Below are 144,179 nucleotides of genomic sequence, written 5' to 3'. Positions count from 1 at the left end.
TACACCTTAGGAAAAACATCCAAAATGTCCTGGCAGAAAATCACCATACCTTTCCCATCAAGCTTACTGACCTTTCTTTCAACTCTAAAACAACACTATGAAATGCAAAACACCTGTGAAAGATCACTATGGAAAATTGTAGGGTCTATATAGAAAGATTTTCACGCATCGTGTTATGTTTGTCATGGTTTCTGGTTCAATTTGCATACTTTACAGTATGTCTTTTCATTCTGTCTTGTACTCAAAGTTATGTTTCCTGTTTAGTTATGGTTCCTGTTATTTGATTCTCAGTGCCCGCATGTAATCTGTCATGTGCTTCCTATGTTCATGTTCTTATTGGTTCCTTTTATTGGTTCCAATTGGTCCTGGTTGTATTGGTGTGTATCATGTATTGATGCGTTTGCATTGTCATGTGACCCCCGTTGTTTTGTATATACAGTGGTCCCTCGTTATTTGTGGTAGTTACATTTTAAAAATAACCTGCAATAGGCGAAATCCGCAAAGTAATGTTTTATTTTACAATTATTTTAGATGATTTAGGGCTGTAAAACACTTTTCAGATTTGTGTATTTAGGAATTGTGTTTTGAATTTTCAAATCAGATTTGTGTATTATGAATCGTGTTTTGAATTTACGAATTGTTTTTTAAATTGACAAATCAGATTTGTGTATTTACGAATCATGTTTTGTATTTACGAAGTGTTTGGAATTTATGAATTGAATTTGTGTATTTATGAATCGTGTTTTGAATTTACGAATCTGATTTGTGTATTTACGAATCGTGTTCTGAATTGATGAATTGGATTTGTGTATTTACGAATCATGTTTTAAATTTACGAATCGGATTTGGGTATTTACAAATCATGTTTTAAATTTATGAATCGGATTTGGGTATTTACGAATGGTGTTTTGAATTTACGAATCGGATTTGGGTATTTATGAATCGTGTTTTGAAATTCGGAATCGGATTTGGGTATTTACGAATCGTGTTTTGAATTTAGGAATCGGATTTGGGTATTTACGAACCGTGTTTTGAATTTAGGAATTGGATTTGGGTATTTACGAATCGTGTTTTGAATTTAGGAATCGGATTTGGGTATTTACGAACCGTGTTTTGAATTTAGGAATTGGATTTGGGTATTTACGAATCGTTTTTTGAATTTAGGAATCGGATTTGGGTATTTACGAATCGTGTTTTGAATTTAGGAATCGGATTTGGGTATTAACGAATCGTGTTTTTAATTTACGAATTGTGTTTTGAAATTATGAATTGGATTTGTGTATTTACGGATCGTGTTTTCAATTTATAAATAGAATTGTGTATTGACAAATTGGATTTGTGTATTTATAAATTGTGCTTTGAATTTACGAATCAAATTTGTGTATGTACGAATTGTGTTTTGAATTTATGAATCGGACATGTGTGATTTTCGAATTGTGGTTTTAATTTACAAATAATATTTGTGTATTTACAAATCATGTTTTAAATTTACGAATTGGATTTGTGTACCTACGAATCACGTTTTGAATCTACATATTGGATTTGTGTATTTACGAATCATGTTTTAAATTTACAAATCGGATTTGGGTATTTACAAATCATGTTTTAAATTTAAGAAACGGATTTGGGTATTTACGAATTGTGTTTTGAATTTACGAATCAGATTTGGGTATTTACGAATCGTGTTTTGAAATTCGGAATCGGATTTGGGTATTTACGAATCGTTTTTTGAATTTAGGAATCGGATTTGGGTATTTACGAATCGTGTTTTGAATTTAGGAATCGGATTTGGGTATTAACGAATCGTGTTTTTAATTTACGAATTGTGTTTTGAAATTATGAATTGGATTTGTGTATTTACGGATCGTGTTTTCAATTTATAAATAGAATTGTGTATTGACAAATTGGATTTGTGTATTTATAAATTGTGCTTTGAATTTACGAATCAAATTTGTGTATGTACGAATTGTGTTTTGAATTTATGAATCGGACATGTGTGATTTTCGAATTGTGGTTTTAATTTACAAATAATATTTGTGTATTTACAAATCATGTTTTAAATTTACGAATTGGATTTGTGTACCTACGAATCACGTTTTGAATCTACATATTGGATTTGTGTATTTACGAATCATGTTTTAAATTTACAAATCGGATTTGGGTATTTACAAATCATGTTTTAAATTTACGAATCGGATTTGGGTATTTACGAATCGTGTTTTGAATTTACGAATCAGATTTGGGTATTTACGAATCGTGTTTTGAAATTCGTAATCGGATTTGGGTATTTACGAATCGTGTTTTGAATTTAGGAATCGGATTTGGGTATTTACGAATCGTGTTTTGAATTTAGGAATCGGATTTGGGTATTAACGAATCGTGTTTTTAATTTACGAATTGTGTTTTGAAATTATGAATTGGATTTGTGTATTTACGGATCGTGTTTTCAATTTATAAATAGAATTGTGTATTGACAAATTAAATTTGTGTATTTATAAATTGTGCTTTGAATTTACGAATCAGATTTGTGTATGTACGAATTGTGTTTTGAATTTATGAATCGGATATGTGTGATTTTCGAATTGTGGTTTTAATTTACAAATAATATTTGTGTATTTACAAATCATGTTTTAAATTTACGAATTGGATTTGTGTACCTACGAATCACGTTTTGAATCTACATATTGGACTTGTGTATTGGCGAATCGTGTTTTGAATTTATGAATTGGATTTGTGCATAATACTTGCCAACAGTGGAGTATGTTCCAGAAAGCTAGACCTTGCCTATAAAATCAGCAGAAAACTCTTCTTCGTCCACATCAGGGGAATCATCCCCAATGTCATTCAGTGAAATTTAATCATGAGGCTTTAAAGGTCATCTTTCGTCACGGACTTAATAAAGATCCCAACTCCCTAATGCCTGACAATATTCCTCTCTGGACTCTGGAAAAGTACATTGATTTTTTTCTGTGCTTTTAAATTGTTCATTTACTGTGGGAATTGTAGAATGACGGATGACTCCATTCCACAGTACTATCCACCAGTCCAGAGTTTCTCCATGTCAAGAGTGCCACTCCAGAGACTCTGTGCCTTTTGCAATCCCAAATGTTGAGATCCCTGAGGTCTTTCACCGTCAGCAAGCCCTTCATATTTGTGAATCACGGCCTTATCTTTAGACCGCACACATACCCTCAGATCTATGCATGGGACGATAACCAATTTCAAGGTTTGCCGCGCCTTTAGAAAGTTTAGGTTTTAAAACAACTAAACTTTTCTACAATACACTACCTGACAAAAGTCTAGTCGCCTATCCAAGTTTTAGGAACAAAATTAACAACTAATTTTTAAGTTGATCAGTAGGTATCAGAAGTGGCTCATATGAAAGGTAAAGGCCTCTAGATGACGCTTATTTGACCACAACAGAATATGATCATGCCTTGATTTTGACTGATTTCATCAGGACAGTAAGGTCTGACTTTATTTAGGCAAAAGTCTCATCACTGAACAGAAATAATGTCCAGTATAGAATTTAAAGTCCTGCTGCAGTGGGGACAGAATGAATATTGTGTCTGACTCCATCATGAGCTTGGAGGACTGCATCCATACATCTCTGACTCAAATCACTGATTAATAAAGTCATCTGGAATGGCAGAGAAAGCGTTCCTGCAGGACTCCCTGAGTTCTTTAAGAGTCTTTGGATTCATCTTCAACGCCTCCTCCTTCATCTTACCCCAGACATGCTCAATAAAGTTCATGTCTGGTGACTGGGCTGGCCAATCCTGGAGCAGCTTAAACTTCTTTGCTTTCAGGAGCTTTGATGTGGAGGCTGAAGTATGAGAAGGAGCGCTATCCTGCTGGAGAATTGTCCCTCTCCTGTGGTTTGTAATGTAAAGGGCAGCACAGATGTCTTGATACCTCAGGCTGTTGATGTTGATCATCCACTCTGCAGATCTCTCGCACACCCCCATACTGAATGTAACCCCAAACAATGATTTTTCCTTCACCAAACTTGACTAATTTCAGTGAGAATCTTGGTCCATGCTGGTTCCAGTAGGTCTTCTGCAGTATTGGTGATGATTGGGATGCAGCTCAACAGATGATTCATTAGAGAAATCCACCTTCTGCCACTTTTCCAAATGAGCAACTAGAAGTCGAGTTATTGTGTTTTGCTCTTACAACTGGGATTAACCACAAGACTTTTGTCAGGTAGTGTATAGTGTGCCATTTGGGATGCAGCTTTCGATATGAACAAGTATTACATTAGGACTGTATTATGAAACACCACTTGGTGGAATTACAACCTGCAATGCAAAAATACTGAACAGTTTAGTGATTTTGAAGACTAAGCACAGAATTGTTCGAATGGATTAAAGTGTGCAGACATTACTGTTGTTTAAATGTCAGGTCATCGTTCGATGTGTTTCGATGCTGAATTCTGGCATTTGTGATCATGAGAAATGGCGTCCTACTAATGTTACGCAAATACTATTAAATTTGGGTAACACTTTATAATAACTACACACTATGAATCATTTATTAAGCATTAGCAAATAGTGAATTCATTATCTGTTAAGCATTAACTCTACATTTATAAACGTTAGTAAGCAGTTTATAACTGCAGCTACAAATGCTCTATTCTTGACTTATAAGCACCTACATAATGTGCTAATAATTGTATTTTCATACTTAGTAAATGATTTATTTTTCATTACTAAATTAAGTATCGCATTATTTACAAACCAGTTGTATTTAAGAGTAGTTGAGGGTTTTTAGGATCATTCAGAATGAGTTAGTAAAGGATTAATAAACTATTGAAATCAACATTTATATGTCTTATTATTTAGGCATATACTAATAGTCAACTAATATGTTAATAAATGCTTTATTAACTCAACTTCATGCAGTTTTGTGACCTAATCTAAAGTGAGGACTATTCATGCTTTATAAATCCCTTATAAATGACAAATAAAGGCTCAGAATAAAATGAACTCTTTGCAATCTTTTCTAAAAAGTAAAATTACTGTAAAGTTTAAACCTTGCTGAATACCAGGAGTGTCAAAATACAACAAAACTGGATAAAACAACAATATAATAATTAAACAATGTAATAAAATGTAATGTTTAAACTCTACAGTGATTTTATTTTAGATCAGGTTGCAAAGATTTATTTTTTTATTTGAAGTACAGTTTCATTTGAGTATCTTTAATTGAATAGGCATGAATAATGTCATTTTTCCTGTTTAGAATTTAACTGAGCCTTTATTTGTCATTTATAAAGGATTTATAAAGCATGAATAGTCCTCACTTTAGATTAAGTCACAAAACTAGGTGAAGTTGAGTTAATAAAGCATTTATTAACATACATAGTAACCATTAATATATGCCTGAATAAAAAGACATATAAACATTGATTTCAATAGTTTATTAATCCTTTACTAACTCATTCTGAATGATCCTAAAAACCCTCAACTACTCTTAAATACAACTGGTTTGTAAATAATGTGATACTTAATTTAGTAATGAAAAATAAATCATTTACTAAGTATGAAAATACAATTATTAAGCACATTTTAAATGTGGTTATAAGTCAAGAATAGAGCTTTTGTAGCTGCAGTTATAAACTGCTTACTAACGTTTATTAATGTAGAGTTAATGCTTAACAGATAATGAATTCACTATTTGCTAATGCTTAATAAATGATTTATAGTGTGTAGTTATTATAAAGTGTTACCCAAATTTGTTTGACATTTTGCCTCTAATGGGGGGCACGGTGGCTCAGTGGTTAGCACTGTGGCCTCACAGCAATAAGGTCACTGGTTCGAGTCCCGGCTGGGCCATTTGGAGTTTCTGTGTGGTGTATGTGGGGTTTCCTCCTGGTGCTCTGGTTTCTCCTACAGTCTAAACACATGCACTATAGGGGGATTGAATAAAGTAATTTGGCCATATGAGTGTGTATGTGTGTTTCCCAGTACTGGGTTGCGGCTAAAAGGGCATTCACTATGTAAAACATGCAGAAATAGTTGGTGGTTCATTCTGCTGTTGCAACCTCTGATAATTGAGCATTAAGTTGAATAAAAATGAATGAATGAATGAGTTTTGATTCTAAGATAGTACAATAAATGAGGGAAAACACCACGTCTCAAAACTTCTAAAGGCGTATCTATTTAAAAGCTTATCTTTCTGCATGTTTTCTGTCTCTGTGGATAAAACAAGTGTTTGAGAAAGCAATAAAATAGCAAGAGTATCAGAATTAGGGTAGAAACACATGGCCTGTTGGTTTTAAAGATTTATCGGGTCATTCAATGTTCTTGACAGTTAATCAGTCATGAGCTGAAATCGCTATTCTGTGTGACACAGAGAGTTCAACCGGCAGTAGATCACATATTGATATTTCTCTTTGTAATGTACATGTCGCTTCTCTTCTACGCTCTAGAGAAATAAAATGTAGACTCTTATTTAAGGTGCCATCTTCAACATCCCTTGACAAAGAAATTAGACAGGCGGATGTTGTAATGTCAAATTCTGCACATATTCCTGTGTTAATAACTCATTACTAGGCTCACACGTAATCTGCGCGCACAGAATAAATGTGTGTGAATTCATATTTATTCAGTTTTAAAAAATGAACTTTAGTAATATTATTGACTAATATGAAAATATTCACATGACTTATTTACAGTGCAGTTTGTAAAGTAATATCGTCTGTCTTTTAGTAGAGATATTATATGAGACATTTGCTTTGTTTACCAAATAAAGTGGATCTAATTGATTTTGCATTGTAAACATTAAATGCAAGTTAAAAAGGTATTACTTTTTATTTCCTATATTAAGGTTTTAGTTATGATACTCCCAAAATCATTACTCAGAAATCAGCAGATTTTTATCAAAGTGCTAAAATAGCAAAAAAAATGCCGCAGATCCCGTCTGGCCCTACTACCAATAACTGATTAGCAATAACTTATCTTTGCCATGAGGACAACAGATAATATTTGACTAGATATTTTTCAAGATACTAGTATATGGAGCCAGATCACTCTAAAAAATAATACACTTACAAAATAAAATCCATACAAGCACAACACAATTCATATTTACAAAATTCAATTCGTAATTTCAAAGCACAATTTATAAACGCAACAAACAATTTGTGAATTCATAAGTAAAAATCATTAATATTTTCACCCAATGATTTGGATTTGTGAATTTATGAATTGGATTTTTGTATTTACGAATCGTGTTTTGAATTTACGAATCAGATTTTGTGTATTTAAGAATCGTTTTTCAATTGACGAATCAGATTTGTGTATTTACGAAGCATGTTTTAAATTTATGAATCAGATTTTGTGTGTTTACGAATCGTTTCTGAATTGACGAATCAGATTTGTGTATTTACGAAGCATGTTTTGAATATATGAATCAGATTTTGTGTGTTTACGAATCGTTTCTGAATTCACGAATCAGATTTGTGTATTTACGAAGCATGTTTTGAATTTATGAATCAGATTTTGTGTGTTTACGAATTGTTTCTGAATTGACGAATCAGATTTGTGTATTTACGAAGCATGTTTTGAATTTACTAATCGAATTTGTGTTTTACAAATCATGTTTTGAATATACGAATCAGATTTGTGTATTTGCGAATACTTTTTAAATTGAAGAATCGGATTTGTGTATTTGGGAATCGGGTTTGTGTTTTTACAATTTGTGTTTTGAATTGACAAATCAGATTTGTGTATTTACGAATCGTTTTTGAATTGACAAATTTGATTTTGTAAATATTGTGTGCTTGTATAAATTATATTTTGTAAATGTATTTTTTTTAGACTGATCTGCCCCCATAGTATTCAGCTTAAAGTAACATTTAAAGGCTAAACTAGGTTTATTAGGGTAAAGTTAGGGTAATAAGGGCAAATCATGGTATGACGATGGTTGTTCACAATCATAATATAATAACCTGCATGTTATTCAAAACAAATATTGCTTAAGGGGGCTAATAATATTGACCTTAAAATGGTTAAAAAGAAAAACTGCTTTTCTTCTAGCAGAACTAAAACAAATAAGACTCTCCAGAAGAAAAAATATTATAGGAAATACTGTGGAAAAATTAATAAATCTTTTCAACATCACTTGGAAAATATTTTGAAAAAGAAAACAAAATTTACAAGAGGACTAATAATTTTGACTTTGTAAGATTGTCTTACAGCACATAGCTCTCCTATAGCAATTCACAAACAAATCTGTTTGATCACTTGAGGATTTTACATACTGTAGGTGTCTATAAAAATAAATGAGTGTCATCCTTTTTTTTTTTCCAATTTCACATCATTAATTTTCTCAGAGATGGGTTGCGGCTGGAAGGGCATCCGCTGCGTAAAAATGCACTGGATAAGTCGGCGGTTCATTCCGTTGTGGTGACCCTGGATTAATAAATGGACTAAGCCGAAAAGAAAATGAATGAATGAATGAATGAATGAATGAATGAATGAATGAATGAATGAATGAATGAATGAATGAATGTCTGCTGAGCTCAGTAGAGTATGAAATGTTTCAGAACCATACTTATGTTCTTAAAGACTTTAAAATGTTTCTTGTTGTCATTAAACATCATAGCAGCTGGGAAAATTGGCAACACCTGGGTAATTGGCTTTAATAAGTGTTTAATTAGCAGTCGGTGTTGAAAAGCGCTGCCACTGACACCTGCTGTCGAAATCAACCACGAAGAGACCTGTAGTTTTATTAGGCATGAATGTAATCTGTCTCCTGCAATTTGTCTGCATCTTAAATACACGTCTGATGTAATGTATTTGCGTGGGATATTTTGACAGGCTTATTTAGAAAGCATGTCATGAGGTTCATCTGTGTTGTTTGTGCTTCGTTAGATTTGTCAGACTGACATTTGACTTGAAAAAAAACTATACTTTTATTTAACTTTGAAAGATAATTCTGTTCCATCACATTACCCCCTTTCGCACAGTGATACTGGAAATTTCCAGAATGACTTTACCAGTAAAGACCATGCACACATCCATACCAAAAATACAGGTAAATTCTGATATCATTACCCAGAAATGAGCTCTAAATGGCTGCGCTTGTTTTTGTAAATATACAAGGGGTCTGGATTTCATGGATGGCTTCACCTTTATTTAAAGCTTCAGCATTCATGCAGCTGCTTTTGTCCCAGAGACATTCAAAGGCAGAATCGCAAACCGCAGCTAAATGTTTACACATTTGACAACATTACAAATTCTGTGGATGGTATAAGTATTGTGAACCGCTTGAATGAAAACATATGGAGGAATACTCTCACATGTCGAGATGTACATAATATGTATGTGTGCTGGTGCTCACCGGTGCACTCCTTTACTTAATGTGCACACGCGTCAAGCAGCCAAAGCAGAGCTTGAGGTAAACCAACAGCAGTTTATCATAAGCATTTATTGATAATTTAAGAAGCATTAAGAGACATAGAAACATTATCTGACAAACAACTAGCAGCTAAATGTGTCTGGAATAATATTCAAAGACTTTTATTTTTATGAACAACGCGGATGTAAATGCATCTAAGTGTAATTTTCTGGAAAGGTCTGTATGTGTGTATCTGCCTCTATTCAACAGCCCACCTCAACATACATGCATCAATTCATTCATTTGGCAATTTGTTTTTATTTTTTATTTTTATTTTTTTTAATGGAGGGGGTGCTATTTGTTTATTTATTTATTTGGTATTGTTATTTATTTATTTATTTATCTTTATTGTTTATTTTTATTTAATTATTAATTTGCAAAAAATTGTTTACTTTTCTTTATTTATTTTATTTGTTTATTTTTATTTATGTATAATTTATTGTTTATTTAATTTATCCAATTATTTAGTTTTAGCTTATTTATTTAATTACATTTATTTGATTATTTTTATTTATCGATTTATATATTGTTTGTTTTTATTTATTATTTATCTATTTGCTTTTAGTTAATTTATATATATATATATATATATATATATATATATATATATATATATATATATATATATATATATATATAGTTTTTATTTATTAATCTGTTATTATTATTATTTTATTATTATTATTATTATTATTATTATTATTATTATTATTATTATTATTATTATTATTAATATTATTAATATTGGTTAAAATCAAATTAATCCATCAAATAGTGGACTGTTCAGTTGATAAATCCATGCATCTTTTTTATTACTTTAAACCAAAATAAGAAGTACATTTAAAATACAAAGCCTCTAATTTACAGAGTGGATAAGAAAAACAATCTCTAGACCAAATTAAATAAGTCACTCTGAAAACAAAAGAATAATTCCATAAAAACATCAATTAATCTATTGCAAAGGGAAATTAATAACCAAAAAGATTCATCTGCTGTTTATTTTTTTTAGGAAAAAATACGCTTTTATTTAACTTGGAAAGATAACTTCTGGTCCATCCCATTGTCTCTATCTGTCTTTATTCAACAGTCAACCCATAAATAAATGCAGCAATTCATTCATTTGGCTATTTGTTTGTTTTTAGATTTTTGTTAGCTTTCTTTCTTTCTTTATTTCTTTCTTTCTTTCTTTCTTTCTTTCTTTCTTTCTTTCTTTCTTTATTTATTTCTTTCTCTCTTTCTTTCTTTCTTTAGTAATTAATGTATTTATATATTTTTTTATTTATAGTTTTTAATTAATTTAAACCAAAATGAGATGGTTTAAATTAAAACCATTTAAAATACAAAGCCTCTAATTTACTGAGTGGATAAAAAAGGCTACCATAAAAACATTAAGAAATCTATAGAAAAGGCCATTAATATTCCAAAACATCAATATTATGTAGATATGTTATTATTACTCATATTATTTATACTTCAATATCACCTGCATGTGTTAATTTATACTATAAAAAAATAAACATTATATCTTATTGTTCATTTATTCATTTTCTTCTTCAGCTTATTCACTTTATTAATCTGGGGTCAACACAGCGGAATGAACCGCCAACTTATCCAGCATATGTTTTACACTGCGGATGCCCTTCCAGCTGCAACCCATCACTGGGAAACACCCATATACACTCATTCACACTCACTCATATTTAGCTTACCCAATTCCCCTATAGCGCATGTCTTTGGACTTGGAAACTGGAGCACCCAGAGGAAACCCACACAAACACAGGGAGGACATGCAAACTCCACACAGAAACGCCAACTGATCCAGCCGAGGCTCAAACCAGCGACCTTCTTGCTGTGAGGCGATCGTGCTACCCACTGTGATACCGTGTTGCCCTATTATGTATTACACAATGTCAAAATGCATTATAAATGTATTATAAAGCTAAATTACAATTAGAAAAGTTATTGATCAGGTTTCAAAATGGCTTTCCCTAAAAAGCACAGTAAACACTGATCGTTGGAAATTCAAGAGGGAAAACAAATATATTTTATTAAATTAATCTGCGCAAAAAACAATCCTTGAAAGAGATGTGAGGATTTGAGGAGAAAACAAAAGATTCTTGATGCACTCCAATGAATTATTCATAGGATTTACGATAAATAAAACCAGGAGAGCAGGCCGCAGATGCACATGCAGGTTTATCTTTTCATTTATTTACAGCAGAATACAAAGGCGGAGAGAAAATAATCAGGAAAAGGAAGCTCATTTAAGGATATTCGTGTTTTTACAATGTTATTAAAATCCGACCGTAGCATTGTTCAAAACTATAAAAGTAAATACAAGGCTTATTCAGTCGGACTGACAGATTATGTGACGCGCAATCTTATAATTTGAGCTGATCTGTTTCAGTCTTGTCAACAGAGAACTGCTCAAAAATCTGAAGTTCATCCCGTAATTGCAAATGTAATAGGAAGAGGTGAATAGCTGACATGATTAAAGTGTTTTCAATCACTCCTCTCAGGCTGTTTCTACTTTTCAGTTCCCGTCACCTCCTCACTTCAATTAGTTTTCTTCTATTTTCTATGAATACTGCTTTCATAAGCACCGTGACAGTGGTATAGGCACTCAAGGAACGACTGGAATTTAAAACATGCTCTCATTCACTTGAGAAAACAGAAAGATGTTTGCTGCTTGCTCAATACTACTTATTTAAAATGAGCTGAATCAACACAATTCTTGACTTTTTTTGGTCTTTACCACAAGCGTACAGTTGAAGTCAGAATTATTAGCCCCCTTTTGAATAAATTTTTCTTTTTTAAATATTTCCCAAATGATGTTTAACAGAGCAAGGAAATTTTCACAGTATGTCTGATAATATTTTTTCTTCAGGAGAAAGTCTAATTTGTTTTATTTTGGCTAGAATAAAAGCAGTTTTTAATTTTTTATTAACCATTTTAAGGACAATTTTTTTTTTCCGACTGTCTACAGAACAAACCATCGTTATACAATAACTTGCCTAATTACCCAAGCCTGCCTAGTTAACCTAATCAACCCAGTTAAGCCTTTAAATGTCTGTTTAAGCTGTATAGAAGTGTCTTGATAACTATCTAGTCAAATATTATTTACTGTCATCATGACAAAGATACAATAAATCAGTTATTAGAGATGAATTATTAAAACTATTATGTTTAGAAATGGGTTTAAAAAAAAACCTGCTTTCCGTTACACAGAAATTGGGGGAAAAAATACACAGGGGGGCGAATAATTCTGACTTCAGCTGTATTATTCATATCAGTTCAATAAACTAATATGGCTAACATGAACATGTAACCAAGGCTGAACTTATTAGAAATGCGTGTATGATGTCTGTGAAATTAGTGCAGCTATTATAATAATAATTATCGCAACACTTGATCAATTGTCCAGGCAGTGGCAGTGAGTTCAGTTTTACTGAAAACAGATTAATTTAAACTGGATTAATGCATACACAGCCACAGATCAAAGTATTAAATGTTGAGTGTGATCAGTTGTTCTTAACCTTTTTACAACCCAGGCTCATTCTGAAAACGTAGTCCTGTGGACGTTTCTGGAGACTGTAGCCGGAGATACGTAGGGCTGCATTCAGTTTTTTAGGTGAACGCTACAGGGCGGTATGACGCCGTTCCTTTTCATGCTTACCGGCTGACCCAGGGATGGGCAAACTTGATCCTCGAGGGCCGGTGTCCCTGCAGAGTTTTCTTGCAACACTAGTCAGACACACCTGAACAAACTAATCAGTGTCTTCAAGATCACTTGAACTCTATAGGGAGGTCTGTTTGAATAGGGTTGGAGCTAAACTATGCAGGACACCAGCCTTCCAGGATCAAGTTTGCCCACACCTGGGCTGACCGTTTACCTCCGTGTGGAGGGTTTTCCTGCCAGAACCAGTTTGTCCAGTTAGCTCGTTCCAGGTTCAAGTCCGGGCGGTTCCAGAAATCAGGTAAGACAAATACAGAATCCAAAAAATTAAGTAAACAAGTTCATAACAGGGTGAGAATGTGGTAAAATCTGAAAGCGTGGTAAAAAATCTGACGAGGGTTTTTTTTTTTTTCTGGACAACTTTTGTAAATTGTTGGCTGGGTTTAGGGAAGTAAGTGGGGCGGTTGGGTCAGTCGATTGGCCGGTTGCACAGACAATCAATCAGTCAGTCAGACAGGCGGTCGTTCGACAGTGCCCTCTGGTGGGTTTAGCCGAGAACAGCGCAGGGTGCGAACAGTACTCGCGAGAGACATTTGAGATACGAAAAAGCAGCCTCTTGTGGATTCGCAAAAACTGCACAAATACATACCTCCCGGGACGTATTTCACGGTCTTAAGAAACATCCACAGGACTACGTTTTCAGAATGAGCCAGGGTTGCCATTTTGATCCCTCATCATCTAAGACAATATTCAAAGAAACCTGAGGTCTCAATATTCATTCATTCATTTGCTTTTCGGCTTAGTCCCTTTATTGATCAGGGGGAATGAACCGCCAATTTATTCAGCACATGCTTTACGCAGTGGATACCTTTCCAGCTGCAACCCATCACTGGGAAACACCTATACACTCTCACTCAAACACACACCCTAGACAATTTTAGCTCACCCAATTCCCCCATAGCGCATGTGTTTGGACTGTAGGGGAAACCGGAGCAGCCGGAGAAAACCCACGCCAACACAGGGAGAACATGTAAAAAAAAAGGTGTAAAAGCTGAACGCTTCCCTAGCAAGAAAACAGTTAAACAGAGCATCTGCAGCGTGAGGATAAAGAACAAGCCTCCTCCAATCAGCCTCTTTACTTTACTCCTTTACTTTGGTGGAGTGAGGAAACGGTGGAAACTCACTCCACTGAACACATCCGTCAGCCCACATATTTAATCTCCTTTGTTAAGCGCAAAGATTTGCTTCTAAACTATTTCTAAATTCAGTTCTAATCTCCAGCAGAGGAATAAATGAACAATAATAATGAAGTGTGGTCAGAAAACTGAGTTATATCCAAACACACGTCCTGCTCTTATCCACATATGCTGATGCAGACGCCTCCAAAACCCCACAGCTGGACACATCTACACTTGTGCTTATTTAAACGAATATAAATGTGCTTATAATAAATAATACTGCTGATAATAATAACATTATAATGATAATAATAACATTATACAAGCAGATGCAGATTGTCATGAATAAACTAAATAAGCCCCCCGAGATGAGGCAGGGTGGCAGTGGTTTTTATATTTATGTAGAAAATAATCATTTTTGTAACATTTTAATCCTTTAATTGTTTTCAACTGTGTGTTTCTGTACATCCTGTGTGTATTCAGCAGTGTGCAAATGTTTGTACCTGCATAGGCACATAACTAACGCACTTTAGAGCAGCTATTAGTTGGTCAATGGCACACAGGGGTGGACTGGCCATCTGGCAATTCTGGAAAATTCCAGAAGGGCCGGACCAATTTTTAAATGTGGGCCGGTCAGTTTTTTTATTTTATTTTTTTTAATTGTTTTTACGTGCAGGCAGCTTTTATATCTTGCTAGATGTGATATTATGATGATGATAAATAAAATAAATAATAAAAAAAAGAAAAAAGAATAATAATAATAATAAATGTTAAGAATTTGGCCCAATCGGCGACGGCCGCCTAATTTCAAGATGGGCCGACCCAATCCGAGGTTACCCGGACGTAATCAAAATCTGGCAAGAATGTCATATTATTTTACCATCTGTACACCAAAATAAATAGTGAATGTGCTTGTCCGTGGGTGGGGCTGTGTCGGTGTGGTAATGTGGGCTGATGTGGCTACAGTGCCAGGGCTGAATTTTTGTCCCAGTCCACCCCTGATGGCACAGTCTAGTTCAGTTCGTCAAAATAGCAACGCTCCAACAATGCGCCTTAACACATCTCCTTTATAGACTAGCTAGCACACCCATGAGTCCACAAAGTGGCGCAAATGGATTTGTTATTTAAACAGCGTGGCGCAAAACCTGACAATTAAAGTTGCGCGTGTCTGAAAATAGCAAACAAATCGCGCCAAACACGCCTTATAGTGCAGGGTGTATGACAGGGCCCCATGTGTTTACAGTATACTGATCAGAAACAAGTAAAAGGAGAGTAAATGCTAACAGAATTACGAAAATGTTCTCCAATAAAGACATCTATTTGTTTGAACCCTCATGTGGCTGTCATCCAGACCGCCGCAGCTGTGTCAGTGTATTGACTGCCATAAAAATAAAAACCCGCCATCACCAGTCTATTTAATATAAAGCGCCCGAACATCAACAGCAGAGCAGCTTTAGGCCTCATAAAACAAAAACAGGTCTTACCTCTGGGTCTGGTATCTGCGCCGCCGCGTTAAAGAAATGATGTGAGATCAACACCGCCGTTACGCTCATCAGCAAAGGGACCAGGGATGGCGGCTGATTCCCAGGCCCCTCCATCGCCATTTTCCCTCTTCTTCTCCCGCGTCTCATCCCTCCCCTTCCTTCAGCCTGGACGAAACAAAACTGCGCAGTACCACAATAGTGCAGGTGATTGATGGCCTTTGGGAAAAAACGGCCACCTCCTCCCTTTACATTAATGCTTTTGTGGGTCTCCAAATGCTCGCAGTCCTGCTCTGAGGACGCCAGGCGCTGGACTGAAGGCCATTAATTAATTAACAGCCCCGGTGTGGTTTACAGGCTTGTCGCCGGAGCACGCAGAGGTTACGAGAGCTGCTGGGGGAAGGGACTTACACTTACACACACACACACATATATAGTTGTGTAAGGCTTTGTGTTGTGATCACATGTTCGTGTTTTTGTGTGATGATTGTTAAGTGATATGCCTAGCCGAAGGGTCTGCAACAGGTTTTAAGGTGAACTGTAAAAAGTGCTTATGCCAACACAAATCTATTAAGTTAACTTGATAATTTATTTACAAATTTAAGTAGATTAAACATAAACAATTAGGTTGCCCCCCAAAAGACCTCAGGAATTGTGTTGTCTTAACTAAATTTTAAATAAGTAGTTTGAACATGCAGGAAAAATCATGTTTTGAGTGTAACACTATTGTTTAGCTGTCCTCGACTGAGATGTGTTACACTTTATTATTATCATTCATGTTCCTTCGGCTTAGTCCTTTATTTATCAGGAGTTGCCACAGCGGAATGAACCACCAACTATTCCAGCCTATGTTTTACTTTTTTACACAGCGGATGCCCTTCCAGGTGCAACCCATTACTGGGAAACATCCATACACATTCATTCAAGGAAACCGGAGCACTCGGAGGAAACCCACAACAATGTGGGGAGAACATACAAATTATTATTATTTTTTTTTATTATTATTATTATTATTCATTGTTCTTTGGTTCAGTCTCTGATTTATCAGGGGTCGCCACAGAGGAATGAATCACCAATTATTCCAGCATAAACTTTATGCAGCGGATGCCCTTCCAGTTGCAACCCAGTACTGGGAAACACCCCTACACACTTAGGATTTTGAATGAATGAATTATTAATATTATTCATTTTCCTTCAGCGTAATCTTTGATTTATCATAGGTCCCCACAGGGGAATGAACCACCAACTATTGGTTTACCACCAACTATTGGTAACTATTTAACTATTGGTAACCACCAACTATTCCAGCATATGTTTTACACAGCGGATGCCCTGCCAGCCACAACCCAGATCTGGGAAGCACCCATACACATGAATTAATGAATTATTATTATTATTATCATCATCATCACCTGTGCTTAAATAATGACTGTTTTGCTTATTCAAGCCACTTATTTAAAATAAATTGAAACAAGACGATTCTTCTGTTTTTCGGACAACTTAATAGTTTTATGTTCAATCCACTTAAAATTGTGAAAACGATAAAGTGAGTACTCACACTATGTAAAGTTGCCTTGAACCTGGCCGAAGCACGCTTGACCCCCTCCCGTCTCCCCTGACGGCCCGCACTCACATTGCATTAGCGTCTGAGCACGTCATCGATGATATGCTGTGCAGTTTAATAAAAGCGCTCACGCTCAGTGGAGATTTCTTTAGTTATATCGCTTTAGTCGTTTTAGTGGTTTTAAATGCAGTGACATGCAGTCAAACATTTCTAACGAAACAGATCAGCCACTTTTGATGCTTATAAATGATCATAAAGTTCTTGTGCTGCAGGTATTAAGAGGTTTGCTGAAGGTGCAGCTGTCGTGCAGTGAGGGGTTTGCGTCTTTAATAATCTACAACAGTTTGTGTTCATTGAACAGTAAGAATGATTATTAAATTCATATGAAACGGTGCCTTAAAAGTCACGTCTCGTCTTCAGTTTCGGGCTTAGGTGGGCTTTGCACTCACACTACTGAGCCCTAAGTGAACCACGCTCTGGCACACCTTTTCCAATCGGGACAGGGCCGGCCAAGTGAACCATGCCTGAGCCCGATTCAGAGCACTAACACTTCTCAAACAATTCCAGGAAACGGGCCTGGGGACAGTTCGGGTATTGTGAGTACCCCCTAAGTTAACTTAATTGATTTGTGTTGGGAAAACATGAAGAAATTGTGTGAAACCCAGCATTCTTTTACAGTGTGTGTGTGACAGGTGTTATAGAGTGGCTCCTTAATAAAGAGGCAAACCTCGTTTAGTTGGAGATAAGTTCTCTGGTCGGATTTATTTATTTTTTTATTTACATTTTTAAACATAATTTACTCACCTTAAGTGTAAAAAAAAAATGATAAAAAATGCTAATCATGATGCATGAATTTAGTGTTTTATTATTATTATTATTATTATTTAAATAGTTATTAATTTACTCACATTCATCCATTCATTTTTTTTTTTCTTCAGCTTAGTTGTTTATTTATCAGGCATCGCCACAGCGGAATGAACCACCAACTATTCCAGCATATGTTTTTTTTAAACAGCGGATGCCCTTCCAGCTGCAACCCAGTGCTGGGAAACACACACACTCATACACTACAGCCAATTTGTTTATCCAATTCCCCTATAGCGCATGTTTTTGTACTCGGAAACTGAAGCCCCCGGAGGAAACCCACGCCAACACGTGGAGAACATGCAAACTCCTCACAGAAATGCAAACTGGCCCAGACAGAACTCAAATCAGTGACCTTTTTGCTGGGAGGTGACTGTGCTAACCACTGAGCCACCGTGCCGCCCAATTCACTCACATCTGAAGTGTAAAAAAATAAAAAGGTCAGATTATGATGCAGGCATATTCATTTTTTTTAACACATATAGTTGATAATTATTACCTATTTAGTAATAAATGATCACAAAAATAACACAATTATATCTTCAAGCTCTTCATGCAAAATCAAAGCACTTTTTTGAAACCTTGACAACACTAGATGAAAAATCCAGCATTTTCAAGGATTCCAGCACCTTGTGATGCAAAGCACATGAATGCGATTCCCATGAAACATGAGTCACGGCTACTGATAAAGAGCTCAAAGACTTGTAGAAACAACTTAAAACGATACGGTTGCTTTAAAAATGCATCTTTATCTAACATACGCTTCGTTTAACACTATCAGTACGGTTTGGAGAGGTTTTATTTATATTTCCAAACACGACTGAGCCTTCATCTTTTTAGCGCTATTCAACAGACGTTTCATTTCCAATCTGCCATGATAGATACAAAAAAAAAAAGTGTCGTAAAATGGTGCCACATTAACATTCAATGCACTTTGAAAGCACTGAGAGACGTTCAATAAGCAGTGCAATGTCGTTTTAGAGAAATGTCACATGCACTTTTTCCCAATGACCCGTTCGCTCTTTTTTTCTTAGACTGAAAGACCCTGATAAATTCCTCAGCCGTCTACAGAGAATCACCACGCCTGAACTCATTCTGCGTGTCACGCAAAGAAACCTGATCATAGTAATGACCTTTTTTTTTTTCTTTGGTCCAATACTCTGGATTTCACTTGCCTCATATTAGGCATGCAGAATCTTTTAAAGCATTTAAAGTATCCCTGAACACGCAGTTTATATTTAGACTTGCCTATTTGTGACTTGTAACGTTTCTCCAATCTTCTATTGTCCAGTTTTGGTGAGTCTGTGTGAATTGTAGCCTCAGTTTCCTGTTCTTAGCTGACAGGAGCGGCACCCGGTGTGCTCTTCTGCTGCTGTAGCCCATCCGCCTCAAGGTTGGACGTGTTGTGTGTTCAGAGATGCTCTTCTGCAGAGCTCGGTTGTATCAAGTGCTTATTTGAGTTACTGTTGCCTTTCTATCAGTGGTAACCAGTCTGGCCATTCTCCTCTGAACTCTGGCATCAACAAGGCATTTGCGCCCACAGAACTACCGCTCACTGGATATTTCCTCTTTTTCAGACCATTCCCTGTAATCCCTAGAGATGGTTGTGCGTGAAAATCCCAGTAGATCAGCAGTTTCTGAAATACTCTGACCAGCCGGTCTGGCACCAACAACCATGCCACGTCATTCAACGTTGTTATTAGACATCAAAATAACGTTATCCTTAGACGCTGGCTAGACATTGAATTTGGGTCACTTGACATCACAACCTAAATCTAACCTAATATTAACGCCCCATAACGTTTTGTGCCTGCTAGGCAATAACTACATGCACTACAGAATGTTACGTTTACACACACATCCACAAATTGCATGTAAAGGAATCAGCATTTTACAGCGTAATACTCACTACTCATGAGTACTTTTAAAAGGGCTAGTATTACTCATACTTTGAGTAATATTAACAACAGATACTTTTACTCTACTTGCACTACATTTTTAGGCAAGTAGTGGTACTTTTACTTGAGTATGATTTTCAGTACTCTTTACACCACTGCTAACACTGTAAAAAATACTGGGTTTTCATATTACGAAAAGGTTGTGTTCACTTGTTTTGGGAAAGTGTTTGCCTGATGACCTTAAACCAGCATGCATGCCTCCTTAAGATTACTTGTTCTCGAAACTCTCCATCTGGTCGATATGCATGTCCCAAATCCAATAACAGCAACCCATTTTGTGTGTGTGTGTGTGTGTGTGTCCACAATCCTATGCTCTGATGTAATATCTGATGGAGATAGAATCATTAATTCAGAAGAGGCACAACATTCATATCTAATTCCAGTCTTTTCATAACTGTGGCGCAGGTTGGGTTATTAGTACCCATCACGTAATCCGCAGATCTTAACATTAGCATGACATTTGGCTGTGTTTATTCATTATCTTCTCAAAGGGAGTGGAAAAAACCTTGTCAGTCAAGCTGTGGAGATGTATAGGCTGTAACCGATGTATTCTTACCACATCCTCGCGCCAGCGTGAACACGCTCTAAGAAGATCACAGCCCACAAATGTCAGATCCCCTGAAAGCAGGATGGAAAATCCAAAAGTAAAGAACAGATCTTGAATAACACACACTCATCAATACCTTTTGAATGAAGTAATATAACGACTGTACTGTACATCAGGTACTGAAGGATCCTTTAATGGAGCAGTGTTGACAAAAAACTTTTCATATTATGGTCCCACTTTATATTAAGTGTCCTTAACTACTATGTACTTGCATCAAAAAATAAATACAATGTACTTACTGTGTTGATAATGTATTTGAGAACACTTGTGGTGCTCTTGAGTTGGGATAGAGGTTGAGTTATGGACAGGTTTGGTGGTGTGGGTAGGTTTAAGGGTGGGTTAAGGTGTAGGGAATGATCAGCAGTGTATTTACAAATGTAATTACAAAAGTTAATTACAGATTTAAATACATACAGGTATGTAATCAAGCATAAGTACACTGTAAATACATGTATTTACACAATAAGTACATTGTAACAAATTATTAATTCCTATGTAAGAACGTATTAGTTAAGGCCACTTAATATAAATTTTATTATATTATTTTTATTATTTTTTTTTACCAACAAAAACTAAATAAAAATCAGTTTGTAACAACAACATTTTGTCCATGAATATAGTTCAAACAAGAAAATGTTTATGAAGGTACTGTTTGTTAAAAGATTCTGTTAGAACATTTTATTTTCTCAGCATTTTATTGTTATGTGATTATTATATATTTTTTACTATTTTATTAAAATAGGCCTGCAAGTATACAAAGTAAGTCATGACTTAAAATATATACATAAAACATATGCTGGAATACTCAAGTGGTGCTCGCTGCAGAGCCATTTGAGCAGAGCTGAGCTCCAGCGAGGGGGAGCTTGAGCTTGAGCTCCACCTTTTTTGCACTTCTTCTACGAGTGATGTCACTGGGGGTGGGGTTAGGGGTGGGGTTGGTGTACGCATTAAAACAGCTTACAGGAGGCAGAGCGAGAGCTCATGCTCCCCCTCGCTGGAGCTCAGCTCTGCTCAAATGGCTCTGCAGCGAGCACCCTCTCGGAATACTTGGTGGTTCACTCCGCTGTGGTGACCCCTGATAAGTGAAGTTTATTTATAAACTAATTTCGAGAGGAGCACACGCAGCAGCTGGTCCTCATTAGCTAACGCACGATTCGGCAATCAGATGGTTCCTAAATCACTTTAAATAACCAGAGTATCTTATCTTAGCCATATCCGTCTTGAAGAATCCCCCCTTCCACCCCTACTCCTCTCCTTTCCTAGTCAGGGCAGCACGGAGGCCCAGTGGTTAGTATTATTGCCTCACAGCGAGAATGTCACTGGCTCAGATCTAACCTAGCCAAGTCGGCATTTTTGTGTGGAGTTTGCATGACCTCCCGGTGTTTGCGTGGGTATACCCCGAGCTCTCCGGTTTCCTCCCACAGACCAAAAACATGTAACATAAGTAAATAGACAAAACTAAATCAACATCATAGACAACCGTTAAATTCAGCATACGGTCTCCATAGCTATTCATAAACGACATTCACCATTATCAAGAAGGGGAGTTCTCGAGACCTACCAGAGCTCAGACTGCTCTCTCGCCCTGCAACGGGAGGGGGGGAGCCCCGAGCTCGAGGATCAAGCTCAGGGCTTGCTCCCGGGACAGCATGCCAAACACGCTTTAGTCATCAGCAAAGGGTGAACTCTTGAAATAAGGGACTAAGCCGAATGAATGAATGAATGAATGAATGAATGAATGAATGAATGAATGCTTTAAACAGGGGTTTACATTTAAAACGTTTCTTTAGATCAGGAATTCACAACCGGTGGGCCTCAGCGATCCTGCGAGAGTGGGCCGCGAGATACCTTAAAATTAACTCTTAATTTTAAGGGTGTCACAAGATCTCGCTAGTTTAAATCGCAACGAAATTTCTCGTCGAGGTAAAAAGTTGTTTTGTGAGTTGAGATGGTAGCATGAGGGGGCATGAGGAAGTCACCTGGATACTGTCACAAAATCCGAATTGACTGTCAAGATCTGCAATGTAAATACAGTGAAATTCTATGGGGAGAAAGCCAGTCAGTAGAGTTTGCTATTTTCCATTTATTTAATAACAAATATTTTGCAGTGTTTGCATGTTCATTGCATAGAATTCAATATAAACTAATATAAAACTATTGCATACATAAAATTATGGGAATAATTATGCAAATTGCATACATAGTAGTAGAAGTAAGTTCAATAAAGGTAAAAAAACACTTAACTTGTTTTGTATTAGGTGATTTAAAAACATTTTTTTACATATAAAAATCTATTTTCCATTCATATTTGCAAAGTATTTGAAGACTATTCCATTCATATGTTTCATCATTAAGGATTTCTTTAAAATACTGTAAAAATCTCTTCTCGTTTATGTGAACCCAATCTTGTGCCTGGTCTCGTCTCGTGAAGTAGGCGTCTCGTCACACCCCTACCTAATATTATATTAGAATTTTTGGATTTTGCTACATATATACATATATATATACGGGTGTGTGTGTGTGTGTGTGTGCGTCTATATACATATATATATATATATGTGTGTGTGTGTGTGTGTGTGTGTATGTATATGTATGTGTGTGTATGTGTGTATGTATGTATGTATATATATATATATATATATATATATATATATATGTATGTGTATGTGTGTGTGTGTGTGTGTGTGTGTGTGTGTGTGTGTGTGTGTGTGTGTGTGTGTATGTATATGTATGTGCGTGTATGTGTGTATGTATGTATGTATGTGTGTGTATATATATATATATATATATATATATATATATATATATATATATATATATATATATATGTATGTGTATGTGTGTGTATGTGTGTGTATACACACACACACACACACAGGTATTATATATTTTTTTAATAAATAAAGGTTTAAATGAACATTTCATGCAAAGATTTTAGAGAAAATGTCAGACAGGTGGGCCTTCAAAAATTGATCAGAGAAAGAAGTGGGCCCCGAAATGAAAAAGGTTGAGACCCCTGCTTCAGATGACCATAATAGCATATCTTAAAAGTCCATGCTGCTAATAGCCAAAAATCAGGGTCTTCTGAATGACAAAAGGCTAGGACCCATATTTTTATTTTTCAAAATAAAAACCTTTAAATATTTAGCTGTATTTTGTTTAACTTTGTCGTGACTCTACAAATACTATGTTTTGTGATGACTTGTTAACTATAATTCACATTTGACCTTGCAGATCATGCGGTGTGATTACAATATTGCTGCTGATGGTAAATATTGTGCAGCCTGTAGATAACAGAAATCACCGGTTCTGTTTCTGCCGCACTGATCCAATCCAGTTTCATGCGGAGCCTTTATTTTTCACAATCACCGTTTCGAGCCCAGTGTCAGACTCACAGAGCAATCTTGAGATAAGTGTGTCATGGAAAAAGTCATGCGAGAGTGATGGGAAGCCAGTTTGAAGAGGGCAGACACGGATCCAGATCGCTTTTTTTTTTTTTCGCCCAGTAACTGACCCTTTTCCTTTGAATGCTTTCATTAAAAGTAATTAAGCAAAAAGAAAGAGCTGCAACCGTGGGATTGTGGAAGAAAAAGCGTCATATCTGCGTTAAAGTCGTGCATGAGCTGCCACCCAGAAGGCCTCTTATAAAAGACGCTGCCAAACCGTAATACTGTGGTGCCACTGACAGCACCAATCACAGCCTGCGGTGCCAGTTTCTCCTCAAAACACCAGCTACTTTTGCATGCTTTTAGGTCAGATTTCTGCTATTATGGGATGCTGTTATTAACAGTGGACTGTTTTTGCAATTGTTTGCCCATGCATTTGAATGTTTTCCTATTAATTGCATGCTAAAATGATTTAATGCGTAATGACAGGCGGGGTAAGGATACATGGAGGGATGTCATTCTGCAAGCTCGTGTGCACAGTCTCTCTTAATGCGGCACATCATTTATTTTAATCCTAATTAAAGGATTCTGGAAAGACGATTCAGAGGACTTCTCTGGCTCCAATCTGACATGCACTGCCCTCTAGTGGTTTCAGCATCATTCTGTTGAAAAACCTAATTAGATTTAGGCAAATATGGGAATAAATCTGAGATCTGATCTGCATGCATATACACAGGTTACACTGAAATAAAATGATTAATTAGATTTACTAAATGTTTTTAAGGTAAAGGGTCGCAAACTATTTATATGGGATGAATTTACCCAGTTTAATTTGTTTAATTTCAGCCCATATGCTTTGTTTGCAACCACTTAAATAAAAAAAAAATGTAACAGATTTAATTAATATTTTTTTAACGGTAGGTAAAACATTTCTAACCTTAAAATGATCAACAAAACTGTTAAAATCCACAATAAAGAAAATTAGAAATTGAAAGAAATTGAAGAAATTGTTGCAATAATCGATTATTATTGTCATTTTGAGATCATTTTTAATTCTTAATTTCTTAATAATTATATTTTATAATAAATAATAATATTTAGAATTCTTTGAAGTTATTTAGATTATATAATTTGATGTTAAAAAGGTAAATGTCCTATTATATATACTATTATATGTCCTATTAGCTAAATGTCCAGTTATAAACATGGACACCAGTGGGGAACGTAAATGTCGTTGTAAAATGTTTTTAATGTAATTTGAGAATTTGTAAATATATATTGCAACCGCAAAAATGATTGAGGTCATCTCCAAGTATTGCACGAAAAGTCAGTATATTGATTACAGTGACAGGCTTATGAGTAGCTTGATGCAAGGCAAGTTATTGTATGATGATGGTTGTTTCTGTAGTCTATCGAAAAAAATAGCTTAAGGGGCTAATAATTTTGTCCTTAAAATGGTGTTTAAAAAATTAAAAACGGCTTTTATTCTGGATGAAATAAAACAAGTAAGACTTTCTCCAGAAGAAAAAATATTATCAGACATACTGTGAACATTTCCTGGCTCTGTTAAACATCATTTGGGGAATATTTCAAAAAGAAAAAAAATTCAAAGGGGGACGAATAATTTTGACATTAACTGTATAGAGCACTGCATTATGTATTCAGTATATTCGGAAAGTATTCATAGCACTTTATTTATTTATTTTTTACATATTTTATGTTACAGCCTTATTCCAAAATGGAATAAATTGATGTATTTCCTCAGAATTCTCCACACAATCCTCCATAATGACAATGTGAAGAAAGAGTTTTTGAAATTGTTGCAAATTTAAAAAATAAGAAACCTAAAAAAAACTCAGATGTTCATCAGTATTCACAGCCTTTGCTCAACACTATGTTGATGCACCTCTGGCAGCGATTACAACCTCAAGTCTTTTTGAATATGATGCCACAAGCTTGGCACAGCTGTCTTTGGGGAATTGTTGGCCATTCCTCTTTGCAGTGCCTCTCCAGCTCTATCAGGTTAGATGGGAAGTGACGGTGTACAGCCATTTTCAGATCTCTCCAGAGATGTTTAATAGGATTTAGGTCTGGGCTCTGGCTGGGCCACTTAAGGATGTTCACCGTGAAGCCACTCCATTGATATTTTGGCGGTGTTCTTTGGGTCATTGTCCTGCTGGAAGATGAAGAGTCGCCTCAGTCTGAGATCAAGAGGTGATGAGCGCTGTCTAGTTTTCTCCAAATGTAACGCCTGGCGTTCACTTCAAAGAGTTCATCAGGTTATTGATCAACTCCCTGACTAAGGCCCTTCTTCCCCGATCACTCAGCTTAGTTGGCCGGCCAGCTCTAGGAAGAGTCCTGGTGGTTAAACATCTTCCATTTACCGATGATGAAGGCCGCTGTGCTCATTGGAACTTTCAGAGCCGCAGAAATGTTTCTGTAACCTTCCCCAGCCTTGTGCCTCGAGAAAATCCCGTCTCAGAGGTCTACAGACAATTCCTTTGTCTTCATGCTTGGTTTATGCTTTGACATGCACTGTCAACCCTGGGAGCTTATATAGACAGGTGTATGCCTTTTCAAATCATGTCCAATCAGCTGAATTGACCACAGGTGAACTCCAATGAAGCTGCTGAAACATCTCAAGAATGATCAGTGGAGACAGAATGTACCTGTGCTCAATTTAGAGCTTCACAGCAAAGGCTGTAAATATTGATGTACATGTGATTTTACAGCTTCTTTATTTTTAGTTAAACGGTATATAGTACATTATATATACTGCCCACCCTATACATATACACATACACATAACTTTCTGATTTTGACTCTTAATGTTATAACATGCACTTTTTATAAAGCTTCTGTGGAACAACGATTATAATAAACTCAATTTAAAAATTCTATATTCATGACTGGATTTTGCGAATCCATCAGCATTTCCCTCCACACCTCAGTTCATTAAGCAGATTTGACGGCAGGCCAACAAACAGCTAGTTGATGATTTGGGTTGTTTTTCCTCCTCCCTCACATCACTTGATTACACTGTTAACACAACACACTTTACAGTGACTTAAACGAATGACATAGTAATCTGTACAGCACTTAATCATTCTAATTACCAGCTATTAGATTAATCACTACATGCTGATTACATGCTGTCTGTTTGTATTACTGTGTAATTGCAATGTAGCCTGGAAGCTGCAAGCGTGACCTTATACACTCTTACTCAAGCAACGTGCAAGAGTTACATTTCGTTCGTAATCTATGGAGCCAGATCAGTCTCAAAAAGAATGCATTTACGAAATAACGTATTCACAATTAACATTTACAAAAATCCAATTTAAATAATAATTATTTTTGACAAATGAATTGGATTTGTGTATTTACGAATCGTGTTTGAAATTCATGAATTGGATTTGCGTATTTACGAATCGTGTTTTGAGCTTACGAATTGGATTTGAGTATTCACGAATTGTGTTTTGAACTTAAGAACTGAATTTGTGTATTTTTGAATTGTATTTTGAATTTTTTGAATTGGATTTGATTGTTTAGGAATCGTGTTTAGAATTTAAAATTTGGATTTGTGTATTTACAAATCGTGTTTTGATCTTTCGAATTATATATGTGTATTTTTTTAATTGTGTATAGAATTTATTAATTGGATTTGTGTATTTACAAATCGTGTTTTGAACTTACGAATTAAATTTGTGTATTTAAGAATCAGGTTTTGAACTTACGAATTAGATTTGTGTATTTACAAATTGTGTTTTGAATTTATGAATTGCATTTGTGTATTTACAAATCACGTCTTGAACTCACGAATTGAATTTGTGTAATTTTGAATCGTGTTTTGAACTTACAAATTAGATTGTTGTATTTACAAATCACGTCTTGAACTTACCAATTAAATTTGTGTAATTACGAATCATGTTTTGAACTTACAAATTAAATTTGTGCATTTATGAATTGTGTTTTGAATTTACAATTTGGATTTGTGTATTTACGAATCGTGTTTTGAACTTTCAAACTGGATTTGTGTAACTATGAATCATGTTTTGAACTTACGAATTAAATTTGTGTATTTACGAATCATGTTTTGAATTTACAAACTGGATTTGTGTATTTACGAAACGTGTTTTGCATTTACGAATCACATTTGTGTATTTACGAATCATGTTGTGAATTTACAAATTGGATTTCTGTATTTACAAATAGTGTTTTGAAGTTACGAATTAGATTGATGTATTTTAAATTAGATTTTGAGCTTAGAAACGTGAATTGCATTGTGGACGTATAAATTTTATTTTGTAAATGTATTATTTTTTGAGACTGATCTGGCCATATAATAATCACGGTGCAAAATGAATGCGTGTATTCAGAGAAGTGATTTGCTCTCACCTCTTCTACAACGCTGTCAAAACTGGCACGGTCCACTTTAACCTCTGCCTGCACAGCGGGGACTTATTTACCCGAGTTCCTGGATGTAGTGGATGGTGTGGAGGAAGCACTGGGCCGGAACGAGGGAATACCTTGGAGGAGCAGCGCAGAAAAAGGGCCCATTCAAAGCTGGAATGACAAATAGGTGAGTCTGTTTACGTACACGCTGTTGACACAAGTACGCATTTGGCTCGGTGGGTTATTGCTGGGTATTCGGGAATAAATCTAAACCTTTCACGGCTACCGGGGTCTCGGGAAACAATGCCAAATCTGTTTGGGTTAAAGCCACATACAGTTGAAGTCAGCATTATGAGCCCTTCTGCAAAGTTTTTTCTAATATTTCTGTTTAACAGATTCAGGAATTTTTCACAGTATTTCCTAAAATATTTCTTCTTCTGGAGAAAGTCTTTTTTTTTATTTCAGCTAGAATAAAAGCAGCTTTTAATTTTTGTAAACCTATTTTAGGCTCAATATTATTAGCCCCATTAAGCAATATTTGTTTTGGATTGTCTCCAGAACAAACCACTGCTATACAATGACTTGCCTAATTACCCTAACTTTACCCTAATTAACCTAGTTAAGACTTTACATGTCTTAAACTACACAGAAATAATATATAAACATTTGTGTACCATTTATATAGATATAGGATGTAGTATAAAATGTTTAATTAGTCTTTGCTGATGTTCATAATTTGTCGCTCTACGAATTTTTCCAGTGCTAGAAAATATGTGGCATTTTCAGATGATCTCGGTAAATAGCCAAAGTGAAATAGATTTGACCTTTGCAAGAACATCATCGAGTGTTAGCAAACAAATCCACAACACGGCCTTTTCTTCCTGTGGAAACTGTGACTGCATCTTTATGTGTGATCTCTGATCTGTCTGATTGTGAACAGGGCTTCAATTAATTATAAAGTACATGTTTAAACACCTCTGTGGTGAATATAAATTTAGCTAAAACTGATATTGATGTCCAAAACAACTTGTTTTGTTGCTCGATATCAAATAACATTGGTATTGTGATACTATTGACACTTCATGTTGGTACTGTTCTCCTCCTAATAATTATTAACAATAATTTAGATATTGGTGTTTAAAACTACTTATGCTGCTTGATATCGAATAACATTAATGGTATTGTGGTATTATTGACTACATGTTACTATTCTCCTCAAAATAATTATTAGCAATAATTCAGATATTGCTGTTTAAAACAACTTGTTTTGCTGCTTTATATCGAATAACGTTGGTATTTTGGTACTATTCTCCTCCAAATAATTATTAATAATTCAGATATTGCTGTTTAAAACAACTTGTTATGCTACTTGATATCGAATAACGCCAATGGTATTGTGGTACGCTACTGCTGACTCTATGTTTCTCCTAATAATTAACGTTACTATGGCACTAACAGAAAAAAAGCATGTACAAAATAATAGGATCAGAATTAATTTGGCTCCTGGCTACATGGACGAAAACATCAATGTTGATATTTCGGCAAAAATAGGCTCGAGTTAATCTCAAAATAAATATATAAAAATAATCTCACGAGAAAACGTATTTTACGCTTTGCCAGTTTAGTGGCTAATTCGTACGAATTCGTATGAGTTCAGTCGTACGAAATTGTACGATATTAAAAAGGAGGCGTGGCACCCAACTCCACCCCTAAACCCAACCGTCATTGCGGGATGAGCAAATCGTACGAATTAGATCATCTGAATTCATCCGAATTAGCCACTAAATCAAAAAGTTACGAATTGCCGTGAGATTGTGTTTTCGCTTCACCATCTTGTCGCCACCACGCTGAATCCATCCGGAAAAGCGCGCGCACTCAACAAGACGTTCAGCCATGACTAACCTTAACGAATCTGATTGGCCGTCGGGTTCCTAAACTCAACAGACACACATGTTATTGATTATAAAGTTCCCAGACGTCAATGCATCTTAGTGTAATGCTACATTCTGTCATAACTAACCTTATTCCAAAGCAATAAGATTAAAGATCATCTCTGAAAAACAAATTAAGATTAAAACACAATAAAAAAACATCTTGTATATCAATCACACACATCTAGAATGATAAAATGACTAGAACCTGTTCAACAGAAGCCATTGTGATGCAATTGTATAATATGGATTATTTATGAAATAATTGAAATACTTCCACCTGAAATGCAATATTGCAATCTATCGGCGTTGTTTTTAACATGGCATGTTTTTACGTCCTTCATACATGTTGAGATCGAGTTTATCGACTTGATGAGGGAATGTCTTGACAATCCACACAGACGTGCAACAAGTAAAATCCTACATGACTTCACGCTTTAACAGACAGTCAAGCAGGTCGCACACCAGAAGCGCCGCGACACGTGTGATAAAACTATCACACACCAAACGCGCACATTCGCATGATATTTAACATGAAACTAATCAGATGGCGCTCTGTGGCGCGGCTGAAATATGACCTGTGTCCTGAATTGTGGCTGGGCGGCGCCGGTGTGTGTATAGAAATCTGTTTAGAATTCTAAAATCCATGGCGCTGCGTGGGGCTGCGCGTCGCCGTGTGGCGCTTCTGGTGTGCGACCTGCTTCATACAGAGAGTGAACCAAAGCGCATTGGTGCCATTATAATGTATCAAATATATTTTCTATAAAATCGTGATTTCTCGATTTAATATAAAATTAAATCGTCGTCAAAATGTAAATTCGAATTAATAAAAAAAAACTACTACTGGTATATAAAAACAAGTACAAATACATCTGACATTGTGAGGTCATGAGAGATGAAGTAAAAGAAACTTCGTATTTCATCGGTTCTACACTTTTTGCTGAAGAACCAATAATGAGATCCTGTCTGAATGTTTTTAGGAATTTTATTTTATATTATTAACTTATTTGAATAGATTAATTATTATATATGTTATTTAAGGTTTAAATTAATATTTTTATTCAGCTTGAATATTATAGGTTGAGAAGACTAGAAAAATTCATTTGACTCAACTAAACAATTTAAGGTAGTAAGGTTTGTTTACTGTGCGCACACACATTGATTTTGGTGGTTTATAAGGACTCTCTATAGGTATAATGTATATTATACTGTTAAAAAACTGCATATATTTGTCCCTACCCTAATCCTACCATGAAACTTGTCAAAGCTTGTGAAACTTTGAAGTGATTTCAATTATGAGGACACAAGGTATGTCCTTATAAACCACTGTATTAGGCCATACACAAGTCATTATACATATCTTGTACCTGTAAACTATTAAAACCAGTACACACACACTTCTTCGTCCTACTCCTAAACCGAGCTTCACAGGAAACAATCTGCATATTTACAATATCAAAAAATTATATTTCTGTGTGATTTATAAGCGTGTTAACCTCAATTTTAGTCCTCATAAGTTTGTGTGCATTCAGGTTTTAGTGCCTACTGGTACAACAAGTACAAATACATCTGACAATGTCCGGTCATGAGAGAAAAAGACTTTGTGTTTCATCGGTTCTACACTTTTTGTTGAAGAACCAATAATGAGATCCTGTCTGAATGTTTTTAGGAAATTTAATTTTTATTTTATTAACCTATTTGAAAAGATTAATTGTTATTTATGTTAAGGTTCAATTAATATTTTATTCAGCTTTAATATTGTAGGTTGAGATGACTAGAAAAATTCATCTGATTCAACTAAACAATTTAAGGCAGTAAGATTTGTTTACAGTGCACACACACACTTTGATTTTGGTGGTTTATGGGGACTCTCCATAGGTATAATGTATATTACACTGTTAAAAAATGCATAAATATGGCCTTACCCTAATCCTACCCTGAAACTTGTCAAAGCTTGTCGCAAATTTTAACGTCAAAAGTCTACCTGAAGTGATTTGAATTATGAGGACACAAGGCATGTCCCCATAAACCACTGTGTTAGGCCATACACAAGTCATTATACATATCTTTGTATCTGTAAACCATTAAAACCAGTACACACACACACACACTGTTCTTTGACCTACTCCTAAACCAAGCTTCACAGGAAACAATCTGCCTATTTACAATATACAAAAAACATAATTCTGTGTGATTCATAAGCATGTTTAACCTTGGGGACCTCAATTTTAGTCCCCATGAGTCTGTGTGCATTCAGGTTTTAGTGCCCACAAAAAATATACAAACACACAGCTTGTTTCATAACACTTCAACTCGCTCTCTTCAATACATCTGATATTGTGAGGTCATGAGAGATGAAGGAAAAGACGATTGTGTTTCATCAGCGCTACACTTTTTGTTGGAAAACCAATAATAAGATCCTGTCAGAATGTTTTTAAGAAATTATCAAGGTAAACCAACATATTTTCTCTCTCTCTCTCCCCTTTTGGCACTCTAAAGTGGAAACAAAGTTCCCTGCCTTCTTTTTCTGACGCACATTTGCTCATTAATATTTGATTTGTGTGCGTCGTGGTGCGAAACCAAAATGAAAAGCTAAACCAAAGTAAGCTCCCCAGGTGTGAAACACTTTGTCCACAACTGCATACGCATGTGTGTGTGTGTGTGAAGACTCTCACTTTAGCGTGTGTCTGGTCTTGTTTACACTGACCGTATCAGCGTCCGCATTCATGCTGCCATACATGAGTTATTCTCTTTCCTATGTGGCCGGAGGGGGTTTTGAGGCTCCAGCACGCTTAATTTAAACCTGTGGCTGAAGCAGTGTGTTGCTCCTGAAACAGCGCACTATTTCATCTTCCCAGAACCCGGAGGGACACTGGCAGGCCCGAAGGCTGTTACGGCTGCAAGTACCACAAGACAAAAATATCATGCAGGATTGGAAATGATGGGGGGGGGGGGATATGCCTTGTTTACATTGAAGGAATAAAACGAACTTGTGTTTGAAATTAGATTTCAGATAAGAGACGTTCAACACTCACAAAAATATAAATGTTACTACAGTACTTGTGTGTATATATGTGAGTGTGTGTGTGCAGCACACATGGCAGCATCTGTTAGCAGCGGTTTTGTCCTTGACTGATCTCTGTTTGCCTGTAAAGAGTGGTCTTCATCCCGGACTCCCCTGCTCCTGCTTTCTGCGGGCCTGCTGGAAGCCCTGTTTGGCTTCGGTCATCATGTCCTTGTAGAACTGCAAGACTTCTTTCTTTTCCTTCAAGGTGTTCCTTAGAGTCGTTCTCAAGGTTTCGTTTTCTTCGAGCTGCAGTGCCAGCCTGCAATGGGCAAGAAAATATGCGCTTATTTACTGGTCTGGAACAAGGAGTGTGCGTAAGCAAGCATAGGGCGGCCGTCTGTCTGCTTTAAAGTTGGACAGTCTGCTATTGGAAACCCACATCCAACCTGCTGGCATCTGTCTTTTCTCATCCTTTTTGGTTCTTCTTCTAATGGTATATGAAAAATAAATAGTTCAATTAAAATATATGCTTGACACGGCGCGCACATGACACACGACACGGCGCGCACATGACAGTTGAAAGTATCGCACACCAGACGCGTACATTCGCACGCTATTGAAAATGAAACTAATTAAACAGGGCTCGAAATTGCGACCATTTTTGTCACATATGCGCCCGAAATTTTATCTATGCGACCTTAAAATATATTTGGGAGCATTTCTGCGAGTGCTTAAAATTGTTGTGTGCGACCAGTTTTTACTGCAAAATGTTCACCACATGCGCAGATTCGGGATACATTCACGCAGGATGCATCTCTAAGCTCTTTGTCTGCACTTGGAACGCGAAACGCAGCACTCAGGAATGGTTTAAAACAGTTGTCATGTCAACTTCCTGCAGTAAACAAATCCAAGTCCGTAATGCTTGCCCCGCCTTCGCGCTCTTCTTATTGGCCCACCACTGCTCTAGCACTGAACGCGAATGATTGGTTAATATCAGCTGTCAATCACTCAGCGCCTTCTGGCTTCGGATGACAGAGAGCTACTACCGCGAAATATTGTAAAGCGCTGAAGATGAGAATGAAGATTACACTGGCAGATTTAGTTTTAGAAACCATCTAGTTACAAATAATGACACATCTTACTAGTGATCATGTGCTGAATGTTAATCCACCATCTACACTTTTCCAAGAGTAGAAGACTTCTGTTGGCTTCAAGTCCGCTATAAAAAGTCTGTGGGATGGAGCTTTTCAGGTAACTGTTTGCCACATCTAGCACGAGAGCTTCTGTTTAATCCTTCATATAATCGCCAGATGCTGTCCGCCGTGCAAGTGGCCGCTACATGTCAAATTTAACACCATGTACACCATCGCAAACGAGCTTGCACTGAGCAAACTAACATCGCTACTCATAAAAAGACTGGTATTGATATTAACATGACGTATGCATATAATAAGGTACAGTATATGTCAAAAGCATCAGTGGAATATCAGACAGCACTTGTGAGAACAGCACAGTTATACCGCTAACAGATTCATGTCAAGCAGTGCCTGCAGGGCCGGTGAGCACTCCGTGTATCTTTTGGTCACTCAGTTATGATATAAAAATGTATTTTCTTGTGATAACGGGATTTCGTTGAGACATATTTTCCTCACGCTTGCATATATATACATATATATATATATATATATATATATATATATATATATATATATATATATATATATTTTTTTTTTTTTTTTTTTTTTTTTTTGCTTGTTAGTTTGATTAGTGTTGATTTCAAATGCTATAAATATGTTGGTATAAAACTTGTAGTAACGGTGCTCATAATTGATGGGTGCGACTAAATTTTGGCTGATGCGCCTACATTTTTAAAGTTAGGAGCACCGGTGCTACCAACCAAAAAGGTTAATTTCGAGCCCTGTTAAACTATTGTTTATTCTTCCGACAGACACACCCATGTTGTCATCTGATTCTGTGTGGGATTAAATTATACCATTAAAAGATTTCTTTGAGGGACAGCTTCTGATTTACAAAATGTTCTGTTTGATGCATAATTCTTGGCACAGTGATTTTTTGTGTGCTAAAAAGAGATTAAATGTGGAAGATACAATTAAAAACAAACACCTTACTGTGCTTTGAGTTCACTAAGCTGAGCGTCACGGCTAATATCAGAGGGGCTTCTGGGAGACAATCCCTCCAGTCTCTCCGGGAGACTCAGAATACTGCCTGAGCTTCCTGCAGTCATACAAGAGAATACAACGGATTGAGCTTTTTTTAATCAAATATTTGCAATAAACTTGATGAAAATGGCAAAAAGCAACAGACTGGTTTCAGTCTATACAGAACCTGTTCTGCTGCGATTAGATGTTTGCAGGCTTGCTTCTTTTTTGGCGTCCAGTTTGGCTTTCTCCAGCTGCTGCTCCAGTGAGACTGAACGCTGCCATTCCTGACGCAGTTTCTGCTCCGCTTCTGCACACTGACGCTTGGCCTCCTCTTCCCTGCAGAAAATAAATTAGGACCATTAAAGGAGACCTATTATGCCACTTTCAACAAGATGTCAAAAAGTCTCTGATGTGCCAAGAGTGTGTGTGTGTGTGAACTTTCAGCTTAAAATACACCACAGATAATGTTTTAAAACTCTCTGAAACCGACCGTTTTAGGCTTTGATCCTAATTGTGGTGTTTTGGTGACTGTCGCTTTAAATTTAAATGAGATTGTGCTCTTTTCAAAAGAGGGCGGAGCTACAAACGGCCTATGTGTCAGCATAACAGCAGATTCAAAACAGGGCTAACGCTATCTCTGTGAAAAGCTGAAGATGTCATAAGAAAGCAATCTATGGAGACCAGGGCCGGACTGGCCATAGGGGGCCCTTCACTTACCAATTGCCACCATCCCCCACCCCCCACTTCATAAATCCACAGGTCACCCCACCAACCCATTTACCTTACCCCCTTCACTTAACGATTGCCACCTACACCTCCCTCCTTCACCTACTGATCACCTTCTACACCCCCCCCCCCCCTCTCTTCAATTAGCGATTGCCCCCCTACACCCCCCTTTCACTTACCGATTGCCCCCTCCTTCACTTACCGAACACCTCCTGCCCCTCTTCACTTACCGATCGCCACCCTTCACTTACCAATCGCCCCTTCCACCTCCCCCCTTTACTTATCGATCGCCCCCTACACCTCCCCTTCACTTACGGATCACCCTCTGCACCCTCCCTCTCTTCACTTACCAGTCGTCCTCTACACCCCCCCCCCCTCCTTCTCTTACCGAATGCCCCTCCTTTACTTACCGAACACCCAATTCACCTTCCCCTCTTCACTTACCAGTCGTCCTCTACACCCCCCCCCCCCCCTCCTTCTCTTACCGAATGCCCCTCCTTTACTTACCGAACACCCAATTCACCTTCCCCTCTTCACTTACCAGTCGTCCTCTACACCCCCCCCCCCTCCTTCTCTTACCGAATGCCCCTCCTTTACTTACCGAACACCCAATTCACCTTCCCCTCTTCACTTATCGATCGCCCCCTACACCTCCCCTTCACTTACGGATCACCCTCTGCACCCTCCCTCTCTTCACTAACCAGTCGTCCTCTACACCCCCCCCCCCTCCTTCTCTTACCGAATGCCCCCTCCTTTACTTACCGAACACCCAATTCACCTTCCCCTCTTCACTTACCGATTGCCCCCTACACCCCCCCTTCATTTACCGATTGCCCCCTCCTTCACTTACCGAACATCCCCTACACCTCCCCCTCTTCACTTACCAATTGCCCCCTTCACTTACCGATCGCACCCTACACCTGCCCACTTCAATTACCGATCACCCCTAAACCTTCCTTTACTTACCAATCACCCCTACACCTCCACCCCTTCACTTACTGATCGCCCCTTCCACCTCCTCCCTTCACGTACCGATTGCCCCCTACACCCCCACCCCCTCTTCACTTCCCGATCACGCACCCCATCACTTATCGATCACCACCTACACCCCCCTCTTCACTTACCGATTGCCTACCCCTTCACTTATCGATCGCCCCCTACACCCCTCCTTCACTTAATGATTGCCCCCTACACCCCCCTTTACTTATCTATTGTCCCCCTTCACTTACCGATCGCCTCCTACACCCCCCCTTTACTTACCAATCTCCCCACACACACCTCCCCCCTTCACTTATCGATCGCCCTCTACACCTCTCCCCTTTCACTTATCAATTGCCCCCCCCCTCCCCTTCACTTATGGATTGCACACTACACCCCCTCCCTTAACTTAGCAATCGCCCCCTACACCACCCCCTTCACTTACAGATTGCCCCCCCCCTTCACTTACCAATTACCCACTACACCTCTCCCTCTTGCCATTTACCGACTGCCCCCCTTCACTTATGGATTGCACACTACACCCCCTCCCTTAACTTAGCAATCGCCCCCTACACCACCCCCTTCACTTACCGATCACCCTACACCCCCCTTCACTTACAAATTGCCCCCCCTTCACTTACCAATCACCCACTACACCTCTCCCCCTTGCCATTTATCGACTGCCCCCCTTCACCTACCAGTTGCCCCCTACACTTCCCCACCCCCAGCTCTTTACTTACAGATCGTCATTCAGTTTAGGTGGCCTGAGGTATAAAATCTTCCCCGGTCAAAAACACTGTCCCACTCGCCACTGATGGAGACTGCTGTTCATTTGTGCATCCTACAACTCCACATTAAAAATGCCGAACGGCTGCTTCTCACTTAGGACTGTCTATGCTAATGAGGGAGAGATGGTCACTAGTGGGCGGGACTTTCCCCCTCTGATGACATCATACAAAGGGAGAATGTCAATCAAAGTGTTTCTGCAGACTGTTTTAATCAAGTATGATTATAAACAATGGAATTAACACATTTTTACCATTAGAGGTTGCTTATATTCACACACTGCTGACACACAACTGTGTGTAAACCCCTTATAAAAGTGTTTTTTGCATAATAGGTCCCCTTTATATCATTTAAATCAGTCTGCTTCATTACTTGCTCTAAATTCATGATTGTGATATGAATAATCCAATCAAATGTAATGGTGAATTTGAACAAAATTACAAGGGAGAATATACAACTTAAAGGATTGTTCAATGCCTTTATAAATGATAGAACACAGATGAAGATGTTGTGTAGAGAGGGATTAGTAATTGTCTCCTACCTGGCGTGCTGCACTTTGGTCAGCTCCAGCAGTCTGTCTCTCTCCACACTTGCGCTTTGGTAAAGGGTTTTATACTCTGCACACTGCGCCTGGAGCGAGGGGACTTTAACAGCACACTCTGGACAGGCCACTTGTGCATCTCTGAAATAATATGCAACTCTTTCACTCATGTTGCTGTATTAGACAGCAGGGCATAATGCAGGCTGTGTCTGAAATTCAGTGCAGTGTGGAAGCTTGCTTTTTCCAGGGAAGTAAAAATGGGGTAATTAAAAACTTTTTTTTTCTCACACAGTTCAACTTTTCTGAGAGTTTATTTCTCAGTATTGCAAGTTATAAACTTATATTTATGTCAGATGTATATCACAATTCATATATTTGTTCTCTGGATTTTGAGTTACATATTGCAATTCTGTGTTTGATTTTAACTAGGGGTGTCACGATTTCGATTTTTAATGGAAATCGATAGAAATTTATGCTCAATTTCGATTATCGAATCAAAAAATAGAATGGTCGATGCTGCCACGCCCCCATGTCACGTCAGCTTGGCTTGCCAAGCGGGAAAAAAACAGGCTTGTTGAAGTGCTTGTTAAACTGCAGAAGCAGGAGACCTGTCGACAGAACTTAAACCCTCTCCTCTTTCAATGAAGTCGCTGGTGTGGAAGCATTTTGGATTTCCAGTGAGTTATGTTGACAACGTTCGTGTTGTCGACAAAAAAAAACACAGTTTTCCAAGCTCTGCTATGTACGTATTACGTACGGTTCGTCCGATAGACAACACCGGCATCGCGATCCTTCGCCCGCCCTCGTTGCAAATCCGCTCGCGAAAAGTACACACTCAGGCCCTGTTTACACTGTCTTTGTTTTTAAATGGCATTTTAGAACGACAACGATTTGACATCCACAGTGGCGTGTAGCATTTCTGAGCAGCCCTCCTTCCTCTCTACCTCTGAAAACGCACATCACGTGACCACACAGACACAGACGCACACACAGCCATGCGCTCCAGACAGCAGGTCCAGGCAGTCAGAGGACTGCTTCAATCTTTCACTCACTTGTACTTAGTCATTTTAGCGAACACCTCAGATACTGTTGGCTGGTTCCTGTTGGTTGTGCGTCTTTTTTAGCGACGCCATTATAACGACACAGATCACAGATTCACGAGTCCCGCAGAAAAAGTGATTGACAGGTGGTAATTATGTGTGTATCTTGCCTTTATTCATTTACTGTATGATTTGTTCATGGGTAAAACAAACACCATGCAGGTCAGGTAGTTTAAACGGTAGGCTACAAATAATTAATTGGTCATTAATTAATTAATTATTCATAATCGAAAATCGAATCGTGCCTTTAGAATCGAAAATGTAATCGAATCGAGGATTTGGAGGATCGTGACACACTTAATTTTAACACAGACAATTAGAGCGATAAATTTTCACAATTGTGAGTTTATATTTTGCTGGTTTTATCCTCTAACAACATTATTTCGCTCTATAAGGAGCTCTACCAATTCCTGTAGTCTATAAAGATTATGATGTTCACTTGTGCATTCTGAAACTCCACATTTACAATGCCTCTTAGTCACTGACAATATCTTCAGCAGCTCAAACACTCTAATAGCTAATGGACTGCTGCTTCTCACTCAGGGCTGCGGTTTATGCTAATGAGGGAGAGATGGTCACTAGTGGGCGGGGCTTTTCCTCTCTGATGACACGTTTAAAGTGAGAATGTCAATCAAAGTGTTTCTGCAGGCTGTTTTAATCAAGTCTGATTATAAAAAATAAAATAAATATATTTTTACCATCAGACGCTGCTTATAATTCACACACTGCTGCCACACAGCTGTCTTTAAACCCCTTATAAAAGTGATTTTTGCATAATAGGTCCCCTTTAATACCTGGCAGGGTTTGCTTCTCTACTCTTCTCCTGTTGTGATGTCAAAGACCTGCTGTTTTGTAGACTCTTGCTCTCTGATTGCTTCTGCAACACACACACACACACACACACACACACACATACACATACACATGCATAAGCTTGAGACAGGGTTAATACAAATTTTTACCACTAAAATTTCAGGACTTCTCCAAGTTTACAGGTAAATATTTATGACGTAATGTTTTATATAATGTCTACGTACATGTGATAAATAAAACAATGCACATTGCACACAAAAAGCAAATTTATTATTAACCCATATTAAAAAATATGACAATCAATGCAGTTTATTTTTATATCTGTAAAATAGTAGAAAGTATCTTACTGTCTGTGTGGAAATTTTAAAAATGTTGGCTTGTGATTTTCACAAGACTTATAAGAATTGTACCAGTTAGCCTTTAGTAGTGATGTGTGATACCACTGGTTTCCTATCCGATCTGATACCAAGTAAAATGAAGGCGAGTATCGACGACACCGATCCGATATCGATACTTTGCTTAAAATTACTGTTTGAGAAATTAAAGTAACAAGTACTGTACTTTAAAGTGTAACTTTATACTGAATACGAGACATATTACGCAGCCTGATCTCACGAGGAAACGTTTAACAAGAAAAAATATTCATCCTAAAACACGAAATGTTATAGAAAGCAAAAATTTTACTTTCTCAAGCATCAACATATTGTTACAACACCTACTAATAATATAGTTTTTGATTGTATTTCTTGAAAAGTAATGCTTCAGTGAAAGATCTGCCAAATACAAGCTTATAATTCCAAGTGGAAAATGACTTTTCAGAATCAGAAGGTTCTCTCTGCATTTACCGTAATTCATTTACTCCAATTTGCAAATGTAAGAGAACTTTGATCATTTAGAGTACCCTTATGCCTAGTTCAGACTGCATGATTTTAGCCCCGATTTTGGCTCGCCGACAGGTTTTGAGAAATCGCCGACAAATGCCTGAAATCACAAACAAATCGCTGCTCGTGCACGTGAGTGACAATCACACAGTATGAACGATCAAAGACGCGATCTGAGAGAATCGCAGATGAGTCGCCGATGCCTGCGAGATATTTGGCGTGCTGAATATCTGGAGCTGTCAGCGATTCAAATCATGCCATGTAAAATGAGTTTTGACTGAAAATAACATCGGCGATCGCCTACAGCCAATAAAAGAGCACCTTTCACTTGTGTGTGCGTGTGTGTGTGTGTATACCTGCTGCAGGCCAGCGGGAGGCTGGGGGAGAAGTTAAAAGCGCTCATTTTCGGTTTATTTTGGACCCATGAAATGGAGGGAAAACTAGTGCAGGTTTGACAGGACTCAGGAGCACCCGTGTCTGTTTGATATTTCATACAGAAATAAATTAGTTTATTATCAACGTTGAGGATTAATGGCTCATTCCCTTTAAACCCAGGTGAGCAAACATGTACATTTTCTACCCCATTAAAGGCTTCTTTCTCATTATGTAGTTAATAACAAAAGATATACTACATGTTTTTGGCTGTGAGACGTAGTTTGGACGAAGTTGTCGGCGATTCTCCCTATAGTAAAGTCATGCAATGTGAATGTCCATGTCGCCGAACCATCGTGCAGTGTAAACAAAGCAGCGATGAAACACCAGCGCAGATAGTCGAGCATTGTGAAAACTATCAGTGTGACTACTTTGAAAATCATGCAGTCTGAACTCGGCATTAGGGTCTCTGTCATGTTAATGTATGAAAGAGAACTGTTACACACATATTGTTTGCTATATGGAATGCAAAAACTTTGAAGCTCAATATCTCAAAATCATTTAGAACGCAGACAGAACCTAATAAATCTAAGGTGTTGATTTGCTAAACAAATTTCGGTAACACTTTAGAATAACGGTTCATTAGTTAAATGGAGTTAACTTGTTAACAAAGGTTCGGCGGTGGAAGCACGCCTCACTTTGTCTCCATAACCAATCACCAACTCCCTAAAACTTACTTAAGGCAGACCAGCCCTCTAGCACTGTTCTTCTCTTTCTTTCGAAGACACCCTCCCTTCCTTTATTTCCTCGCTTCCCATTCTCTTCACTTCTAGGTTGAATCGTGGGGGGGTCCAATCACTCTACCAAAATATTACAGAGCTACCCCCACTTTGAGTCTCCGGATCATCATCGTAGGATGCCCGATCAACCCACTTACCTGCTTACTGTTTATCCTCTTACTTCCCTTCCCCTTCATCCCACTGTTCTCTTACCATCCCCTTCATCCCTACAATGAAGTCTAGCTCAAAGTGTGGTGTGGTCCATGCCAATTAACTAATATTAACAAAGCATTAATAATCTTGAAAAGCATTTATTAGTCATATTTCACCATTTACTAATGCATTATTAAAATCTAAAGTTGTGCCTGTTAACAATAGTTAATGCACTATGAGTTAACATGACTGTTAACTTAAATAACATTAACTACCATTAACGAAGATCAATAAATACAGTAATAAATGTATTACAGCCCTAATTGTGTGTTCATGATAGTGAATACATTAACTAACATTAACTAATGGACCATTTTTTTTTTATGTAAGCCAAATTTCCACGACTTTCCAAAATATTTTGGGTTTATTTGTTTTTCCAGGTCTGGAAGTCATTCCCTGACTTCACCAGGTTTTCCAGGACCGTATGAACGCTGTTGAGAACGATGATGTGATGGGATGTGTGGTACCGTGAGGGCGAGCTGCTGGATCTCCTGCTCCAGCTCTTTGACCTTGTTCTCCTTCTCTGCCACCATGAGTTTGAGCTGCTGGATGAGGGACGAGTGCTGCTGGACCTCGCTGTGCAGATGAGTCTCCAGGCCCTGCTGACTCTCCTCACGCTGAGACCCTTTCAGACTCAACTGACCCAGCATGACCTGCCAATGCGTTTGCTGCTTCTGATCAGGACACAGACACCAGGCAGCCTTCATTACACACTATCCAAACCACTTCCCGCTGCAGAATTAGTTACTTCTTTCAGCTTATGATATTCATCTGTAACTATTATTCACGGTATATTTCAAATGTACAGTGTAGTACTATTTAGAACAGTGCCTGTTCAATAGTAGTGCTTTAAATGGTTACACGGATATTGTAAACCTCTCAATTCATTGTTTCTAATGCATGTGCAATTGTCTTAATTAATGTAAGCTTTGGTTGAAATATCTAATTCCAATTACAGTAACTAGTTAATTTTTAACAACTCATTACACCCAACACTGGTATATATACTGTATATAGACTCAACGGCCACTTTATTAGGTACACCCGTCCAACTGCTCGTTCATGCAAATTTCTAATCAGCCAATCACAGCAGCGACTCGATGCATTTAGGCATGTAAACAAGGTCAAGAGAATCTGCTGCAGATCAAGGTGACCATCAGAATCAGGAAGAAAGGGGATTTAAGTGACTTTGAACGTGGCATGGTTGTTGGTGCCAGGCGGGCTGGTTTGAGTATTTCTGAAACTGCTGATCTACTAGGATTTTCACGCACAACCATCTCTAGTGTTCACAGAGAATGTTCTGAAAAAGAGAAAGTTCTATGGGCGCAAATGCCAACCGGATACTAGCAAGCTGTACCTAATAAAGTGGCCAGTGAGTGTATAATATATATACATAAAGAATTTCTCACCAGTAAGGCATCGACTAGCTCATCATCGTGTTTGCCTTTATCCAGTAGAGTGCCGATCTGACTCTTCAGGGCTTTGATTTCTGTGCTCAGCACTTTATTCCTGGCTTTGGAGCCCTCCAGCTTCTTCTTCACGTCCGTGTGCTCTTCAAGCAGAACTTCATACTCCACAGTGAGCTTCTGCAAAGATATTATTATCAGATTATTAAGACATTTCATCGTGGCATATTAAGATTAAGTATTATGGGTGTGCAAAACCTCCAGCGTCTCCTTCTTCTCCTTCTCTATGTGCCGGATGTGGCTCAGATTTCTGTCTTGTGTCTTCATTGGACCTCCAGTTCTCATCATCTCATCCTCAAGACCAAACTCATTCAGCTGTTTCCTGTGAGACGATTGGCTCAGCTGCTGTTCCAGGTCTCGCACCTTCAGTGTTTAAAGAAAAGTTAAGTAGCATTAAAAGTGACATATGAACACCATAGGGCTTTTCATACTCTAAAAAGTTCACTTTAACCAGTGTTAGGAATGATAGGTGTCCTAGGTAAGAGTTGAAAGATTAAAGATATTTAGCTGAATATAGGGTTTGCACTTTTATCAAGGTTTGGTTAGTTCCCCATACGTGCAGCCATATAGAGAAATCATATAGAGAATGACTTAGTAAGCACGAAAGCATGCAAGATTTTGACAATATGAATATAATAGTGGGTAAAAGATACATGTTAGCAGCATCGTTTAAGGTATTATCCTAATATTTCCCCTACTTGGCTGGAAAAATAAAAAACTAACGTGCTGGAAACGCTGCCTCAGTTCGTCAGACAGTTTTTAGTCAGTCTACAGTACTCTAAATGTTGTTGTTTTCTCATTTAACTAATTAATACAGCCCAAAACATGATTTTCATCAGCAATATGCAAGTTTATTTAGTTCGGTGGCCTTGTTTACGTTCTGAGCCTCTGATGATGCATTGATGAACATTCTATTGTGGTCCTTGGTGATTCATATAATGAAAGTCAACTATTACCATCCCTATATGAGCATATCAATAAAAAGCATATGTTTTCACTGATGGAAAAAAGGGATGCACACACAACAGATAAATCCAAAAAGTACTTTAATATTTTTTATTTAATAGTATATAAAAAGTTCACAATGTAATCCAGAGGTCGTACAGAAATATCACTCACGAGACTCACTACCTCAAAAATAATTATCAAAAACAAACTAATTTCTCACAAAAGTTTGAAGTCTACAGCAGAAAGCATAAGGAATACCAAGATTGGGTCGTAGCAATGAAAACACAGTGCAAAATTGAAGAAAGCCTATGGAAGGCAAGCATGCAACCATTCGCAAAAAAAAAAAAAAAAAAAGTATAACAGCGGATGCTAATGTGGCCTCTATGGTGGTACACAGGGAAGGAAATGCAGTAAATGAGGCACAGGTGAAAATATTTTTTACACACAGTAATAATAAAGGCAAAAAAATCTAAAAATAAAAATAAACAGTGACCTCTAGTGGCCATAATATAAGTCTATAACTGTGACTATCCAACCTTTTCACATAAACCATGAGGAACAATACTTTAATTTACTTAATAATTTACTTAATAAACTTTAATTTCTCCTCCTGGTTCCTCAGTTCAGACACTGAAGGAACTGAAGCGCTGGATGAGTTTGTAAAACAACTGCATTATTGGATCACATACAGTTTCACATTATGTTGCTATATGTTGAGTTGGAGGCTGAGAAACCTCAGTATGTCTAGTTTTGCATTTCCTGATATTTGGTTTGTTTGTTTGTTTGTTTGTTTGTTTGTTTGTTTGTTTTTTTGTTTGTTTGTTTGTTTGTTTGTTTGTTTGTTTGTTTTACTTCCATAGTAAAAATGACCATGGTCTAAGCTTAAAATTCTATTTTATAAAGAAAGAAAATCACATTGTTATTATTTAATCACCCTATTCTTGACTGAAATATTCCTTTTTGCTTTAAACTATTATTTAATTTAAGATGTTTACTTTAAAAAAATCCATTGAGAAAAAGATTATAAAAAGAACCAGGCGTCTTTTTCAATTTGAATTTTCATTATTATAAAACTCAACTCAACTAGCAGGAAATAAAATAAAATAATACAATGCAATGGAAGTTCAACAATGATAGCCAAAAGTCAGCAAAAAAAAAAATATATATATATATATAAACAACCCAGGCTCATTGAAAATATGTTCCCAGGGCTACATTTTTAAGAAACCAAGACAAATATACCCTGAACTATGTTTTCTTGCAGTTTCTGTTTGTACAAACTCACTAGAGAGCGGCATGTACATTTATGACAATCTGAAATATGTTACTGAGGCATGTTTTTCTCATCCGTGCCATTTCTAGTAAATCAACCAGAGGGTGCTGTGTACATTTCAGGCTGTCTCAATGTCATGCAGTATGTCAGCTTGATATCGATTGAACCACACACACCCTTCCCTAAAGCCAAATGATAGTGTTTTCAAAAGCAAATTAGAACCCTGCTGAAAAATCCAGCTTAAACCAACCTAGACTGGTTGGCTGGTTTTAGCTGGTTGACCAGCCTGGTTTTAGAGGGGTTTTGGCCATTTCCAGGCTGGTTTCTATCTATTTCCAGCCTGGTCTTAGCTGGTCAGGCTTAACAATGACCAGCTAAATCCAGCTAAAGCCAGCTTGACCAGCCTGGTTTAAGCTGGATATAGCTGGTTTTAGCTGGACATCTCCCAGCCTGGAAATGGCCAAAACCCCTCTAAAACCAGCCTGGTCGACCAGCTAAAACAAGCCCACCAGCCTAGGCTTTAAGCTGGATTTTTCAGTTGGGAAGAGAAAAGCTATGGTGGACGCTTGCTTCTATCACACTGCTCTTTGTTTTTGGGTTTTGTTTTACCTGGTTTTTGGAACTGTCCTTAATTTGTGTTGAGCTACCAAGCAAACCAGTCATACAGGAAACATCGCCCACACAGAGGTAAACAGTGAGCGGAACTACCCCACAGCCCTGTTCGGTTTACACACGAAATGCAGCCCATATTTCTCGGTTCTTAGAATTGTATCCCTGGGAACATTTTCCTGATTGTGTTGCTATAAAGCATGTTCAAAAGCAAGAGGAAACAGATGTGCTTTTAAAACATCTTTTCTTATTTTTGGGGGAAAATGTGAACAGTCATTTAAAATAATGAAAAAGCACACTAGTTCATTAAAGCTGAACACTCAGTGGACACTCACTCGGTTCTGCAGGGCGAGGATCTGCTGCGATCGCCCTCTCCAGCCTCCTGGGTTACACAGAATCTGCTGAATACTGACGTCCTCACCGACCTCGCAGCTCAACACCTGGAAAACACGTTAAAATGATGCCTACTATAGCACTATATACTATACAGCTCAATAACATACATGAAAAGATCTGTTGAGAACAAATTAAGGATGCACAATATATCGCAATATTATTGTTATCACGATAATAGTATATGCAAAATATTGCAGACGTGCGATAAATTATATCTATTTTATGCATTGGTATTTAAAATTTAAATTTAAAAATCAAAAATCTAAATTTGACCAATCAGATGGGGCCTTGCTATCTTTATCTCCGCCTCCCCAGTAGGTTCTGTTCTGCTGTTGGCTGGAGCGACACAAAGCTGAACCCTGAGCTGAAAATAAACACTAATGGGTGGAGTCAAGATGAGCGAGAAAAATGACAACAGCCAATCAGAGTCCGAATATCTGGGGTTTCACTTTTTCATAGTGTTTTAAAGGCTAAATATTTGCACTTAGACAAAATTAAAGAATTATTTAGACCTGAAGGACATATTTTACACGTTAATTTAAATATCATTAAATAAATAAATAATTTAAAAACATAGCTATTAAAAAATGACTCTTTAGGGAAATGTTATATCTTAATATCGTTATTGCGATACTCAACAACAATATTGCATATTTGTCCAGTATCGTGCAGCCCTAGAACAAACCTTGTGAGCAATTTTTAATTCTTGTTTGAATGTCTGGATCTGGTTGCGGTATTCAGCCATTTTGAGCTGGGCTACAGATAGTTTCTCCTGTAGTGATTTGACTACTGGGTTGTTCTGCACAACAACAAAAAACATTGAACACTGTTATTTAAATAACTAATCTTGGTCACAAACTACCTGACAAAAAGTCTTGTGCCCTATCCAAGTTTTAGGAAGAACAAATAATAATTTGACTTCTAGTTGATCATTTGGTATCAGAAGTGGCTCATATGAAAGGCCAAAGATTACGCCTCTAGATGACCCTTATTTGAGCACAATAAAATCTGATCATGCTTGATTTTGACTGATTTCATTAGGACAGTAAGGTCTGACTTTATTTAGACTAAAGTCTCATCACTGAACAGAAATAATGTCCAGTATAGAATATAAAGTCCTGCTGCAGTGGAGACAGAATGAATATTGTGTCTGACTCCATCATGAGCTTGGAGGACTGCATCCATACATCTCTGACTCAAATCACTGATTAATAAAGTCATCTGGAATGGCAAAGAAAGCGTTCCTGCAGGACTGCCAGAGTTCATCAAGATTCTTTGGATTCATCTTCAACGCCTCCTCCTTCATCTTACCCCAGACATGCTCAATAATGTTCATGTCTGGTGACTGGGCTGGCCAATCCTGGAGCACCTTGACCTTCTTTGCTTTCAGGAGCTTTGATGAGGAGGCAGAAGTATGAGAAGGAGCGCTATCCTGCTGGAGAATTGTCCCTCTCCTGTGGTTTGTAATGTAAAGGGCAGCACAAATGTCTTGATACCTCAGGCTGTTGTTGTTGATCATCCACTCTGCAGATCTCTCACACGCCCCCATACTGAATGTAACCCCAAACAATGATTTTTCCTACACCAAACTTGACTGATTTCTGTGAGAATATTGGCTCCATGTGGGTTCCAGTAGGTCTTCTGCAGTATTTTTAATGCAGTTCAACAGATGATTCATCAGAGAAATCCACCTTCTGACACTTTTCCGAATGATCAACTAGAAGTCAAGTTATTATTTGTTGCTCTTACAACTGGGATCAACCACAAGACTTTTGTCAGGTAGTGTGTCTAATCATGCCTCAAATGATAATGAACATAATGCATATTACTTCAGGATGGTCATCCACAATCTTTGAAGCTTGCTTCTTGTTTGTCGTCTTTCCAGGATTTAGTAACAACATGGCCTGAAGCTAACAACACAGAAATATATTAATGAAACTATGAGTAAAGTCACAGATAAAAACAAGTTCTGTTCTTCTTTACCTCTTTCTCCAGTTCTCGAACTCGATTGTTGGCTTGTTTGGTTTTGGTTTTCTCTCGTTCTACTTCAGAAGCTAAATCTCGAGTCTTTTTTGACAGCTCCACAATTTTGGTTGCAGCTGCATCTCCTGCCAGACCAGCAGTACCTTAGCGAAAAAATAAAGATGAAGTGTCAGATATATTATATACCAGATACTCAGTGGCCCAGAATTAATGTTTGAGTGGCACTGCATTGCATTAGCCTGACATGACAAGCAACATTTAAAGTTTGGGTAAACTGGAAATAAAGAGAGAAATAAAAATACAGAAAGGCATCTTGGCATGTTGATTAACCAGTTGCTGCCATGTTTATGAATTAACCTGTTGCTAACATAAATTTGGACGCTGTGGGCACAGATCTAGCATGTTTAGCACATTGTTAGCTGTGAATTGCTAGCATGTTTCTTGTGCTAAAATGTAAAACTATAATCAAACTTGTCTGTTATTTATAATTCTGTATATTTATGACACTGCTACGATAAATTAGCATGTTGTAAGCATATTTCTAACAAATTTAACAAATTGCTAGCATGTTTCTAGCATGACTTTCTTGTGCTAAAATGTAAAACTTTAATCAAACTTGTCAGTAAAGACAAATAAAGACATATTAAGACATTTAAAATCTTGTGTGTTTATGTTTATGATAGTGTTACGATAAATTAGCACGTTGTGAGCATAGATCTAGCATGTTTAGCACATTGTTAGCTATGAATTGCTAGCATGTGTCTTGTCTTAAAATGTAAAACTGCAATCAAACTTGTCAGTTAAGACAAATAAAGATAATTAAGAAATTTACATTTTTGTATGTTTATGACACTGCTACGATAAATTAGCATGTTGTAAGCATAGATCTAGCATGTTTAGCACATTGTTAGCTATGAATTGCTAGCATGTTTCTTGTGCTTAAACGTAAAATTGTAATCAAACTTGACGATTTAAGACATTTATAATTTTGTGTTTATGTTTATGACACTGTTATGATAAATTAGCATGTTGTGAGCATATTTATCAAATTGCTAGCATGTTTCTAGCATGACTTTCTTGTGCTAAAATGTAAATTTGTAATCAAACTTATCGGTTAAGACAAATAAAGATATATTAAGACATTTTTAATATTGTATTTTTATGTTTATGACACTGCTATGATAAATTAGCATATTGGAGCATATTTCTGGCATATTTGGTGAATTGTTAGCATGACCTAGCACATTTATAATATGCAATATTTTAACATGTTGCTTAACATGTTGCTGCCATAAATGCAAAGCATGTTGTGAGCATACAGTATTTCTAGCATATTTATCAAATTGCTAGCATGTTTCTAGCATGACTTTCTTATGCTAAAATGTAAAACTGTAATCAAACTTGTCAGTAAAGACAAATAAAGACATATTGACATTTCTAATTTTGTATGTTTATGACACTGCTACGATAAATCAGCATGTTGTAAGCATAGATCTAGCATGTTTACCACATTGTTAGCTATGAATTGCTAGCATGTTTCTTGTGCTTAAACCTAAAATTGTAATCAAACTTGACGATTTAAGACATTTATAATTTTGTGTTTATGTTTATGAAACTGTTATGATAAATTAGCATTTTGTGAGCATATTGATAGCATATTTATCAAATTGCTAGCATGTTTCTAGCATGACTTTCTTGTGCTAAAATGTAAATTTGTAATCAAACTTATCGGTTAAGACAAATAAAGATATATTAAGACATTTATTATATTGTATGTTTATGTTTATGACACTGCTATGATAAATTAGCATGTTTGAGCATATTTCTGGCATATTTGGTGAATTGCTAACATGAATTAGCCCATTTATAATATGCAATGTTTTAACATGTTGTTCAACATGTTGCTGCCATAAATGCAACGCATGTTGTGAGCAAACAGTATTTCTAGCATATTTATTAAATTGCTAGCATGTTTCTAGCATGACTTTCTTATGCTAAAATGTAAAACTGTAATCAAACTTGTTGGTTAAGACAAATAAAGATATATTGAAATTTCTAATTTTGCATGTTTATGACACTGCTATGATAAATTAGCATGTTGTAAGCATAGATCCAGCATGTTTAACACATTGTTAGCTATGAATTGCTAGCATGTTTCTTGTGCTTAAACCTAAAATTGTAATCAAACTTGTCGATTTAAGACATTTATAATTTTGTGTTTATGTTTATGAAACTGTTATGATAAATTAGCATTTTGTGAGCATATTGATAGCATATTTATCAAATTGCTAGCATGTTGCTAGCATGACTTTCTTATGCTAAAATGTAAAACTGTAATCAAACTTGTTGGTTAAGACAAATAAAGATATATTGAAATTTCTAATTTTGCATGTTTATGACACTGCTATGATAAATTAGCATGTTGTAAGCCTATTTTTGGCATAGTGAATTAGTACATTGTTAGTTAATAATTGGCAAGTTACTAATAAAAGTTGTCATATTATAAGCACATATGTTACTATAAAAATATTAATTTCTTAAAAAAATATATATACTGTATATTAGCACAAGAAACTCCACACAGAAACGCCAACTGGCCCAGATGGGATTCGAACCAGCCACCTTCTTTCTGTGAGGCGACAGTGCTAACCACTGAGGCACCGTGTCGCCCCTTAATGTATTTAAATTTACCTGCGAGAGCCAACCTGTCCTCTTCTCTCTTCTTCTTCAGGTGTTTTATCTCAAAGTCTTTCTCACTCAGCAGTTTATGAAGTCTGCCGTTCTCATCTCTCAGCTCCCGCACATGATCGAGCAGCTGCTCATTCTCATTCTGGATCATTCTGAATTAGGAGAGTTTTATTAACACATGTATATGTCATAACCACAAACACACGACAAAATCTACGCTACTCTACCACCATCCAGTGTTCCACATGAGCTTCACAAAGAGCACACTGCTGTCACTGCAAATCAGGATCACAATCCACATCCACCGCACATCAAAGACAGCTCATAATGTTGACATCGTTCAGATTGATTAGCCAGAGGAGAAATGGCTCTCTTAAAGTGTCTTTCAAGGGATCGTTCTGCTATTTTTTCTAGCTTTTCTTGCTAATGTCACCTCTGGTTTGCTTAATGGAGAGATAGACAAGCTTTGATTTGTGACTTTTCAGAAGTTATAGTATAGACCAGGGCTTCTCAACTGGTTTGGCCATGGGACCCACATTTTTACATGGTCATCAACCCGCGACTTAAAGTTTTAGGAACTAAAATACAATTTAAGGAATTATACTTAATTTGTATTCATTTGTTAACTGTAATGAAGTTTACGGCCCTTTGGCCGCCGGGAAGAAGGAGGCGGAGAACCGACGGAGCTTTAAAATGATTTATTAATAATAATGACGGCAGCTCCTCACGGAGACTGCCATTTAAATCAAAACAAACGGACGGCAGTCTCCGCGAGGAGCTGAAAAGCAAACTGAAAACTGAAAGCAAAAGTAAAATAACATGCCCGGGCCCGGTCCTCTCTCGGCTTCCTCTGCCATCGGTCCTCCTTTTATGGTCCAGAGCTCCTTCCGTGGGATCCGAGGCAGGTGCGCACCGCACGTGTATCCACTCACGCGGTGGCCTCACCCCGTTCCCACGGCTCTCGGCCACGCCCCCTCGCCACATTAACATACATAAGTAGTGACATACATCATACGAAATTCACCAAGACTTACAAATAAACACTATTTTATTGCTGTCATTTAACAAAATGGGTCAAATTATAGAAATATTACAAAGTAAAAACGACAAATACTGTTAATAATAAACTGTTAATAAAACATGTTTTCTGGTGTCTAAATGTTGTTTTAATTTAGAAGGTTTCATGTTGTCTTATGAGAGCACCTCACATATGAAACTGAGGCTTTAAGTCTTTTTCATTCATTCATTCATTCATTCATTCATTCATTCATTTTCTTGTCGGCTTAGTCCTCTTATTAATCCGGGGTTGCCACAGCTGAATAAACCGCCAACTTATCCAGCAAGTTTTTACGCAGTGGATGCCCTTCCAGCCGGAACCCATCTCTGGGAAACATCCACACACACATACACTACGGACAATTTAGCCTACCCAAATTCACCTGTACCGCATGTCTTTGGACTGCGGAGCACACGGAGGAAACCCACGCGAATGCAGGGAGAACATGCAAACTCCACACAGAAACGCCAACTGAGCCGAGATTGGAACCAGCGACCCAGCGACCTTCTTGCTGTGAGGCGACAGCACTACCTACTGCGCCACTGTCTCGCCCGCTTTAAGTCTTTTTTGTCGTCAATATATATATATCCATACTTTACATATTCGGAGTCGTACTTGCGCTTCGACAAATTTGTTGCAATAATTAAATGAAATTTCACATGTCAAACGGTAGGGTTGTCGCGCACGCATTTTAAAATAAAAGTCCGGTATAAGCAAAATAAGTAAAAAATTTACTTTTTTTTTTTTGATCACACACTCCGCGACCCACTGAAAATGTTCCTGCGATGACCCACCAGTTGAGAAACACTGGTATAGACAACCATATTGTTTTTCATATTTCACATTCCTTCATAAATCTTCTGCATATAAGTATATAAGCTTCTGCATCTTGCTTATATACACTATGAACAGCAGCTACGCTAATTATTCTCTTTATTCTCTATTTTCACCTGGGGATACTCATCCCGAGGTCCTCAGTTTATGCGGAGTCACTGATTGGATCCAAGACCAGCGACGAGATGATCCCAAGGATTCCATATCCGGGACTAGGCCATATCCTGAGCTGCTGCTGCGCTGATGGTCGTGGGGAGTGGAGAACATGAGTCTGATTCCAGCGACGCTCCAGGGACAGACGAGTCTTCGCTAAGGCTATCTTCCAGCCTAAACCACGGTGACTGAAGCTCTGCACAAGACTTTTGACCAGCGGAGAAATTAAAATGGTCGTGCCCAACTGAGTCTGGTTCTCTCAAGGTTTTTTTTTCTTCACTCCCATCAGGTGAAGTTTTTTTTCCTCTCCGCTGTCGCCACTGGCTCGCATGGTTCAGGATTGGTAGAGCTACGCATCGATGAATTTGCTCTTCAGTGTTTGAACTCTCAGTAATGATTAAATCACACTGAACTGAGCTAAACTGAACTGAACTTAAACACTAAAAACTAAACTACACTGTTCCAGTTACTATGACCATTTATGTGAAGCTGCTTTGACACAATCTACATTGTAAAAGCGCTATACAAATAAAGCTGAATTGAATTGAATTGAATAACTTTTCCTTCGATTTAGTCCCTTTTTTCATCAGGGGTCCCCACAGCGGAATGATCCGCCAACTTATCCAGCATATGTTTTACACAGAGGATACCCTCCCAGCTGCAACACAGCACTGGGAAACACCCATACACACTCATTCACACACACACACACACACACACACACACACACACACACACACACACACACACACACACACACACACACTATGGCCAATTTTGTTCATCCAATTCACCTATAGCGAATGTGTTTAGACTGTAGGAGGAAACCCACGCCAACAAGGGGAGAACATGCACAGAAGCGCCAACTGACCCAGCGACCATCCTGCTGTATGGTGAAAGTGCTAACCACTGAGCCACCGTGTAAAAGTATAAGTAGTAACACTTTACAATAAAGTTCATTAGTTAACGCATTTACTAACATGAACTAATCATGAACAACACATGTACAGCATTTATTAATCATAACTGAACATTTACTAATGCATTATTAACATTCAAGTCCATGCTTGTTAACATTAGTCAATGCATCATGAGTTAACATGAACTAACAATGAACGACTGTGTTTTCATTAACTAATGTTAACTAACATGAACAAATACAGTAGTAAATGTATTGTTCATTGTTTGTTCATCTTAGTAAATGCATTAATTAACACACACACAAAGCGTGACCGTATAAGCATTACTTACAAATGATCAGATCCCTTTTTGTACGATTTTAATCATTTACTTATGTTTCAGATACTTATGCCTGATTTGTTTTCATTTATTTCATCATTTTTTTTAGTATTTTGAAGTATTTGTTACTATTCAATGTAGTGATTCATAGTGTTACATTTCAGTATTAGAAACTAAGCTGTACCAAGATTATGTAATAATTTGTCTTCATCTAAGTTAGTGCATAGTAGCCGCATTTCCACTATCGGGTCAGTGCGAGCCAGGGCTTTAATTGGGCCGGGCCAATAGCCCGGGAGGTTGAGAAATGAGGCCGAAATCATGTCGCATTTCCACTGTCGGGCTAGTAGCTCATAAGGGCGGTCATACGCAAAAAGACCCCAGACTATAAGGCCAGATGTTTTCTTTCCCTTATTTATTGATGTGTTTGGCGCATGTACACATGTGCGATTAGAAAACTGCCCGCCTCTCCTTTCACTCCGCCCCGAAGCCTCAGCTGGCCCTCCTTGGCCCAAGGTATTCGGCAGGCTGAAAAAGGCCGGCCGCTGGCCCCAAGAAAGCCCTGCTTTGGCCCGATTAGGCCCCGGAAGTGACAGTGGAAACGCCACTGGCCTTGGCTCACCCTGGCTCACTCGCTTTAGGCAAGATAGTGGAAACGCGGCTAGTGTTTTTGTAAGCCCTGCTTGTTACTGATGTTCATAAAAGGTTAAACATTTATGCTGCGTCAGCTTTCATTTCTCTTGTGTAAAGATGCTTTAGTCTTATTTCTATTTCTTATTTCTTAGTTCTTTTTTGCTGAATTTGTAGAAGCAATAAGGTGAAGTCACTGTTGCGTGTGTCACCTTGCATTGAACAGATCCATCACTTTATCGTCCTCTTCTGTGAAGTGGATATCGTCCAGACCGCTGCTGAGAGGAAGAGCGATGGCGTCTGTCTGTTTTTCCCCATCTGTCTTTTTCATCTCCTGCCTCCTCTGGATGCGCTGCACTTGTTGCTCTTGCAGAGTTTGAAACTGAAGCCTCAGATGCTCCTTTATTTCATCAGCGTCCCCATCCATCACTGAGAGATCAAGGAAAGATGCGTTATTGCAAACTAATGCGGTTACAGATGAGAGATGTGCAGATATACTTCAGAGAACATATTACACCTGCTTCAGCTCATTTGCATTGCTTTCCTGTCACAGGAGTGGATTTTGAAGCACTGAAGGGCTTTACTTATAGTCACTTATATCCAATACAATTATTGTTTATTATTGTATTATTATTTTGTTTAAAATATATGTAAATTCTAATTTATAAGTAAATATTATTGTGTTTTTGAACCATACTATAGTAAAGTGTATTATACAGTATATATTAGTATTTACATCTCTTTGTTAATGAATTACTGTAGTATACATTTTGGTACAGTAAACTGTGGTGTATTGTAGTATAATGTATAGGAAACTGTTTATTTTACTTGTTGTTTTACTATAGACACTATAGTATTATCACAAAAGCTTCACTTTACTATGGGATGGTCAAAACACTACAGTATTTACTATCAAGTACTATAGTATTATTTTTTTCTTGTGGCCTGTATTACGCTTTTTTTAGAAAACAAAATACACATTTAAAAAATACTATAATAATTTATAGTAAATATTATTGTGTTTTTGAACCATACTATAGTAAAGTGTATTATACAGTATTTATTATAGTATTTACATCTCTTTGTTAATGAATTACTGTAGTATACATTTTAGTACAGTAAACTGAGGTGTATTGTAGTATAATATAAAGGAAACTGTTTATTTTACTTGTTGTTTTACTATAGACACTATAGTATTACCACAACAGCTTCACTTTACTATGGGATGGTCAAAACACTACAGTATTTACTATCAAGTACTATAGTATTATTTTTTTCTTGTGGCCTGTATTACGCTTTTTTTAGAAAACAAAATACACATTTAAAAAATACTATAATAATTTATAGTAAATATTATTGTGTTTTTGAACCATACTATAGTAAAGTGTATTATATAGCATATATTATAGATTTTACAACTTATTGTTAATGAATTACTGTAGTATATCTAAGTTTTCAGTACAGTAAACTGTGGTGCAATGCTGTATAATATATAGGAAGACACTAGAAATACCTCAACAGCTTCACTTTACTATGCATGGTTCAAAAACACTACAGTATTTACTATCAATTACTACAGTATTGGGCTGTTTTAAGTTGTGCAAAACAAAAAACTAATTTAAAAATACTATGATAATTTATAGTAAATATTATTGAGTTTTTAAATATACTATAGTAAAGTGTATTATGCAGTATATAATATTGTGTTTACAACTTTTTGGTAATGAATTACTGTAGTATATGTTAGTTTTAGTACAGTAAACTGTGGTGTATTGTAGTTTGTTATATAGGAAACTACAGTAGTTTTTCATTTGTTTATTTTACTTGTTGTATCAGACACTTTAGTAATACCACAACAGGTTTACTTTATTGGTATGGTTTAAAAACACCACAGTATTTTACTAAAAATTACTCTAGTATTATTTTTCTTGTGGCCTGTATTACGCTTTTCAGAAAACAAAATACACATTTAAAAAATACTATGATAATTTATAGTAAATATTATTGAGTTTTTAAATATACTATAGTAAAGTGTATTATACAGTATATAATATTGTGTTTACAACTTTTTGGTAATGAATTACTGTAGTATATGTTAGTTTTAGTACAGTAAACTGTAGTGTATTGTAGTTTATTATATAGGAAACTACAGTAGTTTTTCATTTGTTTATTTTACTTGTTGTATCAGACACTTAAGTAATACCACAACAGGTTTACTTTATTGGTATGGTTCAAAAACACCACAGTATTTTACTAAAATTACTCTAGTATTATTTTTCTTGTGGCCTGTATTACGCTTTTCAGAAAACAAAATACACATTTAAAAAAAAAATATGATAATTTATAGTAAATATTATTGTGTTTTTGAACTATACTACAGTAAAATGTATTATACAGCATATATTATAGATTTTACAACTTGTTGTTAATGAATTACTGTAGTATATGTTAGTTTTCAGTACAGTACACTGTGGTGCAATTCTGTATAATATAGAGGAAACTACAGTATTTTGTCATTTGTTTATCTTACTTGTTGTATTAGACACTACTTTACTATGGTATGGTTCAAAAGCACTACAGTATTTACTATCAATTACTATAGAATCGTTTTTCACGTGGGCCATATTACACTGTGTAAAACAAAATACACATTAAAAAAAATGCTATGATCATTTTTAGTAAAACTTTTTTAACCATAATAAAAGTTTATTATGCATTATTATATTTACTCTTTGTAAATATATTACTGTAGTATACGTTTGTATTTACTACAGTAAACTAGTAAACTGTGGTGTATTGCTGTATAATACATAGGAAACTGCAGTGTTTAGTCATTTGTTTATTTTACTTATTGTATTTACGTTACCATAAACACTGTGGAATTACCACAACAGGTTCACTGTATGGTTCAAAAACACTACGGTATTTAGTATCAGTATAATTTTTTTCTTGTGATATTTTATGTAAAGTGTATTATACATTATATTGTTTACAACTCTTTGTTAATGAATTACTGTATTCTACGTTAGTTTTAAGTAAACTGTGGTGTATTGTAGTATAATATATGGGCTAGTTGTAGAATACTACAGTATTTTCTTAAATTACCACAGACACTAAAGATTTACCACAAAAGATTCACTTTACTATGGTAGTTCAAAATTACAACAGTATTTACTATCAATTACTACCGTTTTATTTTGTATTCTGGGATGTATTATGCAGTGCAAAACAAAATGTACATATGTAACTAAGAGTTACTATCAGAGGTTTAACATTAGAGGAAGAGGTCAGTTAACTAACATCTGAGGTAAATGAATCTGTCTCAGTTTCATCAAACTATTCTCTGCCTTCAGTGCGGAGAGGATTTAGAAACGAAACAAAAACTTACCGAATGAAATTAGAAAGATCTCCTAGGAAATATCGGTGAAAATAACACATATATTGAGTCGTTAACTTAAAATACAAGAGAGTATCGTCAGTGGTTTCTCCAGAAGTGTTCCCTTCCCTGTCTATTTGTTTACGCGACAGTTGCCGCAGTAACGCGTCCGGAAGTCACAACCTGTTATTATCTGTATCTTTTTACACGTGTATAAAAACAGATGACTAAAGATAAACAAATCATCTAGAAACTTTTCCCACTTTTAATTGTCTGGTTTTATATAGAGCAAATCCTATTTGTTTTTATTAACAAACATTTATCCTGTGTATCTTGATGATGTCGTCGAAAATATTAAGTTTATTAGTCTATTTAGTTGATTGTGGTGTTTGTAAGGGTCTGTTTTTTAATAATGTCACTCAAATGAGCAAAAATGTTATTAGCATATATGAAATGCCACTTTAAATGTAAGTCAGAGAGTCTAAAAGTATTTTAGATTGGTTATTTTAATAATTCACAATCATTTCGTTTGTCTAGTCATGTGTGTGTACAGGTGTACACCTTCAAAAAAATTAAGCCCAGAATTTATTCATTAATTTATTCAAATAAAAAAGTATTTTATATTATTTTATTTGGTTTGACTTGATTTCCTTTTTTATTTTTAGACAGTTACTGTTAAAGAGTGACTAAATGTTATGCCACTGAGATAAAAGATTTAATTAATAAAAGTTTAAAGCTGGAACTATTAAATTGTTTATAATAATAATAATTCATAATTATTCAAGAACAATATGACCTATTATAACACCGCCTGAAGCACCATAAACTCACAAATATCCTTTAATAAACAAAAAACAGCAACAGAAAAGTGTAATAGGTGCTTTTGAAATATTCAGGAACATTTAATGTGTTTTTATTTAATTTAATGAGTTTGATTACTTTGGAATATAATAATAATTACATTGATCATTTTAAAATTTTACATAATTGAATATAAATTCTAAAAACGCTTAAAATAATGAAATATTTAAATAATCATTTATAGAACTTATTTCTTTAAATATAATATTGTTCAATATTTTGAGTCGGTGTTGCATTGACACCCTTTTGACCAGCAGAAGCCGCCAATCTGAGATGCTTCTAGAGATTCGAAACTACAGTGTGAATCATTTCGGTTCAGTTGATTCAAATCAAAGTTTAATAAGTTAGATATTTAACAAAGATCAGATGTAAAAAAATTATTATTAATAATTTTGACTTTTTTTAAACTAAATATACAAGCCATTTCCCCCCCAAATAATATAAATAAGAAAAGCTAAATAATAAAGCCTATAAACAAATAAAATAAAATCAGTCAGTTTTCTTATCTTTTAAAAAATCTGAATAGATCATGATTTGTATGTGAAATTATCCAGTATGGCTTGTTCGGCTGTATTCTTTATATTACAATAAACACTTGTTTTAAAAACGGTATAAAAACGCATTTGTCATTAATATTGTGCTTCCTTAACAAGGATTTCTTATAGTTATTTAATCTATCAAATTTGATCTAATAAACATATTAGGGTGACAGCGTGGTGTCTCGGGTTAGCACTGCGGTCTTACCACAAGAAGGTTGCTGGATCGAGTCCTGGCTGGGTCAGTTGGCGTTTCTGTGTGGAGTTTGCATGTTCTCCCCGTGTTGGCATGGGTTTCCTCCGGGTGCTCTTCCACAGTCCAAACATGCGCAATAGGGGAATTGATGAACTTAATTGTAAAGTGTGTGTGTGTGTGTGTGTGTGTGTGTGTGTGTGTGTGTGTGTGTGTGTTTCCCAGTATTGGGTTGCAGCTGGAAGGGCATCCACTGTGTAAAACATATGCTGGAATAGTTGGCGGTTCATTTTGCTGTGGCAATCCCTGATAAATAAGGGACTAAGCCGAAGGAAAATGAATGAATGAATATACTATAGTAATTTACAGTAAATACTACCCTGCTAAAAAATGCAGCTTAAACCAGCCTAGGCTGGTTGGCTAGTTTTAGCTGGTCAACCAGGCTGGTTTTAGAGGGGTTTTGGCCATTTCTAGGCTGGTTTCCAGCCATTTCCAGCCTGGTCTTAGCTGGTCAGGCTGGAAAATGACCAGCTAAATCCAGCTAAAACCAGCTTGACCAGCCTGCTAGGCTGGTCAAGCTGGATTTTTTAGCAGGGTAGTGTTTTTGAACATTAATATAGTACAGAATGAATCAGTTGTGGTGATTAAAAACACCAAGTTTAGTAATATAAACAATTGAAATGACTGTTTTGTATTTACCCAATACTGTAGTTTTATTAAACTATATATACATATATGACTACAATAATCACCGTTTACTGTAGTAAAAACTAAATTAGACTACAGTGTTTATTACAGTTTATCAATAATACAGTATCTCACATTCATTAGCAAAGTGTTGTTAATACTATAATATATAAAGAATAAAACATTTTACTATAGTTTAGTTCAAAAACACTGGAATTTACTATATAAATTACTATAGTATTTTCCATATCGATCATGCCAGGGTTCATTTAACTGAACCCAACCTGCCAAGTCTCTACACACTCTTTGACTTTGCCTCAGAGTAAGTGTGTGTTGCCTGAGACAGACACTGTGTCACATAATATTGCAGTCGCACTAGACTTTGAGTTAACTGATATGACATCAGTGTGTGACTCAGCATATGACAAATAATAATAAATCCAAAAATGTTATCAAATATAATAAGGCTTTTCTGCAAAGATGCAAAAGTGAGGCTTTAGAGGGACAGTTCACCCAAAAATGAACATTTCTTCATGATTTACCCACTCGGGAGGTTCTAAATTGTCTAAACCTTAGTTTCTGTTTAACACAAAAGAAGATATTTTGAAGAATGTTTGAAAAAAGCAGCCATTGACATCTATAAAAATTACCAATGACTGAAGCCAATGGCTGTTTTTTTCACAACATTCTTCAAAATATCTTCTTGTGTGGGGCGACGCAGTGGCGCAGTAGGTAGTGCTGTCACCTCACAGCAAGAAGGTCGCTGGATTGAGCCTCGGCTGGGTCAGTTGGCGTTTCTGTGTGGAGTTTGCATGTTCTCCCTGCGTTCGCGTGGGTTTCCTCCGGGTGCTCCGGTTTCCCCCCACAGTCCAAACACATGCGGTACAGGTGAATTGGGTAGGCTAAATTGTATGTAGTGTATGAGTGTGAATGAGTGTGTATGGATGTTCCCCAGAGATGGGTTGCAACTGGAAGGGCATCCGCTGCGTAAAACATGTGCTGGATAAGTTGGCGGTTACCAAATACTAGTTTTCATTGGTGGTCCCTCAGCCAGATGTTAATAAAATTTACATAATCAAATAAAAAACAATATGATCTCCACAAACACAAGTAGTATCAAGGCAAGTAATTAAATTCAATTCTTGAGTCATTTTGATATAATTTAGAAAACTAATTTAAATAGTTTAAATGGCGAAATAAGCAATTAATTACTTGTCTGACATACAGCAATACTATTTCTGTTGTTCAGCTCAGCTGTGTTATGTTCAGCTGTCGGCCGGCAGAGGGCGCAAAAAACAAAACAAAAAAACTCGGTGTTAAAAACTGCGTTAGAGTTTCTCCCAGAGCCAGAGGGGTGCATTAGTGCCACTGAAGACTAATATTTGTGGCCGGTGTTCACTTGTTATCTTGTGAAAGGATTAAATGTAGCAGAAAATGTTTGCTGACCGGGTGTGATGTTTCAGAGCTTCATAAACCATGATCAAATCTAAATAATAGAAGCAATGCCTGCTTAACATTATTGTGCAAGTAATTCAATCATACAACGTCCTTTCATTGTTCCAGTACTGCATATATGGTTAATAGTAACTCATTAATAATATATATTCAATAAAAACTGAAAACTAGAATATGAAAAACATCTTTTCTAATGATAACAAGGGTAATCAAGTAACTAATTACCTTAATCGCACTCATCTCGGACAACAAAACTTGGCACTGTATACTAAACATGACTTACTCCAGCATTGCAGGAAAATTTCCCTTCATGTTCCTTATTATAACTCTGACACACACTCACACATCTGCATCGACCACTTTGTGTAACATTGGACTGCTAGTTACCTCACGCTACCTCCCTGTATATTATTAAGACACTGTCACTTTATCATGTTTACAAGCTTTGTGCACTATATACGGTTTGCACTCTTTTAGATGTGCCCTTAGTTGTAATTGTATTGTGTACAATTTATATTTGTACTTACCTATTTTAGATTATACGCGTCTACTTTTCGTATTAATAGTATCTGTTATGGGTCTGAGTGTAAAGCAATTTCAATTCTCTGTATGTCCTGTACATGAGGTTGAATTGACAATAAAGCGGACTTTTAACAGTATAATTTACAGTAATAAACAATGTGAAATAATGCAAAATAGCTAAATATGATGGAGAACATTTGATTCTGTTGTTAATTGTGGCTTTTTTTATGCCGTAACGGAGCTGACATCAAAACTAGAGCTGACATGTTCCACCATTTTGTGCTCGAGCTTCAGATGCCAACCTCAAACCACACACCACATGGCATGATGTCTGAAACTAAAACACAACTGTATGCATCTTCATCATGTAATTGTTTTTAAAGAGTGAATGAGAAGCTCACTGAAATATCACAGTAACAGAGTTGACATAATTAATCGTCTACTGGTGAATCCTGAACATTTCATATAAATTCATTTAAAACCACACGCTTCCATGGCTTCAGGAGTTTCCCGCCAGAGGAAGTGACAACATTTAGAGCAAGTCACATGCTTGTTCTATCAGTGCTACACAGATTTCAATTCTTTTGTTACAACTGATGTAACAGAGTTGGGCAGAATGCAGGGACGGACACCAAATGCATTTAAACCATGCCTTTAACTGCAGTGTGTAGTCCTGAAGAGAATCATTTGAAACATCTCAATCCTTTTTGATGATACTTTTTTGTTGCAAAGACCAACATATGATCTTTAGAGACAATATCTTAAACACTTAATTAATATAATTTTGCTTGCACAAATGCATTTTTGGCCCAGGCTAGAATTAATGTATGACATGCACATTCTTAATTAGATTTATCTTGCTTGTTAATCTTAAATGAAGCATGTTATAGACCAGTGGTTCTCAAAGTGGGGGTCGGGACCCCCCGAGGGGTCGCGGGACAATGGGTCGCCTGGTGATTTCCAAAAATCTATTTATTTTTATTAAACATTAAGAATTAACATATTTTATCCATAACAATACTGAAAATAAAAATAGTAGTTTATAGTTACTATATACTATATAGTTACTATAGTAGCTTATAGTTACTAGTTCTATTGGATTGCGACCCCTGGGGTAATTACGTTATATTAAAGGCAGCAATAGCGTCAGATGCATTTTGATTTTATAACATCAGGTTATACTTTCTGGCACATTTTAAGCACTGACACAAATTTAATTTCTGTGTCTGCGTCATTGCATGCAACCACCTCAGAGGATATTGGGGGTCGCGAGTCAGTGGCATTGTTATTTTGGGGGTCGCGGGCTGAAAAGTTTGGGAACCCCTGTTATAGACAAAAAAAACATATAGTCTTGATTTAAGAAATAATAAGTATAATATTTTAAATTTTAATTAATTTAAATTTTTAATTTAAAATTAAATTTAAAATTTTAATTTAAAATTAAATTTTAAATTTTAATTTAAAATTAAATTTAAAATTTTGATTTAAAATTAAATTTTAAATTTTAATTTGAAATTAAATTTTAAATTTTAATTTAAAATTAAATTTTAGTTTAAAATTAAATTTTAAATGAAGTGAGTTTTTTCTTAAACAAAATGATCGGCCAATAAGCTAAATAATATCATGTCAAAAGAAAAAACATGATTACTTGGCTCACCCCACTGGCAGATTACTTACTATGTAAGTTATTGACTCTTCTAAAAGCATAAAAACACCATAATATGTTTGCAGATATTTCAGAAACATGCTCAGTTAACATATTTATCTAAAAAGCAATGCTGAAGTCAGATCTTCTGCTTTGAAAATGTGCGTTACGTGCTGGAACGTCTGTCTTTGTGTTGGTTCTTTTACCCCGCCCACTGCCAGTGTAGCCAATTATATTTCAGCACTCCGGGTTGCTTTGTTGGAAAACAGCCCACTTCATTCATTCAGCCAGGAAGGCTCTTAAAGTGCGTGTCTGGACCAAAATGCGACCTCCGGTGGACTGTAGCAGACTCCGAAATGAGACACAGGTTCAGAGTTCCACATGAGGTGGTTATTAACTGGTAGGCCCACACGGAATCTTTAGCTCATCATTGATTCTGTTTATTTACTTGTGTAAATGTGTGTAAATTATATTTATTCAGTTTTTAAATTAATTTTAGTATAATTATTGACTAATATGAAAATGTTCATATAATTTATTTACAATACAGTTTGTAAAGTAATATTTTCTGTCTTTTGTGTCTTGTGTTTTGTGTTGGTCTGCACTGAGTCTCAGTTCTAAAGTTCAGTTTCAATCAGTTTATTTTATTTTCCAGATATAAGATGAACTATCTGCTGCTGCTTTCAGTAGTATGGCAATAAATGTCAAGTAAAATGGCATTCAAACTCACATTATTAGCATTTAACATTGAATAAAGCACATGAGGTGTACCTGAACTGATCATTGTCAGTTTTCTGTTGTTCAGCTGTGAGAAATAAAAGCTGTTTCTAAAATATAGATTTCAGGTGTTGGTTAGGACAAAATCTCCTTTAATATGTAAAATACTCCATCTTTTGAGTGTTGTTGTTTTTATTTACAACATGATTTAAATCAGACTTAAATCAGCCTTTAGGCTCGATTGTCTGGCACATTCCGGTTGGTGTCGTCAATCTGGCAACCTGTGCTTGTGTGTTTTTAACCAGGTGTGCAATACCTAGTTTAAACACTGGGTGTCACACTTACATACGGCACCTTTAAGGAAAAACTCACTTAATTTTGCCTTATTAATTCTCAAGTCTAAATATTTTGTGCTTATGCTGAAAATGCTACTTGATTTAAGAATTTTTAGATATTCAGACTAGAAACTTAAACAATTTTTGCAATGCATTTCTTCCATCTCTGCAACTCAGAATGACCTGAAATCTGTCAAAGCAACAGGAAGATTTACTCCGGAAACGCAATATATAAAAAAAATCAGTCTCATTTAAAATTACACATTTTTTCTTTATTTTATTGGCAAAGATAAACAAAGTTGAAGCTGAGATCCTCAAAATATAGCTCACTCTAAAACTAGGACTTTGTGAATTTATGTCGAAATATAAAACAAAGAGGTGAAATAATCGCTCCAGACAGATACACAACCATTCAATCTAGGAAATAACATGCTAATACTTTCACACACACACACTTTCTCTCTCAAACACACACACTCTTCAAACTGACGAAACAAAACTGTGCGTTGACTGAACTCCTGAATATCCTGTTAGGGGCTCCTAGTACCATAGTAATTTAACACGGGTAAATTCCCCATATAAGGTTCAGTGTGTTTATGAATAAAGACTAGACTTATGTTAGAGATGCCCTCACACAATTGTAAAGTGCTTTGGGTGTATGGCAATACACAATAAATGCGCTATATAAATGTGTGCATTATTGGCTCTGCTAGTCTATATAAATAATACAAGAAAAAAATCCTAAATTAGAAGGTACAAAGGTTTTCATGCCACACCTTATTCATAAAACTAGGGCACAAAATGAAAATAAAAGCAGCAAAACTTTTGAAAAAACTCCAAAAATAAAATAAAATACATTTTATACTGTGATTATCAGCGCGTTACTGATATGAGAAATAAATAATAGTTGGCAGATTCAAAATAGGAACTATTTTGTCATTCCTCAAACGTGCCATGAACACACAAACCTCCTGATCCGAGGCTTATTAGGTTTAAATAGGAAACGGTGTAAAGAAATAAGTAAACAAAAAGTTCGCTATAAATACACTTTAAGGGACACCTTAATATGAGGTGGTACGAAGGATATCTCAGGAAACCAACAAAACTCTTCACTTCTTTTCCAACGCTTTCTGCTCCAGCGCCTTCTGTGCTTCGGCGGGTTTCAGAATATACTCGTTGTACATCGAATAGATGACTCCTGTACACAAAAACAGACATACAACACATTATACCACAGGTCTTAATGCTGGATTCTGATTGGCCAATTCTTCCTTATTACAGTCTATAGGTCTCAAACTGGATTCCTGGATGACCGCAGCTCTGTAGAGTTTCCAACCCTAATCAAACACAGCTGATCGAACTAATCAAGGTGTTCGAGACTACTGGAGACTATAAAGCAGGTGCGAGTTGGAGGTGGTAGGAGCTAAACTATGCTGCGGCCCTCCAGGAGTCCAGTTTTAGACTACTGATTTGGATGTTGGATGCTTGATTCTGACTGGTTGATGAGTATTCTAAGGTGTGCAGTTATTCTCAGCTAACCGCACAGATGAAGTAGATCCGGCAGGTTTTGAGTGCTTTACAGTTTTATATCACTACGCTGAATGATTTGAGTCACTTCACAGCTACAACAGGAAAAATATATATAATAAAAATCACATCAGAAGTAAAGTAGGCATTTCAATCAGAAACAGAATATTAAATGAGAAAACAGTGGGCGTGGCTTTTTTTTTCAACTGTGAGCTGATTGGATGTAGTAAAGTAGGCATTTCAATCAGAAATAGAATTTCAAATGAGAAAATAATGGGTGTGGCTTGTTTTTTTCGATTGCAAGCTGATTGGACGAAGTAAAGTAGGCATTTCAATCAGAAACAATGTCAAATGAGAAAACCGTTGGTTGTGGCTTGTTATTTCTACTGCGAGCTGATTGGATGTAGTAAAGTAGGCATTTCAATCAGAAACGGATTATTAAATGAGAAAACAGTGGGCGTGGCTTTTTTTTTTCAACTGTGAGCTGATTGGATGTAGTAAAGTAGGCATTTCAATCAGAAATAGAATTTCAAATGAAAAAAGAATGGGTGTGGCTTGTTTTTTTTCAATTGCAAGCTGATTGGACGAAGTAGGCATTTCAATCAGAAACAGAATATCAAATGAGAGAACAGTGGGTGTGGCTTGGTATTTCTACTGTGAGCTGATTGGATGTATTAAAGTAGGCATTTCATTCAGAAAGAGAATATTAAACGAGATAACAGTGGGCGTGGCTTGTTTTTTTTTTTTTCAACTGCGAGCTGATTGGATGTAGTAAAGTAGGCATTTCAATCAGAAACAGATTATTAAATGAGAAAACAGTGGACGTGGCTTGTTTTTTTCCGACTGTGAGCTGATTGGATGTAGTAAAGTAGGCATTTCAATCAAAAACAGAATGTCAAATGAGAAAACAGTGGGCGTGGCTTGTTTTATTTCGATTGCAGGCTTATTGGATGTAGTAAAATAGGTGTTTCATTTAGAAAGATCCCTGTAAATTAGTTTTAGGAGAGTTCTTACAACCTAACAGATTCCTCCTCCACACCATTTCTGTTTATTGTCAAAACTGACAGCTGAAGGGGCGTGGTTAAGAGTGTTAGCCACACCCAATACCTCAGACGGACCTAATCTGACAATTTGACTGGAAACTAACAGGAAGTGCATTTCAGACTTCCGTTAAAGATCACAAAGGTAAACTATTGTTTTATTTTATTTTTTTAATGGCATGCATAGATGAACGATTCACCACAAAAACTAGCAATGTGAGCTAACAAAATAAATATGGTTAGTTTGAAATTCATGTGTACTTTAAGCCATGCATGTGTATTGTGATGAAGACTGTCTCACCTAAAGTCATGGCTCCGACCACGAAGCCTTGTGCAGCCACACGCATGTGAATCAGGTGCACTGACATCTTGGTGTCTCCTCGGCTCTTCAGCTTGAACAGTCTGTACGCCACAATGGCAAAGAACCCAGCCATCCCTTGAAAGACAGTCAAAGTAGAGCAATTAGGTTTTTTTTAACCTCGATTAAAGTGTTTTTTATTAAGAAATGAAAGCAGTTTTAAAATTTTGTAAAACTATTTTACGGTCAATATTATTCACCCCCCTTTAGAAACATTGATTGGCTACAGAACTAATTACTGTAGTACAATGACTTGCCTAATTATTCTAATTAGGGTTAGGGTTAGCCTATAAATTTCACTTTAATCTGAATACTAGTATCCTATGCAAAATAACTACTAAAATGTTGTATCAATCATTAACAGTGCATTATATATTTAATTTTGGATTTCAAACTTTTAATTTCACAAGACGGTTAATTATTTTGCCTTCAACTATCAAAAAACTTGCAATAAAACTTTTCCGTACAGTAAAATTCAGCCTCTTATTCACTCCTGAGCCAAAAAATGACTAACATTCTTCTTTAAACATGATTTACAGTAAGACTCCCACTAAAATGTAATTCTGAGTAACAGTAGTTCATATCTAGAACAAGAATCATTTGATTTCATGATAAAAGAAAATGTATGGATCACAGTACAGCCACAAACACTAATTCACTGCCAGTTTTACTCTCTATACGTTGCCATTAACCTTTAAACCACTAGGCTTGCCTAAAAATCGCTTAGAATATAATCAAATTTAGGATGATCATTTATTATTTGAGAGACATTCAAAAGCACAGAATGAGATTGTTGTTTTATCTGAATATTAATACATCCGTTACACACGTTGACAATTTATCTTCTCAAACATTGAAATACTGAAAACTTTTAATAAAAAAACTTAACAAATAGAAACCCCATAAACCGAAAATAAAAACATGACCAATTTCATATCTAATATTAATAATTCACAACAGTTTACCTGCAGGGACGAATGGATTCTGCTTGATTTTTCTCATCAACTTGGACTCATTGTCTTCGTATCCAATGTCGCTCATCTTGGCTAAAATGAAAAATTATAGGGGGAAAACAACGATTAGAAATTATTAAAGGTCATAGTGTAATTCTCTGCAGAAATTTTTAATTTGGAATTTTTTATTATGCTTATTTTGTGCCGCTGCCAGGTTTCCACTTGTATTAAGCCAAATATAATATAGTTAAACAAACCGGCCAGTAAATAAGTCAAACACAATTCACATTGATGTTAACTATATTAAACTGTGCTGAACAATAAAAAAATAAATAAAAATTTATTAATTAAGGAGGAAATTATTTTTAAAATGTGATGTTAGGCTATTTGTGAGCGGTATCAAGAAATGGTTAATCATAAATATGAGTGGATAACGAAAATCAATCAGTTTATCTGAATAACCGAGTTCAAAACTGATACTCATGTCATATATGAAGGTCAAGCGATGCGTTCAGGCCGTTTTAAAATATATATTTTACACGGTTTAAATTAAAAGAACAGCGTATATATGTAATAAAACTAGCAAACGGACAAGAAAATAATATTTTAATTTAAATTTGACTATCAAATTCGATTTAAGTGGAGCCATTTCCTCCTCACAAGTCTCCAAAAACACAAAAATCACTCTCGTTGTGGCTTATATAAGATTATCTTGGATAATTTAAGCTTTAAATATATGAGGCTAAATATTTAGATGCTATAATAAGATGTAAGGCATACCTATATTAGTATTTCCCACTGTAGAGAAGAAAAGCTGCTCTCTTTTCGCCGGTTCAACTGCTGCGTGTGACTGTCGGCGTGCCGGGAACACTGTGATGTAACATAGCTTACGTCAAAGTGACGCAACTGTCAGGCAATGCGCGCGACAAAATAAAAGTCTACAACAAGGCAACTTTCCAGCGCAGCTGGGAGATCACACATTTGGAAACATCCATAACCTTTAACCCCAATTGACTTTTATAATTTAAATCAGCTGTGAAACATAAGACGTAATTATTCATACACATTTCTGAAATCATAATTTAAATGTTAAACCTTTATTTTGAAAAAATCCGCCTTTCAGATGAGTTTCAAAGGAGTTTTTTCCCCGCATGTGAGGGGTGCGACCTTATGAGTGCAGCCGAGGTCAGTACTCATCAAAGACAGACTGTAATTCACATTTAATTGTCATAAACAGGAAAGGGCGTCTTCGTACTGTATTTATTTATGTTTATTTTGATTAATTAAACGCGTTTACATTAAACTGCGGTACTCATGTAGTCTATTTATGCATATGACTGTCACTCAGTGTCTAAATCTTGTAATAAATAAACATTTTACTGCAGTGTATCTGAAATCTGCAGTTCGTAATTGACGTCAGATAAACTGTGTTTGCTGAAGCCTTCTGCATCAATTCTATTTTGCATATTAATGCGCTAATTTAAATAAAATCAAAGGAAACACGAATTGATGACGTACTAAAAAGTCACAATGCATCTTATGTCTTTGCCTAAACAATGTAAAACATGAATAAATAAATAAAAATAACACTTTCCACTACTTTTACAGTCGAAATATAATCACCGATCATTATTTAATTTGGAGTATATTTCTAGTTCTGCTTCTTAATGCGGTTGAATACATAAATAGGCTGGAATCTGTAGCCTTTAAATGTGTGTAGTCTGAACTCAAACATGTATTTAAATGAACATTCGGTGCTCTGGATCAACTGTAATACTTGTATGACTCGATAGATGGCTTACAATGTTGAGCTGAGTCACTGTGACTCTATATAAGCTCTGTTCGCTTAATACACCAAGTTTAACAATATATATTTATTTTATTTTCGGCTTAGTCGCTTTATTAATCAGGGGTCGCCACAGCAGAATGAACCGCCAACTTATCCAGCATTTGTTTTCACACTCTTCCAGCTGCAAACGAAAACATCCATGCACTCCCATTCACACACATACACTACGGATAATTTTAGCTTATTCAATTCGCCTATAGCGCATGTGTTTGGACTTGTAGTGGAAACCGGAGCACCCGGAGGAAACCCATGCCAAAACGGGAGAACATGCAAACTCCACACAGAAATGCCGAGGCTCAAACCAGCAACCTTTTTGCTGTGAGGTGATCGTGCTACTCACTGCTCCACTGTGACATCCAAAATTTGTAATATGTAATAAATATGGTATATGTTTTGGCTTCGTGTAGATTCTAACGTGACTTGGGTGCATGTATAATGATATACCATATATGTAAGGAATAATTAGACCACTGGCCTTTAAAATATTAGCAAAATAATGTATGTCCGATGAAGTTTTGCATTATTTTTTAAATTGTTCAATGGAGTTAAGTTTATTATTTAGCTTATACTACTGTTCCCTCAGCTAAAGTCACTGTTCAGGTGTTGTATTTAGGTCATTTGTCAGGTTTCTGTCCTCAAACTGCTCCTGTGTGTAGCACTAATTTCCTCCACATCTCCTCCAAAGCCTTCATTTGTGTACTGATGTTATTTCTGATTGTTGTAGCTTGGAAATAGCAGCTGTAATGCACTCAAAACCTGCCGGAACTACTTTATCTGTGTGTTTATCTGATAATAACTCATCAGCCAATCAGAATCAAGCATTTTATATATATAATGACATAACATATAAGGACGAATTGGTCAAATGAACATGCAAACTCACGATGAACGGTGTAAAAAGATGATTGTGGTGCCAAGAAATGCAGCTTCCTGATACGTGACTGGTGTGAACACCTGGAGGGCAAACAGGATAGAGCTGCACACACCTCTATAATTATTTGTCTGTTACACCACAAGGATCATCTTTCTCATTTCTTTTAAACACGGCCACATTATTAGGTTCACCTTGCCATTACAGGTATCCTGACATTTTATCCTACCCATCAGATTATGCTCGCAACATTGTGGATTTGATTGGTTCTGAGGGATTGAGCGGTTTGGGGTTAGTAGCACAATGATAGCATTTTTCATCATTAAAATGAGCTACCTTGTGAAAGCTGGACACATTTCTCTGAGATAGAGTCATCGATGTCATACATCGTACAAATCTTCCCTTTCACTACACTCCATTAGGGCCTTGAAATCTGACGGAGACCAGTGGAGTATAATGAATTCATTTCCATGTTTAAAGAAACCGGTAATCCTGGTGTAATGTGAGTAGCCATCACACAATAGAGGTATTGTGTTTATTAAGGAATCAACATGGTTTGATTTACTGTTCTGATGACCATGTCTTGGTGAGCGGGTGTGAATTGTAGGCTCCTTTGTAAATATCTAGTTTAGTAAGTAAATAAGTATTTAAGTAAATAAATTAATTAATTCATCAGTATGTATGTAATGTTATTAAATAAGTAAATAGATATGTAAGTAAATAAGTATTTAAAAAGTATTTAAGTAAATAAATTAATATGTATGTATGTTAGTAAATAAGTATGTAAGTAAATAAATAAATAAATAATCAGTATAATTGTATATTTGATAGTAAATAAGCAAGTAAAAAAAATATGTAAATAAACAGGTAAATAGGTCTGTAAATAAATAACCATGTAAGTAAATAAGTAAATACGTAAGTAAATAAGTATTGAACTAAATAAAGTAATATGTATGTATGTTAGAAAATAAGTATGTATGTAAGTTTGTAAGTAAATATATAAATAAATATGTATGTAAATAGATACTTGCTTGAAAACAATAAATGTAAATACATATCAAAAATAAACAAAACAGACATTCTCCAGAAAAGACATATTAGATATACTGTGAAAAAATGTCCTTGCTCTGTCAAACATCCCTTGGGAAATATTCAAATATTAGCAAATAATTACAATAGCATGTAATTCTCCCTGCTGAAAAATCCAGCTTAAACCAGCCTAGGCTGGTTGGCTGGTTTTAGCTGGTAAACCAGCCTGGTTTTAGAGGGGTTTTGGCCACTTCCAGGCTGGTTTCCAGCCTTTTCCAGCCTGGTCTTAGCTGGTTAGGCTGGGAGATGACCAGCTAAAACTAGCTTGACCAGCCTAGCAGGCTGGGAGCCCAGCCAAAACCAGCTATATCCATCTTAAACCAGGCTGGTCAAGCTGGCTTTAGCTGGATTTAGCTGGTAGTTTTCAAGCCTGACCAGCTAAGACCAGGCTGGAAACCAGCCTGGAAGTGGCCAAAACCCCTCTAAAACCAGCCTGGTCGACCAGCTAAAACCAGCCTAGGCTGGTTTAAGCTGGATTTTTTAGCAGGGTCAGATTCAAATATCTTTTGAATATTTGTATCTTTTGAATAAATTGTGGACTGAATATTGCTACACTACCCTGCTAAAAAACAGCTTAAACCAGCCTAAGCTGGTTGGCTGGTTTTAGCTGGTCAACCAGCCTGGTTTTAGAGGGGTTTTGGCCACTTCCAGGCTGGTTTTCACCATTTCCAGCCTGGTCTTAGCTGGTCAGGCTGGAAAATGACCAGCTAAAGCCTGCTTGACCAGCTTGATTTAAACTGGCCATAGGTTTTTGGTCATCTCCCAGATGGACCAGACCAGGCTGGAAATGGCTGAAAACCAGCCTGGAAGTTGCCAAAACCCATCTAAAAGTCTGGTCGACCAGCTAAAACCAGCCAACCAGCCCAGGCTAGTTTAAACTGTTTTTTTTTTTCAGTGGGGATACATTAATTAACTAGATACAAAGACTATTGATTTGTTTTATTGAAAGACAAGAAACATAATGCTGTGTATCTATGCACACACAGAAATTAATTACACACACAACCAGCGAAATACTCGTTTTGCTAGTGTTTTTTTACTGGTGGATTACATACAAGTACAATAACGCCACCTAATGGTTATCAACTGTAATAAATACTGTGGACTTTAGGTTCAAGAAAATGGTGTAGTTAATTTGTTTATACAACATATTCAAGTAATAGTGTGGTTCAAAAATGTACGATCAATTGTTGTATTTTTTCGTATTTTTCAATACATCATTCATTCACTGCTGTCGTTTTCATGTGACTATCTTTAGTTGAGTCGCTATACTGCAACGCGGATGTTTTGTATTAGCCTATTGTTTTAGAACTTTCGATTAATTTGCCTATGAATGGGGAAATGAATAATGTCAGTAAACGATCAACGAACTACTTCCTCTACACGCAAGTGTGTTTATGGTAATACATGATTAAAACAAACATAATAAGACAGTTTCCATCCATCAGAAGCTTCAGAATCTTACCGGAAGTAGTTCCCGATCATTTTGCGTACTCGATCTTGTACGTTACTGTGAATTAGAAATTGGCTTCAAGGCCTACTCTATATTTATTTGTTTGTTATATAAAGTGTGCTATTTCAGATGCTGCCAAGGGCTTTAGTTGACCACTTATCTAGATAACATGCTATTTCCAGTAATTGGTCCAAGTATACCCTTGCCAGACAGGGACACAAACAATTTATTTACACACTTTGATTTTTCATTACTTTACGCTTTAAAATAAACTATATAAACGTCCCAGATGAAAAAAAAAAAAACGCCAAGGTTTTAGCTGTTCCATCAGCCTGCTTTTAGAGGGGTTTTAGCCATTTCCAGCCTGGTCTTAGCTAGTCAGGCTGGGAGATGACCAGCTAAATTCAGCTTGACCAGCCTACCCAGGGTGGGATCCCAGCCAAAACCAGCTTCTGCTTAAACCAGACTGGTCCAGCTGGTTTTAGCTGGTCATTTTCCAGCCTGATCTAGCTAAGACCCGGCTGGAAATGGTTGGAAACCAACCTGGAAATGGCCAAACCCCCTCTCAAACCAGGCTGGTTGACCAGCTAAAACCAGCCCAGGCTGGTTTAAGTAGTTTTTTTCAACAGGGTGTTGTTTCTACTTATAAAAGGTATCATTTCGTTTCAATTGGAATGTTTACTTGTCATTAAAGAGTACATATTAAGCAAAAATCAACCTATTTATCTTTATAAATAATGTTTGTATGTGTATTTGGGGGCATTTTATCTTGAAAATAATAAATTAAATGGGACCTATTATGCAAAAAAAAATCACTTTTATAAGGGGTTTAAACACAGTTGTGTGGCAGCATTGTATGAAGCAGCTTCTGATGGTAAAAATGTAATATTTTTTTGTAATCAGACTTAATGAAAGCAAACTGCAGAAACACAAAGCAATAATTTCCAGTTATTATAACTATTAGTAAATAAATTAGGAACTTATCCATGACAACTGTATTTTCCTGCAGCCCACTAGCCTTAATCAAGTTTGGTTTTTGGCCCTTTTTAAGAAAATGTTTGGGCACCCCTGCTTTAAGTGCACTGAGATTTGGCCTTCTTCAGAAGTGGCACAGCCTTACACTATTTCCTGTCACATGCATGTGCTCCTGTGGCTATTGGAACAAGCCCAAATTTCCGCTTTTGTCTAGACACTATAAAATCAGACCAAACCATCATCCAAAATGCACATTGGGTGGCATATTTGCCTTACAGCTTTTTTGTGAAGTGTTACATAAATCATATTGCATAAAAGTTTCTCATTAAACTTAGATTGTAAGGTAAATCTGGAATAAAGGTTTGAAGAGTAAAAAATGAACAGAAAGAATAATAGTTTGATAGAATTTATTGTTTAAAATTCTCCATATAAACACAATCAAATCAAATATTCATTCATTAGAGGCAAATCTCAAAATATATCAGATTTCTACTTTGAAATATGTAAATACATGTTGATACTAAGTCGGTAGATGATTCTAACTTTCTAAACAATGTGAAAACGCTGCTTATTTTTCATATTTGGAAGTCAATTAGGATAGAAGTGTCTTCTAAATTAATTCTATATAAAAAGTCAATAAAACAGGCAAAGTAAAATATTTCAGTACAACTTTGTATAGCAAACAAACCAAATAAGGTATGACAAAAACACTGTTAAATGTCATGATGAATCTAAAATTCCCCTTCTAAAAATAATCAAAGGCACTTAAATCTGTTGCATTCATAATCTAAAAATACACCCAAGGAAATATATCACTGCTAATAACTATAAAAGCAAGTCAAACTAGTCAATCTACAGTCTGCATCCCAAACCCATACTGGAACTCAATAGAAAATCATTCTAAGATCTAAAATTGTACATGTTAAGCATCGAAATTATAGCGGCATTAAGAAGCAGAGGAGAAGAAGGTGTAAGAAACAGATGAAGAGCTGTAGTCGACACTGCCTCTGCGCGATCCACTTCTTGAGCCTGTTCGGGATCCGGCTCTGGATCCAGAACGAGAGCTTGGCCCAGAGGACACATTATAGGGGCTGCTTATGCCTTTGGTAGACATGGAGGTCGCCTGGAGCATCTTCATGCCATTGTTCTCCTCCACCATGCAGTTATCCATCGCCTCTTTGTATGAGATTTTAAGCTTGGTTTTGGGACAGGTAAGGTTCTTAATGTAGTTCCTGGTATCTTGCAGCTTTTGTGCACCTTTGCCATCAAGCCACCCTTTCCGGATGGCCTCCTCAATGCTGACACGGCGTCCAGTTCCTGGTTCTATGAGTCCACCTGTGAGATACTGGAACTCTAGAAACCTCTGGCCGGCTTCGTAAGGCAACCATTTTTCCTTCATGGCTTCGGCAGCAGAAAGTTTCCTCTTGGTCTTCACATCCTCAAAACCGTCATAAGCCTTCTGCGCTGGTTTTAGCTTGACGCTCATGTCTTCATCGATGAGGCTTTGCTGTACGGCGTCTTTCAGAGATAGTCTCTGGCCTGTAGCGGGATTGATAATTCCTCCGGAGCAAACCTGCGCTTCAAGAAGACGCTGAGCGGTGATGTTGTCCACTATTCCACGTCGCTGAGCCTCGGGGATGGTTATCTTCTCAAGGGTCTCCGTATCGAATATTGCTCCCACAGGGCTCTGGTCGTCAAAAATATCAGATGGAGGGGATAGTGTTATGGAAACACTTGCAAATCGTTTGCGGACGGTTGGGGATGATGGCTGTGTGGGACTGCTGCAAGTGGCTACATCCTCAGGACTGCTGGAGAAGATGGCAAGCTCAGAGCTGTTGCTTTTACTAGTGATCAGAGCTGCAAACTCGGTGAGCGTCATAGTCCCTGCACGGTACTTTTCCAAAGTTTGCTTATTGATAATTCCCCTCTGTAGGGACTCCTGAATGTCATACTGGATTCCAGTTTTGCGATCGACAATAAGTAAACGCTTGTTTCCATCAGATGTTTCAATCGTGATCTCCTCCCACTCGCACTCTTGTTCGGAAAGTTCCAGAAAGGTGTCATAGTCGATTAACTCTCGATGGTACGCTTCTCGTACAGTCATCTCTTTACCAGTGTCAGGGTCTACTATCACTACTCTTCTTTTGCGTAGTGTGTTCTTCTGGGTTGTCGTCTGCTTTGGTTTCTGCTTGTCATTTAAAGGCAAAAGCATGAGCCCAGTCTTGGGATCTTTAATGCACCTCTTTTTCAGCTCTAGATATGTGAGGTTTTCATGGGTGTTGGGATCAAAGAAACCTTTGGTGTCATCCCCTTCATAGGACAAAATCTCATTCATCTCACGGTCAAAGTAACCCTTCCTGTAAGCTACTTCCACATCAATTCGATGGCTACCTTTGGGATCAATAATCCCACCGCTGGCTATCTGAGCTTCCAGCAGTCTGATTCCATGGCCTTTCTCAATGATCTCTTTCTCAATAGCTTGGAAGAGTGAGATGATCTTTCCTGTTGCGGGATCTTTGTATCCTGTCACAGCCTTCTCAGCAGACAGGAGTTTGTCTTTGAACTCCTTCCCTACAAGACCTCTCTTCCAAGCTTCTTCAACGGTCATACAGACATTGTTAACTGGGTCAATTATGAAACCAGAGGCAGCCTGGGCCTCCAGGAGCTCCAGTGTGGTTCCTCGTCGGAGTAGACCATCTTTCATCGCCTGGTAAAAAGGCATGACTCTATCCTTGGCCTCATCATAGATGCCAGCGATACAATCAGAGCCACCAAGGTATGATTTGAGCTTGTGCTCGATATCTTTGCTGGTTAGCTGTCCTCGGTTTATTTTGTCCAAATCAGTTTGATCGAGCAAGTCAGACTCGACAAGCTCTGTAAGTGAGACCTCACCACGAAGACCTTGCACTGTCAATTTCTGCTCAACGACTGGCTTAGAGATCTCATCTGTCTGGGTTTGCTTCCAGGTTGCAGCTGGACGCTGTTGCAATCTCCTCAGCTCAATTTCCAAAGACTCCTTCTTACGCATTAGCTCAGAGATTTCCTTGTCTGAGCTCTGAAGACGACCTCTGTAGCGTTCCTCAACACTTCTCAGCTCAGCGGTCAATCTTTGGATCTCACTCTGTAAGGAGGCTCGGTCTCTCTCTACTCTGTCTCTATCCATCTCGCTCTGTCTGATCTGCCCCTCTTTTAACTCGTACTGGCTTTTCCAGTACTTGAAATCCTTGGTGATTTTATCGATTTCATCCTGGAGACGTTGCTTCTGTTTCGTCTCTGATTCCAAGGTAAGTTTGATGCGCCTGAGCTCCTCTTCATATCGCTGCTGCTTATCTTTGTCCTGTTGCAGCAGCTTCAGTTTGATTAAGAGACTATCTCTCTCTTGCACAATGTCTTTGTAGTTTGAATCAGATCGCTGGATCATCATGGATGTCTGAAAAATAAACGAGAAATGGTGTTGTTAAAAGAATGCTTTTTAGTAACATTAGAGGATTGAACAATGCATGGCAAGAATTATTGTTTGATTAAGGCGTGGTTAGAATAAAACAAAGGAAAACAAGGGAAAATAATTAGTAGAAAGACAGCAACCGTGCAGTGTTATGCAGAAAATGTGCGTTTAAAAGTCACAAATATTAGGCAGCAAAGCAATATCCAGCAAAGTTAGCTGAAAATGGTGATGTATTTTTGATTCAGCTGATACAGAAGAAAATTGCTTGTGTCACTCAGGATAAAATACCTCTGAGAACTGCTTTTGGATTTGGGCGATTTCCACCCTTAAACTTTCCCTCTCTTTTGTCAGTTCATTGATTAGTTCCTGCAGTTCCACTGCTCTGTTATTGCTGGTTTGTAACTGAAACTGAATGGCAGACAATCGTGAAGCACTTTCACTCTCAATGGTGCCCAGACTTCTTTTAGCATCATCCCGCTCGAGTCGCACATTCCTTAGTTCCTCCTCAAGCCGCAGGCGCTCTTTGGTAAGATTCTGGGTGAGGGTCTGCAACTTTTCAACCTCGCTAGTGCTCTCATTTAGTAGTCGACTCTTCTCCTCAATAGTCTTGTAGAGGGAATCATTTCGCTGATTAGCCTCTCGGACCAGGCCCTGCTCCCGTACAAGCTGCTGTTGCAAAGCCTTCAGTTCTGCATTGACTTTGGTCAGATTCTCTACTGTGATTTTATACTCTTTCAGGCTTCTCTCCAACTCGTCTTTTGCACTGCGAAGCTCCTGCTCGTACCTCCGTCCAGAAGAACTTTCTTTCTCTTGTTGGACCCGCAGAGTGCTAATGGTAGTGGTGTATTCACGGCATGTCTGATTTACCCTATCCAACTCAGTTTCCATGCGTTTCCTCCTCGTGAGCTCATCCTGATTATTCCTTCTCTCTTTCTCCAGTTCAGCCTGCAACTCGTTCACCTTGGACTGCAGTTCATTTATGCGACTCTGCAACCTGGTGGCATTCTGCTCCAACTTCATCTTATCACTTTTCTGTACATCCAACTCTCTCTTTATAATGAGAACCTCTTGCTCAGAGACCTTTAATTTGTTGATGACCTCTGTGGTTGAAGTCTGCTTGGCTAGTATTTCAGCCTGAGACTGTCTGAGGCTTTGATTCTCAACCTCCATTGCTTTCCTCCGCCTGGTCTCGTCTTGCAAATTTTGCGTCAGCAATGTGATCTCACGGGTCTTTTCCTGAGCAACTCTGTTTGCATCAGCCAGGTCCATCTTGTGTCTAGTTTCAATGTCTTCCCTTTGACGAATTATGATCTGAATCTGTGACTCCAGTTCCTTCTTGGATCTGCTTTCATCTGCAGCCATAGATCTCTTCTGATGCGCGTCCTCTTCTGCTTTCCGTCGTGCCGCTTCCGTCTGGGAGAAAGAAAGCTGCAGTTTCCTTAGCTCCTCTTCCAGATCTCTCTTCTCAGAGGTTAACCTGTCCACCTGAAGTCTCAGAGATGCCGATTCCTCATCCTTCTGCTGTGCCGACTTGAGCACTGTGGTCTTGGTGACGTGGATCTCAGATTCATATGTTTGCTTTAGGCTACTTATGTCCTGGTTCAACTGGGTTCTTACCTTTGAGGTCTCCAGTTCTGCTGCCGAGCGTCGGGAGGCCTCATCCTGCAGCTGTAATTTCAGCCGTTCAATCTCCCGCTCTTTCTCTTTGATGGCTCTTTCAAATTGACTTTTGGACAAAGTGAGCTCCTCCAGTTCTTTCTGTCTCTTGCGCATGGCCAGCTCATACTCCTCCTGCTGGTTGGTGTAACGCTCCTCGGCCAGCCTTCGCTTGCGCTTTTCCTCCTCGATGAGGAATGTAAGGCGGGACATCTCATCTTGTAAACTCTTCAGCTGGTTCTGAGTACTATCCAGGCTTTCCTGAGCAGTGTTGCACTGCCTGGCCTGGGTTCTCTTCACCTCCTCCATAGATATGAGCTGCTCTTTGGACTGGGTCAGCTCCAGGCGGAAGCGAGTCAAACTGTCCTCCAGTGATTTGTTCTTCTGGTTTTGATCTTTGAGGTTGTCCTTGAGGCGTCTCAGCTCCTCCTCCAAAAGCTCAATTTTGGTGTTCCGCATCTGAATAAAAAGTGGAATAGCAGTAGTTAGTGACAATAAACCAACTGTAACAATAATGAAGACTACAGAATACACAAGATGTGTCACTTGTATAGTTTTGAATGGGGAAAGTCTAACTGTCAATATGACGAATGAAGCCCCGCCTTCTAGTATAAAAGTCAAGCATTGATAGCTATAGACTGATGAAACTCTGAGGGAGGGGCTTGGATAAGACGTGAGTTTCCGCAGATTATGTGTGATCCTAAGGTTCAGAAATGAAACTAAAGAGATAGTTATTTCCTTTCGTAATTTCATTGGTGATTCCTTATATAAAATTAAATTGTAAGCTTGGCAAGCAATTTTGGAGAACTTCATGATTCCCCATTCAAACAGAATGCCTGAGCATACTGCCTGAGAGGCATTTCAAAGATAGTCGCAGAGTGCCTTAAAGCAGCCATGTCCAAACTCGGTCCTGGAGGGCCAGTGTCCTGCAAAGTTTAGTTCCAAACCCAATCAGACACACCTGGGCTAGCTAATCAAGCTTTTACTAGGCTTTCTAGAAACATCTTTGCAGGTGTGTTGAGGCAAGTTGGAGCTAAACTCTGCAGGACACCAGCCCTCCAGGACCGAGTTTGGACACCCCTGCCTTAAAGGTTCTAGGGGTTGTCAAAAGTATTGACTTTGGTACCAATCAATACCGATATTTTAAAAATGTGCATATTTTTTTACTAATATTTGAGTTGCACACATTCTTGAACACCACTGATTGGCTATAGCAGGGGTGGCAAACCCTGTTCCTGGAGAGCCACTTTCCTGCAGTAACAGTTGCCACCCATATCAAACACACCTGAACCAATTAATTAGGACCTGAACACCACGTGATAATTACAGGCAGGTGTGTTTGATATGGGTTGCAACTGAAATCAGCAGGAAGGTGGCTCTCCAGGAACAGGGTTGGCCACCCCTGGGCTGTTGTGTTCACATGCTCAACAGATATGACTGTGATTGGCTCTGAAGGTCATTGCTTCACAACTCTTTACCACTGATCACAAGGTGCAAACACAGATACACGGACACTGGAGCATTTGAAAGCCGCATCTATCAGCTGATCCATCTATGAGCAGATATATGATAGATCCACTGACAGATTATTTATCCAACAAACGACATGCCTGTTTGGCAAACGCTCTGCAAAGATGTATTCACAACACATTTCAACTAAAACAGCACTTTCACCTTTAACTCCTCCATGTTTTTCAGCATTTCCCCAAGGAATTTGTAGTAGTCACTTGATCGTGTCAGGAGCTCTATGTAGCGAGACTGCAAATCTGTTGCCTGTAGTGAAACAGTCATTGTGGTTAAAGTCATTGTAGGTAGAAAAGGAGCTTTGAGAGCTCACATACTCAAGTAAATCATATGTATTGTGTTGTGGTGTGATTACCTCCTCCCGGAGAACAGTGGCTGGAGACTGCAGCATAGTCTTTTTGATGGGAATGTTGAGCAGAGTCTCCAGACCTGCACTATAAGACGCCAACTGGAGCTCGTAGTCCTGGGAACATAGAAATCAGAAAACTGAGCCTCTTGCAATATTAACAGAGCAAAATTATTATCCCTCCTCATATATGTCTCAAATAAATAAATAAATGGATGACTGACTGAAAGAATGAATGAATAAATGAAAAGGAGTATCACCTTTATGGAGGCAGCACATGTGTCTGAGTCTTTGACCACAGCATCCACCTTTTCTTTCTTCCCCTTGATCTCAGAATACAGCGCCTGTTTATTGAACATATACATATTTTAATTCAGCATATTTTATTCTCTCTTTATATGTATATCAAACTGTATCGATGTTATCTAAATGTATAAAACTGCACAACATGGGATTTTAAAGTTGTGTCATTATTTGGTGCACAATAAAGCAAATACAATTTATTAACAAGCGCAGAGTGCGCAAAAGTCTTTAAAGGGTAATCGTTTGTTGTTAAAAATCATAGATATATACACTAGATGACGCCTGGCCTTTTGTTGTCTATTGGACGGAAAGCGTCAATAGCGCCGCCATCTTGCTACAGGGTAGCGCTCCTTTGAAATGAATGCGGGACCAAGGTACAGTGGAGGACTGTGGCCATGCAAAGCCAGAGATATACACATATACACATATATCTGTGATCGGGATTTTCCTGGATGTTAGTATGTAATTTCTTTTTTCTAATTATGAAAATTATAATTTCACATCACTTTTCTACATTGATGGATCAGTGACCGCACGGGCATTCCTGACAAAAAGCTTGTGTTTGTGTGTACAGAAATGCACTATTCACCCTCCCTGTTAAATTTGATCTAATCATGTCCTGAAACACAGCTCCTCTCCTGCTTTCACTGCTCATACTGACGGAGAGAGCGATTAGTTTGTGAATGAATCCCCCGAACGACTCTTTCACTAACGTTAGCCGACAATAATACAAGTTTCTGGCAGCGCAGCATCTCGTTTTCATATTTCTGTTGCATTGTTTGCTGATTTTATTCAACAAAACTAGCATAAGCCGAGTGTTTAGTGCGAGTTGGAGCTGCTTTGCCGTATGGTGAATGCAGTAAGTGACTGTCATCATCAATAACGTTACCTGATTAGCACAAAACTTCAGAACATACAAAAACAGAAAAAAAAACGTAATATTACCTATGAAATGTTCTGCCTTTGTGCTTTGTTTTCTTTGTTTGCTCGTTACTACACCTGTAGACAGCACTAAAGTCCCGCATCTTCACGTAATAACACTGTCTTGACTAGTGCGGTTTAATGACATTTGTCCTGGGAGCACTGTACCAATGTGGCGGCGCTACTGACGCATGCTCAGGGTCCCTATGCGATATCTAGTGTATATGTCTATGGTTAAAAATCACTATTCAGAGATTTATTTGATTAAATTAGCTCTTTTCTTTGAAGTATTATTCATAAATATATAATATTATAATATTATATTATTAAATATTACTTATATTTAATAAGTAACTAAGTTTAATAAGTAAATAAGTTAATTGTAAATAATATTTGAACCCTATTTGTTTCCTTAAAATGTCTCGGCAGCAATATATTGAGATGTCATGTATGACCCTGAAGCACAAACCAGTTCTATTTATACCAGTCCTAGTATACTTCTAGCAATAGCCAAAAACAAATTGCATGGGTCAAAATAATAGATTTTTGAATTGCCATTACAATATTAAGTACTGATCTTGTTTCATGAAGGCATTTTGTACATTTCCTACTGTAAAATATACAAATGTATAGTTGATTAGTAATGTATTTTTCATTTTCACCATTTTAAATTCTGAATTCATTGTGAACCCTCAGAATTCAGATTTTATATAATATAATAGTTAATCTAATCCATCCAAATATGATCATATCCTCCCAAACCATACAGAAAATGAATGTATTCAGCTTTCAGATAATATATGAATTGATTATATATAAATTATATTGAAGCATTGTTCTATGTTGACTATATTTGACTGACTTTTTGCTGGTTGAGGTGGTCCATTAAATTGTCCACGCTGTTGAATTTGGTAATCTGCAGGGTGTCTTGGCGCTGACGTGTGTCCTGAATCCATCTGTTTATCGTGGAGCTGGTCTGCTGGTAGTGATTCAGCTGTTTCTCTTGCTTCTCCAGGTCCCATGTCCTAAAAAAAGCAGATCAATTAATCAAACTATAATAATGGTGGAGACACTTTCTCCAGCTTTTTTGTTTGACCCCATAATTAAAGTTTAATCCCTTCCTAAAGGGTGTCGAAATAAGATATATGGGTAAGATTTATCTTAAATAATTCATTCATTCATTCATTTTCCTTTGGTTTAGTCCCATTTATCAGGGGTTGCCACAGTGTAATGAACCACCAACTATTCCGGCTAATGTTTTACACAGATGTTTTTTCTAGCTGCAACCCAGTACTAGGAAAGCATCTTAAATAATAATAATAATAATAATAACAATAGTAATAATAAATATTATTATTATTATTATTATTGTTATTATTATTATTATTATTATTATTATATTTTATTGGTAGTAGTATTTTATTATTATTATTATTATTATTATTATTATTATTATTATTATTATTATTTTATTATTATTTATTATTATTATTATATTATTAGTATTTTATTATTATTATTATTTTATTATTATTATTGTATTATTTATTATTATTATTATTATTATTATTATTATTATTATTATTTTATTATTATTATTATTTTATTATTATAATTATTATTTTATTATTATTATTATTTTATTATTATTAAAATATATAATATGAAAATACCATTCTACATATCCATTGTGAATGCATATACGCACCAATTCTTTATAAGAAATATTCATACAGGAAGCTGAAACCGGCAGATCTACAGTACTGAGTAACAAATAAAGTGCTCAAAAGACACATGTCTTGTAAAATAGGTATTTATATACACATTTAGCCTAAAAGTAAAGTCAAATTAGATGAATACTCTGTATTTTAATAGACACCTGCTCACACATGGAAGTTAAATATTAAAATAACAAGTGCAATTTTTCATGATCATCGATTTATTGCTGCTAAAGTTTTCACTACAGATTAATTAGATGCAATTGAGTTTAATATATAGAGTAAATTTGTATTTGTATTACACTTACTAAGGGTGCTTTCACACCTGCCTTATTTAGTTCGGTTGAATCGCACTAGAGTTCGCTCTCCTTCTTGGTGCGGTTCGTTTGGGCAGGTGAAAATCTAGCAATCATACTCGAGTGCGCACCAAAAGCGGACCAAAAAAGCATACCAAGACCTCCTTGAAGAGGAGATGTGAATTCCGGACACCAGATTGAGGACCAGTGCAATAAGTGCTCTGTACCTGCTATCAATCTGAGTCACAATCCTGCGCCAGCGGTCAGTCATCTGTCCGACCAGCTCAGTGTATCTGGACAGGTCAACATCACACTGATGGAAAGACTGGTCAATCTGACTGTTCCAGTGCACAGCTTTAGACAGCTCCGTCTCCATCGCCTTCAAAACACCCTTCTTCTGCTCCAGCTCTGCTTTCATAATCTACAGAAAACAAGACATCAGATTCAATTACAAATACTGTGTGTACAGTACTTGACATGCTTTCATAGTGGTTCACTTAACATTAATCACTGTCTACTGGAACCATGGAAGTCAATGGTCACAGGTTTACAACATTTTTCAAAATATCTTCTTTTGTTTTAAACGGTTATGTCGAACACTAAAAGAAGATATTTTGAAGAATGCTGGAAACCTGTAACCATTGACTTCCATAGAAGAAAAAACAAATACAATGAAAGTCAATGGTTACAGGTTTCCAACATTTTTCAAAATATCTTCTTTTGTATTAAAGAACTCTGTCGAACACAAAAAGAAGATATTTTGAAGAATGCTGAAAACCTGTAACCATTGACTTCCATAGAAGAAGAAAAACATACAATGAAAGTCAATGGTTACAGGTTTCCAACATTTTTCAAAATATCTTCTTTTGTATTAAAGAACTCTGTCGAACACAAAAAGAAGATATTTTGAAGAATGCTGAAAACCTGTAACCATTGACTTCCATAGAAGAAAAAAAACATACAATGAAAGTCAATGGTTACAGGTTTCCAACATTTTTCAAAATATCTTCTTCTGTGTTAAACGATTGTCAAACACAAAAAGAAGATATTTTGAAGAATGCTGAAAACCTGTAACCATTGACTTCCATAGAAGAAAAAACATACAATGAAAGTCAATGGTTACAGGTTTCCAACATTTTTCAAAATATCTTCTTCTGTGTTAAACGATTGTCAAACACAAAAAGAAGATATTTTGAAGAATGCTGAAAAAAATGTTACCACTGACTTCAATATAAGAAAAAAAAAACCATGAAATTCAATGGTTACAGGTTCAATGGTTACAGGCATTTTTAAAATATCTTCTTTTGTATTAAACAATTATGTCCAACACAAAGAAGATATTTTTAAGAAAGCTGAAAATTTGTAACCATTGACATCCATGGTAGAAAAAACAAATGCAGATTGAAGTCAATGGGAACAGGTTTCAAACATTTTTCAAAATATTATCTTTTGTGTTAAATGGTTATGTCAAACACAAAAAGAAGATATTTTGAAGAATGCTGGGAACCTGTAACCATTTACTTCCATAGAAGAAAAAAAACATATACAATGAAAGTCAATGGTTACAGGTTTTCAACATTTTTCAAAATATCTTCTTTTGTATTAAACAACTCTGTCGAACACAAAAGGAAGATATTTTGAAGAATACTGAAAACCTGTAACCATTGACTTCCATAATAAAAAAAAAACAAATATTCAATTCAATTCAGCTTTATTTGTATAGCGCTTTTACAATGTAGATTGTGTCAAAGCAGCTTCACATAAATGGTCATAGTAACTGGAACAGTGTGGTCCAAATACCATGGAAGTCAATGGTAACAGGTTTCCAACATTTTTCAAAATATCATCTTTTGTGTTAAACAATTCTGTCAAACACACACACAAAAAAGATATTTTGAAGAATGCTGAAAACCTGTAACCATTGACTTCCATAGTAAAAAAAAAAAAAAAAACGAATACCATGGAAGTCAATGGGAACAGGTTTCCAACATTTTTCAATGGTTACAGGCATTTTCAAAATATCTTCTTTTGTATTAAACAATTATGTCCAACACAAAGAAGATATTTTTAAGAAAGCTGAAAATATGAAACCATTGACATCCATGGTAGAAAAAACAAATGCAGATTGAAGTCAATGGGAACAGGTTTCAAACATTTTTCAAAATATTATCTTTTGTGTTAAATGGTTATGTCAAACACAAAAAGAAGATATTTTGAAGAATGCTGGGAACCTGTAACCATTTACTTCCATAGAAGAAAAAAAACATATACAATGAAAGTCAATGGTTACAGGTTTTCAACATTTTTCAAAATATCTTCTTTTGTATTAAACAACTCTGTCGAACACAAAAGGAAGATATTTTGAAGAATGCTGAAAACCTGTAACCATTGACTTCCATAATAAAAAAAAAACAAATATTCAATTCAATTCAATTCAGCTTTATTTGTATAGCGCTTTTACAATGTAGATTGTGTCAAAGCAGCTTCACATAAATGGTCATAGTAACTGGAACAGTGTGGTTCAGTAACTGGAACAGTGTGGTCCAAATACCATGGAAGTCAATGGTAACAGGTTTCCAACATTTTTCAAAATATCATCTTTTGTGTTAAACAATTCTGTTAAACACAAACACAAAAAAAGATATTTTGAAGAATGCTGAAAACCTGTAACCCTTGACTTCCATAGTAAAAAAAAAAAAACGAATACCATGGAAGTCAATGGGAACAGGTTTCCAACATTTTTCAAAATATCTTCTTTTGTGTTAAATGAGTATGTCAAACACAAAAAGAAGATATTTTGAAGAATGCTGAAAAAAATGTTACCACTGACTTCAATATAAGAAAAAAAAATACCATGGAAGTCAATGGTAACAGGTTTCCAACATTTTTCAAAATATCATTTTTTGTGTTAAACAATTCTGTCAAACACACACACAAAAAAGATATTTTGAAGAATGCTGAAAACCTGTAACCATTGACTTCCATAGTAAAAAAAAAAAAAAAAACGAATACCATGGAAGTCAATGGGAACAGGTTTCAAACATTTTTCAAAATATTTTCTTTTGTGTTAAATGGTTATGTCAAACACAAAAAGAAGATATTTTGAAGAATGCTGAAAACCTGTAACCATTGACTTCCATAATAAAAAAAACAAATACCATGGAAGTCAATGGTAACAGGTTTCCAACATTTTTCAAAATATCATATTTTGTGTTAAACAATTCTGTCAAACACACACACAAAAAAGATATTTTGAAGAATGCTGAAAACCTGTAACCATTGACTTCCATAGTAAAAAAAAAAAAAAAACGAATACCATGGAAGTCAATGGGAACAGGTTTCCAACATTTTTCAAAATATCTTCTTTTGTGTTAAATGTATGTCAAACACAAAAAGAAGATATTTTGAAGAATGCTGAAAATTTGTAACCATTGACTTCCATAGTGTGTTTTTCTACTATGGAAGTCAATGGTTACAGGGTTGCAACATTTTTCAAAATATGCCGGAATAGTTGGCGGTTCATTCCATTGTGGCGACCTCAGAAATAAAGACTAAGCTGAAGGAAAATGAATGATTAAAAGTACTTAAATGATCCCAAATGTTTAAAAGAGAGTTCAACTCCACACAAATAATCTATTTTATCTAGTCAGACGGAGCGTGTGCTGTGTGTTCATGCTAATGACGTCACACACTCTTAATTAAATATATGCGGTGTGTTTTATTCGACTGCACAGAGCAGCATTATAACAGAAGCCTAACATGTATTTAGTCTAATAAACAGCGCTGCTTCTTCTCCACATGATCACGAGTGTAAGGATAGGAAGTGGTGGACTGTGGCATAATACCAAACATCATCTCTCATCAGCAATTCCTTCTGCATTTCTCTCGTTTCGCTTTCTTACTCTGCTCTACACTACCCTGATAGTAAGTGTTAAATACTTTACTCATCCATCAACATGGTTTCTCCAGGAGCCTCGTAAGATACTGAAGACCACAACTCCCATGATTCCACACTCAGTAAGGGAATCATCAAATGATGCATATGTGTGTTGTTAACACCTGCCCTCTAGTGGCCAAAATTACACACTGTGCCTTTAAAAAAACTTCAGATATGTCACAGAAGTTCACCTTGAGAGTCATGCAGTACTTTTCCACTTCGTTCAGGTCAAGAGAAGAGGTTTCTTTCTCGGTCAGACGAGCCTCGTGGACTTTAATGATGTCCTCGGCCTGCAGGAGGTGCTGGAGCAGAGCTTGTAGAGCACCGAGCCTGAAAACAGACATCAAACATCATGTTACATTTCTCTATTATCTCTATTACATTTCTCTAGTGGTGTAACGGATTACAAATCTCTATTGATAAAAATTATGATTTGTACAACCCATATTTATTTTTAGTCTCATTTTTAATAAATGAGCCACCGTGCCGCCCGCTGCCAATACAAACCCCTTAAAATCTGCTATTTATCAAGGTCCATTTACATTTCAAGAGGAAACCTAATCTACAGTGTCTAGGCCATGAACGGAGCCAATGCATTTCTAGCACTGATACTTCAGGTTGTTATATAAATGTTCTTGCCTCTGGATGTATGCGCTGGAGAAGCCCTGCAGGCTGCCCAGTTTCTGGTTGATCAGGTCCAGTTCTGCGCGCAGGTATCGGCTCTGCTCGGGGTCACTGCTGCCCTCCAGCTCTCTCATAATCTTCTCCCTCAGATGCAGATACTCGTCCCTGATGGAGTCCAGATCACGATGAACAGCCTGAAATACAAACAGTGCATTGGGGATATTAAATAAGAGATTTGGAGATGGTACCAAAAACTGTACTTCACAAGAATCTTTGCAATGATGACAGTAAATAATATTAGACTAGATTTTCTTCAAGACACTAGTGACATTTAAAGGCTTAACTAGGTTAATTAGGGTAAAGTTAGGGTAATTAGGCAAGGCATTGTATAACAGTGGTTTGTTCTGGACACAATCTAAAACTAATATTGCTTAAGGGGGCTAATAAGTAATAATATTGACCTTTAAGGGTGTCACGATCCTCCAAATCCTCGATTCGATTACATTTTCGATTCTAAAGGCACGATTCGATTTTCGATTATGAATAATTAATTAATGACCAATTAATTTTTTGTAGCGTTTAAACTACCTGACCTGCACGGTCTTTGTTTTACCCATAAACAAATCATACAGTAAATGAATGAAGGCAAGATACACACATAATTACCACCTGTCAATCACTTTTTCTGCGGGACTCGTGAATAGGCAGTGATCTGTGTCGTTATAATGGCGTCGGTAAAAAAAGAGGCACAACCAACAGGAACCAGCCAACAGTATCTGAGGTGTTCGCTAAAATGACTAAGTACAAGTGAGTGAAAGATTGAAGCAGTCCTCTGACTGCCTGGACCTGCTGTCTCGAGCGCATGGCTGTGTGAGCGTCTGTGTCTGTGTGGTCACGTGATGTGCATTTTCAGAGGTAGAGAGGAAGGAGGGCTGCTCAGAAATGCTACACGCCACTGTGGATGTCAAATCGTTGTCGTTCTAAAATGCCATTTAAAAACAAAGACAGTGTAAACAGGGCCTGAGTGTGAACTTTTCGCGAGCGGATTTGCAACGGGGGCGGGCGGAGGATCGCGATGCCGGTGTTGTCTATCGGACGAACCGTATGTAATACGTACATAGCAGAGCTTGCAAAACTGTGTTTTTTTGTCGACAACACGAACGTTGTCAACATAACTCACTGGAAATCCAAAATGCTTCCACACCGGCGACTTCATTGAAAGAGGAGAGGGTTTAAGCTCTGTCGACGGGTCTCCTGCTTCTGCAGTTTAACAAGCACTTCAACAAGCCTGCCAAACTGACGTGACATGGGGGCGTGGCAGCATCGACCATTCTATTTTTTGATTCGATAATCGAAATTGAGCATTAATTTCGATCGATTTCCATTAAAAATCTAAATCGTGACACCCCTATTGACCTTAAAATGTGTTTAAATACCTTAAGAACTGCTTTTATTCTAGCTGAAATAAAGCAAATAAGACTTTCTCCAGAAGGAAAAATATTCTAGGAAATACCGTGAAGAATCTGTTCAACATCATTTGGGAAATATTAGAAAATAAATTCACAGGAGGGCGGGCGAATAATCTCGACTTTAAATGTAAGTAGTGTTTGTCTGTACCTGTAGCTGCGCCAGTCTCTGTGAGCACTCCTGAACGCTGTTCTCCTTCAGCGGAACGTGCAGATGTTTGGTGAGCCCGGATTCTGCGGTCTCTAGTCTGCGTCTCAGAGCGCTGAGGTCCGACAGCAGACTCACATTAAGACCCGAAACCGACACAGAAGACGAAGTCTTCCCACTCGACACTCCTGTCGCAGTCTTCCCACTCGACACCCCGGTCGCAGTCTTCCCACTCGACACCTCAGATTTCAGCCTGGAATCTGTCTCCACCATCACCACCTCTCTGATCACTCCATTCTCCCCTACAAGAAAAATAACACCAATAGCATGACCAATAACACCAAGACCAATAACACTCCAGTAACACCAACACCAAGACCAATAACACCAAAAACAATTCCAATGACACTCCAATAAAACCAATAATAACTCTCCAGTAACACCAATACCAAGACCAATAACACTCCAGTAACACCAATACTAAGACCAACAACACTCCAGTAACACCAATACTAAGACCAACAACACTCCAGTAACACCAATACTAAGACCAATAACACTCCAGTAACACCAATACTAAGACCAACAACACTCCAGTAACACCAATACGAAGACCAACAACACTCCAGTAACACCAATACTAAGACCAATAACACTCCAGTAACACCAATACTAAGACCAATAACACTCCAGTAACACCAATACTAAGACCAACAACACTCCAGTAACACCAACACCAAGACCAATAACACCAAAAACAATTCCAATGACACTCCAATAAAACCAATAATAACTCTCCAGTAACACCAATACCAAGACCAATAACACTCCAGTAACACCAATACTAAGACCAACAACACTCCAGTAACACCAATACTAAGACCAACAACACTCCAGTAACACCAATACTAAGACCAATAACACTCCAGTAACACCAATACTAAGACCAACAACACTCCAGTAACACCAATACGAAGACCAACAACACTCCAGTAACACCAATACTAAGACCAATAACACTCCAGTAACACCAATACTAAGACCAACAACACTCCAGTAACACCAATACTAAGACCAACAACACTCCAGTAACACCAATACTAAGACCAACAACACTCCAGTAACACCAATACGAAGACCAACAACACTCCAGTAACACCAATACTAAGACCAATAACACTCCAGTAACACCAATACTAAGACCAATAACACTCCAGTAACACCAATACTAAGACCAACAACACTCCAGTAACACCAATACTAAGACCAACAACACTCCAGTAACACCAATACTAAGACCAACAACACTCCAGTAACACCAATACTAAGACCAACAACACTCCAGTAACACCAATACTAAGACCAACAACACTCCAGTAACACCAATACTAAAACCAATAACACTCCAGTAACACCAATACTAAGACCAATAACACTCCAGTAACACCAATACTAAAACCAATAACACTCCAGTAACACCAATACTAAGACCAACAACACTCCAGTAACACCAATACTAAGACCAATAACACTCCAGTAACACCAATACTAAGACCAACAACACTCCAGTAACACCAATACTAAGACCAATAACACTCCAGTAACACCAATACTAAGACCAATAACACTCCAGTAACACCAATACTAAGACCAATAACACTCCAGTAACACCAATACTAAAACCAATAACACTCCAGTAACACCAATACTAAGACCAATAACACTCCAGTAACACCAATACTAAAACCAATAACACTCCAGTAACACCAATACTAAGACCAACAACACTCCAGTAACACCAATACTAAGACCAATAACACTCCAGTAACACCAATACTAAGACCAACAACACTCCAGTAACACCAATACTAAGACCAATAACACTCCAGTAACACCAATACTAAAACTAATAACACTCCAGTAACACCAATACTAAGACCAACAACACTCCAGTAACACCAATACTAAGACCAATAATACTCCAGTAACACCAATACTAAGACCAACAACACTCCAGTAACACCAATACTAAGACCAACAACACTCCAGTAACACCAATACTAAAACCAACAACACTCCAGTAACACCAATACTAAGACCAACAACACTCCAGTAACACCAATACTAAAACCAATAACACTCCAGTAACACCAATACTAAGACCAATAACACTCCAGTAACACCAATACAAAAACCAATAACACTCCAGTAACACCAATACTAAGACCAACAACACTCCAGTAACACCAATACTAAGACCAATAACACTCCAGTAACACCAATACTAAAACCAATAACACTCCAGTAACACCAATACTAAGACCAATAACACTCCAGTAACACCAATACTAAAACCAATAACACTCCAGTAACACCAATACTAAAACCAATAACACTCCAGTAACACCAATACTAAGACCAATAACACTCCAGTAACACCAATACTAAAACCAATAACACTCCAGTAACACCAATACTAAGACCAACAACACTCCAGTAACACCAATACTAAAACCAATAACACTCCAGTAACACCAATACTAAGACCAACAACACTCCAGTAACACCAATACTAAGACCAATAATACTCCAGTAACACCAATACTAAGACCAACAACACTCCAGTAACACCAATACTAAGACCAACAACACTCCAGTAACACCAATACTAAGACCAATAATACTCCAGTAACACCAATACTAAGACCAACAACACTCCAGTAACACCAATACTAAGACAAACAACACTCCAGTAATACCAATACTAAGACCAATAACACTCCAGTAACACCAATACTAAGACCAATAATACTCCAGTAACACCAATACTAAGACCAACAACACTCCAGTAACACCAATACTAAGACAAACAACACTCCAGTAATACCAATACCAAGACCAATAACACTCCAGCAACACCCATAAAAATACCAATAACACTCCGGTAACACCATTAACAATACCAATAACACTCCAGTAAAACCAATACCAAGACCAACAACACTCCAGTAACACCAATACTAAGACAAACAACACTCCAGTAATACCAATACTAAGACCAATAACACTCCAGTAACACCAATACTAAGACCAATAATACTCCAGTAACACCAATACTAAGACCAACAACACTCCAGTAACACCAATACTAAGACCAATAACACTCCAGTAACACCAATACTAAGACCAACAACACTCCAGTAACACCAATACTAAAACCAATAACACTCCAGTAACACCAATACTAAAACCAATAACACTCCAGTAACACCAATACTAAGACCAACAACACTCCAGTAACACCAATACTAAGACCAATAATACTCCAGTAACACCAATACTAAGACCAACAACACTCCAGTAACACCAATACTAAGACAAACAACACTCCAGTAATACCAATACTAAGACCAATAACACTCCAGTAACACCAATACTAAGACCAATAATACTCCAGTAACACCAATACTAAGACCAACAACACTCCAGTAACACCAATACTAAGACAAACAACACTCCAGTAATACCAATACCAAGACCAATAACACTCCAGCAACACCCATAAAAATACCAATAACACTCCGGTAACACCATTAACAATACCAATAACACTCCAGTAAAACCAATACCAAGACCAATAACACTTCAGTAAAACTAACACTAAGACCAATAAACTCCGGTAACACAATACCAAACCCAATAACACCAATACTAAGATCATTAACACTCAAGTAACACCAATACAAAAACCATTAAAAGTCCAATAACACCAATACCAAGACCAATACCACTCCAGTAACACCAATAACACTCCAATAGCACCAATACCAAGACCAATAACACTCCGGTAACAGCAATACTAAGAACATTAACACTTCAATAAAACAAATACAAAGGCCAATAACATTCCGGTAAAACCAATACCAAGACCATTAAAACTCCAGTAACACCAATATCAAGACCATTAAAACTCCAGTAACACCAATACCAAGATCAATAACACTATAATAACACAAATAGCAAGAGCATGTGTGTTCGTGTGTGAATTGTATCTTTGCTCTTACTGTAGTTGGGCAGTTGGATCACCAGCTGGTCGTAGTGGGACTGAGCTCCCGCATACTGAAGCTCCATCTTTCTCTTGTCGTCATCACCGAACATCTCGGAGCCAAGACTGTTGCGCAGAAACTCCTGGTAGTGGATCTCCAGGTTCTTGATGGTTTGGCGATACTCCTCAGGACGCATTTGCGTCAGCTAAAAGAGACGGAGAGAGAAGCTCATAAATACCTACAGCAGCCAGATATGAAGCTTGGTCGAGCGGCTCTATGCTACTCTGTTTGGTCAGACGTACTAGTCAGACGTACAAACACATTTTACAACATCATGAAGGTATTTAATAGGAATATGTAGCTGTAATATCTTTTATAAAGCATTATAGGTTGCTTTAACTGTAACTGTGCTCTAATCTGTGGATGAGATCCTACCATAGAGAGAGTGAGGGAGTTGATGTGCTGGATGTCTCTCAGACAGTACTGCCAGGATATCAGACTCTTGATGTTGATGTACAGCTGACTCCATATGGACATGATGGCTTCATAATACTGCTCGTTCCTGTCAATCAATCAATCAATCAATCAATCAATCAATTTTTTTACAGTGTACTTCGGTGTAATTAAGTGTACTTTGTGCGTGTTGTACTTGTTTGCCAGGCTGATGCTCAGAGGGTTTGGCGGTGGGATGATCAGACACACAGACGGGATGAGCATTTCCAGTCCTCCAGGTCCAGTCACGTGCCACTTACTGCGCTGAGAGTTGTCTTTCAGGATACCTTCATTGCCCTTCATAATGCCTTTCTGTAAAACACAAACTGGGGTTTTAGCCTGTTTTTTCCCCAATATCTGTTTAAACTTCAAAAATAAATAAATAAATAAATAAATAAATAAATAAACAAATAAATAAATTAAATTAAATTAAATTAAATTAAATTAAATTAAATTAAATATATTTAGAAAAATAATAATAAAACAAAATTAATGAATTGATTAATTAAATAAAATAAAACAGAAAATAAATGAAACAAAAAATAAATAAATAAATGTAAAAAAAATTACTTTAAAATAAATAAAATAAAAATGTTAAATAATAAATTAATTAATAAAACAAATAAAAAAACATCAAATAAAATATAAATAAAATAAAACAGAACAAAACAAAACAAAAAATAAATAAAACAAAATAAAAAAAATTAAAAAGTGAAATATATAAATAAAAAATAAATAAATAAAATAAAAATAAAAAAATTATAAAAATAAAAAAATAAATTAAATAAAAAATATAAAATGAATAAATACAATTATTTAATAAAACAAATTAAAAATAAAATAAATTTAATAAATTTAAAAAATAAGTAAATAATAAAATAACATAAAATAAAAAACTATAATAAAATAAAAAATAAAATAAATATAAAATAAAATAAATAATAAAAATAAAATAAAAATAAAAAATAAAATAAAAATGTAAAAAAAATATGTAATAATACATTTAATTAATTAATTAATTAGTTAATAAAAAAAATACAAATAATTGTATGTGAGCATGACTGACTTGATCCTGTTTGAAGTCACACAGAGCTTGCACTATGACCGGACTGCTGCTCTTCTCCTCTGGATTACGAGGTTTCAGACACACGATGTTCTTGGACTTGCTGACCAGCGTCTGAACCTGACGCTTATTCTCGATGACTTTCTCCTTCTCTTTCTACACACACAAACACAACTCAATCATGTTTATGTTTATGATTTGTATATCGACTTTAAAACAACTCATGTTGGCCCGAGTGCTTTTCAATAAACAGAAATAAACTAAACAACATAGAAACAAGATGACATAAACACACATCAACAAACACACAGCTCACAAAAAAGCCTAAGCAGGATTTCAGGACAGTTAATAAATAATTTGGGAAACTTTGAAAGTATAATTACAGTAAATACAGATAATTATTCAGATTATTACTTAAATTAGACATTAAATAGCATGTTATTAGTGCTTACCCCAATATTATACCTAAAGGTAATGTAAAAATATGATTTATTGTTAACAAACACAGCTCAAACTAGCTCACAAAAAAGCCTAAGCAAGATTTCAGGACCTTAATTAAATAATTTGGGAAACTTTGTAAGTATAATTACAGTAAATACAGATAATTATTCATATTATTACTTATATTAGACATTAATTAACATTTTATTAATGCTTACCCCAACATTAAACCTATTAGTAATGTAAAAATATGAATTATTATCAACAAACACAGCTCAAACTAGCTCACAAAAAAGCCTAAGCAAGATTTCAGGACCTTTAATAAATAATTTGGGAAAATTTGAAAGTATAATTACAGTAAATACAGATAATTATTCATATTATTACTTAAATTAGACATTAAATAGCATGTTATTAGTGCTTACCCCAATATTATACCTAAAGGTAATGTAAAAATATGATTTATTGTTAACAAACACAGCTCAAACTAGCTCACAAAAAAGCCTAAGCAGGATTTCAGGATCTTTAATAAATAATTTGGGAAACTTTGTAAGTATAATTACAGTAAATACAGATAATTATTCATATTATTACTTATATTAGACATTAAATTACATTTTATTAATGCTTACCCCAACATTAAACCTATTAGTAATGTAAAAATATGAATTATTATCAACAAACACAGCTCAAACTAGCTCACAAAAAAGCCTAAGCAGGATTTCGAGACAGTTTAATAAGTAATTTGGGAAAATTTGTAAGTATAATTACAGTAAATACAGATAATTATTCATATTATTACTTATATTAGACATTAATTAGCATTTTATTAATGCTTACCCCAACATTAAACCTATTAGTAATATAAAAATAAGAATAATTGTTGTACAGTGTCACCGAAATGCTGCTATTTTGATGTGAGTATCCGCAGATCTCGACTTTTCAGTTCGTTTAACATTAAATGTGCAATTTGTCAAGACTAAAAGTGCACAAAAAACAAGAAACCATACGACCAGGATGCTAAAATAAACTACAACCTCTCATATGAATTGACATGAAGGTCATATTAGTTAACTGAACTCTACAGCTGTTCCACATTCAGTCAGATGAGTATATGAGCTTCACCTCCAGGTTTTTCAGCATGTCGTTGAGGTTCTCCAGAGGTGTGGTTTTGTCGCAGCCGAACTTCTTCCGGATGTTTTCATGGTCTTTCTGCAGTCTGCTGTACGTCTCATTGGCCTCCTTGAAGAACTGAAAAAGATAGCAAAGTTACTTATAGTCAATAATATATATATATATATATATATATATATATATATATATATATATATATATATATATATATATATATATATATATATATATAATTTGCACAATGTGTCAACAAGAAATCCTGCAATATCAGCATATCGCAAATAAACAATACAGAAAATCTTCAATTATCTGTGCTACAGTTACAGTTACACTTATGCATTAGCTATGACTGATTCCTTTACTGATCCAGCAAAGTCTTACCTGGCTGTAGGCTGCGTTCTCCTTCAGGTGAACATGGATGCACTTGGTGATCTGCAGTAACCAGCTCCACTGGGTTTGCAGTGTGTCCATGTAAGCCTGCAAAAACCAGAGAAACGTGTTGATTTAGTAGCGTTGTTCAGCATTCGCTTGACCACTATATAAACAAGAAGATCCTGATGTGTCTCCAAATACAACAACGTACATTAGATTAAAAGTGCTTCAAGATTAATCAATTAATGAAAAAACTACATATGGAGAAAAAATAAGTCAAAAGTCCATCATATGTTTCATTAAATAGCTTTATTTACTCACTGTATTGTTTGTTGGACAAACTCTTAAGACTGAAGACATACTAGCACACCTCTATTCATTAAAGCGTGTCACAAAATTACTGAGCGATGTTATTCTCAGAATGGCACACGCTCATCAGAGTACAATTAATCATCTTTATATATTGATATTTATTTATTTATTCATTTATATATATATATATATATATATATATATATATATATATATATATATATATATATATATATATATATATATATAGTTATTTATTTATAGATTTTTATAGTTATTTATTTAGTTATTTATTTATTTATATATACATATATTTATTTATTTAGTTAGTTAGTTAGTTAATTAGTTAGTTCTTAATTAATTAATTAATTAATTCATTCATTCATTATTTCAGTCACATTGCTGTTCTTGACTTTGCCTTCTTTGTCTGATTAATAACTAAAAGTGGGTTAGTATAAGCTGCATCCAGCCATTTCAAGGGGTAGTTCACAAAAAAATGAAAATGCACTCACTATTTACTCTCCCTCAGGTGGTTCCAAACCAGTATACCATTCTTTCTTCTGTTGAACACTAATTAATATAATTTGAAGAATTTTTGAAGCCTGTAACCATTGACTTCCATAGTAGGAGAAAGCAATGGAAGTCAATGGTTACAGGTTTCCAACATTGTTCAAAACATCTTCTTTAGTGTTAATAACTAATTTCAAATAACTTTTTTTAAATTTTTTATTTGATTTATTTTCTCTTTGTCATTATGACAGCACATAACATTAGACTAGATATTCGTCAAGACACTAGTATTCAGCTTAAAGTGACATTTAAAGGCTTAACTAGAGTAATTAGGATAAAGTTAGGGTAACTAGGCAAGTCATTGTGTAACAGTGGTTTGTTCTGGAGACAATGCAAAACTAATATTGCTTAGGGGGGCTAATAATATTGACCTTTAAATGTGTTTTAAAAAATTACGGACTGCTTTTATTGTTGTCGAAATAAAACAAATAAGACTTTCTCCAGAAGAAAAAATATTATAGGAAATACTGTGAAGAATTGGGGAATTTAGGAAACATTTATAAAAATAAAATAAAAATTATAAAAAATCGCTGGAGGGCCAATCATTTTGACTTTAACTGTAGATCTAGCTGTTGTTTTCACAGAATAAAGCCCTGCAGTCTTCTTGTCTTTGGGTTTAATTCTACATATAACAATCGTCTGGATTTATATTATCTCTTACATAACACACAACAGACCTGTCTGACATGTCATTTCACAAACGCAACCGCTCCTATTATCTTTCCTCACCTCTATCTTATCAGATGCCGGGTGCTGGTTCTTCAGCAGCATGTCCACCTTTGCCTTCAGCTTATTCAGCTCTTTCTCCTTTTCCTCCAGATCACTCATCAGTTTCTGAGAGAGGAAAGATGTATTGCATTAGACTGAAACATCAGACACACCTCACTGTAGTCTAGCATGGATATTTAGTCACGCTTTACAATAAGGTTTCATTAGGTAATGCATTTACTAACAAAAACTAATTATGATTAATGTTTATAATTATTATTATTACTATTATTATTATTACTATTATTATTATTATTATTATTATTATTATCATTGTAGTTGCACAATGAAGTATTAGTGCAGGAATCTTATGATCAAAAAAATGATCTGTTCTTTTTAAAACCATCTTCATCAGTTTGACAGCACACACACAAGCAAATTCTCACAACACATGCAAATACAGAAACATACTGCAAAAAGCACAGACCACAGTGGAAATGTGTTGGTAAATGTGTGTCTTTTCATTTTATTTTATGTTTGCATACAGTATTGTATTTTATTATACAACTTAATTAGATGAGTTCTCTATTTAATAAATGTTGGAATTGGAAAGCTATAAAGCCAGATCAGTCTTAAAAATAATACATTTACTAGATAAAATTCATACATGCGCAACAATTTACATTTACAAAATCCAATTTGTAAATTAAAAACACAATTCATAAATAAAACACACAATTCATGAATTCAAAACACTCATAAATACAGTATATTCGCCAAATAAGTTGGATTTTTGTCATTCTGAATCATGTTTTGAATTTACGAATTGTATTTGTGTATTTACGAATCGTGTTTTGAATTTACGAATTGGATTTGTGTATTTACGAATTGTGTTTTAAATTTACGAATTGGATTTGTGTATTTATGAATCATGTTATGAATTTATGAATTGGATTTGTGTATTTACGAATTGTGTTTTAAATTTACGAACTGAATTTGTGTATTTATGAATTGTGTTTTGAATACACAAATTGGATTTGTGTATTTACGAACTGTGTTTTGAATTTCCGAATCGTATTTGTGTGTTTTTGAATCGTGTTTTGAATAGACAAATTGGATTATTCTATTTACGAATCATGTTTTATGAATTGGATTTGTGCATTTATGAATCATGTTTTACAAATTGGATTTGTGTATTTACGAATGGTGTTTTGAATTAACGAATTGGATTTTTGTATTTACGAATGGTGTTTTGAATTTACAAATTTGTGTATTTACGAATCCTGTTTTGAATTTCTGAACTGGATTTGTGTATTTATGAATCGTGTTTTGAATGTACAAATTGAATTTGTGTATTTACTAACTGTGTTTTGAATTTCCGAATTGGATTTGTGTTTTTTTTAATCGTGTTTTACGAATTGGATTTGTGTGTTTTTAAATTGTTTTGAATTGATAAATTGGATTTTTGTATTTACGAATCGTGTTTTACGAATTGGATTTGTGTATTTACGAATCGTGTTTTACGAATTGGATTTGTGTATTTACGAATCGTGTTTTACGAATTGGATTTGTGTATTTACAAATTGTGTTTTATGAATTGGATTTATGTATTTACGAATCGTGTTTTACGAATTGGATTTGTGTATTTATGAATGGTGTTTTGAATTAACGAATTGGATTTGTGTGTTTTTGAATCGAGTTTTGAATTGATATATTGAATTTTTTAATTTACAAATCATGTTTTCCGAATTGGATTTATGTATTTACGAATCGTGTTTTACGAATTGGATTTGTGTATTTACGAATCGTGTTTTACGAATTGGATTTGTGTATTTACGAATCGTGTTTTACGAATTGGATTTGTGTATTTACAAATTGTGTTTTATGAATTGGATTTATGTATTTACGAATCGTGTTTTACGAATTGGATTTGTGTATTTATGAATGGTGTTTTGAATTAACGAATTGGATTTGTGTGTTTTTGAATCGAGTTTTGAATTGATATATTGAATTTTTTAATTTACAAATCATGTTTTCCGAATTGGATTTATGTATTTACGAATCGTGTTTTACGAATTGGATTTGTGTATTTACGAACCGTGTTTTACAAATTGGATTTGTGTATTTACGAATCATGTTTTACGAATTGGATTTGTGTATTTACAAATCGTGTTTTACGAATTGGATTTGTGTATTTACGAATTGTGTTTTACGAATTGGATTTGTGTATTTACGAATCATGTTTTAAATTTCGGAATTGAATTTTGTAAATGTGAATTGCATTGTGAACGTATAAATTATACTTTGAAAATGTATTATTTTTTAAACTGATCTGGCTCCTTAGAAAGCACATTGTGAAATATTATATTCATATAATACTCATATTCTGTACTGTTAACTGGGTTTTGTAATATAATTAAAATCAATAAAAAAACAAAGTTGGATTAAAACATAGCTATTGAAATAAGCAGTTATTGTAAAAGCTGCTTTAAAACAGTCAGTATTGTAAAAAGCTCAGCTGAATCCATCATGTATTAGTGATCTTTTGCATTGGAGTAATTTTCCTCACCGAGTAGCTCTCTTGTTTTTGAGGGATGTAGTTGTCAATGTTTTTATCGCCCCAGTCGAACACCAGCTCCTCCTCCTCTCTGTCGTTGACCCACATGATGGCTCTGGAAATCTCCTCAATGATGCTCTGCAGGTCTCGCAGATGATCCATACGTGCATGGGACATTTTCTATTAAATAAAGAAAGGATCACAAATGATGTCAAAAACAATTATAGTGAAATTATAATCAATATGCCAGATGCTCAAGTAAGGAGCCAGAGCCATTGGAATTCCTACTGGTTGCTGGCCGCCGAGCCACCTATTTTGGATAAAGGTGGAAGAAGGGGGAGGAGGGAGGTTTCTTCAAGATGAAGATAGTTGAAAATGGAAAAGGAGAAGATATTTAGGAACCTGGGATCCTTTGATTGGAGGATCGTGATTAGCTAATATAAGCCAGCTGGGTTAATCATGAGCGCGTACTCCTCTCGAAATTAGTTTAATAAACTAAACTTCACTTAAAGTCTTAGCTAGGGTAATTAGGGTAAAGTTAGGGTAATTAGGCAAGTCATTGCACAACAGTAGTTTGTTCTGGAGACAATCCAAAACTATTATTGCTTAAGGGGGGTAACAATATTGACCTTAAAATGGGTTTAAAAAATAAAAAAATTGCTTTTATTCTAGCCGAAATAAAACAATTAAGACTTTCTCCAGAAGAAAAAATATAATAGGAAATACTGTGAAGAATTCTGTTCAACATTATTTGGGAAAGGTATAATGTACTCAAGAAATGTTGTGTTGTGAATAATATACTCTATCATGCTTGACAAAGGTCTTCATACGTGACCCATAATACAGTCTCCTGACACACTGTTTACTCTTGATATGTCCGTGTCCATGCGCAGAGCGTAAAGCGCAGGGCGCAAACGCTTTCAGGGCGTGTCAGAATGCATATTTGCCACTTTAAGGATGGGAAAATCTGCTTTGCGCTGTGGCGCATGGTCTAAAAGGGTTGAGTTTATTTTCTTAATGAGTTATAGGTGTGTTTTGAGAATAAACCAATCAGAGTTTCATCTCCCATTCCCTTTAAGAGTCAGCTGCATCGTGCCTAGAGCGCATTCGCTATTTACAGGACGCAAAGTAAGTCTAAGTGGAAAAACTGAGCATTTCACCAGAAAACTGTTAAACAGAGCATCTACTGCGTGAGAATGAGAGATAATGGATCACTTTCACTTTCGCTCTTGGATAGGGAAACCTTTACGCACAGACATCAATTAGTCTATAAATAATTAATTTTGTTTGTTAAGCGCAAATTTTCATTTCAAAACTATTTCTAAATTCAGTTCTAATTTCCAGCAAACGAATAAAAGAACAATAATAATGAAGTGTGCTCAAAAACCTGAGCTATATCCTAAAACACATGCTGTGCCCCATATGATCTAAAACCTGACAGGTGGGCAAATCTAAGCTTATTTTTAATAAAACTAATATAAATATGGATATAATAAATAATACTGCTAATAATAATAACATTATACAGAAGCAAATTGTTATGAATGAACTGAAAAAGCCTCCCGAGATGAAGAAGACATAAAAGCAGTGATTTTTCATATTTATGAAGGCTAGAAAATAATATGTTTTGTAATATTTTTATCCTTTATATTTATATCCTATATATATATATCCTTATTATATCATATATATTTCCTTTTATATTTTATTTTTTTCATATGCATTTCATCTTGTGTTAAACAGTGTGTAAGCGAGGTGCAACTCTGCGCTGGAGTTTAGACCGGGTTTGTTTTGGTCTAATGAAAAATCTATTATAGTTTCTCAAAATAGCAACGCGCCAGCAGTGCGCCTCAGAACGCCTTCCTTTTTACACCAGAACGCTTATAGGTGCACATATGAGCGCTAATGCATTTGCTATTTAAACAGCGTAGCGCAACGCCTCAAAACAACTCTTGCACCAAGCTGAAACTACCAAAAGACTATTGCGCTACATTGCGCCACACTGCGCCCTTAAAGCGGACCTACAGTATTATGCCTATGTAAAAGAAGTCTCTGTAAGTAAGCTTGTCAATAATTTTATATAAATCTTACTAATAACAATACATTATTTCTTGTTTTAATACTGTCTGAGGAAAGCACGGAGGCTCAGTGGTTAGAACTGTTGCCTCACAGCAAAAAGGTCGCTGGTTTAAACCCTGGTCAGTTGGCGTTTCTGTGTGGAGTTTGCATGTTCTCCTCGTGTTGGTGTGGGTTTCCTTCAGGTGCTCCGCTTTCCCCCAAAGTCCAAACACATGCGCTATAGGGGAATTGATTAACTAAATTGGCTGTAGTGTATGAGTGTGAATGAGTGTGTATGGGTGTTTTCTAGTACTGGGATGTGGCTGGAAGTGCATCCGCTTCGTAAAACATATGCTGGAATAGTTGGCGGTTCATTCCACTGTGGCGACCACTGATAATAATTGACTAAGTTGAAGGAAAATGAATGATACTGTCTGTTTAGTTCTGTTAGCTAACCTGTAAACTGTCCCACTCTTGGTCCAGAGCGTGTAGTCCAGCCTTTTCCCTGCTCTGCATCTGAGGAGAAGAAATTGTGAGTACATTTATTATAAAAACAACACTTAAAAATGCAAATCTGCGGCATTCTTTCCCACTTTAACATGTTGCTGACATGAATTAGCATGTTTTAACACAGCATACTATGAATCAGCTTCAACCATGGCCTATCATATTCAGTATTTTACTTGAATTAGCATCATACTAAGGATATGACCTGGAGTTTAAATACACATGAAATCAAAACAAACATATTGATTTAATGCTAACATATTGTTAGCTCACATTGCTAGTTTTGTGGTGAACAATTCACCTGTGCATGTTATTAAGAAAATAATAGTTTGGCCTTGTGTTTTTTTTACCAGATCGTCGCGGGCTCTGTCCACCTCCTGGCTTCTCTGGATTGAACTGTGGAACTTGTTGTGATTCAGGATTTGTTGGCTAATGGCTTCTGAATTTTCACCGAAGCCAGACGTTTCAATGAGTCTCTACAACACACAAAAACACAAGTATACATGTAAAACCTCAAACATCTGATTTATGACTTTTATGTCATCATGCACTTATTAAAATAATATACTTGTATTTATTTATTTGTGCTGGGCAAAAATGTAAAATTGTAAATGCATTAATTGCATCCCCCCCAAAAAGTGTTTTGACATTATATATGTGTGTGTACTGTGTATATGTATTATGTATATATAACAGGCATTTATATCTTTGGTTCGAGCCTCGGCTGGGTCAGTTTGGAGTTTGCATGTTCTCCCCGTGTTCGCATGGGTTTCCTCCAGGTGCTCCGGTTTCCCTCACAGTCCAAACGCATGCGGTACAGGTGTATTGGGTAAGCTAAATTGTTCGTAGTTTATGTGTGTGAATGAGTGTGTATGGGTGTTTCCCAGTGATGGGTTGCGGCTGGAAGGGCATCCGCTGCGCAAAATATATGCTGGATACGTTGGCGATTCATTCCGCTGTGGCGACCCCAGATTAATAAAGGGACTAAGCCGAAAAGAAAATGAATGAATAAATATAAATATATTAAATAAATAAAAATATAAATTATTTATATTTAGATATATATGATGGCAATTATATATAAATATAATTATCTATGCAACAAAATATTTTGTATAGCTTTGTTTCTAGACTATGTAAGTGTGTGTATCACATGCACAAAATAAATATATATAGTATAATACACACATATTATTTCAAAACAAACTTTTATTTTGGATGCGATGAATCATATTTTCACTAATATTTATTCATATATATACACAGACACACTCCTAACCTAGTTAAGCCTTTAAATGTCACTTTAAGCTGTATAGTAGTGTCTTGAAGTATATCTAGTCTAATATTATGTGCTGTCATCAAGGCAAAGATAAAATAAATCAGTTTTTAGAGATGATTAAAACTATAATGTTTAGAAATGTGTTGAGGAAATCTGCTCTCCGTTAAACAGAAATTGGGAAAAAAAAATAAACAGGAGGGGGCTAATAATTCTGACTTCAACTATATATATATATATAGAATATAAGTATCCATAGCTAACTTTAAATCATTCCTCTTATACTGAATCAATGTTCCATTCATAAAAAAAGATTAACTTGCTTTGTTTCTAATTGAGCCGTTTTGAATGAATCATTTCACTAAATGATTCAGTGAATCACTCGATAAAATAAGGAATTGCTGCTCCCAACTGGTGGTTTTAGTGCTATATTTATCCATTCATACATTTTCTTTTCGGCTTAGTCCTTTTATTAATCCGGGGTCGCCACAGCAGAATGAACCGCCAACTTATCCAGCAAGTTTTATGCAGCGGATGCCCTTCCAGCTGCAGCCCTTTACTGGAAACATTCATACACTCTCATTCACACTCATACACTACGGACAATTTAGCCTACCCAAATCCCCTATAGCGCATGTTATTATGTAGCGCATGCTTAATTATCATTTTAAAAATACTGAGTTGGCGGTTCATTCCGCTGTGGCGACCTCTGAAATAGAGACTAAACTGAAGGAAAATGAATGAATGAATGAAAATGCTGAGATATAATTTCTCAGTGTTCATACGTCTCAAAATGACTCTTCTGATCCGCATAAAAACTAAATATCCACTTTTCTCCACAAAGAGAGTACGTTTGGGGTGTATAGTATATGTTGGTGAATTAAGATTTGCGATTAGTTGTTGGAAAATTCACTTTCTGTGTTTTTCCGGTTGCTAATATGTTTTCTTGGTTACTGATCACCTTCACCCGAGTCTAGTTCATGTTCTCATTATCTTCCCTGCTGAAAAATCCAGCCTAAACCAGCCTAGGCTGGTTGGCTGGTTTTAGCTGGTCGACCAGGCTGGTTTTAGAGGGGTTTTGGCCATTTCCAGGCTGGTTTCCAGCTATTTCCAGTCTGGTCTTAGCTGGTCAGGCTGGAAAATGACCGGCCAAATCCAGCTAAAACCAGCTTGACCAGCCTGGTTTAAGCTGGATATAGCTGGTTTTAACTGGACTCCCAGCTTGGCTAGGCTGGTCAAGCTGGTTTTAGCTGGTCATCTCCCAGCTTGACCAGCTAAGACCAGGTTGGAAATGGCTGGAAACCAGCCTGGAAGTGGCCAAAACCCCTCTAAAACCAGCCTGGTCGACCAGCTAAAACCAGCCAACCAGCCTAGGCTGGTTTAAGCTGGATTTTTCAGCAGGGTTGTCTATAACTATCCTTCCTTTTCCCTTAGTTCACTGTCGGTTATTGTCCTGTTTCCTTTCTATGGCTTTCCTCTTACATTCAGTTCAGTCCAGATCTCAACTTTAAAACCACGAACATACTTAAGACCATAATTTAAGGTCATCATTTAAACCCAATGTGATATTCTTCACATCTACAAAGCGAAAGCAGACAGTTAAAGGTTAATGATTACTGCGATTTACAGCCTCATCAATCATGTCCTCTAGGTGTCAGCGGTGTTCAATCATTAACACTAAACTGCCTCTTTCCCACTGTCCTCAGATCAGTTCAGTGGCTTCTTACATAACGTCTGTAAATGAGGATCAGGGTCCACGGAGTGACCGCAGTGTTGTTTTAGACGACTGACGAGTTATTTCAAGTATTCGCCCAGCACAGATGAAAACCCCTGCAAACCAGTCACGCCCGAGCCACTCTCACTGCTTTTGTCTTGGTTTGTTTTGCCACAGACACTCCCTGCTGTCCTCCCCCTTCCAGGCTGAGCCAAACAATGTGTGCTCTGTTTAACCTGAGCGCAAACCACTGTGTGTGTGTGTGTGTGTGTGTCAAGGTAGTATTCACTTTGTTATGCTGAAAGACCAAATGTCTGCTAGCTTGCTGAATTAGCATTATATTAAGGATAGTAACAGCAACATATTCGCTTTGTTGTGCTGGAAGATCAAATGTCTGCACAAGCAATAGTGAAAGACTGACATGTTGCTAGGATGTTTAACATTTTGCTATCTTAAGTATTAAGGATATGATCTGAGAACACATGACTAGCATTTTAATTGCTAAAATGTATTAGCATGTTGTTGACATAGCTTAGCCTACATGTTTCAGCATATGCTATGAATTATGCTGTTGCTATGTTTCTATCATGTTCAATGTTTTGCTAACTTGAATAAGCATCATATTAACTGGAATACAAGATAGGTTAACATATCCCTGCTGAAAAATCCTGCTTAAACCAGCCTAGCTGGATGGCTGGTTTTAGCTGGTTGACCAGCCTGGTTTTAGAGGGGTTTTGGCCATTTTCAGGCTGGTTTCCAGCCATTTCCAGCCTGGTCTTAGCTGGTCAGGCTGGAAAATGACCTGCCAAATCCAGCTAAAACCAGCTTGACCAGCCTGGTTTAAGCTGGATATAGCTGGTTTTGGCTGGACTCCCAGCTTGGCTAGGCTGGTTTTAGCTGGTCATCTCCCAGCCTGACCAGCTAAGACCAGGCTGGAAATGGTCAAAACCCCTCTTAAACCAGCCTGGTCGACCAGCTAAAACCAGCCAACCAGCCTAGGCTGGTTAAGGGCTGGATTTTTCAGCAGGGATGTAACTTGTTAGCATAATGTTGCCAGTATGAATATTATGCTAGCTTGTTGTCTTGTCTTGTAGCATCATATTAAGGATTACCCTGCTGAAAAAACAGTGGGTTTTGGCCACTTCCAGGTTGGTTGACCAGCCTGGTTTAAGCTGGACATAGCTGGTTTTGGCTGGGCTGCCAGCATGGCTAGGCTGGTCAAGCTGGTTTTAGCTGGTCATTTGGCATCTGTTAGAAATAGGTTAATTCATTTTAGAAATAGCTTTGTTGCACTTTCATTCATTCATTCATTTTCCTTCGGCTCAGTCCCTTATTTATCACAGGTTGCCACGGCAGAATGAACCGCCAACTATTCCAGCATGATTCTGTCAGTGTAAAATCCTCTTAAGACAGTATTTTGGCTGCAACACTTGTACTCAAACTGCGCACGATGATGATGACAACACATATTTATCATTCTTTGGGTCAAGAAAGCATCTGAGTTTGCGGTATATTTCTTGCTTCCCTTAGTGCAAACCACTTGCTCTGTCTGGGTGTGCCTAAATGCGCAATAAATGTGTTTCACATGCACAACACAAGAAAGCAGTTTAATACATTGAAATCAGAAAAAGAGGCAAAAATATATCTGTGATAATTAGTTGAGCTGGTAAAATGATTATGACCATACTACTGTGCATTTTCACACTCAAAAAATACTACAAAAAATAATATTAATAATATTAATTAGTCATAAACCAAAAAAATATAAAATAATTATTAACAATTATTATATTATTTAATTTGCATCCATAATTATTAACAAAGGGTGGCATGGTGGCTCAGTGGTTAGTGGTTGCTGGTTCGAGTCCTGGCTATAGGGAATTGATGAAGTAAAGTGGCCGTATATAAGTGTGTGTGGGTGTTTCTTAGTACTGGGTTGCAGCTGGAAGGACATCCGCTGTGTAAAACATATGCTGGATAAGTTGGCGGTTCATTCCGCTGTGGCGACCCCTGATGAATAGAGGGACTAACAATTATAACAATATAGTAATAATATATGTTGCTCACTTCAATTTTTAAGTTGAATCAATTTAACTTTTTAACTTCAATTTAGCCAACGTAATCAGTTTACCTTAAAAATAATACAAAAATTTAAAAAATGAAGGTAAAACTTTTCTAAATGAAGTTAAAGCAACTTAAAAACATAAGTTGTCATTTTTTACAGTGTAGAAATAAGATTTATGTATTCAAATTACATATAATTTTTTATTGCGTATTATTTAACTTAAGCAAACTAATTCGATGTATGTAATAACATGCGTTTGTTATTTAAATAGAGATGAAATAGCTAAAAATAAGATTTATGTAATATTGTCAATAAATCAGACACTAAGAATAATTGTATGATAGTAATGATACTCTAATTTGTAATAAATATTTTAAAAAGTAAAAAATAAATAAATAAATAAATAAATAAAAAATAAATTAATATGACCTTTATATACCCTATATAAAGGTCATATAATTATATGGGGTATATAATTATATTTATATAATTTATATACCCTGACTGTTAATTGTGTGTAATATTGTGCATGTAAACACACCGAATGTTGCCTTCCTAGACCCTGCATTCATTTCTAAATCCAGTATTTAAGTCAAATTAAGCCTTGCATATATATATATATGTACACACAGTTGATGTCAGAATTATTAGCCCCCCTATATTATCAGACCCCCCCTGTTTATTATTTTCCCCAATTTATGTTTACCAGAGAGCAGATTTCTTCAAGACATTTCTAAACATAATAGTTTTAATAACTCATTTCTAATAACTGATTTATTATATCTTTGTCATGATGACAGCAAATAATATTTGACTAGATATTCTTCAAGACACTTCTATGCAGCTTAAAGTGACATTTAAAGGCTTAACTGGGTTAACCAGGTTAAGTAGGCAGGTTAGGATAATTAGGCAAGGTATTGTATAACGATGGTTTGTTCTGTAGACTGTCGAAAAATATATATAGCTTGACGGGACTATCAATTTTGACCTTAAAATGATATTTAAAAATTTGAATTCTAGCCAAAATAAAACAAATAATAAGCAACAAATATTATCAGATATACTGTGAAAATTTCCTGGTTCTGTTAAACCTAATTTGGGAAATATTTAAAATAAGAAAGAAAAAAAAAATCAAAGGGAGGAGAATAATTCTGACTGTATATATATATATATATAAATATATATATATATATATATATATATATATATATATATATATATATATATATAAATATATATAAATGCATTCTCTTTAATGGAAAAGCTTTTTTAGACTGTGTGTAATGGGTGTGTTCAGGTGTGTTCAGGTGTGACGCCTTCATCATCAGATCTAATTCAAGTAACAACAAGTCTGTGTATGATACAGCCAGTCCTGTTTCTCTTTCTCTCTCTCTCTCTCTCTCTCTCTCTTGCTAGGGTGGTTTATAATGAGTGTTAAAGCGAGAGTGTTAATTGATTTAATTCTTTCAAGGCAATGAGCGCTTTATTTATGTCTTTATGTATCATGTCTTTCTTTTCCATTTCTTTAAAACACATTTTAGTCAGTTTTCAATCATGTTTAATTCTTTGTTGTTTTTATTTTCTTGTTTCCTTTTTTTCCTGTTCATGTAAAGCACTTTCAATTGCCATTGTGTATGAACTGTGCTATATAAATAAGCCTGCCTTGCCTTGCCTTTATTAACGTTTGAACAGATCTGTGGTGATAAGAAAGCTTTGTATTTTGTTTTGTGCTTTCTCTGAAATTTTGTCAACAGTATAATTGTCTTTTAACGTGTCGGGAAATGTCTTTTGCTGTCGATTGATGGGAATTAAGTTGCTGATTTCATATTGCCTCAATTAAGTTAAGGTTGAGTAGAAAATCGGTTCAATAAAGTGGTCTAAAATCTAAAATCTCCCTCTGTCTGAATTTTCATTTTGTTTCATTTTTGGACCGTGTTGTAGTGGCTATAACACACCCTATAGTTGTGGAAAACGTTTAGTGTAGTTTGTTTATATTATGATTCCAGTTGCTCGCAGCTAGAAGGTCGCTGATTCGAGCCTTGGTTAGTTCAGTTGGCGTTTCTGTGTGGAGTTTGCATGTTCTCACTGTGTTTGTGTGGGTTTCCTCTCGGTGTTTCCCCCACTGTCCAAACACATGTGGTATAGGTGAACTGAATAAGCTAAATTGATCGTAGTGTGTGAATGAGAGTGTATGGGTGTTTCCCAGTGATGGGTTGCAGCTGGAAGGGCATCCGCTGTGTAAAACATATGCTGGATAAGTTGGCGGTTCATTCCGCTGTGGCGTCCCCTGATTAATAAAGAGACTAAGCTAAAAAGAAAATGAATGAATGAATGAATATATAAAGTAAAATACACAACTGTACCCACTGCGCAAAGACATATCCAAACGACCTCTATTATACAGACGGATGCAATATATACATGATATGTATGTCCGTCAGACGCCTAATGTATAGCGGGTGCATTTATTCAGATGTCCCTATAATGTTTCTGACTAGTTCTCTCTCTCTCTCTCTCTTTCAGTATTATGGGAAACTCGTCACATTTCAGTGGCTCTGAATGTGAGATAAGCCTGAGTCAAATTACACTCTGAACCAGCCTGCACACGAGGAGGAGACTGAATTCCAGCACACTGCTGTCATTATAGGCTGTAAACTCTGCACATGTCAGAAATCACACAATCTTCAGAACACACTGCAGTTTTCCAGACACCTCAAGACAGAAGACTAACTGAAAGCTCACACTACAAATAGTTTTGCGACTGGGCTATCTTATATTGCAATATTAAAGTTATTTCTATAAATAAGAAGTAATTATTCACTTACACTAGAAGCTTATCACGCAGATATTGATGCAATATGTGCTGTCAATAGAGCACAACTCATATTTTAGCTGGAATTTCCCTTACAAGTGAACATAGTTACATCAGAATGATCTCTGAAGGATTGTGTGACACTGAAAACTGCTGTGACGATGCTGAAAAATCAGCTTTGAATCACCGAAATGTTAAAATATATCACACATGTATTTTAAATTGTATTAATATATCACAATAACACTATTATCACTCTATTTTTGAGAATAGAAATGCCGTCCTGGCAAGCAGAAGAGACGTCTTTCGATAGCAATTAATATTTGACAAATACAGCACATTTAAACTGCCTTAAAATTCATCAAATACATACATAATAATAATCATAAAATGGTGAAAACACACACAGCATTGCTGATTCTCCAGTTTTGACGCACACTTGTGATTTTGCTATAACTGTGTGAAAAAAATGAGGTAGCTGTGAGAATAAAACGTCAATAAAAGTCCGAGGATCTCATCCTACAGTCTTTCCTTTATATAATATGTACAGATAATACCATTTAACTAAGTTGTGAAGTTTTTTTTCCTCGGGATATCTTATATTTTTACACCTGAAAAGAGGATTCAAATATTAAAGCAATAAATATATACAAAAGCTTTACATTTAGTTTCTATTTCTAAACATTAATGTACATTTAATTTTGACCGTGATTTACAGAAAACTACAGAAGTGTCATTTAGTGTAACAATAGTTTATACTTCTGAAAAATATTGGCTGGAATCATTTGAGGACATATTAAAAGACTTGTATCACTGTATGGATACCTCTAGTTTACCTAATATTAATTTTTAACTACTTAAAATATAATACAACTTAGCAACCCAGGCTCATTCAGAAAACGTACCACTATATACATTTCTGGAGAGCGCCAAATACATCCAGGAGCTATGTTTTTTTGCAGTTTTTGTGTCATGAATCCACTAGAGGGCGCTGAGTATGCTTTTTCAGGTCTCAAATATCTCTCGAATGCCATTCAGACCTTCTGTTCTGTCGTAAATCCACTAGAGGCCGCTGTCGACTGACCAATCGACTGACCCACCCTCCTCTTAACCTAAACCCAACCGATAGTGTTTTCAAAAGCACCGATTCACCCGCGCCCACTCACTTCCCTAAACCCAATCAACAGTGTTTTCAAATACAATACAGAAAAAGAAAAGCCCTCACCTTATTTTTACCACATTTTCAGATTTTACCACACCCTCACCCTGTTATTTACTTGTTTATTTAATTTTTTGGCTTCTGTTTTTGTCTTACTCGCTTTCTTTGCCAGACTCGAACCCCGTCATCATGGTCAAGTCCTCTCTGCGTCACACATAAATGGCGAGCTAACTAGACTAACTAACTGGTAATAGCAGGAAAGCCGTCCATACAGTGGTAAGCGGTCAGCTGGTTATCGCAAAAAGGAATGCCGTCAAATCGCCCCATAGCGTTCGTTTTAAAGACAAAATGCAGCCGTACGTACCTCTGGCTACATAATTCACAATCTCCAGACATGTATATAGGGCTACGTTTTCAGAATGAGCCTGTGTTGTTAAAAATTGTTAAACTTACACATGAGGGCTAATTATTTTGCCTTTAGCCGAATATAAAACCTACTTTTTACATGTAATTTGACAGCAGAATGCGTCTCTCATTTTTAATCCAGTACTTGTAATATTGACGTATATATCCTGAATACAAAGCAATAAATATATACAAAAGCTTTACATTTAGTTTCTATTTCTAAACATTAATGTACATTTAATTTTGATCGTGATTTACAAAAAACTACAGAAAACTGTCATTTGGTGTAACAATAGTTTATACTTTAAAAAAGTATTGTCTGGAATCATTTGAGAACATATTAAAAGACTTGTATCACTGTATGGATACCTCTAGTTTAGCTAATATTCATTTTTAACAATCTAAAATATAATTCAACTTAGCAACCCAGGCTCATTCTGAAAACGTACCACTATATACATTTCTGGAGAGCGCCAAATACATCCAGGAGCTATGTTTTTGGCAGTTTTTATTTCATGAATCCACTAGAGGGCGCTAAGTATGCTTTTTCAGGTCTCAAATATCTCTCTCGAATGCCATTCAGACCTTCTGTTCTGGCGTAAATCCACTAGAGCCGACTGACCAATCAACTGACCCACCCTCTTTCTTCCCTAAACCCAACCGATAGTGTTTTCAAAAGCACCGATTGACCAGCACACATCCACTTCCCCAAACCCAACTGACAGAAACAAGAAAAGCCCCCACATGATTTTTACCACGTTTTCAGATTTGACTACATCCACACTCTGTCATTTACTTGTTTATTTTATTTTTTGGCTTCTGTTTTTGTCTTACCCGCTTTCTGGAACCGTACTTCGGCAGACTCGAAGCCCGTCATCATCTTCAAGTCCTCTTTGCATCACAAGTTCACCAACGTAAATGGCGAGCTAACTAGACTAACTGGTAACAGCAGGAAAGCCGTCCATACAGAGCTAAGCGTTCAGCTGGTTATCATGAAAAGGAACAGCGTCAAACCGCCCTGTAGTGTTCATTTTAAAGACGAAATGCAGCCGTACGTACTTCTGGCTGCCTAATTCACGATCTCCAGAAATTCATATAGGGCTATGTTTTCAGAATTAGCCTGTGTTGCAAACAATAGTTAAACTTTCACATGAGGGATGATCATTTAAAACTACTTTTTACATTTAATTTGATGCAGACAGCAGAAAGCGTCTCTTTATTTTTAATCCAGTACTTGTAATATTAACTTATATTTGCTGAAAACTAAAACCGAGGCTGACCTTCCTCTGGTTGATCCATGACAGTGCGTCCTGAAAGCTCTTGCTGGGATCGTCCCAGCCGCCGACAGTGCCACCAATGGTGCCGACAGTGCCACCAATGGTGCCGACGGTGCCGCCAGTCCTCCTGATGGTGGTGCCCGTGATGGAGTTGCGAATGTCTGCATAAAAGCTATGACAGTCCTCCAAACTGAAAAACACAAGAGCGTTGGAGGTTTTACAATGCATGTTATCATCAAAAATATTTAGTGTTCGTCCATCAGTTGCTGTAGATATTTTATTAAAAGCAAAGAACTTCGGTTTACCTAACTGATTCCATAATTGTGGGTACATTTTAAGCATTTTCTATTTATTTACCTTAAACGGTCACGAAACACCGAAACACATGTGTTTGAGCTGTTGACAGTGGTATATGTGTCCCACACTGCTAAAAACACTATTAGGACACCTATATTTCACTAAAAAGTGTAAATTGGTTGTTTTTGCATTATTTCAAGCTAATTCGTACTTCCGGTTTGAAACTAATTTTTGAAGCTGCGTCACGGTCATGAGATAATAGCGTGTATTCCAGCGTGCAGACTGGACGCCTGTACCAGAGTGAGTCTTATTACGTCTTACAGTGTGTTGCATTAATGCATGAGTAAAGCTTGGTTCAAACCAATCAGCGCGCTCTATTGTGCAACTTCATTATTATTCATTACTGACATAGTGTTTAGATGACAGAGACGCCACGTTGTGTTGGCAAAACAAGTGTGAAGTGTTGCTTTTATAGTTTGCTGCAGTGAAGTTTTGTTTTCTTTTTCTCTCTGTGAGAGCACAGCTGGAGTCACGTGTGGATTAACAGTGTACGCGACGCTCGACAACAATAACTTACGTGTCTAAGGAGGATTATTGTTTACCTGAGAGCTGTTCTCATCTGCAAACGCTGAGATCCGGATTCGCTTGTCGTCTTCTCTTAATAAAGACGCGGCTCTAGTTGCTGGTGATTGTCCAGTCTCTACAGATTTGGTAAGTGAGCGAGCAGTGCTCTTTGTTTATTCAGTTTGTTCGTATCAAACTAAGTTAACTACTGCACCGAGTGTAAACATGTTAGCACCACAACCAAACTTTAACCTCGTGTAGGGTTTTTACCGCATTTTGTGACCGGAATAACACACGCGGCTTTCTGACACTACCTGCCATGTGCATCTAAGTTTCTGGGAAATGCGGAGGTTTTTTTTCTCTCATTCGCCATGCGGTATCAAACATTGCATGAAAAATACACGCTTAGAGCAGTTCCTCGAATCAAATATCTCGTTTGTCGCAAGGGACATGAATGAATTCCCTGAATGAAAGAGCCAAACTGCAGTTAAAGTCCACCATTTAATAATTTGACAAATAATTCGACTACAGTTGTCCATGTAGGTTAAACACCATCACTTTCTCCTTTGTGTGTGTGTGTGTGTGTATTTTGACTCTGAAACTCGCGCGTGCCCAAACAGACACTCCCACACCCTCCCACTTTAGTTCCTCCGACACTCCCCCCTAAACAGAGCTGGACACGCCCACTTTTCTGACTTTTTCCAAAGTAGAGGTGTGAAAACACCCTGCTGAAACCAGGGGGTTTCATGGCCCTTTAAAGAGGACCCTTTTTACAAGATGTAAAATAAGTCTCTGATATCCCTAGAGTGTGTGCTTACTTAAGTATAAGCTCAAAATACCACACAGATAATGCTTTATAACTCTCTGAAACTGACCCCTTTTAGGCTTGGATCCTTATTGCGCCATTTTGGTGACTGTCGCTTTAAATTCGAATGAGATTGTGCTCTTTTTAAAAGAGGGCGGAGCTACTAGTGCATGTGTGTCAGCATAGTGGCAGATTCAAAAACAAGACTAAATGTACCTGCAATTCTAGACAGGTGAGTAAATCCCTGTGTTATGTGGTCATGCTGTGTGTTTTGTTTACCTGCGGAGGATCATGTCATTAGGCAGACCGGCGTTCCTCATGTCCACCGCACATTTCCGCAGCTGATCCATGGCGTCCTGCGCTGCCATCATGTTCTTGTCCACCTCAGAAGCAGGTCCCATCTGTCCAGAAACACACACGCACACTTTACAAACAAGCAGAAACAGCTCATATCACTAAACAGCCTGATAGTATAACAAACACGTACAGTCTCCAGGAGGCCCTGCGCTCGCTGCAGGAATCCCATGCAGTCACTGTACAGCATCTGAGCTCGCTTCTGAACCGCCATGGACGACATGCTGAAAACAGAGGGAAAATTACAGAAATTAACAAATAAATTAATTAAATATACAGTCTTATGCAAAAGTTTGTGCACCCCTCTGTGGCTGCATAATCATGTGCTCTTTCTTTATAAGAGAATATCATTCAGTGAAATGTCATTCGGTTTCTAGGGAAAGCTAGATAATGTCGTGGTTTTCAGACAGAAATATGTAGGGTAGCATTATTGAGATGTGTGAAATTAAATTGAAACTGAACAACAGGCTATGCAAAGTATTTTTAGTGTTTTTATATCTACGATTTTACCAACATTATTTACGTATGAGTTTATTTGTATATTTATATTCCTGTAGGCACCCAGGGTCTGGCAGTAACGTCATTTCAATTCTCTGTATGTCTATTCCAACCCAGGCTCATTCTGAAAACCTATCGCTATATACATTTCTAGAGATCATGAATTACGTCCCAGGAGAGACGCTTGTTTTGCAGTTTTGTGGATCCACCAGAGGCCGCTGTGTACGCTTTTTGAGATCTCAGATTTCTCCAACCCAAGCTCATTCTGGAAACGTAGCCCCGCGGACGTTTCTGGAGACCGCGATTTACGTGGCCGGAGGTACGTAAAGGCCGCGTTTGGTTTTTTTCGAGCGAACGCTGCGGGGCGGTGTGGCGCCGCTCCGCCCCTCCTCTTCGCGCTCGCCGGCCGACGGCTCACCTCCAAGTGGAGGGCTTTCCAGATGCAATCAGTTTGTCCGCTTAGCTCACAGCGTTGCATCGGCGGAGCGGAGGCCCCGGAGGAGGAGCCGGAGCCGGCCGCGGTGGACGACGACCGGGATCGAGTCCGGGGAACAGCAGGTTCCAGAAATCAGGTAAGACAAAAAACGGAATCCGAAAAAAAAGGGCGAAAACGCGCCGGGATCCAAAAACGCGGTCAAAATCGAAGACGAGGGCTTTTGCTTTTTTTTTTCGATCCGGCGGCTTTTCGCGCGAGAACGGCGCGGGCGCGAACGGCGCACGCTCCAGAGAGGCACCCGAGACGCGAAAAAGCGCGCACAGCGGCCACTCGCGGATGCGCGAAAACAAAAAACGCTCGAATACGTACCTCCCGAGACGTAAATCGCGGTCCGCAGAAACGTCCGCGGGGCTACGTTTCCACAATGAGCCCGGGTTGGATTTCTCTCATAAGTGTCATTCGCGCCTGCTGACTGACTGACTAAATGACCAACTGACTAACCCACCCTCCTCCTTCCCTAAACCCAACCAATAGTGTTTTCAAAAGCAATCCAGAAAAAGAAAAGCCCTCGCCTGATTTTTACCATGTTTTCAAATTTTACTGTTATTTACTTGTTTATTTTATTTTTCTGTTTGTTTTTCTGGAACCGTTCTTTACCCAGACATACCAAGTCTACCGGAAGTTGCGGGAGTATCTCGCAAATGCACAGAGACTCCCGGATGCCCGCAAATGAGTGATAATCTCCCGGAAGTTGTGCGTCTCCCGCCTGGTCCTTAAATGCGTTGCACACCTCTCTCTCCACCACATCCCTCCTAGCTCTTCAGGTACAAGAGCAACTCATCCCCACAGCTCTTCAGGAACGTTGCGCGCAACTCACCCCTAACATTTTCAGGTATGTCTCATTACGCGCAACTCATCCACACTGTTATTCAGATATGTCGCGTCGCGCAACTCATCCCCACCGCTTTTCAGGTACGTCTCGTGCGCACACGCCCCCCTACTCATATACGTCGCTCACTCAACCCAACACCCCCCCTCTCCCACTACCTCCCGCAAATCAACTCTGTATCCCCCGGAAATTACTTTTCCCAACTTGGGATGTCTGTTTACCAAACTCAATCTGTCGTTGTGGTGAGCTAGCTGGACAAACTAGCTACACAGGAAAAAGCCGTCCATACAGAGTTAGGTGGTCAGCTGTTTATCGCAAACAGGAACGGCATCATACCACCCCATAGCTTTCGTTTTAAAGATGAAACACAGCCATACGTTTCTCTGGCTACATAATTCACAATCTCCAGAAATGTATACAGGGGTTACGTTTTAAGAATGAGCCTGTGTTGGTCTATACATTTCGCAGAATTGACAACAGTGCTGACTTTAACTTCACATCCACTCATTCCAAAGGGATTCCACTGCATATTCTCAGATATTAAATTATTTAAATTGCACAGAGAGTACACATTCATTAAAAAAATTCTAATAAAGTTTCCCATTAGGATTAAATCTGCACAACTTAAATTTTGTCTTTTTTTTTAAATGTGCACATGCATTAATAACATGGTAACATAAAAACACAGTAACACACAAAACTTAGATTCAGTTTTTCTTTCATTTTCATTCAATACTAAGCATTGCTAATCAAACACAACATTTAAACACAAACACAAGTTATAAAATGACAAAAGATTATATCCGTCCAAACAGAATACATGTTTTTTTTACTGTATTATTTATCATTTTCAGTTTTTCATTCATTCATTCATTCATTTTCCTTTGGCTTAATTCCTTATTTATCAGGGGTTGCCAACTATTCTGGCATATGTTTTATGCAGCCGTTGCCCTTCCAGCCACAACCCAGTACTGGAAAACACTGATTCACACACACACTCATACACTACAGCCAATTTAGTTAATCAATTCCCTTATAGCGCATGTGTTTGGGCTGTGAGAGCATGTCACAGGGAGAACATGCAAACTCCACACAGAAATGCCAACTGGTTTAGCCGGGACTCAAACCAGCAACCTTCTTGCTCTAAAGCGATAGTACTAACCACTGAGCCACCATGCCGCCACATTATCAACTATCTTTATCTTTTTGTATTTAATAATATGACTATTTCCATTTTCTCCACTGAGTTAGAAGATAAATCAGAACTTTTTATTACTTGTTGGCATACTGTTTAACAACAAACAAGCCAGAATACTTGATGAATTGCATACCATTCTTGTCAAAGCATGCACTCACAAGCAAAGTCCACATGCACATATTAGGTGTGTGTCAGCACTGTTTGCTATTATAACCAACTGAAAGTGCTCAAATTAAAACTTTTGCCCTCTTCAGTCAATGTGGAATACCGTTTACGGTTAATGCATGTGTAAATAACCCCATCACGTTAATCAAACTGAACATTTCCTGTCTGGCGCCAGAATGAAATAACATGCATAATTTGGAGACAAATGAAACAAGTGATCAAATGTTACTCCTACAGAGTGAAAGTGAAAGTTCACCCAAAAGTTAAAATTCAGTCATTATTTATATTTACTCTCTGTGCTGGGTTCTTGCGACCCAATGCTGGGTCAGATGTGGACAAACTTAACATTGCTTTTTTTAATTAAACTTAAATTACGCTTTTTAACTCAACAGTTATGTGTTTTTGTGGGTTGCCCAAAACTGAAATGTGGACAAACCCAAAAGTTGGGTTAAAATTGGGCTGATGGCTGATTCTAGAATGGCAGGTACATTCTGCATCTTTTAGATAAACCTTTCACTTAATTTTCAAAGACCAAATAATGAATGAAAAAGTTTTGAATAATAATTTTTCTCTGATAATAAAGGGGACCTATTATACAAAAATCACAGTAACATTGGGTCAAAAATGGACAAACCCAACAATTTGGTTAAAAAATTTCACTTGCATAATCTGGAGATAAATTAAAAATACATAACTGTTGGGGTTAAAAAGCATAATTTACATTAATGTTTTTTTTAATTACGTTTGTCCATATTTAACCCAACATTGGGTTGCAAGAACCCAGCACAGAGAGTGAATGTAGACCGAATTTTACTTTTGGGTGAACTTTCATCTTCTCTTTCACTCTGTAGGAGTAACATTTGATCATTGATGATTTGTTTATGGGTTGTTCTTATGACCAAAATGTGGACAAACCCAAAAGTTGGGTTAAAATTGGGCTGATGGCTGATTCTAGAATGGCAGGTACATTCTGCGTCTTTTAGATAAACCTTTCACTTAATTTTCAAAGACCAAATAATGAATGAAAAAGTTTTGAATAATAATTTTTCTCTGAAAATAAAGGGGACCTATTATACAAAAATCACAGTAACATTGGGTCAAAAATGGACAAACCCAACAATTTGGTTAAAAAATTTCACTTGCATAATCTGGAGATAAATTAAACAAATCATCAATGATTCATTGATACATTCACTCTCTGTGCTGGGTTCTTGTAACCCAATGTTGGGTTAAATATGGACGAACGTAATTAAAAAAAAATAATGTAAATTATGCTTTTTAACTCCAACAGTTATGTATTTTTATGGGTTGTTCTTAAGACCAAAATGTGGACAAACCCAAAAGTTGGGTCAAAACTGGGCTGATGGGTGATTCTAGAATTGCAGACATTCTGCATCTTCAAGATAAACCTTTTAATGAATTTTCAAAAACCAAAAAATTAATGAAAATAATATTTTTTTCTCTAAAAATAATGTTTGATTGTGTATTTAGGGGCATTTTGTCTTCAAAATATCCACTTAAAGGAGACATTTTATTCAAAAATCACAGAATATTGGGTGAAAATGAACAAACACAACAATTTGGGTTAAAAATGTGTCGTTATTTTAATTTAAAAATATTATCTCAATGTTTGATTTGACCATATTTGTCATAACATTGGGTTACAACAACCAAGCATTTTGCAAAGGACCAAATTCAGTCTCCATAAAACCAAGCATTTTTTTAGAGTTTATTAGAGTGTGATCAATCCCAATGAAACCAGTGTCCAAAACACAAATATACCAGTTTTAATGACTAAAATCAGATGGTTTGTTTTTGTTTATACATGCCATTTGTATTGGAAACCATTAGAATTTCCTGCCATGGCTTCTATAGCCTATTGTTTTCTTTCCTCCAAAAAGAAAACAATAGGCTAGAAGCCAATAGGCAATAGTTTGCATACTTTTTTTTAGAGTTTTATTTTGCAGAAGACTTTGTTTATAGCCTAAATAACACTAACAATCACCTTCCATTAAGTGACTGGTTTACATGTGAACCCACTAATGTTGATTATTGAAAAGTGTTTGTTAATGCTACTGTAAAAAGCAAAGATGACTTTGCTTAAAAGAGAGAGTAAATTATGTGCATGATTATAAAAGTCAAGTCAATGGATTTAATTACTTTTTAAAGTACAATCAACTTGTTCATTTTAAAACAACAGGTTTACTCTCTTCTTAAAATAAAGTAACTAATCGCCTTTTACAGTAAATAAGAGTAACATTCAACTCCCATTAACTGACTTGTTCATGTGTGTACCCACTAATGTCCATTAGGCTATAATGAAAAATGAGTGTTAATGCAATTTATAATCAAAATCTCTTCAATAAATGATTAAATTATAAACTTCAACATCCTAACAGGACCATATTTGACCCAACCTTGGGTTGCAAAAGACCAAATACAGTCTTTATACCACCCAGCATTTTACAACCCAGTTTATTAGAGAGTAATAAATCCCAATGGAACATGTCCAACACATAAATATTAATCTCTAAAATCAGATTTGTGTTGATTTTTAAATGGCATTTCTATTCCCATTACAATTTCATGCCATGGCTATAACTTATTGCTTTTTTTTTAGCTGAGAATGTTTGCGTATATTTTCTCAAATGGTTAATATCACAGTAGACTTTGTTTAGCGTAAATAACACTAACAATCAACTTCCATTAACTGACTTGTTGTTTATATGTGAACCCATTAATGAGAATTTTCTCGTAATGCTAACAATAAACAGAAAAGTCTTCAATAACAGATCAAATTATGAACTTAAACCTCATAACAGGACCATATTTGACCCAACGTTGGGATACAACAACCCAGCATTTTGCAAAGGACCAAATACAGTGTCCATGAAACCTAATGGAACATGTCCAAACACAAATATACCAGTTTTAATGACTAATATCAGATGGTTTGAATTGGTTTTCAAATGGCATTTGTATTGGAAACCATTAGAGTTTCCTGTGTTGGCTTCCAGCCTATTGTTTTCTTTCCTCCAGCAGGCGACCTGAGAATGTTTGCGTACTTTTTCCAGAGGTTTATTTTACAGAAGACTTTGCTTATAACACTAACACTCACCTTCTATTAACTGACTTGTTGTTTATGTGTGAACCCACAAACCTCCATTAATGGAAATTCGCTGTTAATGCTAATGATAAACAGTAAAGTCTTCGATACTCTGCGCTTAAATATCCTAACAGCGGACACTGACCTCTGGGCTCCTCCAGCTCCTCCACCCTGAGAGTTTTTGGAGAAAGTCTGCGTGTAGGTCTGCATGTAGCCGTCATTATAGTCGGACTGGTATCCGTTTCCACTCGTGAAAAACTGAGCTCCGTCGTTCCTCGGTAAACTGTAGCCGACGGCGGTGAGGTCTGGCCGCGAACTGGACCTGCGGCTGATCTGGTGGAGCCTGGTCTGAGAACCGGACAAACTCATCTCTGGACGGGACCGCAGAGCCTGTTATAGGTTTTAAAGTAGTTTCAGCTTGGGAAAGTTGTAAAAGTGGTGTTCACGGTGCTCTCCGGTCGGTGTCTGCGCGGATACTGGCCGCTGCGCGCTGGATAGTTCCGGTTTTGCCGTTAAACCACACCTGATTCCCCGTGAGGCGCGGCTCCAGAGAGAGTGAGATAACAGCCATTGACATAAACCTTGCACTTTCCCACAGAATTCCTGCATACGGTCAAATGAGGTGTCTTTTTTCTGTCAGAAATATGTAATCCTACATTTTTACTCCTTGAACTTAAGCCAACTTGTAATTTATACTCAAATAAAACAATGCTGATCACACTTTACTGTAAGGTTTCATCACACTGTAAAAAATCAAATCAAAAGTGTAAATATAAATTTTTTTAGCTGAATCAAATGAACTTTTCTTGTAATCTCAACTTACAAAGTCCAAACTGACTAAAAATATGAAGTTAACCTTTGCACAACTTATAAAACTTAATAAATTGACTCATAGCAACATTAATATATTTGTTGTCTTGGCATTTTGTCATGATATTTTTTACAGTGTGGTGAATGTTAGTGCATTTAATAGCCTATATAATTTATTTATTAATATCCAAATGCATGCTTTGTTAAGGATTCATGCTCCACCAACTTATTTATGCTGAAATAAAACAATACCAATCACACTTTATTATAAGGTTTCATTAGTTAATGTAAGTGTGTTTATTATTAATAATTCAAAATTTACTAATGCATTATTAAAATCAACATCAATGTTTCTTAAGGATTCATAAAAGAATGCGGATCACACTTTACTATTAAGCTTGGTTAGTTAATTTATTAAGAATACTTCATCATTTATTAAAGCAATATTAAAATCCAAATGCATGCTTTGTTAAGGATTCATGCTTCGCCACGCTGTGCTCAAATTAAACAATACTAAACACTTTACTATAAGACTATATAACATTAATGTTAAATTAAACGTAATTCAACATTTACTAATGCATTATTAAAATCCAAATCAATATTTCTTAAGGATTCATGCTCCACCAGTTTTTAATTTCTGCTTAACCAAAACATATTGATGACACTTCACTGTAAGGCTTCGTTAGTTAATGTTAGTTATTGTATTTATTAACAATAATTCATCATTTACTAATGCAGTATTAAAATCCAAATCCATGCATTTTAAGAATCCAAGCTCCCTGAATATGTTATCTATGCTCAAATAAAAGAATACCGATCACACTTTACTATAAGTTTTCATTCGTTAACGTTGGTTTGTGTATTTATTAATCATAATTCAACATTATTGCATTAATTAAAAACATCCAAATCCATGCATCTTAAGAATTCATGCTTTGCCAGATTGTAATTTATGCTCAAATCATTACTGATCACACTTTACTATGAGGTTTCATTAGTTAATGTTAGTGTATTTATTAATCATAAGTCAACATTTACTAATGCATTATTAAAATCTAAATCTATGCTTGTTAACAGAATCAGAATGCTCTTTATAGCCTGGTATATGTTTACATGAGAAATATGTTTTGGTGACAGAAGTTTCCACAGTGTTAATGCAAACACACTGTGAGTTAACATCAACTAATTCCCTTTAACTAACAATAGCAAACATTAATAAATAGGGGTACTGTATTAAGTGTTGTTCATTGTTTGTTCATGTTAGTAAAAACATTAACTAATATTGTGTTACCAACATACTATAGTAATTCATAATAAATACTCTAGTGCTTTTGTTTCTCAAGATAGGTAATCCTTACATTTTACTCCTTAACTTTAGCCATATAGCAGTTTATGCGTGCATAAAAAATACTATAGTAAATCATTTTATAAAGAAACATGTAATGCTGAAGCTATAATGAAGTATTTTACTTGTAACTTGTAATTTTAAAAACCTGAAAGTTTCCTCTATTTATTTATTTATTTATTTATTTATTTATTTATTTATTTATTTATTTGATTGTTAGTTTGTTTGTTAATTTATTTGTTAATTAAGTTTGACTGTTTGTTTATTAATTTGTTCATTAATTAATTAATTAATTTATTTATTTATTTATTTATTTATTTATTATTTTATTTATTCATTTGTTTATTTATAAATTCATTTATTTGTTTGTTTATTTATTTATTCATTATTTATTTATTTATTTATTCATTCATTCATTCATTCATTCATTCGATCCTTAATTTATTCATTTATTTATTTGCTTGTTCATTCATTCATTCATTCATTTATTCATTCATTCATTCATTCATTCATTCATGTATTAATTAATTCATTAATTCATTCATTCATTCATTTATTTATTTAATTGTTTGTTTATTAATTCAATTATTAATTCGATCATTTATTCATTCATTCATTCATTCATTCATGTATTCATTCATTCATTCATTCATTCAATCATTTATTTATTTATTTATTTATTTATTTATTTATTTATTCATTCATTCATTCAATCAATCATTCATTCATTTATTTGTTAATTAAATAATTAATTAATTTATTTTGTTTGTTTATTCAGTGATTTATTTATTTACTTATTTATTTATTCATTCATTCATTCATTAATTCATTTATTAATTAATTTATTTATTTATTCATTAATTTATTTATTCATTCATTCATGATTATTTGTATGTCCTTGTAACCTATTATTACTAAATAATCAGTTTCTTTGTGTACTTTTAATCATTCATTGATTCATTTTCAATGAGCACAGATTCATCCATTCACTTGATTTCTGAAGAAGCTGCATGAAAATAACACATTATGTGGAAACAGAAGCAAAAAGCACGCCCTGTCTGACTCAAGTACATACAGATTCAATCTGAGGAGGACTTTTGCCTCTCTGTGTGTGTGTGTGTGTGTGTGTGTGTGTGTGTGTGTGTGTGTGTGTGTGTGTGTGTGTGTGTGTGTGTGTGTGTGTGTGTGTGTGTGTGTGTGTGTGTGTGTTGTCAACAGGAGAGCGACACACCCACCTCACCCAAACTCACACACCCTTTACAGTCCTCTGTCATTACAGGGAGTTTCTTGTCAGCTATCCTAGAAAAAGTGTAATGCATGTGTAGTAAAAGCCATCACATTTGTCAAGTGAATAAAACTACACATTTATATTCCATTAATTTACCATTTGCTGTGGGAAAGTTAGAAACGGATGCAGAATCTAATACATGAGTCATACATTTATTGCATATCTCAGCACTTTAAACTGTAGCTAGTGAAACCAGACTTAATTGCGACATAATGTTTGCGCAATACTTTGTACTGTATCAATTTTAAGCATTTACTGATGAACTTTTGCAACACAGCATGCATGGCTCTTACACAAACACATCTCATCCAACCAGTTTAGTTTTATTTCTATATACCCGTTCATCAGGTGCACAACTTAAAAAAAACAGAGGTGAATGTCTTTCAAATCCTTACTTAACACTCAACAAATTAGACTTTAACACCTTTGAAACTTCAGTCCAGCAGTCCAGACTCTCAGATCTCTGATCCAGCTCTGTAACTTTACCTACAATATAAGCTGTTAATCATTAGCAAAGTGCGTTAGCGTAAAAGTTGTTGTGCCTTTATGATACCTCTGTGTTCATTACAAATTCAGTCAGTCATTCATTTTCCTTTGGCTTAGTCCCTTATTTTTCAGAGGTCTCCACAGTGAAATGAACTGCCAACTATTTCAGCATATGTTTAACGCAGCAGATGCCCTATCCAGCTGCAACTCAGTACTGGGAAACAACCACACACACACACACACACACACACACACACACACACACACACACACACACACACACACACACACACACACACACACACACACTCTACAGCCAAATTAGTTCATCAATTCCCCTATATTCCCCAATTCCCCTCATTTTGAACAAGAAGTTTGAACTGAGTGTTCATTCGTTCATTTTCTTTCGGCTTAGTTCCTTATTTTTAGGGGTTGCCACAGTGGAATGAACCGCCAACTATTCCAACCAATGTTTTACACAGCGGATGCCCTTCCAGATGCAACCTAGTCCTGGGAAACATCCATACACACTCACATTCTCACACACACTCATACACTGGCCAATTTAGTTCATAGCGCATATGTTTGAACTGTGGGGGAAACCGGAGCATCCGGAGAAAACCCATCCAACATATGGAGAACATGCAAACTTTATTCATTCATTCATTCATTCGTTCGTTCGTTCGTTCGTTCGTTCGTTCGTTCGTTCGTTCGTTCGTTCGTTCGTTCGTTCGTTCGTTCGTTCATTCATTCATTCATTCATACATACAGACATTCGTTCATTCATTCATACATTCATTCATTAATTCATTCATACATTCATTCATTCATACATGCATTCATTCATTCATTTATTCATTAATTCATTTATACATTCATTTATACATTCATTCATTCATTCATACATTTAATCATTCATTCATTCATACATTCATTCATTCATTCATTCATTTACACATTCATTCATTCATACATACATTCATTCTTTCATACTTACATTCATTCATTCATTCATTCATACATACAGACATTCGTTCATTCATTCATACATTCATTCATTAATTCATTCATACATTCATTCATTCATTCATACATACAGACATTCGTTCATTCATTCATACATTCATTCATTAATTCATTCATACATTCATTCATTCATTCATACATTCATTCATTCATTCATTCATTCATTTATTCATTCATTCATTCATTCATACATTCATTTATACATTCATTCATTCATACATTTAATCATTCATTCATACATACATTCATTCATTCATTCATTCATTCTTTCATACTTACATTCATTCATTCATTCATACATTCATTCATTCATTCATTCATACATTTATACATTCATTCATACATTCATTCATTCATTCATTTATACATTCATTCATTCATACATTCATACATTCATTCATTCATTCATTCATACATTCATTCATTCATTGATTCATTCATTCATTCATTCATTCATACATTTATACATTCATTCATACATTCATTCATTCATTCATTCATTCATTTATACATTCATTCATTCATACATTCATTCATTTATTCATTCATTCATTCATTCATTTATACATTCATTCATTCATACATTCATTCATTCATTCATTCATTTATTTGTTATTAAATTAATTAACATATAATGTATTTATTTATTCACCCATTTATTGATTTATTCATTCATTCATTCAAATATGTGTTTATTTTGTATTTTGACTTTTCTTTAAACAAAATCCGTCTTGCTTATGAATAATTTATGTTCCTCCTTCACCACACAGTTCACCATGAGGGTGAGTTTAATAAAAAAGAAAAATGTGTGTGCGCGCTTTGGGGAGTTTAGACAGGCTGGAGAGTTATCTGCGAAGGGTGTGTCAGCATATGAGTAATGTCACGAGAAGGCTTACACATAACAAGTGGAAACAGAGCAGGTGTAGACACGGGGGTGTTAGAGCCACACCTGAATCACAGAGAAGCAATGGGAAAAGAGAAAAAAAGGCGTCGGCTCTACTTTGTGACCCATCCCTACAGCAATCACAGAGAGTTGTAGAGCGGTTACTGTCTCAACATCTGCAGGGCTGTCCATGAATAAAGAGGAATGCAGCTGAATGTCCCGATTACCTGAGAAATGTTCCTGAAATGCTCTGAAAAATGCAGTTTTTGTTATCTAATGTTGGGTCAAATATTGATAAACCCCAACTGTTGCCAGATCAGTCTCAAAAATAACACTTTTATTGCACACAATTCATAATTCCTAAATATTTTAGACAAAGGAATTGGATTTGTAGGTCGACACGGTGGGTTATTGTTTAGCACTGTGGCCTAACAGCATGAAGGTTACTGGTTTGAGTCCTAGCTGGGCCAGTTGGCATTTCTGTGTGGAGTTTGCATGCTATCCAGTTTCCCCCACAGTCCAAACACCATTGTTCAGTTACCTATCTTGGTATTTCCTGCATTTTTTTGTTTCCAGCTAGCACTGCGACCTGAAATATTTGGAGCTTCCTCACCTGGGTCCAGTATACCTGGGTCATTAGTATTAGCTGCTGTCTTTTTTGTGGAGGACGAATCGCAAATTTGTCTATTTTATAATCAGCCAGTGGGTAAAATAAACTAAGGCAACATGATAGCTCTCTTAATTGTCCACTGCTAAAAATGTGACACAACCCCCTACAGAGCTTGCTGAGGCCCGGAACCCCCCTGTTGGGAGCTGCTGCTTTACAGGATAGCGGCCCTCCGGGAGCAGGTTTGGTCACATCTACAGTAGAAACTTCTAAGGCAAGTCTTCTGCACTGCAAAAGAAAAGAAAAATGTTTGTCTTGTTTCTAGTCCAAATATCTTAAAAAGGTCTCTAAAATATATATATAATATCTCTAAAATTCTTAAATCAATAAGCATTTACTTGACAAGCAAATAGTATTGTCTTATTTTGAGACATAGTGGGCTTTATTTTGACGGTCCATGCGCAGAGCGCAAAGCGCAGGGCCCAAACGCTTTCAGGGTGTGTCAGAATGCATTTTTGCTCATTTAAGGACGGGAAATCCGCTTTGCGCTGTGGCGCATGGTCTAAAAGTGTTGAGTTTATTTTCTTAATGAGTTATAGGTGTGTTTTGAGAATAAACCAATCAGAGTCTCATCTCCCATTCCCTTTAAGAGTCAGCTGCATCGTGCCATAAGCGCATTCGCTATTTACAGGATGTAAAGTAAGTCTAAGTGGAAAAAATGAGCATTTCAAAAGCAAACAGTTCACAGTTTATTAACAGAAAACTGTTAAACAGAGCATCTACTGCGCGAGAATGAGAGATAATGGATCTGCTTTCACTTTCGCTCTTGGATAGGGAAACCTTTAAGCACAGACATCAATTAGTCTATAAATAAATAATTTTGTTTGTTAAGCGAAAATTTTCATTTCAAAACTATTTCTAAATTCAGTTCTAATTTCCAGCAAACGAATAAATGAACAATAATAATGAAGTGTGCTCAAAAACCTGAGTTATATCCTAAAACACATGCTGTGCCCCATATGGTCTAAAACCTGACAGGTGGGCAAATCTAAGCTTGTTTTTAATAAAACAAATATAAATATGGTTATAATAAATAATACTGCTAATAATAATAACATTATACAAAAGCAAATTGTTATGAATGAACTGAAAAAGCCTCCTGAGATGAAGAAGACATAAAAGCAGTGATTTTTCATATTTATGTAGGCTAGAAAATAATATGTTTTGTAATATTTTAATCCTTTATATTTATATCCTATATCTATTCTTATTATATCCTATATTTATCCTTAATATTTATATTTTTTCATATGTAAAGATATTTGCCTATTGCTCTCTTGTGCGTATTAGTGTGTAAGCGAGGCGCAACTCTGCCGGGTTAATTTTGGTCTATTGAAAAATCTATTATAGTTTCTCAAAATAGCGACGCGCCAGCGGTCCGCCTCAGAACGCCTTCCTTTTTAATCCAGAACGCACATATGAGCGCTAATGCATTTGCTAATTAAACAGCGTAGCGCAACGCCTCAAAACGACTCTTGCGCCAAGCTGAAACTACTGAAAGACTATTGCGCCGGGTGTATGATAGGGCCCAGTATGTTATAATCCTTTCCCAGAGATGGGTTGCGGCTGGAAGGGCATCCACTGCGTAAAAACTTGCTGGATAAGTTGGCGATTCATTCCACTGTGGCGACCCCGGATTAATAAAGGGACTAAGCCGACAAGAAAATGAATGAATGAATGTTATAATCCGCCAATGGGTTGAGCAAGATAATCTAGTTTCTCCTTTTGCTGCAGGATTATTTACCTCACCTCACTGGCAGATTATTTAGCTTGTTTTAAGGAGAAAGATACCTTAATTTGGACTAATTTCTGAAAACAAGAAACATATTTCAGAAAAAAAGGCTTGCTTGTCTAGAAAATGCTTCTTAATTTAAGAATTTTTTTTATATTTTGTCTGAAAACAGGACATAGTATGAAAAGTAAGAACATTTTTTGCAGTGCAGTATTTCAAATAAATGTGAACACTATACGTTTCTCTCTTTCTTGTTCTCAAAGTGCTTGATCTCTCTCTCTCTCTCTCTCCCTCTCTCTCTCTCTCTCTCTCTCTCTCTCTCTCTCTCTCTTGCGTAGGCAAGTTTGTTCATGCTTAGACGCTGATAAAAGTGCAACAATTAACGACACTACAAGAAATGAATTCACAAACCTATTAAGGGCTTGACTGGTGTGTCTGTGGGTGTGTGCCACTCTTGTTAAAGCAGATTAAGAGAGACACTGTGTTCCCAGTCATAGACATACATTTAGCACCACATGCGTACGCAAGATAGGAATTCTCCAATGTTAAGTGTGCAAGTGTAGCTTAGCAAATATTGCTATTTAAAAAGTTTAGTCAAGGTTTAAAGACAAGTTTACACATGGCCAGGGGCTGACTGGTCGTAAGACTGGCTTGATGGTCTATCTGATGTCATTTGACATCAGAAGTGGCTAATAAGAAAGGTAAAGGCCTCTAGATGACCCTTATTTTACCACAATAAAATATGATCATGCTTGATTTTGACTGATTTCATTAGGACAGTGCGGTCTGACTCTGCTTAGACTAAAGTCTCATCACTGAACAGAAATAATGTCCAGTATAGAATATAAAGTCCTGCTGCAGTGGAGACAGAATGAATATTGTGTCTGACTCCATCATGAGCTTGGAGGACTGCATCCATACATCTCTGACTCAAATCACTGATTAATAAAGTCATCTGGAATGACAAAGAAAGCGTTCAGCAGGACTCCCAGAGTTCATCAAGAGTCCTTCATCTTACCCCAGACAAGCTCAATAATGTTCATATCTGGTGACTGGGCTGGCCAATCCTGGAGCAGCTTGATCTTCTTTGCTTTCAGGAGCTTTGATGTGGAGGCTGAAGTATGAGAAGGAGCGCTTTTTTTGTGTGGAAAAGTCAATTACTGTAACTTTGTAAGTAACTAATTACATCCAACACCGTCCATACACCAACTCTACACAATGCTGTGCTGTTGTAACCCAGTGTTGGGTCAAATACTGCTAAATATAAATAACCCTTTGTAACGCAATGGTTGCCTTTGTCTATGTTTGACCCAAAGATGAGTTTCAACCCATTTATTAAGAGTGAATGAGACATTTGTTCAGTTTCAGGTGTACTTCTAAGTGATCTAATCTGACATCAATACACATCAATACAAACACACACACACACACACACCAGATGTTAACTCACCAGAAACAGATGACGCACACCCAATGATTTCATCATCCGCAATACCCAAAGCTAACCTTATTTCACCTGGAGGATTTCACTCTTACACAATCACAGGAACAGTGAAGGCTCTTTTGAAGATGAGTGAAGGCTTAAGAGTAAGGTGTGAATACTTTCACACAGGATAAATAAACATTAAAGGCTGGAGGAGTCCTGCATGTTGAATTTATCAGTCACATATAAACATATATAAAAGTATATGCACCTTTTTAACCACTTTGAAAATCCATAGCGGAACTAAATTAGTGTTTAACTTACACTAAAGTTAAAACAAATTTGATTAACTAGACAAATTGTTGGGTATATATGTGGTCATATTAAATATTCAATATTCATACATTAATTTTCATTTCGGCTTGGTCCCTTTATTAATCTGGCGTTGCCACAGCAGAATGAACCGCCAACTTATCCAGCACGTTTTTTACGCAGCGGATGCCCTTCCAGCTGCAACCCATCTCTGGGTAACATCCACACACACTCATTCACACTCACTCACTATGAACAATTTAGCCCACCCAGTTCACCTGTACCGCATGTGTTTGGACTGTTGGGGAAACCAGAGCACATGGAGGAAACTCACGCGAACGCAGGGAGAACATGCAAACTCCACACAGAAACGGCAACTGAGCCAGCTGAGGCTCAAACCAGTGACCTTCCTGCTGTGAGGCGACAGCACTACCTACTGCACCACTGTGTCACCCTATAAATAAATAAAAATAAAAACAAATCATCAGTTGGTTTTGACCATATCTTACCCAGAATTGGGTGGAAATAACCCAGCATTTTTAGAGTGTGCATAAAATACTGGGGACATGTATAAAAGAATTAAAAGTACACTACTGCCTTCAATTGTTTAGTTAAATCCAATTAAATGTTCTGGTCATCTTACATTATTTATTCATTCATTTTCTTATCGGGTTAATCCCTTTATTAATCCGGGGTCGCCACAGTGGAATGAACCGCCAACTTATCCAGCACGTTTTTACGCAGCGGATGCCCTTTCAGGTGCAACCCATCTCTGGGAAACATCTTACATTAGTCAAACTGATTTAAAATATTAAGGTAAACTTTGTATAACGAAAATAAATTGTTGGGTTAGACAAATATTGGATTATATTTGCTCAGATTAATAAAAAGATTAAAATAAACCATAAATTGTCTTCGCCCGTTTGTCACCCAAATTGGGCTTAAGTAACCCAGCATTTGTCGGCGAGGCAGTGGCGCAGTAGGTAGTGCTGTCGCCTCACAGCAAGAAGGTCGCTGGGTCGAACCTCGGCTCAGTTGGCGTTTCTGTGTGGAGTTCTTCCTGCGTTCGCATGGGTTTGCTCCGCTTTCCCCCAAAGATATGCGGTACAGGTGAATTGGGTCGGCTAAATTGTCCATAGTGTGTGGATGTTTCCCAGAGATGGGTTGCGGCTGGAAGGGCATCCGCTGCGTAAAAACTTGGATAAGTTGGTGGTTCATTCCGCTGTGGCGATCCCGGATTAATAAAGGGACTAAGCCGACAAGAAAATGAATGAATAAATGAAACAGTTGAAACCCCATTAACTTAATTATATTGGTTTTCATGACTTTTGTCGTACTTTTATACATGTCCTCAGTATTTTATGTACACCCTAAAAATGCTGGGTTATTTCAGCCCAATTTTGGGTAAAATATTGGAAAAGCTAACTGATGGTTTATTTTTGTCTTTATTTATTAAATTTATTTGACCAAATATAACCCCAAATGTTGTCTTTTTACCCACACTCAAAAAAATTATACACTCTAAAAAATATTGTTTAGACAAAACAAAACAAAAACGCAACAGTTTGCATTAATATATTGAAGTTATGACAACATCTAACAGAATGAAACTCAGACAACAAACTTTATTATGTCAGCTAAATATTTTCCTCTTCAATCAGAGGCATTTTTACATAGCAAAACCCTCAAATCTATGAGTTCAGTACTCAAAAATGTTGTTTCAATTAGTTTTTTATTTTAAAATGGAAAACAAATCCAGTGTTATGTACTTAATCACATGCACATTTTCAAGTTTAGAACCCATAAATAAATTAAGTAGCCGAAATTGTAAAATTTTTGGTTTGTTTTCAAATGTACAGTTCATGCTTGTAAGAAATACATTTAACAATAACATTTTTGTTTTTCTGTATTTTTTTTTAATAATTAGTAATAAACCACAGGTTTTCATTGTTTTACTAAACAAAAACATGTACTGACCCATATTATCAGTAAAAAAATAGCAAAAAACATCAGTGTGTGGACTTAAAAATACAAAACAACTCCATTATTGTGATTTATCAATCCAATTTCTTTGGGTTGCTACAAGTTAAATATTGTTTTAAAGTAACAGACAGATATATTTACCTTTAAATTAGCCGTACTTTTAAATTGATGTTATTATCAATACTTTCCTGTTTTAAAACTTAATAAAATTATTCTGGTAACTTAAAAGTTTCAATCTAATCAGCATTTTTGAATTTTTAAGTTACAATAACGTATTAAACCATGTAGTGGTTACAGAGCTCTAGAGTTATTTTTTAGAGTGTATATACAACATTTGACAATAATAAATCAGCACAGCGTCTGCATTATATGACTGTGTTTATGACTCACGGCAGGGATTGAAGGTTAAAAACTTTAATATAAGGGTGTGACCGTCGTCTCCTTTCACTTGTAATAGCTGAACATTCACACACTTAACAAACATAACAAAAGCAGAGAGGAACGTCAAGGCAACAAGAGGAAAAAAAACAGCCGAGTAAACCTGTCCTGAAGACTAACCAGTAGATACACTGTCATACAAAACGGTACAGTGAGGGTACAAATTTGTTCTTAGAGGGAACAAAATATAAAACTGTACCTTTTTAAGGTCCCAAATTGGTCCTAAGGGTATAATTTTGTACCCAAATGGGCTGTAAAGGTTTAAATTTTGATTTGAAAGGTCTTTTCCGCTTTTACTTACTAGTAATATTATTATTGTTATTGTTGTTATTATTATTATTATTATTATTATTATTATTATTATTATTATTATTATTATGATTGTTATTGTTATTATTATTATTGTTGTTGTTATTATCATTATTGTTATTATTATTATTATAGTTATCATTAATATCATTGTTATTATTATTATTATTATAGTTATCATTATTATTATTGTTATTATTATTATGATTGTTATTATTATTATTATAGTTATTATTATTATTATTATTATTATTGTTGTTATTATCATTATTGTTATTATTATTATTATTATAGTTATCATTAATATCATTGTTATTAATATTATTATAGTTATCATTATTATTATTGTTATTATTATTATTATTAGTAGTAGTAGTATTGTTGTTGTTTTTATCATTAGTGTTATTATTATTATAGTTTTCATTATTATTGTTATTATTATTATTATTATTAGTATTGTTATTGTTATTATCATTATTTTTATTATTATTATATTTATTATTATTATTGTTATTATTAGTAGTAGTAGTAGTAGTAGTATTGCTATTGTTATTATCATTATTGTTATTATTATTATTATTATATTTATTATTATTATTAGTATTATTATTATTATTATTATTATTATTATTATTATTATTATTATTATTATTATTATTATTATTTGTCCTCTTCCTGATTTCCCAACCTCCCCCATCTCGTCACTTTTAGAATTGGTATTACTTTTACTTTTGTTATCACTATTATTATTATTATTATTACTCTTTTGATTAGCCCTCCTGTTATCTCCTCATTATCATTATTATAAGTATTTATACCACTGTCATTATTAAGGTTGCTGTGGTAGTAGTAGTAGTCATTGTAGTAGTATCGATTGTAGTTGTGATTATTGAAGTAGTAGTTGTAGTAGTTTCTGAGTTAAAAAAAAAAATCTCTATTAAACAGAAATTGGGGAAAAAATAAACATTGGGGATAAAAATTCTGACTTCAACTGTATATAAACACCTGCAAGATGATCCCTGAAATGCATTGATCACCACTAGATGGCAGGCTTACTCAAATTATTAGTCTCCAAATTGACCTAAACTATGAGAATCTTTCAAAATTAAAAAGGTTACAGCTTTAAAGTGCTTTTTACAAGCATAGGACTACCAGACAACATTAAATACTGTATAAGCTTATAGTAAATAATATAGTGTTTTTGTAAGGTACAGTACTAATACTACTACTGTATAGTACTTATATTAATCTATGGTGATACAGCAACTGGAATCATAATATAAACATGTTACACAATACGTTTTCTAGGGTGTATTTTACAGTTTAGCTAAAACAAAAACAAACAACAGTGTTTATTATTTAGCAGTTCCCCAAAGTGCTACAGTACTCATTCATTCATTTTCTTTTTTAGCTTAATCCCTTTATTAAACCGGGGTCGCCACAGTGGAATGAACCGCCAATGCTGCTGTATGCTTTAGCATTAATTACACATTTACTGTAGTAGCAATTGTTTTTAAGGCACTAATTTCCACCAAACCACATAAAAATACTGTAGAAGCCTACTATGGTGGTCTTGAACCATCTGTATACTGGTTTCATCATTCATTTTCTTTTTGGCCTAGTCCCTTTATTAATCAGGGGTCGCCACAGCGGAATGAACCACCAACTTATCCAGCATTTGTTTCATGTAGCGGATGCCCTCCCAGCTGCAACCCATCACTGGGAAACACCCATACACTCTCATTCACACACTACGAACAATTTAGCTTATTCAGTTCACCTATACCACATGTGTTTGGACAGTGGGGGAAACACCCAGAGGAAACCCACACAAACACAGTGAGAACATGCAAACTCCACACAGAAACGTCAACTGAACTAACCAAGGCTCGAAGCAGCGACCTTCTAGCTGCGAGCAACTGAAATCATAATATAAACAAACTACACAAAACGTTTTTTATAAATATAGGGTGTGTTATAGCCACTACACCACAGTTTAGCTAAAGCAAAAATAAGCTACAGTGTTTATTATGCATCAGTTTGCTATAGTTAATGCTACAGTATGATTTAGCATTCATTACAAGCTTTTACTGTTTAAAAACTATAGTATTTACTATTAATTACTATAGTATTATTTAATGTGGGAACAGTATAAAGCGTTCTATGTGAAGATACAGAGTAGCTAACAGGGGCGGACTGGCCATCTGGCAAATGCCAGAAGGGCCGGACCATTTTTTAAATGTGGGCCGGTCAGCTATTTTTATTTTATTTTATTTTTTTCATATGTATTGTTTTTTAAATGTAGGCAGCTTTTATCTCTTGCGAGATGTGAATATTATGATGATGATGATGGTGATAATAGTAAGAATAATAGTCAATGTTAAGCATTGGCCCAATCGGCAACAACCGGCTGGTTTCGAGATGGGCCGACCCAATCTGAGGTTACGCAGACGTAATCAAAATCTGGCAAGAATGTCAAACAAACAGTAAGTGCAACACAAGCTAATTGACAGAGATGGACCATAAAAAGGGAAAAGCAGTCAAGTCAGACATTGCCAAATACATAAAATTTACTGAACTAGTCCCGAAAGGGGGCAGTGCAGTGGCGCAGTGGGTAATGCTGTCGCCTCACAGCAAGTAAGTCGCTGGTTTGAGCCTCATCTGGGTCAGTTGGTGTTTCTGTGTGGAGTTTGCATGTGGGTTTCCTTCTGATTCAAGTCCAAACACATGCTGTAGGTGAATTGGGTAGGCCAATTGGGAATTGGGTAACCCAGTAATGGGTTGCAGCTTTGAGGGCATCCACTGTGTAAAACATATGCTGGATAAATTGGCGATTCCCAGATTACTAAAGGGGCTAAGCCGAAAAAAAAAAGAATGACATGATTGCATATATAAATGGGTTGTTTTTGTTCCAGTCACACACATCAAATGTTTAAATATCTCTTAAATAGGTACCGCTTATATCATTTTACCATCTGTACACCAATATAAATAGTGAATGTGCGTGTCCTTGGGTGGGGCTGTGTCGGTGTGATAATGTGGGCTGGTGTGGCTACAGTGCCAGGGCTGATTTTTAGTCCCAGTTGGGCCCTGGTAGCCAACATTGAGGCTAAATAAATACTGATATTTTTTGACACTCCACTTGCCATTTGCATACACCTGCTGCCGGGTTGATCCGGTAGAGAGCAGCAGACACTGCTAAATAAACACAGAACAGTCATTAATACATTAAACGACCAAATAAACAACAACAAGCAGCATTTAATTCTTAAATATATAACACTTTTTTTGTTTAGCACGATTTGTTAGAGAAGCATATTAGCGTTAGTAGAGCACTGACAGGAATCAATGCCATCCAATGAATGCGGTGCTGTCGAAGTTCCGCCCTCAGCGAATGTGTGTGTGTGTGTGTAGCCTTTGTATGTGTGTGTGTGTGTGTGTGTTTTATCGGTCAATGTGATCCCCGGAGATCTCCAAGCTGAAGTAACTCGGTAATTTGTGGGAGAACGGGAGATTCCTGCGCTCACCGAGTGGATCATGGTGATGACGTCAGGCGACGGCGGTGGCGGCGTGCACCGGGACAGGTGTGTTACCTGTGGCTGCATACTGCTGGATCTCCAACATGCCCATTAAAATGAACTGCATTTCCTGAATGCGTTTTTAATATGATTACCTATTTATTTGCGGCTACTGACGCCTTCGACTTTTAGTCTATTGATTGATCGCGAGCAGTTCGTGACGCTTTGCAAACGCGTGAAGACACGCAAAAAAAACCACTCCCTGAGCACTGGATGTCAAGCGCGCTTTTGGAGAGGAGAAAATCACGTTTATTCGGTGTGACGCATCACCGGGACCGGACTGCAGGATGTGCGAGACGGTGATGGCCGTTTCTCAGCTGGACACCGAGTCCCACGCACCGGAGAACGGATTTGTGACCCCCGAAACTAGTAAATCTCCGGGGCTGCTCTCGCAGACTGACGGCGGCGTTTTACCGAGTGTGGGTGGATTTGGGAAGTATCAGAAACAGCTGATCGTTTTAACGTGGATCCCGGCCATTTTTATAGGCTTCAGCCAGTTTTCTGACAATTTTCTCCTGACTAATCCGTGTCCTGAGCCGCATAATAACAGCAGCCAGCTCCTGACTGTTGCTCCGACCGCCGTTAGCACCGTGTTTACCGGTGTAAATGCCGAGGCGGCATCGCAATGCAACTGCACGCCGTCCAGCTATAAACTGCAAAACGGATTAGAGCAAAATATTGTCACCAAGGTAAGTGGAGTCATCCCTGAGCTACAATGTTAGGTGGCATAGGCTAATTTAAAAGGAACCAACTTGAAGGGGTAGTTCACACAGACATGAAAATACTGTCATCAAATTCTGTCACTATCTTGAGCTGTTGTTCTGCTGAACTCAAATGAAGATATTCTGAACAATGTTGGACACCATTGACATCTATATAAGCACATATTATGGAAGTCAATGGTTACCGGTTTCCAACAATATATCTTCATTATTTCTCTATGTTCAACACAACAACAACAAAAAAACTTGAGGCTGATGATGACAAATCTCAATTTTGGATTAACTTTCCCTTTAAAATGATATTAAACATGAAAATTCTGTCTGTTTACTCTCTATTTAAATAAATAATGAGTGAATGTTCATTTTGGGGTGAACAATTCCTTTAAAATGAACAATATGTCATGGTTTATTCACACAATTAACTTGTTCCAAGCCAAAAACGAAGATGTTCTGAACAAGGTTGGAAACCATTGACATCTATAAGCAAATATTATTGAAGTCAATGGTTACCGGTTTTTATCATTTTTCATTATATCTTCCTTTATGTTCAACACCAACAACAACAAACTGGAAAGTGAATGAATGATGATATATCTCAGTTTTGGTTTAATGATCCCTGAAAATTCTACATTATTTACATGTTTCAAACATACTGGTTACTTGTTTTGAATAAATAGTAAGTAAATAAAAATTTTCGGGTGAACTTTCCCTTTAAAATTAACATTTTGTCATTGTTTATTCACACACTTGTTCCAACTTGTTCCAAGCCACTTTGAGTTTGTTGTTGTTCTGTTGAACTCAAATGTAGATATTCGGAATTCTGAAAACCGGTAACCATTGACATCTATACAAGCAAATATTATTGAAGTCAATGGTTACTGGTTTCCAACATGATATCTTCATTATTTCTCTATGTTCAACACCACAACCACAAAAACTCGAGGCTGAATGAATGATGACAAATTTCAATTTTGGATTAAATTTCCCTTTAAAAG

The 144,179-nt window shown here is 36.3% G+C and overlaps 5 protein-coding genes across 13 annotated transcripts in view; 1 reads left to right on the top strand and 4 right to left on the bottom strand.

Moving 5' to 3' along the window:
• tmie (transmembrane inner ear) overlaps window positions 1-20,738 on the bottom strand; it is a 67,673-nt gene extending 46,935 nt beyond the window's left edge. For 2 of the 3 annotated variants that reach the window (NM_001170648.1, NM_001170647.1), the window contains 1 exon segment: window positions 15,744-15,890. In NM_001170648.1, coding sequence (NP_001164119.1) covers window positions 15,744-15,890 — 147 coding nt within the window. 3 annotated transcript variants of the gene reach the window in all.
• Window positions 20,739-33,484: 12,746 nt separating this feature from the next.
• Window positions 33,485-59,599, bottom strand: ccdc13 (coiled-coil domain containing 13). Of its 4 annotated transcripts, none has more exons than XM_087240338.1 (15): window positions 59,462-59,599; window positions 56,286-56,502; window positions 52,167-52,315; window positions 49,476-49,618; window positions 49,322-49,402; window positions 48,178-48,291; window positions 47,432-47,536; window positions 44,465-44,629; window positions 44,210-44,386; window positions 43,268-43,474; window positions 40,537-40,619; window positions 38,643-38,783; window positions 35,796-35,947; window positions 35,574-35,684; window positions 33,485-33,768 (listed from the first exon to the last, which is right to left on the bottom strand). In XM_087240338.1, exons 2-14 carry the CDS (start codon window positions 56,498-56,500, stop codon window positions 35,575-35,577), a joined length of 1,842 nt encoding a protein of 613 aa, XP_087096464.1. In that variant the 5' UTR covers window positions 56,501-56,502; window positions 59,462-59,599; the 3' UTR covers window positions 33,485-33,768; window position 35,574. The 4 variants fall into 4 exon arrangements, with proteins under 4 accessions (XP_087096464.1, XP_087096462.1, XP_087096465.1 ...); XM_087240336.1 differs by having other exon boundaries at window positions 35,579-35,684; XM_087240339.1 differs by having other exon boundaries at window positions 40,537-40,616.
• A 7,051-nt stretch (window positions 59,600-66,650) lies between these two features.
• On the bottom strand, window positions 66,651-71,160 carry higd1a (HIG1 hypoxia inducible domain family, member 1A). Its single transcript, NM_200100.2, is given in 4 exon segments — window positions 66,651-67,598; window positions 69,269-69,403; window positions 70,291-70,371; window positions 71,059-71,160. Coding segments are annotated over 3 exon segments (300 nt in total). The 5' UTR covers window positions 70,367-70,371; window positions 71,059-71,160; the 3' UTR covers window positions 66,651-67,509.
• Window positions 71,161-76,595: 5,435 nt separating this feature from the next.
• dspa (desmoplakin a) lies at window positions 76,596-126,760 on the bottom strand. Of its 4 annotated transcripts, none has more exon segments than NM_001423755.1 (24): window positions 76,596-79,945; window positions 80,249-82,075; window positions 83,291-83,389; window positions 83,496-83,603; window positions 83,747-83,830; window positions 85,573-85,735; window positions 86,952-87,145; window positions 90,853-90,991; window positions 91,301-91,479; window positions 92,903-93,201; window positions 96,964-97,150; window positions 97,381-97,507; window positions 97,595-97,749; window positions 98,504-98,656; window positions 100,067-100,192; window positions 100,457-100,552; window positions 102,059-102,163; window positions 104,607-104,774; window positions 107,109-107,168; window positions 107,510-107,635; window positions 117,871-118,057; window positions 119,813-119,934; window positions 120,021-120,111; window positions 126,325-126,760. In NM_001423755.1, coding segments are annotated over 24 exon segments (7,503 nt in total). In that variant the 5' UTR covers window positions 126,549-126,760; the 3' UTR covers window positions 76,596-77,461.
• A 15,511-nt stretch (window positions 126,761-142,271) lies between these two features.
• Window positions 142,272-144,179, top strand: part of slc22a23a (solute carrier family 22 member 23a) — a 72,193-nt gene continuing 70,285 nt past the window's right edge. The window contains 1 exon segment of the mRNA NM_001351708.1: window positions 142,272-143,151. Within this exon segment, the coding sequence (NP_001338637.1) occupies window positions 142,750-143,151 (402 nt within the window). The 5' untranslated portion in view covers window positions 142,272-142,749.

Source organism: Danio rerio, chromosome 2 (genome assembly GCF_052040795.2).
Source record: "Danio rerio strain M-AB ecotype USA chromosome 2, GRCz13ab, whole genome shotgun sequence".
Classification (NCBI taxonomy): domain Eukaryota; kingdom Metazoa; phylum Chordata; class Actinopteri; order Cypriniformes; family Danionidae; genus Danio; species Danio rerio.
The sequence above is the reverse complement of the archived record's forward strand: the minus strand, read 5'-3'. Positions and strand labels throughout refer to the sequence as shown.

What these genes read in the sequence shown, in the direction of transcription:
- ccdc13 (XM_087240336.1), bottom strand. Translation starts at nt 56,500, where the DNA reads ATGGATGGGGACGCTGATGAAATAAAGGAGCATCTGAGGCTTCAGTTT. An exon ending in GGACAGGTTGGCTCTCGCAG is followed by an intron (nt 49,619 to 52,166) that starts GTAAATTTAAAT and finishes TTTTTCGCTAAG; the next exon opens with GTACTGCTGGTCTGGCAGGA. An exon ending in TCCAGCAGCTCGCCCTCACG is followed by an intron (nt 40,620 to 43,267) that starts GTACCACACATC and finishes TGTGTGTTGCAG; the next exon opens with AAGCAATCAGAGAGCAAGAG.
- dspa (XM_087238818.1), bottom strand. Translation starts at nt 93,172, where the DNA reads ATGGTGGAGACAGATTCCAGGCTGAAATCTGAGGTGTCGAGTGGGAAG. An exon ending in ACCACCTCAACCAGCAAAAA is followed by an intron (nt 83,831 to 85,572) that starts GTCAGTCAAATA and finishes TTCAATAAACAG; the next exon opens with GCGCTGTATTCTGAGATCAA. An exon ending in CCACTGTTCTCCGGGAGGAG is followed by an intron (nt 83,390 to 83,495) that starts GTAATCACACCA and finishes GTTTCACTACAG; the next exon opens with GCAACAGATTTGCAGTCTCG.